Source organism: Amblyomma mixtum, chromosome 1 (genome assembly GCF_055824585.1).
Source record: "Amblyomma mixtum isolate Tamu chromosome 1, ASM5582458v1, whole genome shotgun sequence".
NCBI classification, from domain to species: domain Eukaryota; kingdom Metazoa; phylum Arthropoda; class Arachnida; order Ixodida; family Ixodidae; genus Amblyomma; species Amblyomma mixtum.
The window spans coordinates 79,166,811-79,269,691 of NC_143012.1; the positions used below are offsets into that span (position 1 = coordinate 79,166,811).

Genomic DNA, 102,881 nt, shown 5'->3' on the forward strand with positions numbered 1-102,881 from the left:
CGTATTCAGATACGAGTTAACTGTTTTAACACGACAGCGTTTTAAAGACCCCGTTACCTAGAAAATCCGGCGTCGGCGTTGTCGGTGTTGTAGGGGTTGTGAGCGAAAAATCTCGGGCAAGGCTGTGGCAGGTGGTTCCCAGAGAGCAACCTAGGAGGCAGGTGGGCCACCTATAAGGTCACGTGACCTTGAGGCGCCATCACAACCTTCCCCCCCACCGGATAGTGAGCTAACTGCCCGCTGTGGCAGGTGGCAGTTAAATTAGGGATTGGTCGCTCGGGAAGAGCAACCTGAGTCACACAAGGCTCACCGAAGGCAGCACCTGCCATCGCAGGGCAGTGACGCATCGCTTAACCGATGCACCAACGCGCTAGGACAGACGTGACGATTCCCAGGGATCTATGAATCTTCTGCATATATGGGGATTAACCTATTAGTCTATCGCGTCATACCATTAAGGCGGAGCTTAAGTGCCCCCCTCCAATATTTTTTTCTTTCTTGTGCGACCGTAGTGTTACGTAAACATGACAGCAACAACGGCTGCGCCACTGAGGCAAAAGAGAAAAATGCGAGCACGGTGTGGCAGTGGACGAGAAGCGGAAGGAAAAGCTCGCGAAAGCGAAATGAGATCCGATTACGTCAGTCGCCCCCTTTCCGCATGTCCAGAGTGCCTGAACGCGTAAGCCACGACCTCTGCGCCAGCTCTAGATTGTTGTGTGAGCGAGGGGCTGGGAGGCGCTGCCACCTGTCTTTGGAATGTGCAGTCTTTGTCAAAAGCAACTAGGCAACGGAGTCGTACACGGCTTCGAATCCGAGCACGGTGGCCGCGTTTCGATGGAGGCGAAACGCAAAAGGCGCCCGTGTGCTGTGCGATGCCAGTGCGCGTTAAAGATCCCCAGTTGATCGAAATTATTCAGGAAAACTCCCCTACCGCACCCCTTTCTTTCTTTTTCACTCCCACTTTTCTCCCCTCCCTCACGGCGCGGTTGAGGTGTCCACCGAGAAATGGAACTGTTACTGCGCCACTTCCTTTCGTCAAAAAGTACTAAAAGGCGACGGAGTTTGTTTCTTAGCCATGTTTAAGGCATCAATTACTCTCTAAATATGTGTGAGGTAACGATCAAGAAAGCTTGTCCTCACCTTTCGAGACATTTTGGTTTTTAGGGGTGCCTTAAGAAATCCACTATATGGCCGAGAAGAAAACCCCATTGCCTGGTTACCTTTGGCAAGGGCGGTACACACAGCCCTGGTCAAAATTTTAAAAATGTACAGCCCACACGGAATGCGCTGGATACCCTGTATTGTGGCTCCAAATCTCTAGAAGGTGGCAGGCACTCAGGTCCCCACAGCTCCTCAGAAATTGGGACTTCCACAGCTGCTGCAAGGGTCCTCTATGGCATACGTTTGAGCGGTAAATCCATTAATTGGGCTCTATGTTTGTAAAGCAAGAGCTTTACAGACATGGATATGAGAAGCCCAAAAGCATATGAGGAGACATGCATGCTCGATCGTACGGGAGGACCAGAGGCTTTTAGCACAGCGAGGTGTCGCCACCGCTGCCGTTTACAGCGCACCGCCAGTGCGCACGCGCCGATTGGTCCCGACGCGGCAGGCGTGCGCGCAGCTGGCCGGCACCTAGCGCCATCTAGCGCCCTAGGGACGAACTGCGCATGCGCAGTGGCGGCGCGCGGTTACAGTAGACGGTAGCAGAGGGTGGTACTTGCCAAAAGTATCTAATACTCGCTGCCTAGGCAGCGCGGCTACGCAGAATCAGATTTATTTTTCCGCCAGCCCGCATTCCATTAACCTTTGCCCACGACGCCTTTTTAAAGTGAAATAGTGCAACACAGATGACCATGAGGATGAAAAAAATGACACAGATCAAGCGTTTATCTGCGTCTTTTTCCCTCTCTGTGGTCGTCTGTTTCTGGCTATCTACTTCAAGGTATGTGCAATCAACTAGCCCAACACCGTATTTTACTTTTGTCTATAACTCTATAGACAGAGGCATGACAGGAATGAGAATGGATTATGAGCCTTAAAAAAAAATCTAAGGACAATTAAGATTCTCCCTAATGTTAAATTTGAGAGCAGCTCTGCCGGCGTCTCAGGCTCTGTGGGCTCATCGCTTTGCTTCGCTAGGTCGTCAGCGCGTCTGGCGATGATATCAGTTGAACAGTAGTATTTGCTGAAGACAACAACGATGCGCAATGCACAGCGCGAGAATGTGTTGCAGTTTAACGCGACGCGTAATTGGCTTCGGCGATAGCCTAGTGCTCTAGGTCTCTGTAGGCTCACTGTTCTGCTTTGCTGGTTCGTCTGAACGCCTGTCGACGACACAAATTTGATAGCAGTGTAAGTTGATGAAGACAACGATGTGCGATGCACAGTGCCAGAGTGCGTATATGAACTAGTTCGATAGTAGTATTGGTTTAGTAAAGACGGCGATGTGCAATGCACAGCAGGAGTGTACGTTAGTTTGACAAGTGCCGTGATCGGCTGCGGCGATAGCATAGTGCTCTCGTGGAGCGATCAGCAAAGCTTATCTGTTCGTGCCGCCGCGGGTTCCAATCCCAGTAGCAGTAATAGTTTATAGTTTGGCCCAGGTCATTCCCAAGGTCAAGCTTCACACAAACTCGATGAGCCGGTTAGACCTAGTGAAGTACTGCTTTCGCTCTAAAAAAAACAAAAAAAACTCCCATTTGAAGCAACAGGTGTCTTGTGTAGTTTTCAGCACTGTACTAAAATGCCGCCTTCTTTATTTCTACTGTTAACCTTCCCTGGTCAATGGTCTTTTAACTGTCTCTACCATAAGACACCGAGTTTTCCCTTTCATCGAAACTGTTCTTGACCAAATTACTTTGAATCCAAATAATGACTCCAAAGCAAGCAGCGCTTGAAAGTAGCTTGCAAAGCTTATTTTTTCAAATGTACAAATACGCACACAAGAGTAATTACAATCAGTTCATTATTCTTATCTGAAAGCATTTCTGGCATCCTTTAGCTTGAAATAATCTTCAGACACAGCTACATCAGTCTTGTGAACTTGCACAGTGAAAGCTGAGAACTGTGCAGACATGTTTTTTGTGATTTCCTTACACATGGTTGGATATTCTTAGCTTTCAAAGCAATTTCCTTCATGCTTGAAATGCTAACTTATGTAGTAGAAACCGTCGAGAGGAAATCACTATACACTGACTCTGCTACATCATGCTACTCATCATAACTATCACTGACTTCCGCAAGAAGTCCTTAAGCACCATAAACTGTGTTTATACCAGTCAAGAGCCCAAACTGTAAGCCACACACAAAAATCAATACATTTTGGCCTCTCTCCTGCCAGCATCACATTAAAGGGAAGGTGAAATGGTTTTTTGACAATTCGAGGTTACTCGAGAAGCTCCTCAGTAATTCGTGCAAAGTAGTTTTGCGCTAGCAGTTAAAATGGCGATGCAGTCACCAATTAAAACCACGATTTTCAGGCTTCTCCTCACTGTGCTGGACGACTGCGGGGAAACTCGTGATGACGTCAAAACTGGCGAAATTTCAGATGTCCGCTGCCTTCGTCTACATGCCGCCATGCGTCTTCCGATGCCGCCAAGCAATGCTTCATGAGCTTCACCTTCGACGGCATTCTTTTTAATCCTTGAAACAACCACTTCTTCGCTGGAAACTTAGCGCCTCCGTACGTGACGTCATCACTTCATCACGTCATCAGATTCATTTTTAATAAATATAGCCAAACTGACTCACCAACTGACCTACTCCATAAAGCTGGTATGCTTACCTTGCAGAAGAGAGCCAAACTAGCACGTCTTAGATTCATGCACCAGTTGCTCAATAATCAGCTGCATATTGACACTTCCAAATATTTATCCTTTACAAATACCAGGCCCACACGCCATAAGCACTCTCATACTTTAAACGAGTACACTTTCCGGACCGACTGCTTTAAACACTCATTCTTCCCACCAACCATACGCGAATGGAATACCCTTGACGCAACCATCACAAGCTGCTCATCATTAAATACCTTTGTAGCCCTCGTCGAACACCAACTGGGTACGGAATAAATGCTTGACGTACTTTTTCATATGTACCCGCCTTCCAGTCAGGAACAAATCGTGTTCATTGTGTGCGCTTTTCTATATGTTCTTCCGTTGCATTACCTTCCATTTTTGACTATTATTTTTAAAATATTGATTCATTGGCTTCCAGTGTCTGTTCTGTTCCATGATTACTGTTTTCTGTTCCGTCCATTTGAAAGTTTATACCCCTTTACTTCTATTCTTGAGTTCTTGTTAAACATCTTACCCCCACAACGCTGAGTGTTTACCTTTGTATTATGCTTGCTTGCCTTATTGTGCTTTAGACTGTTCAACTTATGCCCTTCCTGTTATAATCCCATATGGGATTGACAGTATGTACCAATAAATAAATCACTGGGGCCTCTGCCTGTGTCGCTGTGCACTGCAGAGAAGCCTGAACGCCGATGCCCCTTTAGTCGGTGATTACATCACCATTTCAAATCCCTAGCCCAAAAAAATTTCGCAAGCTTAACCTGTAAGTTTCAAGCATTCGGCTCGGCTACAATCATCGAATTCTATAAACTGTAAATTGTAAATTCTTCCACCAGTCAATTTACGCCACGCACTTATGAGGTATGGTGCATTCACAGAGCACGTATGGGGAATGAGAAAAGGATGGCATATAGCTGTAACTCCTAGTTCTTTATCCTGATCGAAGGTGAGAAGGTTCAAAGTTTTTTTCAGTAACTTGGCACTGCTTATGATTTTTCCGTTTGTGCATAACGGTCTTATTTCGAATGCCTTTTCACTTCAGATTCGTATCGTACAAAAACCCGTAAAAAAATGGCACGTACCTGACTGCATCAGCGGAAATAAAACTCCCAGCACACCTGAAATGTAGACCTATGGCTGCATACAGACAGCTGTACTGGCCCCAAAATGGAGCTGTGAGCTCGAGAGAAACTAGACAACAGGTTTACCTCGGAGCAACTACAATGCATGGAACAAAAAGCTTGAAATGAAATTACGACCCCCAACAGCACACCCCCCCCCCCCCGAGAAGTAAACAAAAATGATGGTACTGTACCTAGCTCCCCAAACAGTACCATGCAGTGTGATAGCCACAGCAACATGTTTTGACAAGCTTGAAACTGAACCAGCAAAATACACAATTTTGCTTTTAATACCAGCAGCAGCTGCCTTTCCTAACCACGAATACAGCTCGTGCGAAAAACAGGGTATGGCGAATTTTCACACCACTGTGTTTTATTCCACACCAATCTCAAGTTCGTTTTCGCTTCTGATATGGCGCGACAACACATAGCACACCTCATCACTAGTAGCACATCTTTACGCCAACTCGTCAAGTTTGTACAATTCCATTCTTTAGCGACCAAAAAAAGTATGCCAGTGGAGCACCGACACATGCAGGCCCGAAACAAGCAATGCTCGCCTTTGCCGTTTTGTCCCTCGCCTTTGGCAAACACCATGTACAGCCCTTGTCAAAAATCTTCAGGCAACATGGTTTGCTTTTGAGTTCCGCAGCGGTGCGCTTACAATACCCCACATGCTTTACATCTATACAGAATGGGGAGAACCTTCAAAGCCACCTTTCACGGTCTTCCTGGTCTTTAAAGCTAGACCAACATCAGTGATCCACTGGACAGATCAAAAACAAGCCACAAGGCCAAAGCTGTGCCATTCGCATGCAGTACAGCTTACACCACAGCAGTGCACACCAAGCATTTTGCATTCGCACAGTGGTGTTAAGGTGGGACACTGGTCCTGAAAAAAAAATGTTTATTAATGTAGTCACAGTTACGAAACCTTGAGGGAATATGTATTTTTGTGAGCTGATTCTAAATATGTCATTTAATTTCATGTAAAACAATTCCTTGAGCACTTATGCACTTTTTATGCTAGTATTTTGTGGAGAGCTAATGAAGAAAATTTGCTGTGGGAAACTCGCTGAAATGTATGCCATTATGTTCTCTTGGCACCAAGGAATACAATAAGGGTGAAAATGTCTTCCTGCCTATCATAGAACTTAAGTTATAGAGTATTGAAGTTGTCGCTTCAGAAATGAAAAGGAAAGTGTGTATTCCTGTTTCTGAAGTGGCAGCTTCAGTACCCTATTAGTCGAGTTCTATGATAGCCAGGATTATAATTTTACCCTTATTGTATTCCTTGGTGTCAAGAGAACTCAATGGCGTACATTTCAGCGAGTTTCCTGCAGCATTTTTTCTTCAAAACTCTCCGCAACATAGTTGCATAAAAAGTGCATAAGTGCTCAAGGAATTGTTTTGCATGAAATTAGATGACATAGCTAGAATCAGCGCACAAAAATACATGTGCCCTGAAAATTTCATAACTATGACTAAATTAACAAAATTTTCTTTTCAAGACCGGTGTCCCCCCTTAACACTTCTTTTTGCAGCGGTAGGAAGGCGGTTCTGCCCCTCAAACACTGATCTACAGAGCCTTCACTTTTGCCGGCACCTTTGCAGCCTGTCTCTCTTTTTGTTTATACCAAGATTTGAGCAATTCATGTGCGGCAAACAAGGCGTCCACGAAAGTGCACAGCTTTGCCGCTACTCTCTCAACTGATCCCAACAGCTCATTTGTGGCAGTGACCGTCAATGCCAGCACGAAAGTGGCGATGAGGAATGCCAGAAAAAAAAAAACATTTATCACTGCGCAACGTGGTGGGGATAGCCCGTGATCAATTCGGCTGACAGACTGGACACTGACGGGGAGAGACAAGATCAGGAAATTCGCCTCAAAAGACCAGCTGTACAGCTGGTGCAAAACAGGGGATATCTATCACTAGGGGGAGCGTCCGCCCTGCTGTGATATCAAACGTGCCTGCTTCTACAGACCGTGATGACAGTGAAAAAGAACAGAAGCGCGGCAATGACCAGAACCACCTCTAACTCCAGCTTGTGCTCACATGTAGGTCTGGCAACATCTACATCAGATATACTGTCACGATATACATCATAGCCTGTTACTATGGTCAGCGATCTTAAACTAGAAATACTGGGAAAAATTCAGGTGTCTCCTGGAAGGCCGAGTGTGCACTGTGTACATATACATATGCAATATACATACACAATGTATATGTATATGTACACAATATACAATATATATACATATCACACTCATATCATGTGATATATTGTATATATTGTACTGATATTGTATATATCATAGTGTATACAATATATACACTATATGTATACATATAGAGCACACAATGTATACAATGTATATGTATACACTACAGCAGGTAGGGCATGGTGAACTGTCCTTACATGGCAGCCACGCGACACTTGAGGAACACACGGCGAAACTGCGAGCGACAAAATCAACACCACTTTTCACTTTACAACAGCACATTCCTGGCCTTCAATACGCTCCCAAACATTTCGTAACAACCTGGACAAAAAAAAAAATGTATGGCAAGAGAGTCGGTCGTGGAGAACACTGCGGAAAACGAAAAGCCGACTCTGGACAACAAAAGCGGATGGATGACGACGACCGAGAGAGACGGCCCCTCAGTTTTCGTGGATCTTGCAGAAATGCCGCAGTGGCTGCATGGTGATCTTTCCGCTGCTGAAGATCTTCACCACGCCTTCGCGCATGTCGATGCTGAGCAGCTCTCCCGTCTCTTCACGGTCCTCGCCCATCAACACCTTCACCTAAGGTGGGAGAAAGTTACAACAGGGTTAACGGAGTTATCCGAAATTGTTCACAGCCCTATGCAATTCGCTGGCTTCTGCTAGAGAGAAAACTACGAGGTGTGAGATAATGCTAAATCAACATTTCACATGAGAATTCCCACGTAAAGCACTGTCCAGGCTGTAAATGGTAAACTTTTCATTTCTCAAAATACTGGAAATTTTGAAAGTTTCTGATGTCATACAATAAATTATAATGTAGATACTAAGTATACTGCTCATTAAAAACTGTGGCCTGCAAAGACGCCTAAAAGGGGCCATTTGCCAGCAGTTTGCAAGGACACGAAGGTCAAACTGCAATCTAGCAAGCTTATAGCAAGTTATACAGGACACCCATGACACAATACACTTCTCTGTACTTTCAGGAACTGTGTTGTCGTAGACAGAAGACAAGAACAGAGCTTGCCAGGGCAACAACACTGGCAGTCCAAGAGGGAGGGGACATGCAGGAACTACTGCGGGTGCCTCCGGTGCAATTTTTTTTCACTTTGGGGACACAGTTCTTTATTCTGGTACCTCTCTACCTACACCCCCCCACCCCCATCTGGCTTTTGTTTTTCTCTATTTTTGTTTTAACTTGCGACTCCTAGAGAGTGTTTGAACGGACTGACCTTGTCGCCACGCAGGGAAGGTGGCACAGGCTCGAGGTGCTCGCTCGGAATGCTGACCACCCGGTCCTCTTTGAGCAGGAAGACTGAGCACATGCCACCCTGGAAGAGGAGGAAACGGGGAGGGAAAGAGCACGACTTAGTGTGTATAGCACAGTCAAAGAGGGTTCCCACCATAGAGCATCACAGACAGTCTCTCTGCGATACAGAACTCTGGCCAGCGGCAATAATTTTATTTTCAGAAAATTACAAGAGTGCGAAACAGAAATGAATCGGAATCAAGCCGAAAAACGAAAATGCAACATCATGTACTACAGGCATGGAAATTGGAAATAGCTGTTTTGAGGAAACAAAATGGCGCAGTAACTGTCTTACATATCTAGGTGGACACCTGAACCACACTGTAAGGGAAGGAAGGAAGGAAGGAGTGACTGAGAGAAGAAAGAGAGAAAAAGGTGCCATAATGGAAGGCTCCAGAATAATTTCGACCACCTGGGGATATTTAACGTGCCCCGACATCACACAGCACATGGGCGCCTTTTGCGTTTCGCCTCCATCGAGACCTCTCCAAGAATCACACCAAATGCAGCACACACAATGGGCCTAACGTTTAAAGGCAATAGATTGCTGACTGGGAAAAACTTCTTTTAATTGAACTAGAAAAATTGCTCATAGCTACTCAGAGGCTGCGGAAAACACCCAGTTTTGCAAGTTCCTGGGAGCAAGGAAGTGGCTGCAGTGGCATTGCAGCAAACCCCGCCCCCTCTAAAGAAAAAAAATAAAAAGAAAGATCCCGGGGTACCTCAGATTTGATTCTGAGTGTGCTGTGACAAGACCCCGCATTCCTTCTATCCGGACTCACTGTCCGTGGAGAGCATCAATCAGTGATGTGCTGAAGGACAGCATATTCATAATTTCTTTGGCCCCTTGCAACAGGCCATGACAACAGAATAGGATGTGGCAGTTGGCAAAGAAAATAAAAAAGTGAAGAGAAAAAACCCAGAACAATGCTCAAAAACCAGAAGCCACTCAGTACTACCCTCCTGAATAGAGGTAAATACATCTTTAGTCAAAAGTTTAAGGAAAGTGATAATAGCGAAAAAAAAATCGATCTTATTTCATTATCACCTTTCCATGCAGCCTGGAACAGATACTATATGCAGCCTAAATGTACAATGAGGCTGCAATATGCTCCTTAATCTCAAGCAAAGTACCATTCAAGCTCAAGGAATCACCTTGGAGGCAAAGGAATAAAACATTTTCAATCAAGTCACCTCGCATAAACTTTTGGTAGCAGCCATTGCACACTGCCCTAAACAGTTATGAAAACCCAATTGAAGAGACTACACAGGGTGTTTTAAGGATGTGTTTTTGACAGGAGAGAAACAACTCTGGTCACTTTTTCCCCTCTGAAGAGCAAAGAACTAACACCAATAGTTACACAGTGTCCTCCTCCGGGCACAAGACCAGACCGCAGTGGATGGAAAAAGGAAAAACACATTCTCGAAAAAAAGATTTCTGCCAGTAAATGACATGAACCAGTTTGTTACAACTGCAGCATAACAGGTCACAAGTCAAGAAAGGCTTAGAGGACGAAAGAGCAGCGGAGAGAAGAAAAAGAAGGGCGGTAAAGCCGACGCATACCGAGATTCCGCGGATGACGCCCGTCTGGCCAATGAGGCCCTCTCCCTCGTGCGTGTCCTTGATGCGAACCTCCAGGTCCATGGTCTGCCACTCCATGGAGAGTTGCTCCATTCCTGCGCGGAGGAGACGGCCAGAGAAGTTTGTGCAGCCATCCAAAGGCAACTCCGAGAGCTTTCTAACAGCCCAACTTGTTGATCCCCACCGTTCTTCTCGGAGACAGATTCCTCTCTTTCAGGAAAGCAAGCTGCCGGGCTAGTTGGTGAAGCATTTTCCGAAGAAGTTAGCGCAGAAAATGGACAAGGGACAGAAAGAAAGGACACGTAAGACATTCACTCAGTGCTCGTGAATGTCTTTTCTTTTTGTCCCTTATCCGTTTTTTTTTTGCGCTAACTTCTTCGGAAAATCCCTCTCTTTATAGCAGCTAACTGCTGTCAGAAATATGGATGACCCAAACAACTTCCTAAACAACTTCTAGAAAGCACTCAGCTTCTGCATCTGAGTAATATTCGTGATATAGGAAACAAGCGATGGAAACCGCTCTAAACAAACTCAACGAAAAGGGTGCAAATGAAAATAATTTCTGCCGAAACATATGACCACATAGTAGTGGTAATAGTCATAGTAGTAGTGTTTATTAGGCTACATTACACTATATGCCCCCGAAAAGATGCTAACAAGCACGCCTTCTGACGAGGCCTACACCCCGCACGACAAATCATGACACTGACGGCCGAAAGACAAAACGCAGTCAGAGCAAAACGCCTTTCAAATGGACACGCAGAGTAAAGTGAAAAGTTGAATACAAGCACAAAAGTTACTGCAAAATCTGGCATGAAGGGACTGCCAAATCTGGCACAGAATGTTAGAACATTATTCTTTTTAATACCGTGAATAAACTTCTACGCAGTAAAGCGAGATTCAGTAATGGTGCATTGACTGCAATTACAGAAGGCAAGTGCACTAAGCAGGCCTTTTTAGAAACAAGCCAGAATAGTTTCAACGTTTCCAGAGTACCCGGCCCATCGAAGTGTTCTTAATTTCCAAGAACTCTATTCAAGCTAGTCGCATAGCTCTCCGCAGCTGACACCTGTAGTATATGTTAATACTTCGCGCGCGCGCACGTGTGTGTGTGTGTGCGCACGCGTGCATGCGTGCATATGTGTGTGTGTGTGTTAATACTACTTCATATGTTCATACGTTAATAATACTTCACCTGTAGTATATGTTAATACTTCGCACACACACACACGCACGCACACACACACACGCACACACATCCCCATTTCTGCTCAAATCCAATCCCAAACAGTATTCTTGTTTCCTTTCACCGCAGAAGTGAAGCTCTAAACATACTTAAAGGCCTGGTCGTGCAAAACACGATGCAGCGAGTGCAAAGTTCGCTCTTAAAGCCAAGCACGAGGGTACAGCTCACCGGCACCGGGAGTCTGGGGGTTGAATGGTGATGGAGCTCCCGGGGTGGTGGGACTGTAGCCGCCGTATGTGGACGGGGACGGTGTGCCGGCCTGGAAGGTGACTGGACTAGGCGTGGTGACGTAGCCGGTGGGGCTGGGGGACGCTGGAAACAGCAACGCAGCACAACACATGCTTACCGAGGAAGCTAGTACTGCAGGAACAATTTACACCCCTATCAAGCGGGCAAGTTAAGTGCACTTACGGAGAGTGTCACTCGCTGCAAGCACACTTTGCCACATCTAAACCACGGAAGCGGAGTGTCACTCGCTGGAGAGTGCACTCCGCTAGGAGTGCGTTCACGGGCCACACTTTGAGGGCTGAGTGCGTAGCCTCGCCAGCACCGACTTCAAAGACAAAACATGTATAGTGCATAAAAAGTACTTACAACTTCATTTTACACGCTATAACACTGTTTTCAGAAAAAAATTTGTTCGTTATAGCTACAAGTGAAGCAACAAAACAAAGGGAACGTGATCAGATGAACATCGCTGCCCGCCGTCATCTTGTTTGTTGCCGCAATTCTGGATAGTCTTGGCTGTTCATGGCTTTTCTTCTATTTCAATTTTTTTTTCATTGTTAAAAACTGTTGCTACTCATTTTATTTGCGCTATCGCGTTAAGCAATCAATTATTATCAGTCCTTTTTCTTTTCCATAAACCTCTGGAGAAATTCCCCTCAGTTTCTGACGCCATTTTTTTTACTACGAGTGCACTTTGCTTTCCCGTTTAGCACCGCGTAGCCCAAAGTGTCACTCGGGATGCCGAAGCGCACTCCCCGTAAGTGCACTTAACTTGCCCGCTTGACAGGGGTATTACTGGAGGGAAATCCCTGCTATTAGGCATGGTGTGGCATGGTGGTGTTAGAAGCACTTTAAACCAGCTCATAGTCACATGCCTGCATCATTTGGTCGCTGGACTGAATATCCACTTGTTACCAGCTTTCACTCCACAGCATTGACTTTTTTAAGCAAGTGCAGAGAGATGCTAACATCTTAAGGGGGGACACTGGTCTTGAAAAGAAAATTTTATTAATTTAGTCATAGTTATGAAATTTTCAGGGCACATGTATTTTTGTGCGCTGATTCTAGGTATGTCATTTAATTTCATGTAAAACAATTCCTTGAGCACTTATGCACATTTTATGCAACTATTTTGCGGAGAGTTTTGAAGAAAATTTGCTGCAGGAAACTCGCTGAAATGTACGCCATTGGGTTCTCTTGACACCAAGGAATGCAATAAGGGTAAAATTATCATCCTGGCTGTCGTAGAACTCGACTAATAGGGAACTGAAGCTGCCACTTCAGAAACAGCAATACACACTTGCCTTCTCATTTCTGAGGCGACAACTTCAAAACTCTGTAACTTAAGTTCTATGAGAGCCAGGATGATAATTTTACCCTTACAGTGGAACCTCGATTATACGACGTTCAGGGGACCGCGCGAAACCGTCGTATAATCCGGGTGTCGTATAATCGAAAATCAAAGAATGCGGCCAGTGGCGCTCGGCCTTGCGCCGAAAACTGTTGACCGGCTTCAAGCCTGCGGCAAGTACGCCAATCAGATTAAAAAAGACAAAACCCAGCATTTGTTTGAAACAGATTCGCAAAAAAAATCTTTATTACCGTTTAAAAAAATCGGTAATTTTTTTTTTGCACCTTTGCCCAACCTCGGCGCATCAACTTTCTTTCAAGGGCTGCCACGTCCGGCAGTAGGTCGCCAACATCGTCGCGTGCGCAAGCAAAGCGCCGGATGCCGGATGCCGGATGTTGTCGACACTCTGCAACGCAACACGTCCGCTAACTAGGAACGGGAGCGCAAACCTCTGCATCGTTGTCCACTTCCTCTTCGTCGGAAGTTTTATCCTGGGGGCACATGGCATCCATTACTTCCATTACAAAAAGCGCCGTGGACGCCGCTGTCCTCGCTTCGGCGAGCGCGGCCTCGCCCGCTTATCTGTTTTTTCATCAGCGTCCGCTCCGGCGGACGCATCTGTTGCTGGGACGCCCGTCTTATCTTTTCTCTTTATCTTTCCTCTGATCTTTTAACTCTCTTCTATCTGCACTTGGCAGCGGTGGTGGCTTGGCTCGAGCCAGTAGGCAGGGCCGTGCACTTTCCTTTTCATCCTTCTCTCAGTCGCAACAACAACGCGCAGGCCGCGCCTCCTCAGGACTCCGACTGCACAGGCTCGACGAAAAAGAGAGCAAGTGCACTTGGTGGAACTCGGCAACGCTCTCTTCCGCGCAAAAACGGGGGTGCTTAGATTCGCATGCAGTTTTTTTTTTTTCAGAATTTTTTTTTTTCGAAAATAGGGGGGGTGCTTAGAATCGCGAAAATACAGTACATCCCAGCCTGCGTTTGCTGACGACCTTTTTTTGACGGACGGTACGAGCCAGCCGTCGTACGAAGCGGGGTCCTTCTAAAATTTGCGTCGTATAACCGAGGTTTTTAATTCATTGTCTCTATGGGGGTTTTGCCGGGACCGCACAAATTCGTCGTAAAATGCGGGTCGTCGCATGACCGGGGGACGTATAATCGAGGTTCCACTGTATTGTATTCCTTGGTGTCAAGAGAACATAATGGCATACATTTCAGCGATTTCCCACAGCAAATTTTCTTCAAAACTCTCTGCAAAATACTAGCATAAAAAGTGCATAGGTGCTCAAGCAATTGTTTTACACGAAATTAAATGACATATTTAGAATCAGCACACAAAAATACATATTCCCTGAAGATTTCATAACTGTGACTTTATTAATAAAAATTTTTTTTTCAAGACCAGTGTCCCCCCTTAACATCTCACGGTCAGTTGTCACAAGTTCACAACACATCGACAGTGCACCTAAAAAGCGAAAGTGAAACTTCGTAGGCACCATCATGCATGGACATCACTCTCTCAAAAGCCCATCACCAGCAAAAAAAAGTACAGTCACTGGTGCCTCCACAACCAAAGTGCTATACGAGTAACTTTAATCGTCAGGTGTAATGTTCAATGAAAGAAAAGAAACTCTGCAAGAGCAACATGACGGAAGCTGAGAGTCACCGAAGCCAAGCAGCATAGGGGTTTTTTTTTTCTTTTTAATTTGTGATGTTCATCAATGGGAGATAAATAGGGTGATTATTTTAAAGATAACTGATTAGAAAGCTGCCTGCCAGGGTTGGTACACAGAAGAGACAGCCGTAACCGCGATTGCAATGTGAGGCTCACTTCTGGCAGCCCAGAACCAGAAAAGAATTATTGAAGTATTCAATAACGCTTATCAAATTAAAATCCAAGGGGTGACTTCACTTCTATTATCAGTAAAAAAAAAAAAATGACAGGTGAGCACGCACACAAGCACAGACAAAGTCGCTTTTTTGCAGAAAAGGGACCACACTGGTAACGTCACTCGATTCATGAGGTACAAGGCTCTATTTCTTTCTGTATGCACATCTTGTATTACTGGGGGCAATAGACAATACACAATGCTTATAATGAAGAGCAAGGAAAGACCATGGGCATTACCCCTCTTGCTGTTCTGCTCACTTTTGTGAATATACCACAAGCCCGAAAGTTAATATTACAATGAGAACAGCACCTTTCTGCCAACAACGTCCCCCATAAATGGGTGTCTTCAGTGCGCTGCTCTAAACACACCACCACAGGACAGCGCCAATGCCACTCACGCTGGTAGGCCGTCGGGGAGGGCGAGTAGCTGTGGTCTGAGCCGTACATGCCGGGCGTCTGTGGTGTGAAGGGCCCCTGCGGGGTCTCTGGCGCCTGGTAGCCCGGTGTGGCTGGCTGGTAGGAAGGGGACGGGGAGCCTTCGTCCAGGTTGTAGTCCTCCAGCTCGGGCCTGGCCGGCGTGTTGGAGGCCGTCGGGTCCCAGGCACCGTGCACGGGCGTCCGGCTGCCATCGTGCAGGGGCGTCTGGCCACCACCAAAGTGGGGGGTACGACTGCCCGCTGCAAAGAGAGAGCAGTGAGCCACGAGTTGGGGAGATCTCTAACACAGCTCCATCATCATCATCATCATCGAAAAACATGGGACAGATCGTTTTACAGCGAGAGCTGTTAATGCCACCAAAACTCGAGAACCACGGCGACGTCGGCGTAAAACAGTTCTCAAACTGGGTTGGGCGGAATCAGTGGGGTCCTCAGAGGGCTTTTTGGTTTCCCCCAACCATTTGTATTCATGCACGCCTCAACCCACTTTCTTTACTTACTTTATCTCTAACACAGCACCATCATCATCGGGAACCGTGGGACAGACCGTTTTACAGCGATAGCTGTCAATGGCACCGACCCTCAACAACTACGACGACATCGGCGTAAAACAGAAGTTCTCAAACTGGATTCCGCGGAATCATTGGGGTACTCAAGAGTGCATTTTGGTTTCCCCCAACCATCTGAATTCATGCATGCTTCTACTCGCTTTCTCTACCCACTTTGCCTTGCAACTTGACATATTCACAGGTGCTTTCGGTGGTAAAGGCGCACCATCGTCCCATGAAAAAAAATTTCCTTATCTTCTTCTCTATTGCGTAGATAACAACCGAACTTGGTGAGAAGTTTCTTAATTTAATCAACAAGTAAGTTGTTGGGTGAGTTGGTGACGATGTTGGTGACAGCACCGTGTTTGTCTTTACATGTTTCTTCTCATCTTGTTCCATTTATCGCGCTGTTAATTTAATCAGGATCCATAACAATGCAGAATTAAAAATGTTTTTTTAATGGTGAAAATCGTGATTTTTTAGCCCCGCTCTCCCCTTAAAGAAAGATGAAGCTCATGTATCATACAGTTTAACACAGCTGCTAAGGTGAATTATATGCCAAGCTAGTTTGGGAACTTACTTCATGTCACTAAGTGGTTAACAATTCTGACTTCTGAACTGCACTGAATTATTCCGAAAAGCCTAACTCTAGAATAAAAAATTACTCAAGCACAATGTTTTTCAGTCTCGCTCTCTTGAACACCATTAAACAAGTGGGAAAGAATCAGTGGTGAACGGTTTCAGCATGTAAAACGTCAAGTCACTAAGACTGTCGCTCAAGCAGTAAGGCAGCAAGCATTCCTGGCGACCAGCGGCAATAACCACTCCACACAAAGCACACATAATGTCACCAACTAGGACACGTACCTTCGTAGAGGGGTGTCTGTGACCCGTACATGGGTGTCCGAGAACCACTCTGGTACATGGGTGTCTGACTGCCACTGCCATACATGGGAGTCCTGTTGTACGTCGAAACTCCACCACTCGCGCCTTTGCTGGGACCCCTGGCGAGGTAACACAAAACAAAAAAAAGAGGATCATGTTAGCTGTTACCACAGGTAGCTTTTTAAGGGGGGAGTGTGGTCTTGAAAAAAAAAAAAATTTCATTAATGTAGTCACAGTCAACAAATCTTCAGGGAACATGTACATTTGTGTGCCAATTCTAATTAAGTCATTTAATTTCATACAAAGCAATTCCTTGAGCACTTATGCAATCGTTATGCAAATTTTTCATGAAGAGCTTTCAAGAAAATGATTTAAAGAAAACTTGCTGAAATGTATGCGTTGGGTTCTCTTGACACAAAGGAATGCAACAAGGGTAATGTGCCTTCCTGCCTATCACAGAACTTGAGGAATATGGTTTTGAAGCAGGGATACAAACTTTTCTTTGCATTTCTGAAGCGACACACATATATATATATATATATATATATATATATATATATATATATATATATATCCCACCGGCGGCATGTGGTTGTTTTTTCTTCTGCTCTTCTAATCAATTAGGTTTAAGCGATAATATATTCAGTAATGATCTAAATCGGTGAACAGCACGAAATAAATAAAATTTAAAAATCCCCTGTGCCCCTTGGTTTCTGTGGCTGTTGGCTTCTCTCATATATATATACATACATATATATATATATATATATATATATATATATATATATATATATATATATATAAGTTTAAGTACAAATACCAAGTTTCTTCTTTCACACCAAACACAGCAGTGCTTGAAGTGCCGTGCCCAGCCCTTCAGAAACAAGGCATATAAATGTGCAAGAAAGAAAAGAAAATTGTGCAAAACAGAGCACGAGAAGCATACAAGGTTAAAAAAAAAAGCAGCATTCAAGGGACCAAGTGCTACTGGTAACAAAACCCCCATTGGCAGACGCCAACAGCAGAGTAAAGAGAGAAGAGAAAAAAGTGTCCACTGAACACTCACCCTACCACCGCAATACGAGATCTGTCCACAGAAATGGTCTGGCATTTCGTGTGTAACTCCACTCTGGCTGTTGTCTCCGTGGCATCTTTGACAATGCCAATGTGACCTGCAAGCCAGAGGCAAGGGTGAGCTTTCCCAAGTTTCAACCACGGAACCCCGGCTCATCTCACAAACCTAAAATAGCATGCAGTAAGAAACATACACGGCTCCCATTGCTTACTGTTCTTTCTGAACAAATTGAGTGTCCCGCATATGACCACGGTAACTAGCACAGCGTAGTTGCATGCAAAACCTTCTGTTCTTCTCATCTACATCTCAAACCGAATGTTGTAAAGTTACATATTTCCACGGCTCTCTCTCACTCACTCACTCACCCACTTGTTCATTCACTCACTCACACTCACTCACGCGTTCACTCACTCACTCACTCACCCACTCGTTCACTCACTCACCCACTCGTTCACTCACTCGTTCATTCATTCACTCACTCATTCACTCACTCACTCACTCACCCACTTGTTCATTCACTCACTCATTCACACTCACCCACTCGTTCATTCACTCACACACTCATTCGCTCACTCACTCACCCACTCATTCATTCACTCACTCACCAACTCACTCACTCACCCACTTGTTCATTCACTCACTCACTCACACTCACCCACTCGTTCACTCACTCTCACTCGTTCATTCACTCACTCACTCATTCACTCACTCACTCACCCACTCGTTCATTCACTCACTCACTCATTCGCTCACTCACTCACTCACTCGTTCATTCACTCACTCACCAACTCACTCACCCACTCGTTCATTCACTCACTCACTCACCCACTCGTTCACTCTCTCACTCGTTCATTCACTCACTCACTCATTCGCTCACTCACTCGTTCATTCACTCACTCACTCATTCGCTCACTCACTCACTCGTTCATTCACTCACTCACTCATTCGCTCACTCACTCACCCACTCGTTCATTCACTCACTCACCAACTCACTCGCTCGCTCGTTCACTCACTCACTCACTCACTCACTCACTCACTCACTCAAAGTGCTCCATAAGGCTCCCAGTCTTGAAATCCCCAATTAGGGGATCGACAATCAACACACGCTGGTTCCAGTTGAGGTTTGAAAGCACAATCAGTACACTCAAAGTTCTGGTTCTTTGCTTGTCTCAAAACATTGCTTGTCTAGAAGTTTCCCTTAACTTTTACGACTTCCAAGTTAGCGATGGGAGGGTTTACAGCACGTTTTCTACTGCTGAATCTCTTCTGCCGCTCTGAAAAACGTGTCCTTTATCATAAACCAATTATGCTGGCACGAGAGTCACTTAAGAGAGTCTTAAAAGTCAATTCTACTCACCCTTGTAAGGCCCCTGTGTGATCTTGATGGTCTGGCCAATGAGCTCGCTGTCTCGGCGGCCTCCGCGGCCCCGGCCACCACCTCCGCCAAAGCCCCCTCCGCGGCCTCCACCGCCTCCCCCGCCTCCTCCCGAAGGGTGCATGGGGCTCGAGATGCGGGGGGACAATGGGGTGTAGCCACCCATGGTCGGGCCGGTCGACTGCTGCACACGTTGAGAGAAGGAGAGGGAAGGTTTCAGAGTTTCAACCCTTCTTATACTGTCTTCAACTTTCATTTCCAGCACCCGAGCCAAACGTCAAAAATATCTGGTTTGGTTTGATTTTATGGGGTTTAACGTCCCAAAACGACTCAGGCTATGAGGGACACCATAGTGAAGGGCTCCGGAAATTTCGACCACCTGGGGTTCTTCAACGTGCACTGACATCGCACAGTACACGGGCCTCTAGAATTTCGCCTCCATCGAAATTGGACTGCCGCGGCCGGGATCGAACCCGCGTCTCTCGGGTCAGCCGCCGAGCGCCGTAACCACTGAGCCACCGCGGCGGGGCTCAACAATATCTTGCACTGTCACAAAAGTCTATGACTAAGCCTGACGTGTGTGTTTCTCAAATTCGCCTCTCAGCTCTACCCTATTGCGTTTGTAGGACTTGCTCTTAAAACTCTGATCTTGAGAGGAAATATCCACTGGAAGGTCATTATCATGATGACTTAGCAGGCCTCCTTTCCATCCATTAAAGCCTGTCCCATGTCACATCAACAGCTCGGTATTCCTCATCAACGTCTTTGGCAACAAGAGCAAACAGGGCCAGAAATTCCTTTATGCTAAGGCTTCAAGCTCAAGGATTATTATAAACTCTATGTCTTATACTTTGGCTACCAGCTCTTCTCCTTAGTAAGACAAGAATGCCGTGAAAAAAAAATAAAAAGAACAATGAATTTACACAGGCTCATAACATTTCAGCAATGTAGCCAGTACAAGATAAGAAGAAACAAGCTCCTACATCTCTAACTTGTACGCATGCTCACTGTCAGAGGTTACATTTGCAATGCAGGCAAAAAGGCTTTGTATTAATGCCTCTAAAAAAGAAATGCAATTTGACTGGGGCTTCAAAAGTTGCACTGTGTGTAGGTTAAGAAAGCCAAAAGAACAGAGTGAATTCAGCTGCAAGCACTAGAGATGCACACAGGCCAGAACAGTATAACGATGGAGTATCCAGACTCTATTCAGGAGCCAAAACTGCCCTATTTCCACAATAAACTTAACACTTTACCAAGAGGCTCATTCTACAACAGGAAAGGCTATGCAACAGAGCTCAGCAAGGCTGCATGCTGAGTTGCACTCGTCACACGCATTACACAAGCTAACCTCTGTGCATTGACTCGTATAAGTCAACTTGGCAACTTGCAGCCCTCATTGTCCATAAAAAAATTGATAAAATAGGCTGATGCACCCCCCCCCCCCCCCCCTTTCTTCGTTTTAACGCCCGGTAGCCAAAGCAGGAAGATGCTGTGCACAGCATTTACCACAGAATGGCTTTGTGGCATGTGCGCAGCCTAAAGCAGCAGGAGCGAAACAGTGCAGTCACACAACCATCATTTCAGAGGCAAATGGATATTATGAGTGATAAAGATGATAAAACTGCACATTCACCCTGGCAGGCTGATTAGACTGGTAAGTGGCCAACTAAACTGCAAACGCTTCTGTAGTTTCTAATTACAGTGCAAGAGACGCTACAGAGGTTACTGGAAGTCTAACCTCACGCTATCTACCACTGGGACGGGAAAGTGGCTGTCTTCGCGCGCAAGCTGAGTAAATGGCACATAGTTGAAATTTCATCAGCAGGACATGATACACAATTTTTGTTTTTAAGCACAGAGCTCCCCGCATAATGCCGGAAATGGGCAACACGCATTACCCGCAGCTCAGGCAAAATTGCATTACACCCCACGAAGAGGTCGGTTCCATGTATAGACCTTTCCAAAAAGGGCTCCCTTGGCGCTGCCATATTGTGCCCTTTACTGCAGTGGGCACCTCCCACTAGCACGGTGGAAGCGGCGAAACACCTCCTCTCTGGACTGCTGGAAACCGGTTCCGCCACCGGAAACAATATGGCAGCGCCCAGGTTGGAAAGGTGTATAGGTCAACCCCCCAGTTTGGTTTGATCATTTTGGTAAAGAAAAAAAAAGATCGACTTTACGCGGCAACATACAATGAGCATTCCCAGTAACACTCAGCTGTACGGTATCTGCACAGTCCCTGCAGACCACTGACAGGTGAGTGAGGTAAAAATGCTCACCCGTGTGCTGCCAGCGAGCAGCAGATGCCTCGTCTTGCAGACGAAGATGCCTCCGTTCTCGAGCATCATCCGAGAGTGAAGGAAGGCAAAGTTGCGGAAGATGTGCTTCACTTCTCCCTGCCGACCCTGCAAGGGCGAGAGAACACGGGAACACTGAATCTGGACTTGCCATCGATGACTGGGAACGAAGTAGGGATAGTCCTTTCCAAATTTTGTAGCCGACTAACAAACAAAAATCTCCGAACACAAGAAACCAGTGTCAATTATCACAGCTACAATTTTGTCACAGAAACGGTGACTTGTTTTGGTAATCTGTAGCAACACAATGAATACGAGCTGATCTAGAAGAAAACCTAAAACCTGAGATGACCTACAAATAAACGTGTGATGGATCCTATGTGTTATGTTCCCAGGCATACAGACACTGCCTTAAACTAAGTTCTGTGTGCTGTGTCGAGCTTTATGGTGAATAAGCGAATAAGGCTATCATGTACCACATTTAAGGCTAAATACCTGAAGCTGTGTTAAAGAACAAAAAATAAAGGTACACTAAGCTCACTGGGCCTGCCTCACTGACTGTCCAAGGGCTAAGGTGAGACTAGCCACTAGTGAAAGCTTGACGCGTCTGGTTAACATAACACTAGTAGTGTTACACTGAATTTAACCAGACATGTCGAGCTTACACTGCACACACCTTGCAAGCCTGTGAGGTCTGCCACCTCAAAGGACTTTCCTGTGATTCGAAGGCAATAGATCTACTCCACTCTAAAGGTACTGTGATCATTGGTCCAACATAAAATTCATCATCATCACCAGCCACGTTAAGTGCCCTCTTTTGCTAAAATTATAAACTAAAAACTATAAACCAAGCGCTGCGCTGCATCCACTACTTTCTGCTGTCTCTGTGTTCTTCCATTCCAGCAAAGACCAGGGGCTTCAACAAATGAGTCACAAAGAAAGAACGTGCGAGAAGGCGGCCTCACCGAATGTGGCCCATCGATGACCTTGACGATGTCCCGGACCTGAATCTGATTCTGGTCAGAGTCGAGTGCAACTGCCTTGCGGGCGTCGCACTTTTTGGTCACAGACTGGTGCTTCACCTGAACAACCTGCGCGGCACAAGAAAAAAGGGCAGAGAGAGGGAAGAGAAAATGATCAGTAAGAAAACTCCAAGTGCACCACGAATGCACGCATGACAAAGCTCGGTACTCGGTAAAAAAGAGGGCACACTTAAGCTCCTACTCAAGGGTATGACGCGATAGCGCAATGGGTCGATTCCCATATATGCAGACGGTCAATCTCTACATTCACATAGATCCTTGAGAATCGTCAGATGGTCAATCTCTATTTTACATTTACATAGATCCTTGGGAATTGCCACACCCCTCCAGGTGCAGAGGTGCAGATGTTATGCGATGGGTTGTTTGCTTGCTGTTGCTGTTCCCGTACGACCAGTCATTAACTTAACTGCCACCTGCCGCAGTGGGCAGTTTGCTCATTATCTGGTTGGCAGGCTATGTGCACCGCACACACTGCGATACCCGGCTTTAGAGAGCAAAGTGAAGCTATCGCTCCAAAAAAGCAACGCCAATGGCAGGTGGAATCACTGCCACACAATAGAACCGTCATTTCTGGTGGTAGTACCACCTTCTGTATGCCCAACCTGACTGTGGCAACGGTGCCAGAGAAACCTGCGAATGCAAATTGTTCCTCTACATCTACGTGACAACCCAGCATGCCAACTCCACTGGCATAGCAAACGACTGGCCGTAGTCTCGTGATGCCTCTTCTCGAACGACAGCTACCTTTCCATGGGTCATTCTGTTAGCCCGAACTTACAAAATAGCTGAACAAATTTCAAAGTCCTGCCACGTTTGCACTGAAGAGAGTCTACTGGATATCACCCCTCAAAGAAGCAAGCGCACCTCACCTTGCCGTGCATGTTGAGCACCTGGAAGTTTTCTTTTTCGAGCCGCACGATGACGCCCACGGTCTGAGGACTGCAGAGCAGAGCGTCAAACAATGAGTGAAGACCCCTCCGGCATCCCAAATGCTACTTAGCACTCCACATACACACCGAGTGGGACAAGTGACAGCTCCTGACAGATCGACTCACACCGTTTCAGAATCTACGAGTCGTCGTTAACAATGCAAAAGTATAATCATTGATACGTAACAAGTGAAACATGAGCACTTAGAAATATTGCAAACACGGAAAAATTAAAACCCATGTTGACACTTGTGCCCTTGGAGGAGCATTACCTGCATTCCTAAACATGCTCCACTTAAGCCTCATGACTGAGCTGTTTTACAAAGACAACACACTCCACTATGCTGCTTGTTACCACAGAATCTACCGCCATGATAAGCTCCGTCATTCTTTTCAAAGACATCAACGTTTGCTTTGCCAGCGCTTACGTTTGTTGCACAAGGCTCCCATCACATGCGTTTGAGCTAAATGTGCAGATGGCATGACCGTATAGGGACAGAGTAGATTGAGCCCGTAGGTTGGGTCCCTCCCGCGCCACTAATGTATCGCGGGTGACCGTATAGGGAGCAAGAAGGGCAGAGATCCGGTCACGGCAAGTTTAAGTCACCAGGTAACTCACTCGAGCTGCACCAGGTCACCCCACTGGAACTGGCCAAGGGAGTCCACGCCTGTCGCCATGTCAGCGCACAGCTGCAGGTCTCGAGGGAGCACTTTCAGCTGCAGCACAAGACAGTGCACGGGAGGAAGTCAGAGATGCGACAAAGCAAGGCATTCAGGAGAAAATGGAGAGGAGAAAATACGTCAGACATCCCTGCCCATTTTACTGCCAGCCAGACCCACACCTCTCAAGCATGTGGTCCCGAAAGGAACACTTGAGAGGAGGGGGGCAGGGTCATTGGTACTGCACGGAGGCTTACTTCCACAGCATTCTCATAGTAAAGGATTTCATGACTCTAAAACAAACACACAAAATTCGGACACCTTCTATGTGCCAGTAGCAAAACATACACTTACGACTCCCTTAACAGCACAAAGTTGGCTCGCACAAGTGCCTCACTTGTTAACAACCAAAAGTTTGGTAGCCAAGTCAGTCAAGTCTGCAGTACAGTGAAATGTCGTTTGCTTACAGTTTATTCAAACACAATTTCGGTATATCTGGAGTTAAGATTACCAAGGCTCAGCTGTATCTGCATGTCAACTGGCTGGGGAAGAGAGAGAGATAGATACAGAGAGGGGGGAAAGGCAGGGATGTTAACCAGAAAGGTTTCCGGTTGGCTACCCTGCACTGGGGAAGGGAGTGAGGGGATCAAAGAGGGAGGAGAGAAGGAACGGGAAACACAGTCACAATCTGTCAATCAAGGCAGTCTCTTCCAGAAAACAAAACAATGCCTTGTAAGCCTTGAAGGCAGTCGATGTGGTCACAAATGCCACTGCCTAACGAAGCCTCCTGAGGAGGAAGTAGATCAGCGAAAAGGGGAACAATCCGGAATGAACCGGCACCAGCTGCCAGCTCACTGGTGCGAATGCACACCAGCTACCTGGCAACTATCCACCCACCTCGTGCATGGTGAGGTCGGAGAAGAGAACCACCATGTTCTCCTCGACACGCACGATGAGCCCCGTGTCCCCCTCGAACCGACCCGAGATGACCTTGACGTGGTCGCCCATCTTGAAGTACTTCTTCAGCTCGTGCGCTTGGAAGTCCAGAGGGTCCTGTGTGAAAAAGGAGTGGAGAAGGGTGAACACGTGAACAGAGGCCTGTGCCAGAACCCCCAACCCACCCTGTACGATGTCTCCTCAAAATTAAACAAACAAACAAATAAGCCAGGGTGCATTCAGCCATCTTTATAACCTCTGCACCTGTGCTATGCAGTGAGTGGTGCATGAATTGTGAGGTTTTCAGAAAATCTATCTAAATCCATCACCTGGCACCAAGCAGTATTAAGACAGTATTCTGAAAGTCACACAAGCATGAGCTATGGATGCATGCTTTGTGATGGTATGAAAAAGAACACAAAGCCAAACTGTACGCAAAAAAAAAATGTGCACAAGAAATGCGTCTACCAAAATCACACAATAGATGCTCAAACATTATGACTTTGTGCAAGAACTGCTTCACCAACTTCATGGTGTGCCTGTGAGGAGGTCTGAAAACTGTGCATTATAGTTATTAAACTTCCTCCCAACAAAGTTACAGCAGCACTGAAATTGCTATGTTAAAAACACTGTTGCGTAGTGTTCGTGGCAAATTACATTATGTTTTATTTTGAAAAAGAGGAGTTCTGGTTCAACTTTTATATCCAGCACTCAGTTATGGACTGCCTTGTTAAGCATTGCTAAGGTTTCGCTGTGCTGGACGAAAGCAATGTGACACTTTCAAACCTCCTCCACACTATTGAAATGACATTCCTCTCCATGAACCAAGGACTAAAGCATTTAATTGTTTTTCATCGCATCAAGGTTGCTAGTGCACATCCACAGCATATCATTCATTCTAATTTGCGCCTTGCCACCCTTTCACCAGTGATAACACTACAACCCCTAACAGAGCTACAGATTCATTCTCAATTATTTACTATACATGAGGATATTTCTAGCATTTCACTCATTCCCTTTCACATCCTATCAATTTCCTCAATAGAAACTCAAAACACCACTACTACTAACTAAGAGTCACAGAGATCAACTGGACATAAAGCGTAGGCTGCTAGAGGTTTACCATCCCCATCAATTCCATCTACTTCCCAAATGACATAGATGGAACTCTTGAGGACCTTTTGTTGTTTCCTTAAAATCATAGTTCCTCCTCCATCTATGTCATCCACTACAGGACAAAGGCCTCCTCCACATCCTAATCCTGTCCTGTGCTAGCTGCGGCCAACATATCTCCACAAACTTCCTAATCTCATCCGCCCACCTAACTTTGTGGGCGGCCCCTGCTATGCTTGCCTTCTCTTGGAATCCACTCCGTCACCCTTAAGGGGGGACCCTGGTCTTTGAAAAAAAAAATTTTATTAATGAAGTCACGGTTATGAAATTTCTAGGCCACATGTAGTTTTGTGCGCTGATTCTGGATATGTCGTTTAATTTCGTGTAAAACAATTCCTTGAGCACTTGTGCAATTTTTATGCAAGTATTTTGGGAAAAGTTTTGCAGAAAATTTGCTGCAGGAAACTCGCTGAAATGCATGCCATTGGATTCTCTTGACACTAAGGAATGCAATAAGGGTAAAATTATCATCCTGGCTATGATAGAACTTGAGTTTTGGAGTTTTGAAGTTGTCGCTTCAGAAATGAGAAGAAAAGTGTGTATTCCTGTTTGTGAAGTGGCAGCTTCATTACCCTGTAACCCAGGTTCTATAATAGCCAGGATGATAATTTTACCCTTATTGCATTCCTTGGTGTCAAGAAAATCCAATGGCATGCATTTCAGCGGGTTTCCTGCAGCAAATTTTCTTATATGCTCTCTCCAAAATACTTGCATAAAAATTGCACAAGTGCTCAAGGAATTGTTTTACACAAAATTAAATGACATATCTAAAATCAGCACACAAAAATACATGTGGCCTGAAAATTTCATTACTATATCTAGATTAATAAATTTTTTTTTTTAAGACCAGGGTCCCCCCTTAAGGACCAGCAGTTATCTTGCCTTCGCATTGCATGCCCTGCCCAAGCCCATTTCTTCCTCTTGATTTCGACTAGGATGTCATTAACCCGCGTTTGTTCGCTCACCCACTCCGCCCGCTTCCGGTCTTTCAACGTTACACCTATCATTTCAGGTTACTGTCAAGAAAAAGAAAAGGTCAACACTCACCGTCAGGTCTTCGTGCTTGGGCAGCATGGTGATCTTGTTGCCATCAATGCTGATGATCTTGCCCTGCAGGTGCACCAACTCACCCTCGGCAACCTCCACGTTGTCTCCCGGTGCAAACGAATGGCCCTGCTCTTCCCGCCGGCTCTCCCCCACTGGTCACACCACAGCAACAGTTGTTTTGTTCAGTCAAGCGAATGTACCGCAACACATAGGATCCCCTCAGCCAAAAAACATCAACACGTAGTTAGTATTGACCTGCTCCTTCCTTTCTTTCACTCCCACCTTCCTCCCTTCCCTTACGGCGTGGTTCAAGTGTCCGCCGAGATATGTGAGACAGATACTGCGCCATTTTCTTTCTCCAAAAAAAAAACGAACCAATTTGCATCAGTATTTTCAACCAGGCTTTCTGCCAACCTCAGCAGACAGGTAGCAACTTCTGAATCCTTTCCTTTACAGCGCAGTTCAGGTGTCCACCGAGATATGTGAGACAGATACTGCGCCATTTCCTTTCCCCCCCAAAAAAAACCAACCAATTTGCATTAGTATTTTCAACCAGGCTTTCTGCCAACCTCGGCAGTAGCAACTTCCGAGCTGTACAATACACAGTGCATTCTAGTTCATTCAAACTAGCTTAACTGAAATCTCCCGTTTGTATGAAATGGCTGCGTTATCCCATCAGCACAAAGTGCGTTAAAAATGTTTCCCTGAATTTTAACTCCACCTTATTCAAGTGAATTTTCGTGCCCCTTTGAGTTCAAGTCACCGAGAATAACTATACAACTAGTGCAAGAAAACGGAGGCTTAGAAGGAACAATCACACAGGACATGATGTCCTCTGCACTTTTAGTTTTTATACCTTTCATCTTTTTGCATCTGCTATAATGTGTCAGTACCTGCGAAAGCAGCACCTAGTCCAGAGTTCCCCTGTGTTCGTGAACAAGAACCTACTGCAAGCAAAAATAAAAATAAAAAAAACAAATGACAGCAGTTGAACAAAGACAACGGAGTGAGGAGTAGTACATTTCCGATTAAAGGGCAACGAAGTTGAGGAAAAGGATACACTCCAGCTCGAGCCCCTCCGGCTGCTCTTCGAACTTCTCCAGTTCGGACAAGGTGGGCTTCACACCATCGGCAATCTGGAGGGAGAGAAGGACAGATCGGGAGCACAGTGAGACACCAAGGCAGCAATGGCTTGTTTGCTTGTTTATGCACGTTTGTTTGTTTGTTTGTTTGTTTGTTTGTTTGTTTGTTTGTTTGTGCAGCAATGCACAGATACCCCCACGTGTGCACACATATTAGCTGTAGCTATGCTACTTGGACACATAATGAGCAGCGAACAAATGCCCAGAATGTAGTGCGACCGGAAATTTTAGTTTAAAAAAAAAAAGTCTGAAAAATCGAAGTTACAAAAAGTTAAGTTGCAGTGGTCTGGCAAAAAGAAATGGGTGCTGGCAAGCACATGCATAACAAAACGCATGACCAGCTTCCAAATGGAGCAAAACAATAGATTATAAGTGCACTGTTGCCAATGCTGCAAGCCAAGCAACACTGGCAAGCTTCGGGAGGCACACAGCGTCATTCACGTCACCATTTGTCCATCAAAGAAGAATCACAAATGACAGGAAGCTTGGAGACAGCTAATAAAAGCACGACGGGATGTTGTCACTGACGTTCCAATGAGATAGCTATTCGTGTGAAAAGTTACACATTTATGCTACAGTTAATAGTAACATATGACCTTAGGAGAACACTCCACAAGTGATGAGAAGTTAACAGAGGAATAAAAAAAACTCTGAGGACATCCTGCCAAAGAACAGTTATTGGCTAACACTACAGACTAAGCATGGACTAAGCAGACTGCAATGCAGACTAAGAAGACTGCAATCCACTTTCGTCTCACGAATGCTTGGGTGACTACAGCCTCGAGGGCTGGGTTATGTTGATAAAATCTGTTTGGATTTTCGATCTCTTACTACTATACAGCAAAGGCACCTGACAAGCGACAGCCATATACCAATGAAGCTAGACAAGATGCTTAACAGTTTTGTTGAACTCTGCTCCTGCAGGAGGTCCTGCTTATTACATAGATTACTTTCCAGTCCATTACAATTCCAGCAGTATATAGCAGCAGAGGACTGGTACTACGGATGTGGCCATCATGCTCCCCATGTATTACATGTTTAGCAGGTGCATAAATCAAAAAGACAAGCTATCTAATTAAGGGGGGATGAGGGGATCGAAAGCAGCTTCTCTATTTTTCGACTTAGAGTGATGAAATTTGGCAGACTAACTTAAAACAGCATCAAACAATCAGATATAAAGTTTCACAATGACAGCTTCAGAAGGTCCCCTTTTATCATTGTTTATATGTTGTCCCCATGTTGCTTTCTTGTGGAAAGCCTAGCATGACAAAAAAACAGGCTACAGGTCTGTAAATGCTTTTAATATTTACTAAGCAGTGTGGTGTAAATTAAGACTCTCTTAATGGTTTTTTAAAGTTTCTCCGCTCTTTTTCTTAAAGGGCACAATATGCACCTTCTTTTATGTCTAGAATGTATCATGCTCTCATTACCATGTAATAAAAACATGTGAGCCTAAACAGTAAATCTGAGACTGTCTCGATGCAGGCCACATTTCAGTGATCACAACAAAACAAATGGGCTGAAAATCCATGCACCCATTGCTGTGCTACGCTTTCCACAAGTAAGGTATTAAGCTCAAGACAAACTTTCGAGAAAGCAATCCTGAAAGTTCTAAGCTAGCACACACTGTCTATGTGTAGATGCCAACAAATGTACCTATTTATTTGGAGCGCTTAGAGTTTGTTTGGGGGGTTAAATATTTCCGTACAACATAGAAGCAGTGTTGGAGATGCCAAAAAGTGTACTTTTCAAAAATCGACTTTTTTCGCGATTTTTGTGATCTGATCCCCACATCCCCCCTTAACGTTACTGGGTCTCCTCATAAAGTACAAAAGAGAACTGCCAAGCCTTTATGTTAAGCCTGCCCCCGTCCCCCCTTTCATAAAACTAGGCATGTATCAAGCTGTAGTTTCAACCTTCCCAAATGTAATAACCTGTTCCAACTGCTTAACTGAGTTCGCTGCTGTGAAAATCTGAAATGAGTTCCCAAATGAGGTTAAAATAGCAGGATATTTTTAGCAACCTCACAATTCCATTACACATTTAATCAAGCAGTGCCTCGTGTACAACTTGATTAGAGGTTGTCTAATTTCTTTTGAGAAACTTCTTTCAACACACTCTGTCAACACTTTGTCGTTTGACACTGTTACTTCACGTCTCAAAAGGTGTTAGGCAATGCGGTATTCCTACCTCCTTTATTCCTACACTCTTCTCCATGGCTAAACCTACAGCCCATTATGACATTTGCATAGTACAAACAAAACCCAGAGCCAAGCACAAATCAGAGCTCACTAGTGTAGTCCTACTTCCCTTAGTTGCTATCCCCATCATCAGCCGTGGCAGACCAACAACTATCATCAACACAGACATCAATGACAACCAAGTTGAGACCACTGCACAACAAAAGTCTACCCAAATGACCTCCAATTATTGCTAATTTTGCACCAGTAAGAGCCACATCATTCTAGAAAACTTCATACACTTATCACCTGGCCAGTTTCGTTGCTTTGAAATACCACCCAATGAGAAGTTAACTTCCTCTGAGTAGGGGGCCCACAGTAAGATTCGCCAGTGTGGACAGCCAAGTCAAGTGCGGACAAAACGTCCCGTCACTTCTAGCGGTCGTCACTTACAATGGCCGACGTTGCAAAGGCCTTGTAGAGGAAGCCCTTGCGACTGTAGCGGTTGCCCTCAAATATGAGGAAGTCACCATCGGTGGTCACTTCACCGCCCACGGCCCTGAAGAAGCAGGCAAGCAGGAGTAAACGACAAGATTACTAATCAAGGACACGTGTATTGGCACGAAGTTAAATCGTGTTACGGCGTGCTGACAACCCCTCACCTGATGGCATCAACATCGAAGAGCTTCGCTGCGGGCCGCTTCGATTTCTTGCGCTTTTCAGGCTCCTGAGGTGGGAAAAAAAGAGAAAGACGTGACACAGGTAATGAACATGAATTCCAGCTACTGGCAAGAAACGGAGAACTCACGTCTTGGCATCGCAATGAATTAAAATCACACCAAGTTAAAGGTCTTAAATTTTCAATCTTATCATCTTCAACATAGGACACAAAAACAGAGATTTACGCATAAGAAGCATAAAAAAAAACTTGGCAAAGTGCTTAACCTATTCTTGAGAGTACAATGGGTACAAAAGTAAGAGCAAAAAAGAAAGAGTTCCACAACCGTTATTCATTGGTGTCAAAAAACTCGAAATTTCGAATATCGAACATTCCACCCAACCTGTAATTGAATGTTTTATTGCAATGTTTAAAACTATAGTAGACTCCATTTAGGGCAAACTTGAAGGGACCATAAAAATTTGTTCGTCTTATCAGGGGTGCCCCCGAAAAAGGGTATATGACCCCGCTGGTTGCATAGAATTACTTGTTACATGAGAATAATGGATTTCAGTGGAAAGATAATGAAAAAGAGAGCATTACATATGAAGTGACCTGAAGAGCGAGGGTATGAAAAGGCTCGTTTCATCGTTTGAAAACAACACTGGCCTATTTTATCTTTTGCTGCCTTTTTCTCTCCTCACCGCAGTGACTCCTATCTGTTTTCGCCAGTTTTTTGCTTTCCCAATCGCTTAAATCGCACTGAAAGTGCTCAACTAGCTAGTCATGTGGTACAGGCTCAGAAAGCTTATGACCATCTTTCCCTCTCTCTCTCTCCTAACCAACTCCTTCTGCAGCACGGCTGTTATCAAGTACAGAAGCAGATGCATCCTATGTCTTTCCAACCACCACAGGAGACGCGGACAACAGACATGAGACGATGTTCGATCTCTGCACCACAAAAACACAGGCAGTAGCTGCTTCGTCAGTTTAAAGTTCGGCTACTCTACACCTATGCGCCTCTTCATTCACCAAAAGCAACGCACGGCACATTAAGCACGTGCAACACACAGGTCTGGCCATGTCAGATCGCTGCACCACACGCAGGCTGGCACAAAAGAGCCAGCTGCCTTCCTAAACCGAACCCACAAGGACGCATCCCTGCATATTCCCCCATCGGTGTGGGAAAGCTGCCTTGCGAGGGGTAAACTAAAGATGCAGAGAAGCTCTCTCGCAGGGTACACCTCCTAGTAAGGAAATGTTCTTTCAATTTTTTTTTTCCTCTAGCTTGCCTCGAGTGTGCCTCGAGGATGCCGCGAGAGTAACGTTGCGTGAAGTCACAGTGGGCCACGGTCGCTGCGTAAGTTCATCTCAACCAAAGGTCACGCAAACAGTTCATCTAAAGCAGATATTTTTTAGACCCAGTCTGTAGGAAACCGACCAAATGCTCTCATAATGTAATTGATCTTAATCGAGTTTGTTGTAACGGGAGTCTACTGTGCATCAAACATTTTAGACTGAGTCTATGGGACATTAACCAAATGCTCTCATAATGTTTGTCTCATCGGAGAATTCATCTTAATGAAATTCGTCTTAATAGGAGTCTACTGTACATCAAACATTTTAGACTGACTCTATGGAAAATCAACCAAATCCTCTCATAATATTATGTTTGTCTCATCAGAGAATTTATCTTAATAGAGTTCGTCTTCACGGGAGTCTACTGTGCATCAACCATTTTAGACCGAGTCTATGGGAAGCCAACACAATGACGTCATAAAGTTTGTCTGATTGGAGGATTCATCGTAATCGAATTCGTCTTAACGGGAATCTACTGTGTATCAGACACTTCCGCGATTCTTACCCCACAAAAGCGGCAACAGAGCGTAATGACGACGCACTCACGTTGGCGGCGGAGCGCAGGGCCCCCCGGGGCCGGGTGTAGTCCACCCGGGGCAGCAGCTTGAGGTTGACCTGGCTCTGGGCCGTGTCCACGTAGTCCACCTGGGCCAGGTCGTCCCGGTAGATGCCCCGCTTGAGGCGCACCCACTGCTTGGGCCGCAGCTGGGCCTGCTCCCGGGTCACGCGCAGCACGTCCGTCATCTCCTTGATGGGCACCATGGTCTGCTGGTAGAGCCCGATGCGCAGGTTGCCCACCCCCTGGATCACCTGCTTGACGTGCGTGTGCTTGTAGGCCTCGATGTAGATGTAGCCCTTGACCCCCTCGGGGGCCACCACACTGCGGATCTGCAGGGGCTGCAAGGGGCAAGAGAAAGGGGGGGGTCATCATCATCGAGGCACTTAACGGCTCCGTGCATCCTCTAAGAAAAGAAGTCTCTTCTGAAGCTCTCAACAGAGACAAAATGACGGTTTAAGGCAACTCTCAAAAAAGCAAGGAGGCTGAATTTGGAATGTGCAGAAACCCACTGCAATGGTTAGGAGAGTGAATATAAGAATGAGCATACGTCCTCAGCAAACTTTTAAATGTACCGCGACTTGATGAAACATGACACCAGATTTAATGCGGAAAAAGCAAGTTCAAAACGAGCGTTTCAGCTTTCCCTAGCAAGGCGGTTTCTTGATCACTTTTAAATGCTAGAATGTTAGAGGAGGGGAACTAGAATAAAGGCTGCACCCATTACATGTACACCACAACCCCCCTCCCCTCCCCCATCCCCCCTCATTTAATTCTGCAGGACCTAGACATGAGGTGAACAGGACAGTGAGAACTACCTGTTGAATTGTAAAAATGCATACTAAATATGATTGAATGCAATGTAGCATTACAGATCTTCCAACCTAGGTATGACTCTTTCAAAGAGTGCAATCAGCCAATGCATAGCATAGAACCAGTGTGGTACTAAGCTTTGTACCCAAGAACATGTCTTCGTCTTATTACCACTTTATCAATATCATTTGCAACAAGCCACAAAAAGCGCTATACAGTAAAAGCTCGTTAATTCGAACTTCAGGGGACCGGGAAAATCATTCGAATTATCCGAATTATCCGATGTTCGAATTATCGAATGGCCGCGAAAAAACCGACAAGAACCATTTGCATTATGGTGTATGTAGGGTATTTACTCGCGTAACCAACCCACTCACATAATGAACCCACCCACCCCCAATTTTTGCCTAAGAATCTGAAAAAAAAAAAAAGCGTCAGTCGTTAACGCTTCCCTCCGTTTGGCGCGTTTGGCACCGTCATGGCCCACAAGGCATTTCTTGGCAGCGTGTCCAAGATGCTGCGCAGCGATAACATCACTTTTTACGTTAGCTCCATCAAGGGGGAAGCGAACTTTGGCAGAGTGCCAGCGCTTGTTCGGTTGTGCAAGCCTCGTTTTCAGACCGTCATGCCCCCCCCCCCCCCCCCCCCTCTCCGGCCAAGATGCTGCGCAGCGATAACATCACTTTTGACGTTAGCTCCATCAAGGGGGAAGCGAACTTTGGCAGAGTGCCAGCTTGTGCCGGCGTCTTCTTCGCGGCTGAGCGCGTGCTTCCATTGGCGACCGACCGATGGGTGGAAGCATGGACGACACTCGCAAAGAAAAGAAAAAGTTTTTCGCACGTAATTTGTAGCGCCCATCCGAAGTCATAGCCTTCATGGGCGTTGGCTGGGACCGCGCTGACAGTGCTTATCCGTATCAAAAATTAACAGGGCTCGAATTAACGAGCATTTAGTTGCGAGTTGCGGAGGTTGCGGAAAAGAGGGTAGGCAGCCGCCAGCGCGGTCGCCACCCCTTCCCTCCGGTGGCGCGGTGCCGCAGGCCACCGCGCCAGTGATGGCGCCATTTAAGCTTTACCCACTCTTCCAAGGTTTTATCTAGTTCCATCTTCTGTCCCCGTTTAGGACGTACGCAGCCTCTAACTATGCGGAGGAGGTGCTTTTTTTTTGGCCACATGCTGTGTGCCAAGCCGCCCAGACGCGGTGGCGCGTAGTTCGAATTATCCGTAATGGAACCGACTCGCTTTCGAATTAACGGGCTTTTTTATACACAGATCTCTATGGAGCTTGGCCGGACCAAGTAGTGTTGTTCGAATTATCCGAAAATTCGAATTATCGAGTTCTGAATTAACGAGCTTTCACTGTATTACGTTCTCGGGACGTGCCAGGGTAATCTTTAACATCTATGTTCATGGCATCAGGTTGTCCAGAACATTCTTAATTAAGGAATCCTGCCAATGACAGCACACTGGGTAATGAACTCAAGCCAATAATGTTGCATAAGGTAAATAATGCAACGTCATTTACTGCCAATAACGTGACATCAGGCTATCCAGAACATTCACGAAGACATGTCACCAATGACATCATGTTGAGCTAACGACATCAAGACAATAACCTCAAATCAGGTCAATAATGTGACATCACAACTGGTTAACGATCATGCCATTAACATGACCTCAGGATAGCTATAGTCAGATACAACTCAAGAACGTAGCGGCTTTTTTCCGTCAGAGGATCCCCCTTCCAGCCAATGGCGTCGGCCGATTCTTATGAACCTGCTGGCGTGACAATGTAGGGAGCGGCATGACAACGGAGGGAGGAGACTCTCCCCTTTCATCCGTCACTCCCTGCATTGTCAGGCTAGCAGGCTCGTGAGAATCAGCCGATGCCTTTGGCTTTTGATGGAGAAAAGCCGCTTTGTTCTTGAGTTGTACCTGACTATAGAACATTTGTGAACAAATACACCAATCAACGCCCTTCGCTCTTTCTACCATTTGAGACAGTAGATGACCACTAAGTCGTGACAGAAGAAGGAGGAGCAGCTCCCTACCTCTTCGGTAAACTGGAAAGCGATGAACTTCCGCATCATCTGGAGCAAGGTCGCCTTCTCCTCGCCCAGCTTGCATTTCACCATCCACAGGTTGGGATCCCTGGATGTAACAGGAGCAGAACGCTTTAGAGCTCAACACTCATTCTAGGCCACTGGCTGGGAAGCAAACTTTGGAAAGCCAGCACCAGAGATATTCACTGCAGCAACATCTCAACTCTTCATCACCATCATCGGCCCAAATACATCCACTGCAAAGCAAAAGCCTCCCCCTTATCCCCGATATCCATGTTCTGTGCTAGCTGCGGCTACCTTATCCCCGCAAACATCCTAATCTCATCCACCCACCTGACTGTCTGTCATCTCCTACTACACTTCCCTTCCCTTGGCATCTATTCCATTAAACTAAGGAACCATCGGTTATCTTGCCTTCACATTGCATGCCATGTCCCCGCCTGTTTCCGTTTCTTGATCTTATCTAGTATATCAAGAACTCAGGTTTATTCCTTAACCCCCTCAGCTCTCTTCCTGTGTCTCGACATCACACCTGTAACTTTCCTTCCTGTAGCTGACTACACTGCCCTCAATTTCACTCTTACAATGAAGCAATTAACTCCATTGTTTCATAGCCTGGTTCTGAGATTTTCTACTCACGAACGCAACATACAGCCCTCTTGCTTAAACGGCAATTACTGGTGAGCGGCATTACATTCTACATATTCCTAACTAAAATGCTCCACACATGCTTAACAGTGAATACATGTTATTGAAGTTTTAAAAAGGATTAGCACCGCAAGGGTGGCTAAAAGCTTACAGAGACTAGCTATCATTTTAAAGGTAATTAAGGTTTGGTTTGGTTTATTGGGGTTCAGCGTTCCGAAGCAACTCTGGCTATGAGGGACGCCGTAGTGAAGGGCTCCGGAATAATTTCGACCACCTGGCGTTCTTTAACGTGCACTGACATCGCACAGTGCACAGACCTAATACCGGTCATCAAGCACGAAACGGGTTTTAAACACCTGTGACATCGGTGGCAGCTAAAGAAATTCACACAAAACATTCTACGCCAGCCAGCTGTTGTAGAAATACATAAAGACAATGCAAATTTTGAATTCTCTGACAACGGTAGCCACTCGCAGCTCCTAAACGGCAGTGTATGCGGAACATTGTATCCAAGCTCTGCGTTTTTAGGTCACAGTAGAAACTAACGAAGGGAGAGCGCGAAAGAAAAGGGGGGAAGGAGCCAGTTTCACTCACTTCACTCCAGGCAGCAATGTCTGCTGGGCGATTTCGTCGGAGAGTTCCACGTCGGCCTCTCGGTACCCTCCCTCCGTTGCGGTGGTGTCGGCATACTTCCTCCGGTAGTAGTCCTCTATCTCGTCCTCCTTCTGGGACCTGTTCCGACAAGAAGGGAGAAATTTATATTGGAGCGGAATAGGAAGGACAGGACTCAACAATCAAATGTAGGCTCGGCAAGCGCAAGCGACGAGTGACATCCTCACGCTCGCTAGCCGAAGCCCACTTGTTTCAATGGGAGCATTAAGGGGGGAATGAGGGGATCGAAGGCAACTTTTCTATTTTTCGACTTAAGAGTGATGAAATTTGGCAGACTAGCTTAAAACAGGATCAAACAATCAGATAAAAGTTTCACAATGACACCCCCGTAGGTTCCCTTTCAGCATTGTTTATATGTTGTCCCCATGTTGCTTGCTTGTGGAAAGCCCAGCATGACAAAAAAACAAGCTACAGGTCTGTAAATGCTTTTAATATTTACGAAGAAGTGTGGCGTAAATCAAGACTCTCTTAACTTTTTTTTTAATTCTCCGCTCTCTTTTTAAAGGACACAATATGCACCTTCTCTTCATCTTTAGAATGTGTCATGCTCTAATTACCATGTAATAAAAACATGTGAGCCTAAATGGTAAATCTGAGACTGTCTTGGCGCAGACCCCATTTCAGTGAACACAACAAAACAAACGGGGTAAAAATACATGTACCCATTGCTGTGCTACGCTTTTCCCGAGCAAGGCATTAACCTCAAAACAAGCTTCCGAGAAAACAAGCCTGAAAGTTCTAAGCTAGCACACACTGTCTATGTGTAGATGCCGACAAATATATTTATTTGGAGCGCCTGAAGTTTATTTTTGGGTTAAATATTTCAGTACAACATAGAAACAATGTTGGAGATGCCAAGAAGGGTACTTTTCAAAAATCGTTTTTGCGATTTTTGCGATCTGATCCCCACATCCCCCCTTAACACCAATGATGCTGACACCAGAAAGTTCCACAAATAGACATCACTGTACAAAAAGAACTACAACTTAATGACCACATGGGCAAGGCGAGAAGGCTGTAGGAGAGAGCTGTACAGTTTCCTTGAAACTCCGCATTAAAAATAAACTAAACTAAATAAAATATATTTGGGAATAACCATACTTATTTCCAACGTTCAAAACCTATCACACCAAAGGAGGACACCCCCAAATTATACGCTGTGCAAATTCTGGCACCTCTTATCCCAAAATTGATTTGATTCACATCGTGTCACTAATCTCTGGCGTGCAACAACACAGTGAACTAATCCTGACAGCAGCTACAACAGCAACTGCAGTTAACTAGAAACTGTAACCAAATGCAAAATAAAAGCCGGGATGTCTAGATGACGATACTAAAATAGCGCCCAAAGAACAGCCAGATGTCAAGAGTTGTCAGTCTAAAATGCTTTTCTTTACATCAGGGTAAAGAAGATCCTTCGTGACAAATGCCTCCAAGAAGAAAAAAAATGATATGCAAATTTAACAGAGAATTATTAGAGAAAGAAAACATGTAAACAGATTCAAGAAGCGTAGCTTGTTGGGCCAGTTGGTGCATAGTAAGTAGAAAATCAGCGGAAAGGACGCATTCACAAGGAGGAGAAGTACACAGGACAATGCTTTCCTGGAAACACAACTGAAATATTCTTTACTTGGTGAATCACCAACAACAGAACAGGGCACACATGCGCGAGAGCAACCACAAATGCTATCAAAACAACAAGAACAAAATTGATTAAGCGACAGAAGATTGCATGTGGCAACCTATGTCCCATTCATGAACCTGTATTCCTTTGCCGTGAACCTGACAGAGCGTCTGAGGAACTGAATGCGTCAGCGACAGCTCTGTCAGGTTCACGGCCAAAGAGTATAGTTTCACAAATGGGACATAGGTTGCCACATGCAATCTTCCGTCGCTTAATCAATTTTGTTCTCGTTGTTTTGATAGTGTTTGTGGTTGCTCTCGCGCATGTGTGCCCTGTTCTGTTGTTGGCAATTTACCAAGTAAATTGGCAACTCACCAAGTAAAGAATATTTCAGTTGTGTTTCCAGCGTTGTCCTCTGTACTTCTCCTCCTTGTGAACGTGTCCTTTCCGCTCGTTTTCTACTTAGTATGTAAACAAATAATTAGCGAATCCCGTCAACTCTTTCCTTACGTGAGCATCATCTGCAGACGTCGATGGGAGTTGAGTTCCTTGGACGAGGTCTCCTCGGAGGCCCGATGCGGGTCGATCATGTCCTCGGCCCCTTCCTCCCAGTCTTCCTCATCTTCCACCTCGTCGTCAACCTCGGCCTCATCGAGGATGAAGCCGCCAAAGCGTGCCTTCTTGCGGCGCTTCCGCCGGGCCTCATCCTCTTCATCCTCCTCTTCTTCCTCGTCATACTCCTCCTCTTCGTCGTTCAGGTCCTCGCCTTCGGGCTCTTCCTCGGGCTCAGGCTCCTCCTGAACACAAGGACACACCACAGTGACCGTTTAATAAAGGCGTAGTGCTGACATCACGGACCGAACCACTGATTTGGCTTGTGAACAGTGCACTACCTTAATCCACATGATGTACACCCGGCCAAATCTTTAACTGGCACGGGTGTTGCATCACTAAATGCACCTTGTAAAAAGTTCTTTTCGGCTACACCGTTGGCATATTCATGGTGTAATTTGACGCGCGAGATGGCATTTCGTGGTTCCTTTTTGTTCATATAATGTTTGAGTGGAGTGCTTGCGTGTTTAGATCAAAGTTATCAGAAATTTTTGTCTGCCACTACGAAGAGCCAAAACAAGCGGAATACGCAGCAATGGTCCTGGTCCATATGGCCTCCTCCTCTGGGTAAAACTACCACTCCTTTCATGGCGGACAAGTTGTTTACCCAGAGTAAGCGCAAATGTGCCACCAGAACCATTGCTGCGTACTCCGCTTGTTTCGGGTCTTCGTAGTGGCAGACAATGAACATTTCTGATAACTTTCATCTAAACACGCAAGTACTCCACTCAAACATTATGTGAACAAAAAGTAACCAGAAAATGCCATCTCACATGTCAAATTACAGCGTGAATATGCCAGCGGTGTAGCCGAAAAGAACCTTTGACAAGGTGCATCTAGCAATGCAACACCCGAGCCAGTTAAACGATTTGGCCGGGTGTACTATCGGGGACAAAAGTGGTATACTCCCCGTGGAGGGAGCCGGAGCAACGGAAAACTGCGTTGAACACCATCTACAGGTCTACAGTCGGCATCTGAGATCGAGACAGCCAATGCGTGACCTTCATTACCAGCAAGCATGTCTTGATTCCAGATGCCGCCTATAGATGGCGTTGCAACGCAGTTTTCCGTTGCTCCCACAGCGTGGAGTATACCACTTTTGTCCCCGATAGTATACACGTGGCAAGCAATTTGCATCTAATCTCTGATGCAATGAACTACATACTTTGCAGCGCAAAAAAACGAGGACCAAAGTGAACGAGGAGACACAACACAAGCTTTGCTCCTCATTTTTTTGCGCTGCTAAGAATGAATCAACACCAACTAGCCCAACTTCCTGTGCTTATTGCAATGAACTAATCTCTAATCTGTCCTACTGTTCTATACAACATTAATCACTCCCACAAGGTTGGGATCATTCCTTGCCACACCGATTGCCTGGCCTCATCATCACCATTGCAGGCCATCAATGCTTTCACTGTATGAATAGAAGCCTAACAACTTGTACTTTATTTTCAGTTGCATTCCTTGTTTTTCGTTAACACATTATACATTTTATCACTCTCCTAAGTAATGCCGCTTGACCTTGAGTATAAAAAGTCATGAATTATACAGCGGAGAAAAAAGTTATCGACGAAAAGCATGCCAGAATTGTACAGACAAAATTTGCACCCACCCATATGGTTATTTACGCAATTTCTGCCAGGTAATCATACGTCCATGTTGTGAACAGACAGTGCTTTCAAAGGGTATCAATGATACCTCTTTTGACTCATTTCTGTCCCAAGATGTTGCTATGCAAAGAAATCAGCACATTTCAGGACTTTTAGAAAGTGCCTGCACCTAAAAAACACACAAACGAAAACATGCTCACAGGAGCAACAGCACAGCTAATGACAAACTACGAGGCATCCACCTTAAAAATAATTTTACGCATCTGTTTATCACTCCTGGTTTGAGGGGGTTCTATGCGACTTGTCGCAAAGGCTCCCCATATATAAGCGCCTGTCTTTCACGACACATCACACCCCAGAAGTAACCGACACCACACAATTTACATGCACAATGGAGATATGAAGAGAGAAAGGGCTAAAGTCACCGCAGATGGAAAAAACTAAGGCCACTTTTTCACTCCGGGATGTTGGATGCGGTCAAACAGAGATTGGAAATACAGAAAGCTGAGTGTCAGACCACCAAGTAATTCCATTTTATTCTTATAATACAACCTCATCAGCAAGAACTTCAAAGTTTCGCAATCAAAAATGGCAATTCGCACATGATGTTCGAAGTAGGGTGCATGCTTATCAGAGTTGATGGCACTGTTTCTTGCAGCTTTGGCATTGAAAATTTGTGCATTCAATTACCTGCTTTTCTCATCAGTGATGTGGAGACTTTTAAGTTGGCAAATGGTCACAACATCATAAATTTGATTCCCCCCAAAAAATTAAGAATTTTAGCCTAAATGCTATAAACGTGCGAAAGCAGAATTACATGAACGCTAACAACGACGATGAAGAGAGAGAATTCTCTGTCTCTGTCTTCGTGCCACAGATAAAAGTTGATAAAGATGATGATGTGCAATGCACAGCCTGAGTGTCTGTAGCAGTTTAACCAGAGGCGTGCTTGGCTGTGGCATTAGTCCAGCGCTCTCGAGCATGAGCCAGCAAAGCTATCTGTTCATACCGCCACAGGTTCAAATCCTAGTCACGGCAATATTTATATGATTTATTTTTACTTATTTATTTCACTTGGCACAAACTCACAAACATCGCAAGATCTTTCTAGAGTTTACCCATCGAAAAGTGCTTTCACGTTAAAACCAATCGGTGGTTGAAAGACAGTGACCTGCATGGCATCCACCTATCTTAGTTTTGTCTTCAGTGGCACCACAGTCAAGTCAGTCACGTGCAAAATAAAAGGTTACGGGACTCGCTACCTCACGAGTAAAACCTACCTCTGCACCTTCAGGCACCTCCTCGGCTTCGGCCACGCCAACCCCGCTTCCGGCTTCACTGCGAGCCTCTTCTTCTTCCTCCTCCTCCTCCTCTTCTTCCTCCTCGGCATGCTCGCTGGCCTGGAAGCTGCGCTCGCTCTCGTTGTCCGAGTAGTTGCTCCCCTCGCTGTCCGACATGGTTGCCGGCCTGCCTCAGCTGAGCCTCACTGGATACGGGCCTCTTCGTGGGAGGTGCGCTTTGCAGGACCTGGAGTAGAAGAAAAGCACAAGAGCTTACATAACCGTCTACAGAGAGCCCCTAATCTTATAAAAACGAATGCGTTTTTAGTTGTTAACATGCCAGAATATGAATCCCTACAGCAAAGGAATACTCGTCTACAGAAGTTTCAGTCATCTTGTACTTATTTCCATTACCGCCGGGGCCAGGAAAAGAATACACAAGAAAGCACTTATTCAATTTGCTTTAATTTTGGGGGGCTTAACGTCTCAAAGTGACTCAGGCTATGAGGGACGCCGTAGTGAAGGGCTCCGGAAATTTTGACCACCTGGGGTTCTTTATCGTGCACTGACATCGCACAGCACACGGGCCTCTAGAATTTCGCCTCCATCGAAATACGACCGCCACGGCCGGGATCGAACCCGTGTCTTTCGGGTCAGCAGCCGAGTGCCATAACCACTGAGCCACCGCAGCAGCTGACTTATTTACTAACTTTAACTTATTTAATAAATAAAAGATGGCAGGTTTGGAACATTTCCGATTATACAATATTAGCTGAGGCATTGTGAAAATGTGTCAGTGATCAACGTTGGTAAGACTGGAAGGAACTTTTCATACGAAAGAATGCAATTCCAGCCTTTTGTGTTTGAGCACGATCAATTCAGATGAAATGTAGAAAGCAACGAAAAGGGAGTCATTGTTTAGCCACTCATAGTGGAATACTCAACACTATTTCATGCACATCGCACATTTGCTTTTAGGAAATCAAGCTTAGGGTTTCCACACCCCGTTCACTATGCTTCATGCGCATTTGACAGCAATTATTCATGAGAAGTGCCTCTAATGAGGCCGTTCGTATTTTTCACTAAGCCCGCTATCTTCCTCTTGAAGATCACTGCTAACACCTTTTAATTTTAGGAGGTGTTTATGGTGCAGAAAACAAATGCTCGGTTCAAGATACTCATGCTGGCTTTGCTAACAATGTGGGGTTGATTAGGCAAAAAATATTTATCAATTCAGTGGCCCAAAACGACATACAGTTTGTTATTACATCATATACAGAGCTCAGAGTTCATGCAAGCAGTAATGAAGCCATCTGGGGTTTCCCCAGTTTCTGTGTTTTCCAGAGAGACAAAGGCCCAAGAGCAATGCCACACCATCTAGTCCTCTCCTGTACAGTTTATTCTGTAATGTGCAACCACATCAAAACTTAATCTAATGCCCCTTTAGTAAGCATTTAATGACAGTAACCAAAACATGGCAACTCGAATGCTCCACCTTGCAACACATAATAATACTGTCAGTTATCTGGGCTAGTCTCCAAATGAGCCACAGGCGGCCAAACACTTCAAAACGTGCAAGGACTGGCTTAGTTCCGTGCAGGTGGACGGTAAAATCACGACCCCTGTACAGCAAATAAAGTGTAGCACGTCGTGGGTACGGCACGACCATCAATTTTCACTGTCCATGTTGCTAGAGCTGTATGTGCTAGCAGTATTAACTCCACATAACAGGTCAGACAAGCCAGTTACCACACGATCACCTTTCTGAGAACGCGACCGCGAGCAACGCGGAACATGCGGCTAAAGCCGCTGTGATGCCGTGATCGCTTATCGGAGAGCAGTTGAATACGTGTGTATTCAACTGCTCTATGTAATGCCCCGCGATTCTCGGGGCACTGTTTATAGCCGTTTTTCAACTTTTTGTTCAAAGACCGCGTAAAATCTGTTCGAACATCAACACGCCGGCGAGGCGGAAGACACCTACGCACAACTCGATCGGCGTAGTAGCTGGCACCGCGCGGCAAACCGCAAACGGAGGACTTAATGACCGTTGTCGCAATGTTTACACTTTTACAAGGCTACTAGATCGTGACACGCCGCTGCTTCACTGGCAATAAAAGGCAAGACCACCCGCAGGTAGCTCCTTGGTATGTCCCACCGATGCACAGCAGAATCGCTGATCGCAGATACATTACAAACACAACAGCAGTACTATGGCGAAGCAAACAACTTCTAGAAAAGAACCGGTGTAAGCCACTCTAACAGATGACGGAGAAAATAGACAAGCGTAACACACTAGAAGTCGTGCTCTGGAAATCATAGCAACACAGCAACTGTCCTGCCTAATCAGCACCCACTGTGGGCGCGTTGTAACGGTATCGCTAAACAGAGGGCTATTTAAGGCCTGCTGTGTACTTACCTGCTTTAATAAGCAGTAAGTTGAGGACGCCAGATGCAAGAAAAGCGGTTTTTTTTAACGAAATCGCTAAAACGTCGCCAGCCAGCAACCAACCTGACAAGCCAGGCACAGTGTTGCTTGCTTAAAAGTAGTAGCCCGCGATGTCGAGTGCGATTGTCCGCACGTTCTGGCACTATAAAAAAATGAAAAGCGAAACCATGATAAAAATAAAGCTGTATCATATATAATTTTGGTACTGTGACTTATATTTTATTTTTGTTCAATATTGTGAGGCTTTTTGCACAATTACTTAAAAATATTGGCGCTGCATACAGGTGCTTTTTTAGCCACTTTTTTTTAGCAGACGACTCCGTGGCCCTTGCATAAACTAGCATGAGGATTGAGGACAGTTTGAATACCTTGAATACGAGAAAAATAAGGTGAAAAATTATTACTAAGCATTGAAACGAGATACTTAGAGAATCGGTTTGCTGCAGAACGCAGTTATTTGTGTACTTGTATATTTCATTATTTCAACTATTTAGTTTATAACCTCACTCTACAAAAATTTCTTTTGAATTCTGTGGCCACAAAAACGGCTCGCATTGGAGAAATTAACGAACTACCAATGGTAATTGTTTTATCAACGCTTTAAATGCAATGTACGTAGTAAAGGAAGCAAAGCTTGCAGCTTGCATTGGACTCCGATGCTGGTGGTGCAAAGCGCAAGCCCCGACCTAAGAACAGAAGAGCCTAAACACAATTTCAAGTGCGTCATTTTATTGCTTAAAAATAGTTAATTTATTATATACATATGTACATATTTCACAGTTAACACATTTCATAATTAGTTAAGCCTATACTAAGCACAGACGTTGATTCAGTCAACTTCCTCGATTGTAGGGCCGGACTGCGGCGCCGAATCAGCACTTCTGTTCTTGGGACCCTGCTGGTGCATTTGGGACATGTAGGGAGCGCAAAACTGTTGGAGCTCCTTCAGCTTGTCTTCGTACTCGTCTTTCTCAGCGAGGCTGTTGCTATCGATCCAGGAGATGGTTTGCCTACATTTCTCCAGGACACTGTCTTTGTCCGAGGGCTTGAGCTTGCTTCCGGCTTCTTCGACTGCCTGCTTGACGTTGTACACATAGGCCTCGAGCGTGTTCCTAGAGGCCACGCGTTCTCGCTGTGCTTCGTCCTCCTGCTTGAACCGCTCCGCCTCCGCGAGCATCCTGTCGATGTCTTCTTTTGTGAGGCGGCCTTTGTCGTTGGTGATGCGGATGCTCTCCTGCCTGCCCGTACTCTCCCAGTCAACCACGGATATCCGTAGTACGTACGATTAAGATCCGAATCTCCAGTGCCAGGTGGGGATGTCCTTAAGGCATGCCTACGGACGTCCATATCCGGACATACGCATCGGAGATTCGGAGTATGTCCGAAGGACGTTCGTTATCGGATAGCTGGCGGATATCCGCGGACGGACGTCCGACGGGTATCCGTGAATATGCCTGTAGGGATCTGAACTTACATCACATACATATTTTGTTTTTCCTCACATAAAAAAATTAAAAGAAATTCTATTTGCAAACGACAAATTCAGCCGGTCAAATTTTTATACCGGCAATTAGTTGCATATTCGGATTAATCAATTAACATCACTCGAATATGGTGCTGATATGAAAGAACCTGAATTAAACTAATTGCGGGACTTTCTGCGATCAATGCCCTTTCCTCTTCCAGCATTCCGCCGAGGTAACCGAGGCATGCTGCCTTCCATGAAAACTAAACTCCTACCAGAAGCCGCGGCAGAACGACAGGCCTTAAAGTCGATCCAATCCAATCCGTCAGCCACCAGTTCCGTCGCGGGCGGCGCGGGGCCAAACAGCGCGATCTTTTCGTCTCTTCCGACCTTTATTTTTGCTACAGTATGCGGTTTGTTTGTTCTGCGGTTGCTTGGCTGTGCTGTAAATGTGATCAATCACCTATGCGCTCGTCAAGACCTTCTGGACCCGAAGCTGTCGTGAAATAGCCCCGACGTCGTACTGCACCCGACTCTTTGTTGCCTCGGATGAAAGAAGCGGCGTGTTATAACTTGCAAGTAAGTAACTGTGCTTGAAGATTAGTTTGATGATGTTGCCGTGGGATGAGCAAAGTGCTGTGTAAGTTACAAGTACGATGCGAAAGCTGCCGCAAACGTGTTTGCTCGCGTTCGCGAGCCTGTCGCGAAGCTCCGTAAGCCAGTGCATCGCGCCTCTCTCGTTCTACACTAGGAAAAAAATTGAGACGAGGTGTACACGTGCACAGTGTGAATCTTAAGGCAGTTTTACGTAAGTTCATAATAGCAATAAAACAGAATGCACGAAAAGGATAATGTCGGGGCTGTGTGTGTTTTGCAGTGATTCGCGACTGATTTCTTATTTTCTTACTGTCTTTGTGGTGTGTATATGTGGCCCGCGTGCCGAGTGTATTGGTGCCTAAGTTATGCCATGCCATGGAAAGTGCAGGTAGGTTGAAAATAATGTAAAATTCGTCTACCTTCACAGCTTATCGACTTGTTTCAACATTAGGCTTGTCAAATGGATGTTTCCAGCCATCTACAGCACAGTAATTTGCGCTGTGCAATAGCGTTGTTTTGAAAACTGAAGTGTTCTGTTAAATTTCCGAACTTCAGTCACACGTTATTCACCTATTATCGCTGCGTACTAACTGCAATGAGGCCATGCAGTGCATTGGTGTAGCTTTGTCACATGTTCATGCTCATAAGGCTCAGTGCTGAGCAAGGTAGCAGGTCCATATATGGCACACCTAGAGATACATATCCCTGGATTGTGAGCAGACCTCTCTGCCTTACTCCTGTGGAGCTGTGGATCATCAGATTTGTTGTTAGTGCCGGCTGGGTGCTTCATCAGCGAACCTTGTGAGCGGGCTTGTTTCAACAAAGGCCATGTTTTGCTGCATCATGAGGTCTACGTTATGTTGAAAAAGTGCAGTACAGGTTGCTCTCTCATATTTTGTTTCCTCTGCAAGCCGTGTGTAGATTATTAGCTTGATTTTGTTGTGTGTGCTATATGCATTGTAAACTCTTGTACACCTCTTATCTCATCATAGAGTTCCATTACTATGTGGCAGCAAGGCTGGAGAAATTTTGGTCAAAATTATGCAATTCTCTTGATATTGTCTTTCATTAATGTTTTTACTTACAGTACTTCTCAAACTTAAATATTTGCTTAACCTTTCAGTAAAAGTATTCTATTGGTGTTTTGTTTTTCAGAGCATCCCTTTTTGGAATACCAAGTTCAACCATGAGAGTATTGCCTGCACGCAGTAACCTTTCCTATTTCATGAAACTTCTGCCGGTATGACGTGAATAGCCTGTTGTGCTACTGTTCTGCTATAGCAGGTTGCAATACGGAGCAGCAGTCTACATGTAAGTTCGTAGTGTTAAAATTTCCAACTCCACAAATGCATTTTTCACTTTTTCCTTTGCAGTGTGTCTGTGGATGGCTTGTGAAATTGATTGTTGCAAATGTGCCACATCGTAGTGTGAACAGGTATGTATTAGTTGCAGTGTAAGTGCATGTTACTCACTCTCACAGCCTGTCCACTTGTTCCCTCAGTATTGCTGCACGGATGGGCCAGCCCATTCAGAGCAACTATGTAATAGTTTGCACTAAAAAGCAGCAGTCTACATGTAAGTTCGAAGTATGCTGAAATTAATTTTCATCTTTTTCTTTGCAGCGTGTATGTGGACAGCTCGTGCAATTGATTGTTGCAAATGTGCCACATCGTAGTGTCAACAGGTATGTATTAGTCGCAGTGTAAGTGCATGTTGCCCACTCACAACCTGTCCACTTGTTCCCTCAGGGTTGCTGCACTGACGTCACCAGCCCATTCAGAGCAACCGTGTTGTAGCTTGCGCTACAGAGTATTGGTCTACATGTAAGTTCGAAGTGTGTTGAAATTATCAGCTCTCCTCATGCACTCTTCATCTTTTCCTTTGCAGCACATGTGTGGACGGTTCATGCAATTGATGGTTGCAAATGTGTGACATAGTCAGCAGGTATGTTATAGCTATAGTATTTTTTATTATGATCTTCAGTGGCAGTATCTTGAATTGCAAAAATCATGTACCCTTTTACTGACAGTATTTTTGCATTTTTGTTTGTTTTCTTGGGAAAAACTTTTTTACAGCAGATTCAACATGAGAATACAACCTGCATACAGTAACCCGTCCTATTGCATGATACCTCTTCCAGCGTCAAGCGTGAAGAATGCCTCTTGAAGGTTGAAAGCATGCATTAATGCCTTTAATAAAATTGTTTGATTTTAAGACAACTTGCTTTGTGTTTGGTTGCTTCCTATAAATTATGCATTTGACGTACGATGAGGCCTGTGCCTGATATAGAACACTTTGTGGGCTTGTATATAAACTCATTTAGTGACAGTTATATTAGTGGCTGCAGTCACCAAGGCCTGCAACATGCCAATGTCCTCTTTAGATCCGCGGCGGATATCCGCGGATATCTGTATCGGATGTCCGTGGGAGATCTTTTTAGTTATAAATGTACCTCCGTCGGACGTCCCTCGGAGATCCGTCGGAGGTCGGCGGATCTCCCACGGATATCCGTACATCCGTTAAGGGACGTACATCGTACGTCCGCTGGACGTACAGTGGTTGATTGGGCTGGTCCTTAGCTGACACGTGCAGGATGCCGTTGGCGTCCATATCGAAGGTGACTTCGATCTTCGGAACTCCACGAGGCGCTGGCGGAATGCCGTTAAGGTTGAAGGTGCCCAGAAGGTGGTTATCCTTCGTCATCGCCCGCTCGCCTTCGTACACCTTGACGGTGACGGCTGGCTGGTTGTCGGAGTAGGTGGTGAAGACCTGCGATGTCTTGCACGGGATCCTGGTGTTGCGTTCTACGATGCGCGTCATGACACCACCGGCGGTCTCGATGCCGAGCGACAGGGGTGCGACGTCAACCAGAAGCACGTCCCGGATGCTCTCGCTGTTGTCACCGCTGAGGACGGCGGCCTGCACCGCTGCTCCGTAGGCGACGGCTTCGTCCGGGTTGATGCCCATGGAGAGCTCCTTGCCGTTGAAGAAGTCGCGCAGCAACTTCTGCACCTTCGGAATACGCGTGGAACCTCCGACAAGGACGACATCGTGGATCTGTCCTTTGTCCATCTTGGCATCGTGAAGCGCGCGCTCCACAGGTCCCAGCGTACTACGGAAGAGATCGATGCAGAGCTGTTATAGCGGGACAATCTTTAGGGCCAAGCAACCCTGAGCTACCATGTGTCACGTGTTGGCGGCTTTCCCGCCAGTCTGTACCCTGCCACCAGCAATAAAGGACGTAACATATAATTGGCGACGAGGTAAAAATGGCAACTGCGCTGGGCACGATTGAGGAATTCGTTCCAACAGAGGCGACGTCTTGGCCCTTGTATTTGGAGCGCCTCGAATTTTTCTTTCAAGCAAACGACATCGACGGTAACGAGAAGAAGCGAGCAACGCTCTGCAGCGTTTGCGGCCCAGCAACGTATGCCATCGTTCGCTCCCTTTGTTCTCCGGATGCGCCGTCGGCCGTGGCCTACGATGAGATCGTCAGGCGTCTCTCAAACCACTTCTCGCCGCGACCGTCGGTGACAGTACAGCGTTTCAAGTTTGGCACACGTCAACAGCAGCCCGGTGAGTCAATTGCCGACTACATCGCAGAATTGCGACGTCTCTCGGAACACTGCGATTTCGGTGCGTCGCTCGATGACATGTTGCGCGACCGGCTAGTGTGCGGGGTGCGAAGCGAGACCCTTCAGCGTCGGTTGCTGGCGGAGCCGGAGCTTACGTTTGCTACAGCTCGGGAGAAAGCCATTGCAATGGAATCTGCGCAGCGACAGACCGAGCAAATTCGCGGCAGTGCCGCATCGTGTGAAGTTGGCAGCGTGAGCGGGCAGCGTTTCGACCCGTGTGTTGCGAAGGTCTCTGCGCCAGTGACAGCCAAGGAGGGTACCCATAAGCAGGCTGGTTCGCCTGGGAGCACAAGCGTATGTTTCCGCTGCAAGGGTGCGCATTCGCCAAGCAGTTGCCCATTCATGAATATGCAGTGCCACTTCTGCAAGCAACGAGGGCACATAGTGAGAGCATGCAGGAGGAAGGCGGCAGCTCGCGCTTCGGCTGAACCCAACTCTCAGAACAAAAAACGGGCCAGTGGAGGCCGTCACAAGAATGCTGCGTCGGACGTTTACGACGTGTTCGTGCTGTCTGGTGAAGAGCCAGCCGTGAGAGTGGAAGTGCGCGTCAACGGAAGTCCCCTAGAGATGGAGGTGGACTCTGGTGCAGTGTGTTCAGTCATCAACGACCGGACTATGCAGAAGCTGCGAATATCGAAAAGGGCGTTGCGCCCAAGTAATCTTCATCTCCGAGCTTACAATAACAAGGAACTACGAGTGTTGGGTGAACTGACCGTGAAGGTGGAATTCAAGGGGCAGGAACATCGCCTGCGATTGGTGGTGGTTAAGGGTGCTAGTATCGGACTTCTCGGTCGGGACTGGTTCAAGTCTTTGGGAATAAGTCTGAGTGGTGTTCACAGTGTGTACGAGCCGAGTCGAACTGGCAGTAGGGGAACAACAGCCTTGCTCAAGAAGTATTCTTCAGTCTTTGAGCCTGGACTTGGGACAAGTAAAGGGCCTCCTGTACGCATAGAGGTGAACCCGGCAGCTCCGCCGCGATTTCTGAAGCCACGACAAGTACCGTTTGCATTGAGACCGAAGGTGGACGAAGCACTGGACAAGTTGGTGAGCCAAGGCATTTTCCAGCCTGTGCGGCACTCGAAGTGGGCAACACCTGTCGTTCCAGTTGTCAAAAAAGATGGATCGATAAGGATCTGTGGGGACTACAAGAGCACAGTCAATCGTGTAGTGCAGTGGGAGACGTATCCCCTGCCGACACCGGAGCAGCTGTTTGCCAGGCTGGCAGGTTGCTCGAAGTTTTCAAGGCTAGACCTCGGACAGGCGTATCAACAGAAGACTGTTGATGAAGAAACAGCTGACTTGTTGACGGTTACAACACATCGGGGACTGTTCCGCGTAACCCGTCTTCAATTTGGCGTGGCAGTGGCAGTGGCTATCTTTCAGAGGTACATGGAAGAACTGTTGCATGGAATTGATGGTGTTCTTGTGTTCTTGGATGACATCTTGATCGGTGGAAAGGATGAGGTGCAGCACAATGCTCGTTTACAAGAAGTGCTCAAAAGAATTCATGAAGACGGTCTGCGACTAAAGTTTGACAAATGTCAATTTGGTGTTGAGGGAGTGTGTTACTTGGGATTCCGTGTGAACTCTGCAGGTGTGCAGCCGACAGAAGACAAGGTGCGTGCTATTCACAAGGCCCCAGAGCCGACATGCAAAAAGGAACTTCAAGCCTTTTTAGGAGCTCTGAACTTTTACAACAAGTTTCTTAAAGGAGCAGCTCATGCCTTGGAGCCACTGTACCGGCTGTTGGACAAGGGTCGCGAGTGGCGTTGGATGGAAGCTGAGGCGGAAGCATTTCGCCAGGCGAAAGATCTGCTACAGTCATCACATGTTCTGGTGCACTATGATGTCAACAAACCCCTAGTGCTGGCCTGTGACGCATCCCCGTACGGACTGGGTGCTGTGTTGAGTCATGTGTGCGAAGATGGCAGCGAGAGACCGGTTGCATATGCGTCGAGAACTATGAGTGCGGCAGAACGGAATTATGCCCAGACAGACCGAGAAGCGCTCGCCATCGGCTTTGGCATAAAGAAGTATCATCAGTTTCTATATGGGAGACATTTCAAAATTGTGACAGACCACAAACCCCTCTTAGGACTGTTGCACCATGCCAAGCCCATTCCCCAGGTGCTATCACCACGGATGCTGCGTTGGACCCTCATGTTATCGGCTTATGACTATGAAATTGAGTATCGACCAGCGGAGAAGCTTTCCAATGCTGATGCATTCAGTCGTTTACCACTGAGAGCCAGTAGGGCAGAGGAAGAGGAGCAGCGTCTTTGGGAAGTAGGGATGCTGGAAATGGCGCCGGAAGTAGCATGGAACTCTAGGAAGGTGGCAAGATTCACGTCAAGGGATAAGCTGTTGGCTAGAGTCTGCAATTGGGTGCAGCATGGGTGGCCAGAGGGTAAGCTGCCAGAAGAGTTTGCAGCGTTTGTGAGCCGCAAGCATGAACTGTCGGTGTACCAAGGTTGTTTGCTGTGGGGCAGTCGTGTGGTCATTCCAGAGCCAGCTCGACCGTATGTCATGGACATTCTTCACACAGCTCATCCAGGAATTGTCAAGATGAAGGGGCTTGCCAGAGGAGCCGTGTGGTGGCCAGGAATCGACAGAGATGTTGAGCAGAAGGTGAGAGACTGTGCACGTTGTCAGGAATCCAGGTCTGCGCCAGCAGCTGCAAAGATTCACCCTTGGGAATTCACCAAGCGTCCTTGGACAAGACTACACATCGATTTTGCTGGGCCCTTCCAAGGCAAAGTTTTCCTCATTGTGGTGGACTCTCACTCAAAGTGGTTGGAAGTGTGCCGGATGAATTCCATGTCGACAGCTACAGTTTGTGCGAAGCTTCGTTTCCTTTTTGCTACCCATGGCATTCCAGAAACTGTTGTTTCTGATAATGGCACTGCCTTTTGTTCGGAGGAGTTCAGAGACTTCATGTGCCGGAATCAAATCCGACATGTGACCGTTGCCCCATATCACCCTTCTTCGAATGGTCAAGCAGATTCGGTACTGGGCGCTGCAGCCTCCTCCAGTCTTTCTCCTTGGTCCCGTCTTCCAGGGTCCTCTAGGCTTGAAGGAATGCCTGTACCCTGCCACCAGCAATAAAGGACGTAACAAGAGCTCTTCGAAGCGCGCTCGAGTGATCTTCGTGTAAAAGTCGGCGCCTTCGTACAGGGCATCAATTTCAATACTGGCCTCCGCAGAGCTTGAAAGTGTGCGTTTAGCGCGCTCGCAGGCTGTACGCAGCCTTCGGAGAGCTCGCGGACTCTTGCGCAAGTCTTTGCGATGCTTACGCTTGAACTCTTCGACGAAGTGCTCTACCATCCGGTTATCGAAATCCTCGCCTCCCAAATGCGTGTCACCGGCGGTTGAGCGAACTTCGAACATCGAGCCTTGATCGATAGTCAGCACGGAGACGTCGAATGTGCCGCCTCCCAGATCGAAAATGAGAACATTTTTCTCACCCTGGAGGTTCTTGTCGAGCCCGTAAGCCAGAGCTGCAGCCGTCGGTTCGTTGATTATCCGCAGTACGTTCAGGCCGGCGATGGCTCCAGCGTCCTTCGTCGCCTGCCTTTGAGAGTCGTTGAAATACGCCGGGACGGTGATGACTGCGTCTGTCACTTTCTTGCCCAGGTACGCCTCTGCAGTCTCCTTCATCTTGGTCAGAACCATGGCGCTGATTTCTTCCGGGTTGAACCTCTTCTTCTCACCCTTGAATTCAACGCAGATTTTCGGCTTGCCGCATTCGTTGACCACTTTGAAGGGCCAGTGTTTGAGATCCTCCTGGATCTTCGGGTCATCGTACTTGCGGCCAATGAGTCGCTTGGCGTCGAATACTGTGTTCTCGGGGTTCATCGCCGTCTGCGCCTTGGCGGCGTCTCCGATGAGGCGCTCCGTGTCGGTGAAGGCGACATAGCTTGGCGTTGTGCGGTTCCCCTGGTCGTTGGCGATGATTTCGACCCGACCGTGCTCGAAAACGCCGACGCAAGAGTACGTCGTGCCCAGGTCGATGCCGATCGCCGGCGCTTGTGAACGTGAACGGGATGGCATTTTGTCAAGGAGCTTTGCAGCAAAGTTTTGAGAATGGAATCTCACTCGTGGTACACAAGTTCAGTGAAATCTGCTTGCTAGCAGACGACGCGCTGCTTATAAAGAAAGCTCGTATCGTTCGAGAAAGATCGAGAGGCGCGCAAGAGCTTTTGGACCAATCAGAGAGCAGAACAAGCCCTGACGTCGCAGACAGGCGCTGCCATTGGTCAAAGGGCTGCAGAGGGTTCGGGAACATTCTCGCGTCGTCTGCTCCCGTTTTCGTCTGCTTCTGTTTTCGTCCGCTCCAAAAATACACGCCGGCGCGCCCGTTTTACTACGTTCATTGGACGCCTCATGAGTAAGCGTCGCACACACGTCAGTGAAACAAAGTTCTTTTTTTTTGTTAGCGTTTACAGAGCAGTACTGTCTCGTTAATGTTTTTTTCTTTTAATTGGCTACGCTGGAAGTATCGTTGGCACGTACTTTCGGTGGATAAACATTGCGTCGAGTACTCGACTACACAGCAGATGGCGGTACGCGTGTGAGCAGCTTAGAGTTACTGCATATGCTACCAACTGTAGAGCAGCTCAGAGCCACTCCGTGAGCAGTTGACCCGCTTTGCTGCGTCCAAAAATTTACGGAACGGCTAGCTGGTTGTACGATAACGTTCATACCTAATGCGAATTAGGTATTTTAGTGCTGCTGTTAATGATTTCATCGCGTGACGAGCTTAACATGTGCCGATAATTCACTTAAAGTTGCGCCAACAGTTCGATCGTTTATCGATCGCCGCTTGTACGCGCAGCATAAGGAGCTAAGTTACAGAAATAAACTTCCTCTCATAGCTTTGTAGCAGAACTGAACATGCACTCTCTAATGAAGTAAACATTAGACGGTCAGTGCGTGCACATGAATGCCCGTCTCAGTCTGCCGATTTTAGTGAACGGTGCACTCATGGTGACTTTTTTTTTTTTTTGATGCAGCAGTTTGGGGTTAGACACTCTACAGCTATCTATCTTTTACTTTCCGAGAATCGTAATGAAATTTTCTGCGTACAAAATGTTTTTTTTTTCTGCATCACCTAGATCGGTCACACGTTTATGAACGGCCTTGACGTCGCTCTCAATTCTCTCTTCGCCGTACGCGTTTGCTGAGAACTTTAGAAACGCCTTACTAAAGTAAACAACAAAATTTCCTTCACCCTACCGAATGTTAAGCCGTAGTTAAGTTTGTAAATACAACGAACGTAAGGCACTGGCAGCCAAGCAGTTTATTTCGGCTGCCCAGTTCCACAATTCTACAGCATCCCAGTAAAAAAAGAAAAAAAGGAACCAAGCTGGTTTTGATTGAGCCAATCGTGTTTCCAACTGGTTCTACTTGGAATGCTGTTCTAACACGGATGGTGCAAATGGGCTCCCTATAGAACCAGTCTGGTTTCCAACAGGTTCCCTCGGGATGATGTTCCACTTGGGCGGTTACAATGTAATTTCAGTTGGAGTAATTGAGTCTCCACATACTTCTATTACGAACAGCGTTCCAAGTGGCTAATCCAAATGTACTCCCAATTGAACAAATTGAGTGTCCAACTTGTTTAAACTTGGACAGTCTGGAGTGTCGGTTGGACACAGAATTTGTCTAATTGGTGGCTAGGAATAGACCCCATTGTATACTCAGTGTAGTTCAGTCTTCGCCAACTGGTGAGCCCAGCTGGCGAGCCTAACTGGCCTTACCAGTTGCATCTAATTGCTCTGTCCAACTGCACCGAATGTGCCCATATGCCATTTGCATATTTTGCAAACACGGCAAAATTGATATGTGTTTTAAAATAAGAACTATCCGCACCTTAACCTGCTTAACTGCATACATCATTTATGCTATATATATCTGCAGTAGAAATTCGTTTAAATAACTGCGCTTAACTGGTAAGCGGCACCAACCCCTTAATGAAAGTCCCACATAAGGGTTAATTAAGTGGGAGAAGTAGTACGCTCTGTACACGTGGATATATGTGTCGGGCTTATGTTAGCAGTGTTTAACTATACTGTTCCTTGAGTGTGGAGTATGCTTGTTTGCATGGCTTTATTTCCTTAAAATCGTGCAGTTGCCGTAATTTCCATTCCTTTGTAAAAACTTGTCACAAGCTATAGAACGTCTCCTGGCAGTCCTCACAAATCAGCTTTTCTTTTGCTCCTTAATATTTCTCATTGTGTATTTTCCACTACTTAAGTGGGAGGTACATTTTGTGAATGCTTCCTGTATGCAATAGTTGCCTCCATGGGATCTAATGGTTGCTGAATGGGCGAAAAAAAATAGACGTAAGTAAAAGTTTGTCTGCAACACACACACACACACACACACACACACACACACACACACACACACACACACACACACACACACACACACACACACACGTACACACACACACACGTACACACACACACACACACGTACACACATACACACACACACACACGTACACACACACACGCGCGCGCGCGTACACACACACGTACACACACACACACACACGCGTACACACACACACACACATACACACACACACACACGTACACACACACACGCGCGTACACACACACACACGCGCGCGTACACACACACACACATACACACACACTTTTACTGCTTTTCAGTTTCGTGCACCTTGTTTTTTTCACACCAGCTATCATGGCGCAACTATAAAGGTTATTAAGGCCGAGCAGAATTATCACCTACTGCAAAACAGCTTGTGAGTGACAGGGCATTGCTTCGTCCACCTGTTCAATAGCAAGGCCGGTCAGTGTGTCGCCATTTATTCGCTATACGGGCATGTGTTCTTTACATCCAAGTCTTGGCCTGGGAACTTTTGCAGCAGGTATGCATATAGATTTGATCGATGTAATTACGGTAATTATCTCTTGACAAGTGGTACGGTGAACGTGATTCTTTGAAAAACTGAGAGCTTCGCTACATGCGTTAAAACAGGGCATAAAATTGATATTAAAGAAAAAGGCTCTTGTGTGCTCATGCGAGGAAGACACTATGAACCAGAAGTTATATACTTACATAGTGGACTGACGCACGCTTAAAAAATTATGAGGATTTACTGACGTTTCGACTGGAGACCAATCTTCAGAGTGACTGGTAGTCCCCAGTCGAAACGTCATTAAATCCTTGTGTGTGTGTGTGTGTGTGTGTGTGTGTGTGTGTGTGTGTGTGTGTGTGTGTGTGTGTGTGTGTGTGTGTGTGTGTGTGTGTGTGTGTGTGTGTCCGTGTGTGTCCGTGTCCAATATATACATATATATTGGAAAAAACACGTTAGACAAAACAGCTAGCTTTGCTGGACTCGGGCTCGCCTGCCGCAAGTCCTGGCAGGAGAGACATAAGACAAATACGATACGTTTGAACTGAAACACTTTATTAAAAACTAAACGTTAGTATGTACAATATGTACAAGCACTACAATTTTAAAAACCGTCCATTAAAAGCACCGACTATAAGAGCGCACAGCGCCTTAAGCCGAACACAGAGTCCATTTTTTAAAAACACTGCCTAAACCGCGCACTGGACTCCTTAGTCGACCTCTTCGATGGTGGGCCCAGACTGTGACGTTGAGGAAGTGCCTTGCTTTCCTCCTTGCTGGTGCATCTTCGTCATGTACGGCGCACAGAACTGCTGAAGTTCCTTGAGCTTGTGCTCGTATTCGTCCTTTTCAGCAAGGCTGTTGGCGTCTATCCACGAGATGGTGTCCTTACACTTCTCCAGGACACTGTCGCGATCGGAAGAGGAAAGCTTGCTTCCGGCTTCCTCGGCCGCCTGTTTCACGCTGTACACATAGGCCTCGAGGGCATTCCTGGACGCCACGCGTTCCCGCTGGGCATCATCCTCTTGTTTGAACTTCTCCGCCTCTGCTAGCATTTTGTCTATCTCTTCTTTTGTGAGGCGGCCTTTGTCGTTGGTGATACGGATGCTCTCCTGTCTGCCCGTGCTCTGGTCTTTGGCCGACACGTGCAGGATGCCGTTGGCGTCCATGTCGAAGGTGACTTCGATCTTCGGAACTCCTCGAGGCGCTGGTGGAATGCCGTTCAGGTTGAACGTGCCCAGAAGGTGGTTGTCCTTCGTCATCGCCCGCTCGCCTTCGTACACCTGTATGGTGACGGCAGGCTGGTTGTCGGAGTAGGTGGTGAAGACCTGCGATGTCTTGCACGGGATCCTGGTGTTGCGTTCTACGATGCGCGTCATGACACCACCGGCGGTTTCGATTCCGAGTGACAGGGGCGCGACGTCAACCAGAAGCACGTCCCGGATGCTCTCGCTGTTGTCACCGCTGAGGACAGCGGCCTGCACCGCTGCTCCGTAGGCGACGGCTTCGTCCGGGTTGATGCCCATGGAGAGCTCCTTGCCGTTGAAGAAGTCGCGAAGCAACTTTTGCACCTTCGGGATACGCGTGGAACCTCCGACAAGGACAACGTCGTGGATCTGTCCTTTGTCCATCTTGGCATCTTGGAGAGCGCGCTCCACAGGTCCAAGCGTGCTACGGAAGAGATCGATGCAGAGTTCTTCGAAGCGAGCCCGTGTGATCTTGCTGTAGAAGTCGATGCCCTCGTAAAGAGCGTCAATTTCAATGGTAGCCTCTGCGGAGCTTGAGAGAGTTCGCTTGGAGCGCTCGCAGGCTGTACGCAACCTTCGCAATGCACGTGCGTTCTGGCGCAGGTCTTTTTTATGTTTTCGCTTGAACTCTTCAACGAAGTGCTCTACCATGCGGTTATCGAAATCCTCGCCTCCCAGATGTGTATCGCCCGCAGTTGAGCGCACCTCGAACATCGAGCCTTGATCGATAGTCAATATGGAGACGTCGAATGTGCCGCCTCCCAGATCGAAAATGAGAACGTTTTTCTCACCCTGGAGGTTCTTGTCGAGCCCGTAAGCCAGAGCTGCAGCCGTCGGTTCGTTGATTATCCGTAGTACGTTCAGGCCGGCAATGGCTCCAGCGTCCTTCGTCGCCTGCCTCTGGGAGTCGTTGAAATACGCCGGCACGGTGATGACTGCGTCTGTCACTTTCTTGCCCAGGTACGCCTCCGCAGTTTCCTTCATTTTGGTCAAAACCATGGCGCTGATTTCTTCCGGGTTGAACCTCTTCTTCTCACCCTTGAATTCGACGCTTATCTTCGGCTTGCCGCATTCGTTGACCACTTTGAATGGCCAGTGTTTGAGATCCTCCTGGATCTTCGGGTCATCGTACTTGCGGCCGATGAGTCGCTTGGCGTCGAAGACTGTGTTCTCGGGGTTCATCGCCGTCTGCGCCTTGGCGGCATCTCCGATGAGACGCTCCGTGTCGGTGAAGGCGACATAGCTTGGCGTTGTGCGGTTTCCCTGGTCGTTGGCGATGATCTCGACCCGACCGTGCTGGAAAACACCGACGCAGGAATACGTCGTGCCCAGGTCGATGCCGATCGCCGGCGCTCCTGAAGTGGAACGAGTTGGCATTGTGTCAAGTTTGCTTTGCAGCAAAAGTTCGTTGAGTTACTGTCACTTGCAAACACAAGTTCGCTCAATGAAATCTGCCGGAGAGCAGACGACGCTCGCCTTTTATAGAGACCTCGCACCCTTCGAGAAAATTCGAGAGCCGCCGGGACAAGTTCCAGCCAATCGTACGCAAGAGCAGCGCATGACGCAACAGGAGAGCTCTTTGATTGGTCAGCCGCTTGCAGAAGGCACGAGAAGCCTCTCGCGTCGTCTGCTGCCGTTTTCGTCTGCTCAAAAAATACATAAATAAAGCCGGCTTTCTTTGTGAGTTCATCGATCTGTGGGTGAATAAGCGGGACGCACTGACTGCGGAAACAAAACCACGCACTTTCTCTTACTGTCCTGACCTTTATTGCAACCACTGTGCATGTTTTCGGGGTGTTTTAAGCCAGAAGGTTGACGCGAAATCGAGAAGTGAGCAAGCCGTTAGTTTTGTTGGCGCAACGGAGATGGCGCACCATGTCCGTGGGTTTGGACAAGGAAAAAACGGTCGGCGGTGGGATCCGGTTGTGTTCTAGTTTCGAATGCGCCGCTGTTCGACTTCTCATTTGCGTCGTATCATTATTTTGTGAATTCGAATGGCGGTCGCTTCACTTCCCGTTCGAAATTCTAAACTGCGTTGTAAAATTTATTGACGCAGCCAGCAAATGTCAGCCGATTTCGTAAGCATAGCAGTCCTCAGGACCTGCCAACTTCGTGGGCTATAATTTTTCGGTGACCCGCAATTGAGCGCAACGTGGGCCGCGGGTGAATCATGCGTCCCCCAGTTTGATACCTGTACCGGGCCGTGGGCGGTGAGACGCAAAAGACGACTGAGGTGGCTGGGTTCGTGACTGGGTCACGTGATAGCAGGCAGCCAATGAGAGTATACTCTGGTCTTTTCCACGCGTGTCGGCCTTCTCGAAGCTTCGCGCACTTTCTAGCAGACGACGGGGTTCGGTGCGGTCCAAGCAAAAACTGTAACAACACTGCTCGCCACCGCCCCGACGCCCGAACGACAGGAATATTGTAATTGATATATGACCTCTGCATTACCCGAAACCACATCATGTGTGATTTAAATTTTATTTACCGGAATAGCGAGGGCGTCAATTAAGCGAGGGAAAAACCTGCAGTACTGACTGAATTACATCAAATTTTACCCTTAACTGATGTAAAACACGACAGTTCGGTAGACTGCTTTCATTTTCGCCGAGGTTGAGTGTAGTAGAACTCAGGTGGTTATGCATTTAATTTATTTGTTCATTGCACTGAGTGTTGGTAGGAGCATATAAACAAATATTGGGCTTATATGAAGACAACAAATAAGTGACAACAAATTTAACGATAATTTGTGCCTGCCTGTTTTGAACGCAGACAGTTGTTTCTTCTGCTCTCACCATTTACTTCTTTTCACAATCTGGCTATGAACGTTAGGAAGACGGGAAAGAAGCAATGTTTTTTATTTTTATTTTTAGGTGTAAACTATACTTTTTTTTTCTACCTCAGAGGTGTTGCGCAGCACATGAATCCGAGATTCATAACGCGTTTGGAGGACATTGTTGCGTGACGTCGTTTCGAGTCGTACATGCTAATACAACAACATTCGTGTTCTGCACCAAAACAGTGTAGTCGAGACCGACACTTCTCGTCGGAGCCCAAAGGGCAGATGTCGCGACGTCGCTATCTTCCGCCCGTCAACGTCCAGACACGCACTGTCATATACCTCTGTTGCATTTTATCTTTCTTATTTTTTTCTTTCCCTTCGGCGCACGTATTTGGGTGCCGTCGTCGGGTACGGCGGAGGCAACTATAATGTTTATCGTTCGGTGTCATCGGATTGTTTGCGAAAGATAGCTACAGCATGCAGGCGCAATTATACAGTGCGCGCGAATGTTCTCGATGATACTTGCGGGTTACGTGCTCTAGGATAATATAACGATTCTGTTCTATTCTTATTCTTTTCGCCCTTAAGATTTTTCTTTTTTTTTTTTTTTTGCGCGTGTGTGTGTCCCTGTCTGCATTTCTGTCTCTTGACTTTGCACTGCGCAGCTCACATAGACAAACCTGTTGTTACAGCGATAGCGTGAAGTTTTTTATATTTTTGTCTGGCTTGATTTGTTCACTTTATGGAGGAATTTTCGTTTCGCGTGCACAGGTCTAGACTATACAGAGCTTGTTCTATTTAAATCAGATTAAATCCCTTTCCTTTGTGCAATTCACTTCTTAGTACGTGTTCGAACATTGCATACGCTGATTAAGAGTGCAGATTACTGTAATTTGCCTCCACACTCATGACCTCGAAATAGCCTCCCTCTAGTGTTACAAAAAATAAAGGGGGGAGTGAATGTTGAAAGAAATTAAGGAATGGATGTACTAATAATAAATACTTACGCCCGCAACGTTATGAATTTCACCGATTTTTGGAAGAAATCAACGCGAAATAGAGCTCCAGTTCTGCACTCCAGATTGCGCTCGATTCGGAGTTATATATACCCGCCGCGGTGGCTCAGTGGCTATGGCGCTCGGCTGCTGGCCCGAAAGACGCGGGTTCGATCCCATTCTCGGCGGCTGAATTTCGATGGAGACGAAATTCTAGAGGCCTGTGTACTGTGCGATGCCAGTGCACGTTAAAAAACCCCAGGTGGTCGAAATTTCCGGAGCCCTCCACTACGGCGTCCCTCATACCCCGAGTCGCTTTGGGACGTTAAACCCCAATAAACCAAACTAAACCAAATCAGAGGTATATAATGATGCGGCCTCTAAAGGAAAAAAAAAGTGCACGTTAAAGAAACCCAGGTGGTCGAAATTTCCGGAGCCCTCCACTACGGCATCCCTCATAGCCTGAGTCGCTTTGGAACGTTAAACTCCAATAAACCAAACTAAACAAAATCGGAGGTATATAATGATGCGTTCTCTAAAGGAAAAAAAGTGCACGTCAAAGAACCCCAGGTGGTCGAAATTTCCGGAGCCCTCCACTACGGCGTCCCTCATAGCCTGAGTCGCTTTAGAACGTTAAACCCTAATAAACCAAACTAAACCAAATCGGAGGTGTATAATGATGCGTACTCTAAAGGGAAAATTCTCCTGAAAACGACGGCATATATGAGCTGATATTATTGGACATGATGTGTAGATTCCATACTAACTGAAGTGTTTCCAGTGTCGCCCAAACGCTCTTACACGGAACCACTACGAGAAGAAAAAAAAAAGTGCCAACGAGACAATAGGCGCGGCCTGGCGTGGTCTTCTCGTCGCAAGGCCAACGTGGGAGGGATGGGTCCCCGGCTAGCGTAATATCATGTTCCCAGGAAGACCTAGGCCACGCGTTGGCGGCGCACGGCGCATGCGTAAGGACGGTCGTAGTCGGGTCGACCTTGACCATGGCCGGTCGTTGTGGCTCGAACGCCACGCATTCAGACTGACGAGCGTATCTGGGAAATATTTCTCACGCATCATTTGTTATTGCTGACGCTGGTATGCTGTATTCGAATGCTTTTTTTTTAAATATATTTAAAGACAAATCTTCTGGCGTTACGGCAGAGTAGCACGCGATGAAATTAGTGGGGGTCAAAGAACGAACTCTGACGAGGGCTATGCTGATTCATCGTGTACGCATATATACACACGCAGAGGGCAGCCTGTTTTTTTTTTCTGTCTCTAGAAGCATGACTAATTAGTAGTGGTCGTTGCCCGACTTGAAAGCAAGCGCGACGGCTATATGACCTTGTATTAGAATGACTGCATATATTATTCGGTAGACGGCGCGTTTGATTTAAATTTTATTCATTCTGTTGTTCTGAACGAATTATTCTGTTTTATAGTTGCACTGGTTAGAGCTTTCTGCTTAGTGCAATAACATTAAAAGCGCTCGGGTAAGAAATGGTTCACGCCTGAATTGGAGTCTTTAAATATTTCATATTTAGCGATTTCCCACCATACGAGTTGTCATTCCTCTGAGCGGCTGGTGGCACAGAGCCGGTACTATAACTAGAATTATGGCGAGATTCTAGTCAGCTACATTAGTAGTACTGGTAATACAAATAACTCTCCATCCTCAATAATGATACCGCTCTGGAAAGCAGCACTCTATCTTCCTGCCTAACCCGCCTGCCTAACCTGCCTAAGCAGCCTAACAAACTTTCATATCTTCACATTCTAGCCAATGTATGACCAGATATGATAGGGTGTCCCGATTTCTTAACTTGTTCACTTTTGTTCACTTGTTCGCTTAACTTGTTCACTTTACTTGTTAACTTGTTAACATTTTCACTTTTAACTTGTTCACTAACTTGTTCACTTGTTAAGTGAAAAAGAAAAAGTGCACTGCTTTGTTTCATCGCGCACGAGTGCTGTACAAGCACAATGATAAGACTACACGGGAAGTGGTTGAGGCTTTCCACATTGAAAATGACAAGCGAAATTGCGTCAGCAAACCATCAGTTTCCTTAATTGATGAGGAGACGGATTTTTTTGTTTTGGTTTTTGTGCATTTTTTTGTGTGTTTTGTGGTGTATCTTCCTGCCTGTTTCCTTCATATAAGAAGGTTTTAGCAAATAAAGCCTTTAGTTGCGAGTCAGTGCCTGTCCTGTGCCTTTCTTACTCTGGTTCCTCGTCTTTTGCGCTGTGTGTCACCATGAATCTTTACCAGCTAGCCCAGTTGAATGTCTTGCTAAATCACCGAGTCCGCTTTACTGCATTTCATATTTATGAAATGTCACGCACGGCGGCGCCGTGCGTGACATTTTTGCGCCAATCAAGTTCACTTCTTCTAAAGCATTAAATACTAAAACTGTGTCCGTATTTCATGGATATGAAAAGCGAGCCACAACATTTTATAGATGTGCAATGCGGAAAAGCCAACTTAGCAAGCAGGCCGACGCGGTGGCTCAAACCTGAAACACGCGGGTTCGATCCCGGCCGCGGCGGCCGAATCTCGATGGAGGCGAAATTCTAGAGGCCCGTGTACTGTGCGATGCCAGTGCACGTTAAAGAACCCCAGGTGGTCGAAATTATTCCGGAGCCCTTCACTGAGGCGTCTCTCATAGCCTGAGTCGCTTTGGGACGTTAAACCCCGTAAGCCAAACCAACTCAGCAAGCTTTCAAAAGCGCATTTTTGACGTTCGATATTTCGAGCCAAGTTGCCGATTAAATTAATTTAAAGACAGGCCGCGCCTTTGATGTTTAGGGCCTCCATTTCGCAACATAACCTTGCCATACATAACCCACATAACATAACCCCCTAAAGTAAACAATAAAATATTGTTAGTTAATTTTAGTTACCTAGCCATCTAATTATTGATTCATATCTGGCGCATGATGTCTTCCATGCTGTACAATTCATCCGCACAGACTGTGCCGCCGCGGTGGCTCAGCGGTTATGGTGCTCGGCTGCTGACCCAAAAGACGCGGGTTCGATCCCGGCCGCGGCGGCTAGAATTTCTTTGGAGGAGAAATTCTAGAGGCCCGTGTACTGTGCGATGTCAGTGCACGTTAAAGAACCCCAGGTGGTCGAAATTTCCGGAGCCCTCCACTACGGCGTCTCTCATAGCCTTAGTCGCTTTGGGACGTTAAACCCCATAAACCAAACCAATCATCCGCACAGACTACACCGACGTACTATCGGGGACAAAAGTGCCCAGGACACGCGATCGATATCAAAAGCATATAGCTTTGTTATCAGCCGGTAGTTGCAGACCATACTTGTGGAGATGGAACTAGGCCTTTGACTGTATAATGTGTGCTAGTGAAATCAGCCGAACAATAGCGCACTTCCCACCTATACGCCAACACCATCAGTTTCGCGTCCTGAAGAATTTCCTCAACAGTACCTTTCACAGTTACAAAAATAAAAAAACTGTAAAGCTAAAAACTAGTGTCCCCCTATTTACTTCCTTCTTTGAGTTTTATTTTCTTCTCGCCAGTGTCTTTTCTTCCTTCCCTCTGACGCGGCCAGGCTTTGTTGTCCGGGCACTGTTCCAGCCTTGAAACGATTACGGGGGGTTTGCACTCACATCGGGATTCCTCTCGGCCGTCGTCAACTTGGCAGCGTTTCCTTCAAGGCCGCGCATTTAATTCTGGAGCGGCATTAGTCAGCCGTGTTTTGACTCGCACTGTTGCGCGGATCCTGTAACCGTATGACGAATCCCTCGGACGCGTCATGGATTCTGTTTTGCTTCTTCTCGTTGATTTTTGATGCGAGAGAGGTATATGGCTCATCGGAAACTAAACCCGGCGTCGCTGACCGTAAAAGTGGTCGCGAAAAATCCCAGATGACGTCACCGTGGCATCGAAGAAAAATAAAATTCCTTCCGAAGGTGCGGGGAATTTAACCCAGGACTTTGAGATTGCGAGGAGAGAACGTAACTCGACGGCCACAAAACCACTTTTTTTTTCTTTCATGGTATTTATTGTACATAGTTACGTACAGAAAGGATATATATATATATATATATATATATATATATATATATATATATATATATATATATATATATATATATATATATTAAGCACCTAGGTAGGCGCTACGTGGCACAAACTTGATGGAAACATAACATAACTAAAAGGCCGGCAAGGATACGCAGTGCATCAGAAGAGGATGCGCTGATGCGCAACCTTCACGCTCGTGAGCATGTCCAAATAAATCAAATTAAATCCAGGTCCAACTGGTTTTGTCTGGAGTGCTCCAAGGAAGTGTTTTCGGGTCTCTTTTATTTCTAACCTTTATTAATGATTTGCCTTCGGATATAATAGTTTTCAAAAAATTCTAAGATGGCGCAGTTAATGACAAATGTCACTGAACCCAGTGAAATCAGTTTGTATGACTATGAAGGCGCCCTTCGTTACAAATACAGCATCGGTCCACACGAACTAAAAAGAGTGACAGAATATAAATATTTAGGATACTCCAGACTTTGCCGCCGCGGTGGCTCAGTGGCTATGGTGCTCGGCTGCTGACCCGAAAGACGCTGGTTCGATACCGGCCGCGGCGGCTAGAATTTCTTTGGAGGAGAAATTCTAGAGGCCCGTGTACTGTGCGATGTCAGTGCACGTTAAAGAACCCCAGGTGGTCGAAATTTCCGGAGCCCTCCACTACGGCGTCTCTCATAGCCTTAGTCGCTTTGGGACGTTAAACCCCACAAAAAAAAAAAATATACTCCAGACTTTAGGCGGAACATGCATATCAGTGATACATGTGTAGTATGGGACCCACACACTGCAACTAACATACATGTGACAGGGTTCAATGACTGGTTTCCAGAATCGTATTTAATAAATATCAGCGCGTGCACTCTCCCACTGAACTATGCAGGCGTGCAAACCTTTCCGCTTTCGAGCTAAGGGCTAAAATATAAAAATTTAAATTTTTTTTTATAATTATTCATAACCATGTTAACATTACTTATCCGAATTCTGTGCAATTTCATCACATCAACGCTCCAGACAAAAACGCAGTTTATACATAAAGCCACCAGTTACACTGAAAGATACCCTCAAATATTTGAATAGCTTTTTTCTACCAAATCCAGTTGTCATGTCTTCCTCAATTGCTGGCTTAGAGGCTCTTACCTTCTCTGATATGAATGCGTCTTCCGTTTCGTTTCTGATGCGCATAATAGGAATGTATTTTGTCTTTGTACCCCGTGCGTCACCTTTCATAGATAACGCCGTCGTATTGCTTTGTCGTTTCTCGTTCGACATATAGCAAGCTTTGGTAACTTTTCTTTGTTGTATTTTTTATCCACTCCTGTAAAGGCCCTTCCTTGGGCTGACAGTATGAACAAACAAATAAACAAACAAAATGAGCCCACCCTTCGCTACTTTACTATATTGCTAATCCGTATTGGACGTAGCTACCACGTATACATCGACGCAGACCCACTTACGTTTTTTAAAACTGAAAATTGAGAACCGCTTTTTGAGGAAAGGAAATGGCGCAGTATCTGTCTCACATCTCTATGGAGACCTGAACCGCGCCGTAAGGGAGGTTTATTAATTTATTTGCATTTTCGTTCGTTTCTATCCCTGTTGGTAATAACGGAAGCATATCGCCAATAGAGTATTGTAGGGATCTACTCGCAGATCTTGACAGCTCATTTTTCATATCTGTAGTTAAAACAGTTCTAGTTAAAAGCCTTTATATGTTCATTTAGCACTAACAGCAAACTGATAACGCCAGTAAACGCTTCAGTTGCACTTTTTTTAGTCGTGATGAGAACAAAGATGTAAATATTTAAAAGTGAATTAGGAGCCACAAAAAAACAATATCGGGACTTCGAATAAGCTTGCATTTGGTCTAAATCTTCTCTTCTACATTTCAGAAATTCTTATTCTTTAATACATTTACTAAGTCAACTTCTATGACGATGACAGTTGCAGTTAAACCTTTTTTAATCACAGATATACACATAACCACGCCGAGCTGTTCGAAGTGCGATGAAACATGGCAGTAACCAAGTAACGAAAGATGATGTGGACCACGCCCACAACTCGAAAGCCCGGGCAAAGCGCGGGCCTTGCCGACAGGGTCGACCAGGTAGCCAGTGTTGTTTTGTTTTGTTTTTATTACACCTCCTTACCCTTGCCTTGAGCTCGCTTCTTGTAATACCTACTAGATGGCGCATCGATCCTAGAGCTGAACAATTGAAGTCCTCCTACTCAAATGTGATGGTATCTATCCGGATGTCGATGCAGGCCCAGTCACTCTTCCTGTGGCCCTAGGGTTTAAAGATAACAATGGTCATACAAAATAAATCTGCAGTGGAAGTTAGCAAAAAGCGATTGGAGGATATGTGGCTTAAAAGCAGAGATGTGGCATAAGGTTAGAAGTGTAGGAAACCGTAGGTAAAGAAGATGGCGAATCTCAATGAGAATTGACAACACAGTTTAACAAAAATAAAGAAAAAGGCAGGGCACGGTGGCAATTGCCACTATAGAGCTGTGCACGGGCTCGAGCCGGCCCGAAAGCCCGTACCCGGCCCGGCCCGCGGGCCGGGCTCGGGCCTTTCGGAAGTCTATTCACCCGGGCCCGGGCCGGGCTCGGGCCACGGTATATTTGTCTCGGACGGGCCGGCCGGGCTTCGCGATTGCTCCTGCGTGGCTCCAGCCGCCCTACTGTTGCAAGGTTCGAAACTAACCTGCAGGAGCGCCGCACTTGCCTCAAGCCGTCATCAATGGACGATTTGTTGTTTTTACATAACTTGGAGTGATAACTCTCTACATGCGCCGTGTTTGCATATAGACCATGAGAGCCGAGCATTTTAAAAACGTCGAAATAAACTGATTTTCCTTAAATTACCTCTTTCTGTTTCATCGTAACTTCAATTTCAGTTTTGCAGGTCGGGCCGGGCCCGGGCCGGGCCTTAACTCGGGCCGGGCCCGGGCGGGCTTAGGTTTCTTCAGTGTCGGGCCGGGCCCGGGCGGGCTTAGGTTTCTTCAGTGTCGGGCCGGGCCGGGCCTCCGTCAGTACTGTAGGGCTCGGGCCGGGCGCGGGCTGAAATTTGCGGCCCGTGCACAGCTCTAAGCCACCACCCCGTTTCAAAGGGGGCGCTCCTATCCGTCCGTCCGTCCGTCCGTCCGTCCGTCCGTCCGTCCGTCCGTCCGTCCGTCCGTCCGTCCATCCGTCCATCCGTCCATCCGTCCATCCATCCATCCATCCATCCATCCATCCATCCATCCATCCATCCATCCATCCATCCATCCATCCATCCATCCATCCATCCATCCATCCATCCATCCATAGAGTATGCCTTCAGGGAACTCCGCCCTCGCTCAGCACTCAGCTTCACATTCCCAAGTCCTTCTCTCTCTCTTTCTCTGGGGGAAGTGCTCTCTCAATTTCGCTTCTGATAGTCACGTTCACTCATTCATCCCAGCTGCAGCGGCCGCGCGAAAAGCAAAGAGCCCCCATGGGCTGTGCGATGTCAGTGTACGGTAAAGAATCACGGGCTGTCGAAATTATTCTGGAGCCCTGCACTACGGCACCTCTTTATCTCATTTCTTTTTTCATTTCCTCTTTTATCCCTTCTCTCACGGCGAGGTTAATTCATATTTACGAGCACTGACTCAAGCTGACGCCGAATAATCGAGCGTTTTAGTGTAGCGTACCCTGCTATATTTCAGCGCAAATTGCAAAGCATCGTCAGTGACCTAGACATGCAAAGCAGAACGGTGGGTCTAAAAAAATCATATGTGGAAAACTAAAGTAATGTTCAACAGTCTCGAAAGGGAGCACAAGTTTGCGACAGGTAGCAAGGCACTGGAGGTTGTAAACGAATACTTAGGGCAGGTAGTAACTGCAGATCAGGACCATGAGAGTGAAATAATTAGAATAGTAAGACTGGGAAGGAGCGCATTTCGCAGGTACCCTTTGATTATCCCACAAGAGAAAAGCATATAACAGCTGTATTCACCTATGAGGCAGAAACGTGGAGTCTAACGAAAACGGGTCAACTTGAGGGAAAATTCAACGAGCTAGGGAAAGGAAAATGATAGGTGTAACGTTAAGAGACCGGAGTGGGTGAGGGAACAAACACGGGTTAATGACATCCTGGTCGAAATCAAGACGAAGAAATAGGCTTGGGCAGGGCATGTGATGCGAAGGCGATAACCGCTGGTCCTTAAGGGGGTAACGGAGTGGATTCCAGGAGAAGGCAAACGTAGCACGAGGCGGCAGAAAGTTAGGTGGGCGGATGAGATCAAGAAGTTTTCGGGGATAGGGTATAGCCGCAGCTGGCACAGGACCGCATTAATTGGAGGGTTGTGGGAGAGGCCTTTGTCCTGCAATGGGCATCATCATTTTGATGATGATGATGATACCGCTCTCACAATAGCCACCAATGCGCACATACGATATTCACTGCGAACGCTGTGCTGTGAAGCGTTCTAATTATGCAATATTTAAGCACACGTTACCGCATTCGGCTACCACTAGCGTCAGTGTCGGACGGTGGCTGCGCGCGTGCATCGAGAACATGCGCAGTCAGTTCCCGGAACGATTACGGTATTATTGTTACCATGCCGCTATCATATACCACTACATTAGCGCACAAAGAACCACGACAGATACCGAAAGAAGTTGTGGTGGGTTTGGCTCCCATATAAATCAAAAGCAGCCACACCTACTTTGAAGCACCTGCTTTGTTATTGCAAAAGTGATCCAACATGCGGCGGAAACACCGGGGCCGAGACGCCTGTTTTTCGAGGCGCAGGATCCGTCCCTCATTTGGGTTTACCGCGTCCTAAGTGCGCTGTTCGCCTTTGCCGCGGAAACAGGCATCCTCACGTAATGTGAAATGCAGGGGCGCTGCCCTGTGGCTGGATTCGTACCCACCTACACGGCTACCCTCCAGCCCTTAGGCCAGATTTTGTAGCCAGTCATCATCATCACCATGCCGGCTGCCACGCGCATAAATGGCTGGCTAACAGTACACGGAAGCATTAACTTCAAACTTTCTAGTAAGCTAAAGCATTCCCCTCCGCAAATACGCGCCAAGCTTGTTCCCGACGGAAACAGCCAGGTGGTGAACGGGTGGGGTGGCATGGGTTGGTTCTGAGGATAAGGCGCAGTAACTGTCTTTCTCAGGATGGGACGAGTGAAGAGGGCGGTGGAAACGACGAGCGATTAAGAAGTACAGGCACGCATCTAACCGTGTGCACTAACTTTAGCCATACCGGACAATTCTGGACAGAAGCATATTTGAGCCGGAAACTATTTATGAACGCAATTTTTTTATATAATATATGCTGTCACTCATGTAGTCGTGGGTTCGACGGCATACCGTCTGGTCAGGAATCATGGCTTGATGAGATTCACTGGTCACTGACCATGGTCAAACACAAATGACGTTTCGGGAGCGCTACGGCTTCTTTGTTCACAATGAGCAACCGGCTGGACGTCCCGGGCATTTTGTAGCGGTTAGTATCATTTTTAGACAGTTCGCGTATATAGGGTGCAATGTGCCATCATTCTTACTTATGTGTTAGGCGTAATCTGGATAATTAGTGACTCGAGATTTCGGCAGGCTGATACATTCTTTCATTTTCACTGTTACAATTAATATATCCGCAGATCACCCGGCGGCAGTCTTGCATTCTTTTCCTACTGACGTTCTTGCCATCGTCAACAGTGTTCCCCATTGGCTTTCTATGGCAGCCTTAACTGTTCGATGCGATCGATGGAAACTCTTAAAAAGAAAGACTTTGCTACATATGAGAAGAATGGACCATTACGTCCAATATTTCTGTAAGAGTACCTTACGATTTTCCAATTTTCAAAATTTTTGTCCGGAAATGTTGGACAGACAATGTGAAAAGGGTAACAAACAAGTTAGAGTCTACGTCGCTTTCTCGTTCCTTTGCAGACTCTCTTGTGCTCACCGCGCCACCAGACGCCTAGCTAAATGGCGGCCCTACTTTGAACAGATGTGGACTGTCCCTGCCGACGAAAGTTTATTTTTCTCCTCTATTGGTAAGCAATCAAAATAGGCTCGCCTATATGTTCTTCACAAGGGACCCTTACGGGTATTTTAGGGGCTACCCGAGCCCCAGTTGCTCCCCGTAGGGTCCTCAGAGGCTCGCCATCGGGCCCGAATTTTCACACGTCATCCCGATCTCAACAACCCCCCTGAAATTTTTAGTAAGCACTAGGACAATATGGGCAATCAATGTGGGCTGCCCACACTAAGCCCATATTGGAGACAGCCCACATTGCCCCGACGATGTTGGGCGTAGTTGGTATAGTCCATGTGTGTGTCTCGAACTAGAACGAAGTTCAAAAAATCGCAGATAACCCCGTATGTCCTGGTAGGGTGGCGCAGTTATTCCTCTGTATGGCCTGGTCATATTGCACAATTTACATTGCTGCGAGAACCAGAAACATGTAAGTTTTGTAATCGTGTAAACATACTTAGAACTATAATATAAGTAACCTAAAACAGTAACAATGGGAACGTATAGCACAAACTAGCGAATTGAAAGATGCATACATGACAGTATGCAGGCACGTCCGTGCGTTCAGTCCCGCTATACGGCCGACGTAGAGCCGACTGTGGCACTGCATCGGCAGCCCTATTTGGGCTTGACGAGGTTTTGCACCTGCCCTCGAGTACCGACAAAGGACCAATGTGGGCCCAATGTTGGTGCACCCACTTTTCAGCCCCGCCACAGCCGATATGAGACCCGCAGCGATATTGGCCGAGTGGGCATCCTTGTTTATTCTGCCCCCTCAAGCCGACGGGTGTCCAAGGAAGGTTGGAGGTTGGAATGTGGGCTCATTTAGCCCTTGCAGCGCCGACATGGGACCCATTTAGGATAAACGGAGGCAAGCCCAATATTGGCTTGCCCACTTATTCCCCACAGTGGGGGTGGCGCATTACCTTTACAAAGTTTTAGACAGCCTATAGATTGTCTATAGACCTGTCTGTAAAGACTAGACTGTCTATAGACAAATCCTCGTGAGCAGTCTATAGGCAATATAAATGCTGTAGACCGTGTATAGGCAATCTATAGATCTATGGCCATACACTTTTAGCAGACTTTTGTCTATAGACAGTCTACAGACTATGAATAGACAGCCGCCGCGGTGGCTCAGCGGTTATGGTGCTCGGCTGCTGACCCGAAAGACGCGGGTTCGATCCCGGCCGTGGCGGCTGGAATTTCTTTGGAGGAGAAATTCTAGAGGCCCGTGTACTGTGCGATGTCAGTGCACGTTAAAGAACCCCAGGTGGTCGAAATTTCCGGAGCCCTTCGCTACGGCGTCTCTCATAGCCTCAGTCGCTTTGGGACGTTAAACCCCATAAACCAAACCAAACCATGAATAGACAAAAAACAATATCTCTAGGGAGTCAATACAGTCAATAAGAAGTCTACAGAGTGTCTATAGACCATTTTTATAAAGGTAGAGGAGTTGCCCCCGCTCCACCTGCCAATGTGGTACCCACAGGGGCCCGGAATCGTGTACTGCTTGAGCAGAGTTGACTCCAGAGCAGAATAATAATTTCAACAGCGCATGCTACACAAGGGCACAAGACGAGGAAACACACACACGAGCGCTGAACTGCAACTTTATTTGGGAAAGGCGCCAACCTCTACATATATACCCTCAAGGAACCGCCCACTGGGGTAAAACCTAAAATCACTGCATGTGCCAAGCCACAAGCAAGAAAAAATATTCAAGAGTTAAGCATACAGTAGACAGGTGACCAAGACCGCAAAAAAGAAGAAAGATTACAAGAAGCAGCGAGAATAAATTATTTCACTTGCCCTTTTTTTCCTGCGTAACAAACAGTGGGCAGAAATCGTTCTTTAAAAGTGGTAAAAGCACAAATTATTATGAATAACCAACTAGGCCGTGAGCTCACCCTGTTCAAGAGCGGAATACGCGCCTGTAACAATGGCCTCCTGTTGTTCCTATTTTGTGCCAGCCATGACCAAATTATTCTATACCGAATTTCGTAATTTTTTTCATTTCGCGTGACTGCACTTTCATCCAAATTCGTTTTCGTCCTTTTTGGTATAAGCAATCGTGCTCTGAAAGACACACTCATACCAGGGACAACACTCGGGCATCACGGTATTGCCCACACATTCAAGCGGCGCTTAGTCTCTGTCTCGGATCCCTGCTCGAAGCCACCCCAATTCCTCGGCGAACTAGTTCACTCTGCCACCCCAGCTTCTCATAATACCTGGAAGCTCTGGTTAAAGTTGTCCTGACCCCGTGGAACTTATCTTGGTGCATCAGTAAAGACGCTATCTCCTTCTGCATGGTATCGCTCGTTAGTGGGACCGACGTGCCGGGCAAACATCAAACTTTCGCCTTCGTGTTCATGTCAGAGAGCCTTACAAAGCAGCTCACAACGTTGTGTACTGGAGCTATAGTTGGTACCGATTCAAGGACACAACGTGAAAACAACGCGCTGTGTTGTGTCAGAGCGGCGAGCGCGCTGTCAAGTATGCATCTTCTTGTGTCCGGCGTTGAGCAACGCGTTGTTATCTCATCGTGTTATTGAAAGCAGCTGAATTCACCGCGGCTCATTGGAAATACGACGGACACACAATTGCGGCGCCGCAAGGCGCAGCACAAATCTTCATGGGTCGTTTATAATTGTCCCGCCCCGCACAAGGGGGCGCTGCAATCAGCGAAACGAGGACAACGCTCTCGGGACCACACAGAAAGGACGGCCGGCGGCCTCCTTTGAAGTAACCGCGCGCTATCCGTGTCGGGTTACGAACTCCCGCTGGCGCGCGCTGCAGCTTGCGCCATCTGTGATGAGAAACAACATTTTGGGTGGGGGTTGATATAAGCGCACCCGCGGTAATGAGGAAAGTCGAAAGTGCCGAATTCACCCGACTACGCAAGCATGATTGGCGCCGTGGAAGGAACGAATAGATCTGTATATGCACAGCTCCGAGAGTCTTTCTTCCTGCAGCCTCGTAAAATTAAAAACCTCGCGTCCTTCAACCCCCCCCCCCCCCCCCCTCAATTCCTCCTCGCCTTTTCGATTTATTTATTTATTTATTGCAAGTACCTACAGCGCCCATGAGGCATTATTGTAGGGGGATATTGCTAAAGACAATAAATAACACATGCAAAGAAGATATTGGGAAACATATCAGCAACGATAACACAACATACTAAAAGACGACTAAATGAATTCACAAGTAGTACGAGTGATAACATAACATTAATCGGCGCAGCGCTGGTAAACGCACGGGACCTGGAAGAAATACATCAGATTATCATTTCAACAGCACTTTCGAAATAAGGAGCACAAACCACATCATTCAGACGCTTATTCCAGTCAAGAATTGTGTTAGGAAAAAAAACGAATACTTAAATAGATTAATGCGGCATTGATAACTCTTAATCTTTTTCGTGTTATCTAGTCTCTCCGAAATGTAATATGGCTGCTTTTTATTAATAGGTGTTTTTATTAATAGGTGTTTTTATTAATAACAGTACAATCATTGTAAATGCTGCAAGAACTTCAGCCTGCAGATTTTTCTTCGGGTTGCCAATGTCTTCCATCCAATACGGTCGCGAAGTTCTCTCTTTTCCCTATTCTCCTTCTATGTCTCAAAAAAGTTCCTCGAAGGAAACGAAGTCCCAGATGAACGGTTCAGAAAAGAGCGTTGAACTAAGAACAAATTAAATAGCCGGCGTCCGGGCAACAGCTGTAAAAAAGGGGCGGCAAGCCACTCCCGATGCTAATGGCGTTCTGTACATATAGCGGAGGGCATTGACCTATGCCAGAAAGCGTGTCCGTGACAGTGACTGAAACACTTATTACGCCCTTGACGTCGCCCCTAGCTCAAGTCGGCGCGGTGAGAGACATATTGCGAGAAGGGAGCTCATTCATAATTCTCGTGGCAAGCCACACCCCTACGTGTCATATCCGAAATAGACTTCCCTGTGGCTTTAAAGCTTAATGATGTCGCAGCATCTGGAACGTCTCCAATCTTGGATTCATGAATGAAGAGCGATGCGTTTCATAATGCCGGTCGTTGTTCGTCGTACCCTTCCCGGCAAAGCAAGATTGTGTTGATGATTCAAGTTTTAATGGCGAGACTTTAAGCGAATGGACGATCATTAGAGTTTGCATGGACGCGAAAGAGGTTGGGCGAGCGAAACTATGAAACTTTGGTTATTATTAAACAGTCCCTTCCTTTTACGGATGTAGCGAAAAGGCGCTAAAGAGTTGATGTCTGTGCCTGAGCAGTTCAGGATATTCAAGAAACTGAACCCCTTCGTGGCTCTTCGTCAGCAATGCATTATTTTCTAAAAATTCAAACGAATTGAATCGAATGTGATTTAACTTGGAACGTTTTAAATGGACATAAAACTTGAAGGCCTGTAAGGACTAATTAAAAAGCAGATTCAACACAACACTGTGGCATGGTTTCGAATGGCATTTTGCTGTATGTTGCTGTATGGTATGGTATGGTATTGCACGGTAACAAGGTAAAAGAAAGACAGAAGTAGATTCCTTAATTCACGAATCTCGTATCAATCCTAGTCATCCATATCATGACGTCCTCATTGTTACGGTTTTAAATTACTCATTGAGAGTAAAGTGCAGTCGATATTCTGCTGTTACAAAAGTCGGGCTATTCGAGCACGTAAACTATCCTTAAAAAGTTTAATAATTAATAGACATTAATAAATCATGAAACATTAATTCTTCAGCCATGAGTTTGATCAGTCAATTTCCAAGCCCAAGTGAAAACTTTATTCGACGAGAACAAGGCGCCCTGGAGTAGTTCATACCATACAGCAGATGTTATTTGCAGTTTTTACACGTATAGCGTGAGAAGGGTGCGCACACCAGTGGCGTATCCAGAAATTTTGTTCGGAGGGGTGGGCTCATGTTGCAGCGCGGCCTCCTCATAGAATTTGTGGAGGCATAAAACGCAAGAATAATTGCTGCACTGCAATTGACAATGCCATTGTGTATAAGATAATGCTACACACTGTCTAGAAAAGTGAAATATGTATTTTTTTTAGATAAAAGAATGTATTCGTATGTCTTAAAAATCGGGGCAGACATAACTGATACCAATGCTTCCATGCTTTTGCGTATTTTATAAGTAAACAAAATATCAAACGAAGTCTAGAACTATGTCAGTCCGAAACGAGCAAAGCAGTGCATGCCGCTGATATGAAAAACGTAAAGGTCATGAAATGAGCAAGTAGAGGACAAATATTTTAATGAATCTTTCTGATATGAAAAACGTAAAGGTCATGAAATGAGCAAGTAGAAGACAAATATTTTAATGAATCTTTGTCGTTCAAGAACCTTTACATTTTTGCACATATGCAACGGCCAGGGAAAAATCTCCATGACGCTGTCCTTCGTTCCAGTGTACTGCGCAGCAGCAGCTGTCACCGGTCATGCATTGCGAGCAACTGCACCGAAATTTAAGTCGTAACAGCGAGCACATGTATAAACGAGGAGTTCTGCAAAATATGCAAAATGTAAGAATAATAAATTGAAGTTCCCGATTTGAAAATCTAAAGCACGACTTCTGTAATCTCAGTGCAGCTTTCGTGTCAGAACTTTATGAGAACATTATACCCATCAAGTTCCGGAATTGAAATGCGCGGCTCTGTGGACTCCGCGGCCGCCGCGAGATGCCGCGGCGAGCCCGCTTGCCATCGATAGGCCCTTGAAAGCTTGAGCTGCTGGGATGGGGCTCCCTGCGTTACGTGTCTCCAGGTGCATGGGCGTTGGCACGAAATCCAACCCGAGTTAGCGATGTTCGAGCAAAAATGTCTTTTCTAGTCTGGAAAAGACATTGCAGGTGACAAAATCCAGAATGACTTCCGCCACCTGTGGTTGTTTTGGTGAGCGGTGCGTGACAGTTCGAAAAAATTTCGGGGGGGGGGGGGGGGGGGGGGGGGCTGAAGCACCATAAGCCACCCCCCCTTCCTGGCTACACCCCTGGTGCACACGGATATGTAAAGAAGAAAAATCAGAGAGTAGCATGGAAGTTTGCAATAATGAACACTCCTCGTGGGCGGATACAAGAAAGGGCAAAGCAACGAGTAATGGTTGAATACTACAAATATCGTGCTGATACATGGAATGAATCATCATGTTTGAAAACTGATTATATCACTTTGGATTCGCAGTTTCAGGCAGCGTCTTTTATTCGCTTTATGCGCACAATGTCCTAAACTGCCTCGGCTGGACCACAAGAGTGACTGCACTGATCGCAAGAAGGTAGAAAGATATTGCTCTAGTAGCGTTTCTGCTTCAGTTCTCTTTTGTTTTTACTATCAGAATTCAACGAACGCTAAGATCGAATGCTAAATTGCTAAAAATCACGAAAACCTCTTTCCTCCGTGGATATGTTCCGAGGCCCCTACGTAAGCGCCCTTTGCCCCGGCCATGGATGACGAATCCTCGCACAAAGTTTTAAATAGACACTGAGGATCACTGCATACAAAATTTTCGCTTTTAGTGAAATTGGCTCGTTGTTGCTGTGTCGATGTTAGCTCGCCAACTAACCACGCATTATAACGGAGAAATTTTGGCATGAAATGGAACATTATTTTTCCGTCCAGTCAGTTCAAGCTCGGGACGTTGATGATGGCATCGAGGGCATTATGGGTTCCGTGATCACTTCCTGGAGCCTCAAAGATGGGAGTTGAGAAGAGGAGTATCGACGTCAACGCAGTTTACTTAGTTTCGAAGTCTGCCGGTGATGGCAACGCAAGTATTTCATTTTTTTATTAATACGAAAGCATTATATGGTTAATCAGCAACGAAACCCGGCGTTGTTGACAAAGAAAAGCGGTACCAAAACCTCATGACGTAATGGTCTCGCGTGCCGTCAGCAGTAGACCATGAAATAATAATGGTGGATCATATGCGATGAAACAAAGATATTAGACGAGACAGTAGAAGTTAGTTATAGGGATGGTTAGTCATAGTGGTAGTATTGGAATTATAAAAGATGTTACTAAATAATGATTAGGGCCATTAATGACCCTGGCAATGACAAAAGGCTTTTAGGTTGAAGGCCATCAACGTAAGTATCTTCAGAGTAAGGGCGCTTACGGTTAAGGCCTTTAGTGTAAAAGCCATTAGGTCAAAGGATGCTTACGCATTCACAGCACGTAAGGACCTTAAGTGCCTGGCGTAACTTTTTTCCCGTCTTATAAAAGTTCCGTTTTCAGGGAAAGTAGCGCATATGGGATTTTAACATGATATTGCCACGTATCATTGCAGTGTGTGTTCGTTCACGCTCAAGGCAGCAGGAAAGGGTCGTTATCACTTTTGTTCGTGGCGCGAGAAGCGACCAGACTAATCTCGATTGTTCGCAGCCATGAAAGGCTGCATCTAGGTTTTTCCAGATTACCGTAGATGATCTTGACCTGTTATCTGGAAGTTTCCTTGCCGGCTTTAAATTGAGCGATGCCGCGAGCGGCGGACATTCGTAGTTCGACGATCGACAAGCACGCTTGTTGCTTACGCCGAGTGATTCAGTTCTTTATTTGGGCTGACTTGCGCCCGCAAAAGAACTGAATCACTCGGTGGCGGCGTAAGCAACAAGCGTGCTTGTCGATCGTCGAACTACGAATGTCCGCCGCTCGCGGCATCGCTCAATTTAAAGCCGGCAAGGAAACTTCCAGATAACAGGTCAAGATCATCTACGGTAATCTGGAAAAACCTATATGCAGCCTTTCATGGCTGCGAACAATCGAGATTAGTCTGGTCGCTTCTCGCGCCACGAACAAAAGTGATAACGACCCTTTCCTGCTGCCTTGAGCGTGAACGAACACACACTGCAATGATACGTGGCAATATATCTGTCTACACAAACCTCAGTTTATCCACATTGCCCGTTAACCCGGAAATCACTACTCATATGTGAGGGGACACTTCCAACATCTGCCGTACAAATAACTCGTAAGCCGCAAGCAGCGTTCCACTGCAGCAGCACCCAGCGGATGTCCTGTGCGTGCTACAGAGTGCAGTGACAGCGTATGCATCTCGGAATCAAGCGGACCCATTTTGTGGTCGAGGAATTCGCCCTGATCTGTCCTCCTTGCGCAACTATATAGCACAGCGACAAGTGTTGTTGCCCTTTAATATTGCACTGCCTACCACTCCGGAGAAACACCACTGAGAAACGGATGCTTGGAAGGATGCACTGCTCGGAATGATGCACAGCTTTGCGCTGCAGCGTGAGAACGACTAGGGCGCAGTGCAACACACATGGTCGACAGGCCGCCAGTGCCAACTATGCGAGCGTGCGGAAGTCTCGAGCTTGAGCTTCGCTACCTTCCCACGGGTGGCGTATTTCGCCGCTCCTGCGGTACACTATTCACGACGCAACCAGCGAACGAACCTCCGAGCGAGACAGAGAAAGGAAAGCAGAAGAAAGAATGGCGCGCACAGATCGTCGCCATTCCGCGTGAGAAAGGGAAAAGCCGTTAGTCGCACTGCCGCGCGGGCAGATGTCGCCACCAGGGCTAGGCAGGCGGGTAGGCAGGGGCCGCGCGCTGGTAGGCCTTTGAGGGGTAGGAGTGTTTTTGTACGAGCGGCGACTGCGGAAATAGGAGCCGGGGCCCGCCGCGATGTCGTATTAGCGCGGGGGCGGAGGGTATCTTGTTTCCCTCGACGAGGCCGGGAAAGTGGGTGCCGGTGGGAAGAAACATTGTTCCAGCCTTGTCTCCCGAGTTCCCACGTACGTCTCCGGCCGGTGCTAAGGACGGGCAGGGGAATCCGAGACAGGATAAAACAGCGGCCGCGCTGTGCGATTGACGGCCAGCTGTGCACTGTTCTCACGAGTTTTAGTGGGGTCACGCCGCAGCGACATTCGTTCAATCATTCATTTCGTACAATGACGGGCATTTGTTTGTTCGTTCCCTCGTTCAGTCATTCGTTCATTCAAATCAAGGCAGCATATGCTAAGTGTGATCGCAATAAGTGCATCTACACGCCTACAAGGGCGAACTACTCAGTGCTCGTTGCGCAGCTTTCTACAATAACGTACGTGGCTGTCTTGAGATGGATGCTAATTATTATTTACTCACTTAATTGAAACCCTACTCTGATGTAGGGAATCCCGTGCATTCATTCATTCATTCATTCATTCATTCATTCATTCATTCATTCATTCATGCACTCATTCATTCTATCAATTCCCGCCGCGGTGGCTCAGTGGTTTGGTGCTCGGCTGCTGACCCGAAAGACGTGGGTTCGGTCCCGGTCGCGGCGGTTGAATTTCTTTGGAGGAGAAATTCTAGAGGCCCGTGTACTGTGCGATGTCAGTGCACGTTAAAGAACCCCAGGTGGTCGAAATTTCCGGAGCCCTTCACTACGGCGTCCCTCGTAGCCTGAGTTGCTTTGGGACGTTAAACCCTCACAAACCAAACCAAACCATTCTATCAATTATTCATAACAGAAGGTAATGATGGCGTTATTCCTCCGGCAAACTTTGAGAGAGCACGCGCTTACATGTTTAAACATGTAAGCGTGTGCTCTCTCAAAGATAAGGTAATTACCTTATCTTACATTGGTTTGTCGATTTGGCATGGCGCTACAGGCAACGGTATTGGGACTCGGATTTCCCAAACTTGGGTTTAAACGATCCAAGGTGCTGATGAGACAGGGAGTTAACGCTAACTTACCTGCCAACTTTCTCGCACATAGACACAACGGAGAAGCATGATGCGCTAAATAACTGTAACCTGTATGTTGCAATGCCTACAGGACTACGAGCTTAACCGAGGACACAATTACTGCGTTAATAAAATTTTAAAGGGAACACTCAGGACCAAACTGAAGTTACCTGTGGCTAGAGCGACAGCGCTCTACAGAAAAAGAGACCACTCTCACCAAAAAAGGGTCTTTTATAAACTAAAAAAAGACCGAAGAAAACGAAATACAGATGTCGCCAGCAGAGGCCGATTTTCACCCGAACCACGTGCGCCGACATCGAACTTCAAGGAGAGGGCTGAGTCGGGCTGGTTGGTTCATGCTGAATGGTACGGCAAAACAGCGCTGACGGACGGGACGGAAGAAGATGAGACAAACACATGCGCTGTGTTTGTCTCATCTTCTTTCGTCCCGTCCGTCAGCGCTGTTTTGCCGTACCATTCAACATCGAACTTCTTGGGCTGATCCTAGTGATGATATTACACTGTCATTAACTACAATGCGGCTGCAACCAGTCCATCTCCGTGTCGACGTCATGAATTTGACTCGAGTGACGGGAAGAATTTTCTGCTCAGTTTTCTCAACTATAAATAGTTAGGTTTTTGGCTTTTTTTTATTGCTGCCGGACAAACGTTAGCATACCAAAAAAGAATTTTAAAAAATCAATTTTTGCTAAGGTTTATGGTTTATGAGGGTTTAACGTCCCAAAGCGACTCAGGCTATGAGAGACGCGTAGTGGAGGGCTCCGGAAATTTCGACCACCTGGGGTTCTTTAAACGTGCACTGGCATCGCACAGCACACGGGCCTCTAGAATTTCGCCTTCATCGAAATTCGACCTCCGCGGCCGGGAAAAAAACCCGCGTCAGAACAATAATTGGATGAAGTTCCCTTAAAGCGCTTTCGGCGGCAGATCCTTAAGCGAAGATGGACATTTGTACCCCTGAAAGCTGGACCTGAATTTTAAAGATGTAAATCGGAAGCCAATCAGAAGGATGAATGTCTTGTCGAGACGGCGTCATTTTGGAACGCAGGCAGAGGAAGACTCACTTTCTGTAACTTCTTCCAGCCCCCTGTCACGTGACGCAGCGGACGCGACCGTTGCGCTGTCAACCCCCCTACCGTAGTAGCAGAAGGCAGCGATGCATTCCCTTGGCCTCCAGTAGGCCCGGCGCGCGCAGACGGTGATTAGTTACGCAAGACGTAGCGGTTTCTGCACGCCGTTCAACGAACTCCGCCGCTATGAGCACGTACAGCGTGAGAACCATGTGCTGGAGCAGGTGGTGCCTAAAGCATTCGTAAACGTGCCTTTGAGCAAAATAAGGCTCATAAACTCTGGGTGACCGAACATCAGGCGCCAGGTGCAATCGCTGAAAGAAGCCGCTGCTGGTATCACCAGGAGTATGCAGGACGAGCATCGAGGAAGTGCAGCTAATGCTGCGAATTATACAGGGTGTTTCATCTAAGACTTTACACAATTTTTAAAAACTGGCATTTTGATTTGGAAGAGCCCTTTTTTCGGCATAGCATTGTCAGCGGTGTAGTACGTCAGAATGAGACATGGCAACTATAGCTAGCTGGTTAACTAATATTGAATAGTTAACATTTTAACTGTATTGCTATTAATCTCCGTAGTGATTTAGCGCGTCTAGGCCACGTAATTATATTCATATCAGTTTTATAAATTTCGAAAACGCGGTTACCCTCGGCACCGTGGCCCAAAAAACTTCGGCTATTTCGACGAGTTATGTGCACTGTAGAGGTTGCTCTGCCTGCAAGCTCCTCGAAAGCGCGTTTATTTTGGCGCGATGCAGCCATAATTTGTTGGGCCACAGCGCCAACGATAGCCGCGTTTTCGAAATTTTAAAAACTGATATGGATAATACTTATACGCTGGGCTACACGCGTCTCATCAATTAAAGAGCCTAACTGTAATAGTAAAAAGGTTAACTATTCAATATTAGTTAACCAGACAGCTAGTTAGCACGTCTTAGCTTTCTTCTGTTGTACTACACCGCTGGCAATTGTATGCCGAAAAAAGAGCTCTGTTAACTCAAAAAACCTATTTAAAAAAATATATTAAGTGAAACACCCTGTATAGGTGCGCCTCGCCGCCGAATGCGGCCATTTTGGGAGATGCTGGCTCAGTGGTTAAGGGTGATTCAGTAGTCACCGTCATCGAGCGTTTCCTCGGCAACCACAGCAGTGACCTACTTATAGTCGCTTGAACATCAGCTTCGTATGCAGGAGGTACGGGGTTCGATCCCCAGTGCCGCCAGGCATCCCATCGTCGTCAGCCTGACTACGCCCACTGCAGGGCAAAGGCCTCTCCCAAGTCTCTGAAAATTAACCCTATCCTTTGGGAGCTACGCCCACCCACCCCCGCAAACTTCTTAATCTCATCCGCCCACCTAACTTTCTGCCGTCCCCTGCTACGCTTGCCTTCTCTTGGAATCCACTCCGTCAACCTTGAGGACCACCGGTCATCTTCCCGTCTGGTATCTATCGTTTTCCAATGGCCACAAGCTTTACCTGGTCTGGTGCTCGGCTTCTCCGGGGTGAAATGCTTGGAAAATACGTCTAACCCCACCTTGCATAGACGAAGAATGCCTTGCGCATGACGCTCTTTACCCAAAGCTGGCCTTTTGCCATTAAGATTAAGAATCATTATCATCATCAGCCACGCCGACTAACTTGCACAGCTGAGCACGAGCGGCCACTTGGAAGCACAGTGACTGGTTCTCGCACGCTCCAGAACACAAAGTATATAAACATCAATTTGCGTGGACCTGAAGCAGCTTTGGATTTAAACGTTTTATTCTGAACCCATTTACGAATACATCCTATAGAGACGCTCATACTGCGTCGTAGATGTCGCATATTTCAGCAATCGCCGTGAGCAACTTCTGAAGCCATTTCTTCAGCGGGTGGAATCGCTAATCCTTACAACTATCGCCGACAACATATATCGATTACCGACGCTGGGTTTAAGGTTACACGTATACGGTAAACTTAGCTAGGTATAACGCTAGAGGGTAAAAAAAAAAGGCTAAGCGAATGTACAGACTTTGTCAAAAATATGCAGGCCAAGGTGTTCGCTTCCAAGACGTGTAGCGGGGCCCTCTGGCACCCCTGGAAATCTCGGCAAGGTTAAAGCGAGAGTTCATCGTACCTTTGTGAGATCTGGAACACGCTGGTGATGAATGACGAGCCACACTGCAAGAACCAGAAGAAGACCCGGTGAGCTACTTTTAACAAAACTGTGCGCCTGTCGCAACCACACTCCGTTTATGAAAGGATGCTTCTGAAGAACCTGTTGGTTTGAAAACATTATCGCTCAAAACATCTCAGATACGCAAATCAGTTCTGCTTAAATCCCTACACACACTGCGCTCCCGGGTTCGTGTGCCGAACTGAGAGGAACGTTTTTGCAAAGACTAACTCAGCTTTTTAAGAAACTGAGCTAGCTCTATTGAGGTTAAGTGGAAAGCAAATTTTATTTTTTGTATAATCCTGCTGTGGACTCCAACGTCCTTCTATCATATCAGGATGGGAGACGTGGCGTCAGGGTGAGCCACCACGGATATATGTAGTGGATAGATAGGCAGACATTTGTAGATTTGACGTGAATCTGCGAAAGCCTGCAAAGGTAATCTGGCAGATTGAGCTGGGCTTCGTTCGGAAAGAGAGTGTAGAATGGCCTAGCGAGCGCTGGAAAGAAAAATGGCAGATGAAGCGCTATAGCAGACAGAATAAAGAACTAAAGAACTAGAACGCGAGTTTAGGAAACTCCGCTGCTAAAATGAAGAACTTCAAAAGGACATGAGTGTGGACCCAGCATGTAAGGAGCAGAATCAAAAGTGTTGTTTCACTTTAGTGAGTTAACCACAGTAGGTATAAAGGGAGGGAGAATGCAGCAGCAAGCTCTGAAGATCTGCTAGAAACGTGACCCCAGAATAAGAAGTAGGGGAAAGGTATTTGCCTTTCCGTAGAATAAACCGTCGGTTGAATAGTATGGTGACGACTGCGATGTGAGGAGAAAGCTTCGTCCCATCAAAACAGCTAGCCCTATACCAGTCGCAGAGTTCTGCGGTGACTGCGTTGCTTTAGGGGTTGGATTGAGACGTGGCTGTTGCAAGCCACAGGTGGGACTGCATAGCCTTGCGTAATACTTCCAGAGAAGGCTCCACCGCAGCGAAACTTAGATCATTATTAACGTCGACCATCTGTGGCACAGTTCTGTTATCTAGCTGTCCTGATACTTGGTGACTGGGGCTATGTAAACACAAGGGTCAAGGAAAAGATACCGACGGGACACACGCTATGTCATGTCGAGACATAGTTGATGTCTAGCGTGTGTCCCGTCGATATCTTTTCCTTGACCCCTCTATTTTTTAGCGCTAGTTACCATGTTTCAGTCCGTTAATGAAAAGCACCAACTAGCCCAAATTTCTTCTTTAACCTAGCTGTTCTCTGTCAACGCTCGCTCAAACGCTTGCCCAGAAGAGTCTCCAGCTGCAAACATCACCAAATGTACAGACCTCCAGTGTTTAGAAAGTATTTTGGAAGGATCCTCGAAGCCTCCCTCCGATTTGCCCGGTTCCCCTGACGGTAAACGTCGCTGTGAGGTCAAGAGTCTCCAGCTGCAAACATCACCATATGTACAGACCTCCAGTGTTTTGAAGGTATTTTGGAAGGAGCCAGAAGACCTCCCTTCGATTTGTCCGGTTCCCCCGCAGGTAAACGTTGCTGTGAAGTCAAGGTAGCGAACTTGGGCTCAACATCAGAATGCTCCTAAACATCGTCTTAAAATGTCACGGCAACGGTCTCGTTCGCCTTTGGTAGAGTCTACCCCTGCGTGCGTGGAAAGTGCACGGTGCCGTGACACCTGCCGCTACCAGCCGGCACTGCTGGCCGTTGCGTGCCGCCGACCCGTGGCACGAGGCGAGCAAGGCAAGGGACAGGTGGCGGCGGGAGATGCCAGAGGGCGCTGGGGTGCGGGCGGAAGCGCACCGACTCGTGACGTCACGCAGCACGCTTCCGGGACGCCGGGTCACGCCATGAATCTCCCACGAGACCGCCGCCTCGGGGGCTGAACCATGTGGGGAAGGACCGTTTGCTAGCACACTCAGGAACGGTTTGGCCCATTGGGGAGAGCGGAGGGAGAGAAGGAAAACTGGGAAGTTCAAACCGCGATGAGCTCGACCGCGTTACGCATTCTGCGCGATTGTATAGATTTGTTTAACTGAGGCTCGGACGTTGCCAGGAAGTAGTCGAGGCGTTTAAAAGTTGGCATCTTGGCTCTGGCGGGAGTCGAGAGGGGAAAAAACCGAAAAAGCGTAAAAAAAAGCCAGGCGGAAAGTACAAACAACACACGCCGCGGTGGTTCAGTGGTGGTGGCGTTCGGCTGCTCATCACGAGGGTCGAGGGATCGAATCCTTACTGCGCCGGCTGTATTTCAGTGGAGCCACAATGCAGAATATGCGTGTGTGCTATGCGATGTCAGTTCGTAAGAAACCCCAGGAGGTCGACGCTAACCGGAGCCCTCCACTAGGGCGCGTCACTCTGCCTCTTTCTCTTTTCGCTCCCTTATTCGTTCCTTCCCCCAAGGGTGCACTCGGGTGTCCGCCGAGAGTGCAGCCTTATCGGCACCTTTCTTTACTTGTAACCAATAATTACGTAGTAGTATTAAGTTGTGCGTAAATTGCGAAAGCATAAAGAAAACTCCCAGACTCGTGGGCCTTCCTGGCGGCGAATAAACTGCCATGACAATTTTTTCAACCCCACCCTCGAAACCCCTCAATTAGTTTGTGAACTGAAAATGCACATGACCACGTAATACGATATCACCGTTCTAGAAAAAAAGGACTACATTAGTGTTTGTCTAGACTCTCTGCTTGTGTAGAGTCCGGACTAACATTAGCCTAAACAGGACCACCTAGTGATAGAGTAAACAACTCTACCCCTAGTCAAGACAATGTCACTTCACAGAAGAGTGCCTCGCTTGATCACGCAGGTCAGGAACTTATAGCGCTATCCAGCCCAAGTGAACAGCATTCGTCTTAGACTGCAGGTGAGCGAGGCAGGTTTCTGTGACGCATGCTACGCCAAATAGCACCACCGCTTAATTAACCAGGAGAAAGCCTCCACCACAGATGTCGCTGTGAAAGAAAAAAAGCAGAATTCGCCTGTAGCGCGCTGCCGTACATTTCCTGCGACATTCGTCCGGGGTGCGACACCAGGCCGTTATAATAACTGTTCCAGTGCTTGATGATTGCTGTAGCGCTTGGAAACAACGGCGGAGATGAAAGGCAGACAACAAATGCGATAACTGCCAGCTTACTTCCCGTAAGCCGTCGTGTTGGCTCAGTGGTTACGGCGCTCGGCTGCTCACCCGAAAGACGCGGGTTCGATCCCGGCCGCAGCGGCCGAATTTTGATGGAGGCGAAATGCTGGAGTTCCGTGTGCTACGCGACGTCAGTACACGTCAAAGAATCCCAGGTGGTCGAAATTATCCGGAGCCCTCCACTACGGCGTCCCTCATTCCTTGGGTCGCTTTGGGACGTTAAACTCCAATAAACCAAACCAAACTTCCCGTAACACGAGCAGCTTTTTGTGATGGGGTCGGAGCCTGGAAAGCACGAAAAACAGACGTCTGGAGAGCAAATCGCAATTTTTTTTTTATCTGATATACGCATCGCACCAGGAAAAGCCCATTCCTTTCTTTTTATAACTACAGAGAAGACACTTTAGTTTTTCTATGCTCTCGGCTTCACCCTTGCATATAACGCTGAAGTTTTCACCATAAGACACCAACTTGGCTAAGCAGCTACACAGATTAATGTTTCAGAGCAACTGGTCGATCGTTCTATATATACGAGGTCTGTTAGAAAAGTATCCGACCTTTGCCCGAAGAAAAAAAACTGGCATAACTGGAGCGTTAGAAACCTAATAACCTTCAAAGTAGTCTCCTTGGGGCTCCATATACATCTCCCAGCGGTGCTGCCATTGTTGGAAGTATTCCGAAAAGGCCCTTTTCGGAATGGAATTTAGCTCTGCTGTCGTTGCAGCCATAATGTCCATTCTTTTCTGAAATCGCGCTCCTTTCAATAGCATATTGATTTTAGGAAACAGCCAGAAGTCGTAGGGGGACATATCAGGAGAGTAAGGAGCCTGTTGATCTACAGGAGTCAGGTTTTTCGTCATAAAAGTCTGAATCAAATGCGAGGAATGTGCAGGAGCAATGCCGCGAGGGATGCGCCAATTTTTTGTTGACCTCAATTCCGGTCTCTTGCGCCGCACGGCACCACGTAGGCGATGGAGGACATTCCTGTAGTATTCTTTAGTCATTCTTTGACCCTGTGGGGTGCGTACTCGTAGTGTGCCACACAGAGGGAGTCAAAAAAGCAGTCAGCATCACTTTGACATTGCTGCGCACTTGGCGGGCCTTCTTTGGTCTTGGTGACGTGGAATGCGTCCTCTGTGACGACTGGGATTTGGTTTCCGGGTCGTACCCGTACACCCAAGACTCGTCACTAGTGATTACGGCGTCGGTAAAGTCAAGGTAACTGTTTGTGGAATCCAGCATCTCCTGTGAGACTTCAACACGAAGCTGCTTTTTCTCCACCGTCAGCAGCTTCGGCACGAACTTCGCCGCAACTCTCTCCATGGCCAAATCTTCGGTGATAATGGAATGTGCAGAAAAATTGCTGATGTCCACCTCTTCCGCAATTTCTCGGATAGTCACACAACAGTCCCGCATCACCGCAGCGTTCACTTCGGCAATTACCTGGTCATTTCGGCATGTTGATGGCCGACCGGAGCGTGGCTCTCTCTCCACGGATGTGCGGCCGTCTTTAAACCAGTTGCACCACTGTTTGATCTGTGTGCTGCTCATAGCATCATCACCGAAAGCCGCCTGAACATTTCGAATGGTTTCCACTTGGCTATCGCCAAGTTTCTGGCCAAATTTGAGGTAGTAGCGCTGCTCCTCTCGCGCCGCCATTTTCCTTGCAACAAAAAACCGACGAGAGCACTGCGCACTGCCTCACTCAAACGCTGCTTCCCAGCGACTGACGCTATCGGCAGGCGGGAAAAAATTCGTGCATGCGCACGAGGGTTCAAGGTCGGCTGCTGTAAGCGCGCTTGTTTCATATCCATCAGGTGTTCGCAAAAAAAAAAAAATAAAGTCGGATACTTTTCTAACAGACCTCGCACATTTAACATCGAGGGCACAAATGCATTCTGCACATGACAGCACGCGGCAAGAGGGCACAATATTCAGTCACATATCGGACGACGCTTAGCGACTAAGATGCTCCGCGCGCACAGCATATACCAGCAGGCGTGTGCTCGCGTTTGTCGGGCGACAAAGACGCGAGATGGATGAGTGCGGAATGCGCGTGGCCGCGTCACGCTTCCATAACAGCGCCACGCGCCCGCCCGCGGCAGATGTTACCTACCACCCTGCCTAATATCTCGCCTAATCTCGGGAGCAGGGGATCATTTACCTTCTTAAGCGCCTGACGCCGCGCATCTTAATGTTGTTTCATTTAGGCTTCTTCTTTAACTTTTTTTTTTCTTTTTCAGCTCAGCGTGTCATCTTCTGCCCAGGAAAAACGAAAAACTACAAACAAACGAGCAAGCAGCCGTCGTCTGCTCGCGCGGCGCGTGTCGTCTGCGTGCCGCCGCCGGGAGCAGACGACGACACGAGCACCTGCGCCGGAAGCCGCGCGGTCGGGCAACTTCCGGTTTGCTGCTGGGCGAGCCCGTAGTAGGAGACGACGGTCCCAGATGTTTGGCGAGGCTTCCTTCCTGCCGGCGGGGTCTTCGCGCCTTGACCCTGGCTACCATTTCTACGACTACGTCGGTCGTGCGTCTCCGAGTGTGTACTATCAGCAGGCAGCTGGCTTGCTCACGATGCGCGCGTCCCTGTCTCTAGGACGCGAGAGGCACGCGCCGACCGCCCGAGGTTATGTAGCGGGTTTCACCTGCCTCTTATTGTAGGAGCACTTCGAACACCTGCTTCCCCCCCCCCCCCCCCCCCCCCTCTGTGTCGTTGGAACAACGGCCAGGTATAAGCTCGAAAGTACGAGCGTTGGTGCCTGACGAGGTCACCCAGGTCATGACGTCCTTGCCAGGGTTGTCGACCACCTTATCCCGACATGTTACCGAAAACGCCCGGGATTGGCAACACGTTTTTTGGGAGCTGTATACGCAAAGCCTGTTGCTGCTTCACTGAATCCAAAGTGAGTGTAGTATATGCTGTTTCGTTCCATTATAGTCACTTCTGGTAATCACTTAAGAATTGTGAAGATCGGAATGACCAGGCCAGTAATAAAGCTTGCCTGAGATTGGCGCAGACGGTATGTTTTGACAGAAAATCTTAAGGATAAAGAATGGTCACTAGGTGTTACACGTCAAAAGGACTTATCGGGATATTACTGTTCGATACGCCATATAGTGAAGGGATCCGGTTTTACATTACTTAAATCTTGTGCGTGTGTGTGTTGAGACGCAATTACATGACAGGACTAGCCGGCTCTGAGAAAGGACGACAGCACCGGCTTAATACACATCCAGTTAAGCATTTGTAACATGAAAGGTACACGTTACATGCGAAAAGAAGGTCTGTTTCAGGTGGCAGATTTTGTTAGCGATCACATAATTGTGCTGAGCCATGATTACGTGAGGGATGGACTAACCGGCACCAAAAAAAGATGCCAGCATTTCTTCAGCACACATCTAGTTAATAAAAGGGTACAAAAAAATGTTTGCAACGTAAAAAATTCTTGCAAAGGGGGAAAAAAAATCCTTCAAAAAACACAGAAATTATTGGTATGGAGGAAACGTACCTTCGGTGTTTCAGCATATATTCCTCTGCTGCTGCGACAGAGGTACCCATTCACGAACAAAACTTTGTCGTCGCTACTACGATAATAGGCATTATATATCTTGTCGCATCTTGAAACCATATATGCTTCACAATTACAAAATTAGCTGCACTCGCGTCCAACCTCTGTCGATCGAGCTTCGCCTCCATAGGTAGCACCGAAATATTACGATAATGTTACATTTTTGTTTTGGTCAAATGTTATTTCAGTGTTTTTAATGTCCTTTCTTTCTAACGTTTTGTAATTGTCGTGTCCGGTCGCTGTGTTGAATGCAGCGAAAGACGCACACGGTACTTTAAGACTTCGTTTATTTAAAGCCGATGAGGGTGCGACCAGCGTCGACCGAGGCAGGAGCCGAACTGGCCGCCCGAAGAAAGGAGGGCGCGGAGAAGCGTCCACGGGAGGGAGTGGCTTCCCAGAACAGGAGGAGGGTGCGGGGGCGCACCGTGGGGGGGCATCTGGCGACAGCGTGCGACGAAGGGCAAGCGGTCGTTAGGAGGAGGATGCGAGTGGTCGTTAGGAGGAGGATTGAGTGGTCGTTAGGAGGAGGATGCGAACTGTCGTTAGGAGGAGGACGCGGGGGCGCACACACACAAAAGCAATAAGGGGACACAACACTTCCTTCCCCCTTAGAAAGTTGCCTGGTATCGTGCAGGGGGTCGGCGCTCACGCGTGGAGGCGCGCTGGCTTTGTGCGCTCGGGGGAGAAACACTTGTAGGCTGGCTGTTGTTCGCTGTGTCTCCTGGGTCTGTCCTGGGCGAAGTCTCTTCTTCCGGGAAGAGGTGCCAGGCTATGTGGGAAAATGGTGCACGTGTTCTCTCCGCTGGCGGACAGCTCTCAGACGGCGTCGTAAATCTACGCAGCTGGTTGAGATGTCGGCGTGCTACTGTGCCATGTATGTTGACGAGCCAAGAGCGCAGGCCTATGCGTCTGACAATTGTAGCTTCCTCCCAGCGTGGCTTTTTCAGAAACTGTCGGGCGAGGACGCGCTGCCCCTCATTAAGCGTGCCGCAGCGCGGAATTGCTTTTTCTTCCCGGAACGTCTCTGCCTTTGGCTTGGGGAGGATGGCTGTGAGCTGGGTTCGCATTTCACGCTCGAACATCATTTTCGAGGGGGTCTCGCCTGTTGTGCTCTGAACCGTCGTGTGCTGCTTGAAGAGAAAGCGCGCAAGGCGGCGCTGCAGCGAGCCTGTCTGATCTCTTTCAAGGGCGCGTTTTAGCTCGGCTTGTCCGTTGTTGGAAACGGGCCACACACCCACCGCTGGAACCAGTGTTGGGAACGGGGCTTCTATCCCACCGCTGGAACCAGAGTTGAAGACGGAGGGGTCCTGGAGATGACTAACTCGTTTAGCCTCGCAGGTACCGGCTCCGAATGACGATGTCGGACTGCGTTATCGAGGAAACTGTACAGAAGGGTTTATTCTACATATTTACAGATGAGAATCGAATGCCAACGAATCCTCCGATCACAAACAACGTCCCGTTAAATACGGTTTGCGTTCCCCAGATCCCTGACGGGGGAACTTAGTTCGAATCACGTTGTCCAATCGGATGGGCCATTGATGACGCTGGCGGTACCACCCACGGCACGGGGCGGTGCTGAAGCTCTCTCGCTCTCTCACAGCTCGGGGGATGAGAAGGGGAAGACAGTCATCAAACACAGATGCGTCACCTTGACCACTGCCGCAAGTGTTCTGTGCGTTGCCTCCGTGGGAAAGCAGAATCCCGCAGTCTCCTCGCAGGTGGTTGAACCTTCTCGAACTCCCCCGCCGGGTGGCCGAAGCACGAGACCCATTCGACACAGCGTCTTTCAATTAGCAGCCTCGCTCAGCGTGACCTTGCGTAGCATCATCCAGTCCGGTGACCCGAAGGTCGACTCGGCCAACGTATACCGCTGTATACAGCTGCTTCTTGTGCATCTCTGCTTCCAGCGTTGTTGCTGCTGTCACAAGTTCTCGCCGCATCTCTGCCTAACGACGACACTCGTCTGACAGTAATTTCTCCCAGGCTCGTGGGAGACAGCGTCCTTCGATCGGTTCGGAGGTTCGGTGATTTGGAGAGCAACAACCCCCGTCCGTCGTCGTCTATGCTTCTGCCGCCGGCGCCAGGCCTCGTTGTCCACTCTTAACAGCTCGTCCGCGGCCCGAAAAATCTCGAATGGCCAGCGTTCACGACCGCTGGGCAGGAAGAGATGAGGCCGGAGTCGGGTGGAAGGGCTGGTTTCCAGAAATGGCATCCAAGCACGAGCATTCAACAAAGAATGGCATCAGTGGACTGTTCCACGAGACAGGGCACTGACCCACAAGCCAGCGCTCGGAATTTGCCAAAGACCCACCAGGCTTCCCACAATGACAACAAATGTTTGCTTAAACATGAGTGAATTTTGGCGTAATTTTGGTGCCGAGAAAGCGCCATATATCCCCTTTGAAATCGCCAAAGACGGACTGCTTGGACCAAGGTTAAAAATAAAAACCCACACACAGTAGGTGGTCCTACCAAGTACTCCTGTCTACAACAATCGGCTGAATCCATCAGTATTTCCGTGCGATTTTTCCTTCCTGAAACGCACCGAGAAATTCTGTTTTTGGAGAGCAGGACTCCGTCTAAGCAAGCGACCATTTTTGGGGGGACAAAACTGTCACAAGCACGTTTGAGACGATGGTCAGTCTCAAATATGAACTTTGCGCCGTTCAAGTAACTCTGGTAACCCGACAACATCTGTGCCGCCTAAACCAAACGCGCGCTGTTTGTCTGAAACGCTGAACGCTTCTCCTCTACAAGTCAGCCTGCGGCTGACGTACAGAACCGGGTGCTCTTCGTGGTCGTCGCCAATGTGACTTAAAATAGCACCTAGTCCTCTCTCTATCACTGGCGTCACACTGGACTCCTTACCATAGGCAGCGGTCCGAAGCAAAGGTCGGGACACGCGCGCAACCTTTCGGCTCTTTCAAGAGTTTTCTCTTAGGTCATCTCAGTGTACGTCAGTGAGGCTCCCTTTTCGTAAGGTGTCAGTCAATCAAGAGATCAACGCTCCGCCTACGCGACGCTAAGCGTAGTTCTACTCGAGCTGCACTCCTGTGAGTGCCCTTATCTCTTGGTAGCATGGGAAATCAACACCTGTGATTTCTAACTCAGTGACACCATATCCTTTCTAAGGTAAGGAAAAAAAACTAACCTCCGATCAACTCGTTTTAACTCAAAAAGCAGCCTTTCCCTGCCTGATTTCATAAACACACACACAAAAAAAAGGAATAAAAAAAGAAACAGCTACTTCGAATCGCCACGCGGGGGGGGGGAAAGCTGACTCCCCGCCGCCGAGTTGAAAGGATTAGTCTTTCAGACGCGCCCGCCGGGGTCGCGCTTTGACTGATTGTACTGCGGTCAACTCGTGACAAAAGGCTGCAGAAAAAAACGATCCCTGACTCTCCCTGTCGTTTCCGCGCCCCCTCGAGGCTCTCCGAAAACCTTGGTGGTGCCTACAATGTCGATAACCGACTCTGGCTCTGGACAACGAGCAGTGACCAGCGCGAGAAGGTACCTCTTTCTCTCGCCCCACGCAGGAAGCTCGGCTACCCATTCGCCATGCGCGCTTCCTAGAATGCGGTGCCAAATGTGAAGGACGATTCCTTTTCAAGTGCGCCCGCCGAACACGCCTGCATGTGTCGTCTCGGTTGTTCGACGCCTGCGTTCGCATGCGCTGAGTGCCGCGCAACCTTGCGGTTTCTGATCTCTTGGGCCGCTTTTCCTTTTTCCTAACTGGCTTTTTGTCCGGACGGCGCGGTCTAGTCTTTCTTACAGGCCGATGCCCCTTGAAGCACTTCGCGCCTGTTCTGGTCGGAAAACGCATACTTCCTTTTCCGTTGCTGCAGTCAGCCTTCGAACGAGCTGCACGTTTCGCGAGATCATTAACTGCAGCTGCAAGTTTACGAGGCGCAACGCGGGAAGGCTTCGCCTTTCCTTCCACCGCAGTTCTTTCTTTCGCACCTGTCCGCGCAACCGAATTTAGGGCTTTGAATTTGATCCGCTTTCTCTTGGTTCTTGCCCTTGTTCTTTTTCTGCGCCTGGACTGTGTCGCGTGCGTCTCCTGATGACAACTAGCTATCTCTAGTTTTTCCGTCGCACCTCGGAAATTTTCCTCAAATTCCGAACTGGCCTCTGTGCCTTCGCAGCAGAGTGCCAGCTCCACGCAGCTGACAGAGGGACATGAAACTGCCCCTGAGATCCCTAGCTCATTCCCTCGGGAGTTGTCCTCTCCAGCTTGCCTGTCGCTCTGCGCGCCATTCTCTGCATTGCAGTGCTCAGCTACAACTGAGCCCGCCTGGCTGTCGCTCTGCGCGCCATTGTCTACATTGCAGTGCTCAGCTACAACTGAGCCCGCCTGGCTGTCGCTCTGCGCGCCATTCTCTCTACTGCAGTGCTCAGCGACAACTGAGCCCGCCTGGCTCTTATGGCTATCCTTTTCCTCGGCAGCCTCGCACTCTTCTTGTGCCAGTATTACCAAGGTAGCCTCTCCGGAGCCTTTGTCACTGAAGCCACTGTGACCTCCCAACTCGCTCTTACCGCGGTTGTTACTCTCAAAGGGGGTTTCCGCTGTTTCTACCTCGAAACCTTTTCCGATATTAAAATCTCCCTTTTCGCGGTCCTGCCGGTTTGACGCCTGTATCAACTCTACTGAAAGTGTCGCGCTCGCAACTGTCCCGACAAAGTTGTCCGTTGCCACTGCTACCTCACTTGGAGGAGAATCCTCGCACTCGTGTCGTTGAGACGCTATCTCGGAATGCTCTCTCTTAGCATTACGTCCAACTACACTGGACACGGTCTCGGATTCTGCGGCTTCCCTTGGACCACCGTACCAGTTGCACACGTTCTCTGCCACTTCCCTCGTGGTGTCGCGATTTACCAACTCGGCTACGGTCACAGACTTTGCGGGTCTTGCCTGCGGACCTATTTCATAAGCATCGCTTGCTCTTTCAGGAGTTCCGGCTCTCACACTACCGCCCTTTCTTCGTATTTCGTTTTGAACTTCTAATATCTTTAGTTTCGTTGTTTCAATTTCAACCTTCCACTGTTGCCGTTGCCGTTCCTTCTCTTTTTCCCACTCTCGATCAGCTTCCTCTTTAGCCTCCTGGTCGGCTTTCACTTTGCGGGCTTTTTCTTTTTCCCCTTGTACCAAATTCCACGTATCTACCAGCAACTGATCGTTATGCTTGACTTGTTTAAGAATGATTTCGCCCAGTTCAATTTTGGTTAATTTGCTAGGCACTTCAACCGACAGTTCCTCGCATATCAACAGCAAGTCCGACTTGTACAACCTCATTAGGTCCATGACAACGCTTTCTCCGCTCTGGCTCTGCTAACACCACAATGCCTTGAGAATAACCCCTCTCAAATGACAAAGCCCTGATTCCCAGTCAAGATTATTCTCTGAATCTTAAAGCCTGGCGAATCCCTTAGCAAAAGCCAAAACGCTCACCCGTGGAGAAAGCACGATGTCGCACGGTCCATCCCAGCTGCTGCCAACCAGTGTTGGAAACGGGCCACACACCCACCGCTGGAACCAGTGTTGGGAACGGGGCTTCTATCCCACCGCTGGAACCAGAGTTGAAGACGGAGGGGTCCTGGAGATGACTAACTCGTTTAGCCTCGCAGGTACCGGCTCCGAATGACGATGTCGGACTGCGTTATCGAGGAAACTGTACAGAAGGGTTTATTCTACATATTTACAGATGAGAATCGAATGCCAACGAATCCTCCGATCACAAACAACGTCCCGTTAAATACGGTTTGCGTTCCCCAGATCCCTGACGGGGGAACTTAGTTCGAATCACGTTGTCCAATCGGATGGGCCATTGATGACGCTGGCGGTACCACCCACGGCACGGGGCGGTGCTGAAGCTCTCTCGCTCTCTCACAGCTCGGGGGATGAGAAGGGGAAGACAGTCATCAAACACAGATGCGTCACCTTGACCACTGCCGCAAGTGTTCTGTGCGTTGCCTCCGTGGGAAAGCAGAATCCCGCAGTCTCCTCGCAGGTGGTTGAACCTTCTCGAACTCCCCCGCCGGGTGGCCGAAGCACGAGACCCATTCGACACAGCGTCTTTCAATTAGCAGCCTCGCTCAGCGTGACCTTGCGTAGCATCATCCAGTCCGGTGACCCGAAGGTCGACTCGGCCAACGTATACCGCTGTATACAGCTGCTTCTTGTGCATCTCTGCTTCCAGCGTTGTTGCTGCTGTCACAAGTTCTCGCCGCATCTCTGCCTAACGACGACACTCGTCTGACAGTAATTTCTCCCAGGCTCGTGGGAGACAGCGTCCTTCGATCGGTTCGGAGGTTCGGTGATTTGGAGAGCAACAACCCCCGTCCGTCGTCGTCTATGCTTCTGCCGCCGGCGCCAGGCCTCGTTGTCCACTCTTAACACCGTTTGTCGCTGGGTGGTAGAGGGCCGATGTAACTGATGAGATCCCGTTGTCGCGATAAAACTTGAGGATCTCCGCAGACACAAACGGTGTTCCGTTGTCCGACACTACCTTGCGCGGCAGGCCGAACGTTGCAAATAGTGATCGGAGGTTGTCAATGACTGCTGCCGAAGTCGTCTGTCCCATTTGCCTTATCTCAAGCCACTTTGTGTAGGCATCTACGACCACAAGGAAAGTGCAGCCCTCAATTGGTCCTGCAAAATCAATGTGCAGTGTGTGCCATGGTGTGTCTGGCTTTTCCCATTCTGGGACAGGAGCTTTCGGCGGGGCGCTCCGGCTGCTCTGGCAAGGCTTGCATTCTCGCACCACTGTTTCGATGTCGTTGTCAATGCCAGGCCACCACATGTAGCTTCTGGCACACTTTTTCATTGCAACGATGCCCCGATGTCCGGCGTGGATGAGAGACATAGCTTGTGCGCGTAGTTCTCTCGGCATCACAACTCGGGACCCAAATATGATGCAGCCGCGATGGGTGCTCAACTCTGTAGCTCGCCTGCGGTAAGCGTCGAAGTTGTCCCCTTTGAGTTTATGCACGTTGCCTTGTTGAACAGCTGTGTAAACTAGCCGGAGAGCTGCGCACTTCTGCGTAGATGCTGCAACTGTGCCTGCTGTAAGCGGAGGTTCTGGCAGTGCTTCGAACATCAGAACGTCTCCTGGTGGAAATGGTTCGTCAACAGTTGCGTCTAGTGGCAGACGGCTTAGCGCATCGGCGTTTTGATGTTTACCGCATATCATCACGCCTAGTGGAGAAAACCAGTTTCTCCCTAGAAGGCTTGATCCTGTGCCCTTCACAACAAGCAGAGGTAGCGTATGGGTCTGGCCGTTGTAGTTAACCTGCACGTTGGCAGAGCCCAATAGTGGCAGATTCTGTCCTGACCACGTTCGCAGGTGCGTGTCGTCTTGTTGCAGGGCGGGTGCGTCAGATGGCCATGGAGTTCGGAACGTGTCCTCACTGATCAGAGTACAGGCTGCGCCGGAGTCCACCTCGAACTTAATCAGCTGGTGATGTACGCTTACTTCTGTAAAAATCTTCGGTCGCGTGCCGAGATTCATGGTGTTCAGGTCGTACAACACAGATGGTGTTGCTGATGTTGTTCCATGGAGATCAGATAGCGGCGTATTCTCTGAGGCGTTGACGCTGTGATTAGGCTGGGAAGGTGACTTTATCTTGGCAAGTCTCCGTTTCGTAATGCATGCTCTTTCGATATGCCCTCGCTTGTGGCAAAAATTACACGTGGCTGACTGGAATCGACATCCCTGGGGGTTGTGTTGGTCGTCACACCGCCAGCAGCGTTGTGCCTTTTTGACCGATTTTACAACAACAGAAGGCTTGCGCACCTGGTTGCTTGTCTGGTGTACCGGCTCGGTGTTCCGGCGAATCCCTCTCTGCTGGTGACCGGCGCTCTCCGCTCGAACGGCGATGTCGTAAGCTTTGCTGAATGTGAGGTCCTTCTCAGCGAACAGGCGCTGCTGCAGTGACTCGTCACTCAGTCCGCACACAAATCTGTCGCGTAACATCACGTCCAAGGGAAGCATGGTGGTGTTAGCAGAAGAAGCTGCGTCTCCCTCCTGCCCGGTAGCTGTTGTCGACAGCGTTCCAAAATTGCAGTCGGCAGCGAGCTTCTTGAGCGCGGCTACGTAGGCGCTCACAGTTTCTCCTCCCAGTTGATCTCGTCGTTGGAAGCGAGCCCGGCTGTAGACCTCGGATGGCCTTGGGTCGTAGTGCTTTTGCAGCGCTTTTACGATGTCGTCGTAAGACACTGCCGCTGGTGTGCTTGGCTGAATAAGGGCGCAGACAGTATCGTAGGTCTGCTCCCCGCACAGCGTCAGCAGGTTGGCCCTCTTCAAGGCTGGGTCTGTGATGTTGTTAGCTTCAAAGTAGAACTGAAGGCGTCCAACCCACGATGACCACGATGAGCCGTTGAACTCTGGTATCTGATTGGGAAACCCTCGCGTAGCCATGGCTTGTCAATAGCGTTGCGTAGCGCGGGTCGAATCCACTTTCTCGTCGCCACTGTCGTGTCCGGTCGCTGTGTTGAATGCAGCGAAAGACGCACACGGTACTTTAAGACTTCGTTTATTTAAAGCCGATGAGGGTGCGACCAGCGTCGACCGAGGCAGGAGCCGAACTGGCCGCCCGAAGAAAGGAGGGCGCGGAGAAGCGTCCACGGGAGGGAGTGGCTTCCCAGAACAGGAGGAGGGTGCGGGGGCGCACCGTGGGGGGGCATCTGGCGACAGCGTGCGACGAAGGGCAAGCGGTCGTTAGGAGGAGGATGCGAGTGGTCGTTAGGAGGAGGATTGAGTGGTCGTTAGGAGGAGGATGCGAACTGTCGTTAGGAGGAGGACGCGGGGGCGCACACACACAAAAGCAATAAGGGGACACAACAGTAATCTTATAGATAAACGTTAGAATAACATCCTCCTAGCTATAACCATGTTATGTTCTCGAAAATGATGAAGCATCCCTCACAAGCTCGCAGTGCCGCAAGTTGCAACAGCACGCAACGTACAACGCTTTGCAAGAATCAACAATGACGGCGACAGCTCAGCGCCACCATAAAGCACCGCATGCAACTCGTATTCACTCACTTCTGAACGAATGTCGTGGAGTCAAGCTTATATACCCACTGCTGAGAGATGTCCCATGAGTTACAGTGCCGGATGGGTACCTTTTCGAACAGAGTGCCGGATGGACCCTTTTCGAACAAAGTAATGGTGCAGCGTACAGAGAGTACTAAGAGATGCGGTTGCAAAAAGTACTGCTAGTTGAAAAACCTCGTTACTGTAAGCACAATAGGAAAGTTTTGACAAAAGAGCTACTACTGGGGCTAGTTGGAAATACACACTTGAAGGAATTCGTGAGCGCTGTAAAAACACGGAAAAGGGACGAACACACAGGACGAAGCGCTTTCTAGCAACTGTTTAATCTCAATAGAAACATGACTATATACACACATTTGACGTCATATCAAAAACAGAAGAGGGAGGAACGCACGCGCTGACAAGAATGAAGGAAAAAACAAGAATGAAGGAAAATGTTTTTTTCCTTCATTCTTGTCAGCGCGTGCGTTCCTCCCTCTTCTGTGCATGATATGACGTCAAATGTGTGTATATAGTCATGTTTCTATTGAGATTAAACAGTTGTTAGAAAGCGCTTCGTCCTGTGTGTTCGTCCCTTTTCCGTGTGTTTATAGCGCTCACCAATTCCTTCAAGTAGGAAAGTTTTGGGAACCAGTGCTTTATTTATATTTGTAATGTTGTTTCTTGCAATTAATGACAGAGGCCAAATCGATGCAGTGTTCCTGGACTTTGCCAAGGCGTTTGATAAGGTGCCACACAATAAACTGATACAAAAGCTTTATAACTTTGGAATAAACAGAATACTTATTGACTTTATAAAAGCCTATCTTGACAACCGTGCACAGTATGTTAACGTAAATAATAGTTCTTCAGATAGCCTTCCAGTGACATCAGGTGTACCCCAGGGGTCTGTCCTGAGCCCGGTTTTGTTCCTTATTTATATCAATGATATTGTTACCGAGATAGACCCTGGAATAGTAGTTAAACTTTTTGCGGACGATTGTGTTGTGTACACAACGGTCAGGTCACCGCATGATCAAGAACTCCTGAACGCGAATCTTGGCAACATTTACACCTGGTGCGAAAAGTGGGAAATGGCTCTGAACATAAAAAAAATGCTCTGTTCTTCGTGTCTCAAACAAGAAGCAAACATTAGCTCACACATACAATATTGGCGGGGATGTAATTAACGAAGTATCAGCTGTAAAATATCTAGGAGTCACAATAACATCAACTTTAACCTGGAACAAACATATTGACAACATATGTTGTACCGCACGTAAGGCCTTATGGGGGATTCGAAGAAAATTGGCGACAGCCCCAACACAGGTGAAGCTCACTGCATACAAATCCCCGGTTAGACCGATTTTGGAGTATGCGTCATGCATATGGGACCCCTACACCAAAACAAATAGAGATAAGTTGGAAAAGGTACAGAGAATGGCCGTCCGTTTTATTTGCAACCGCTACAGACGAACAGATAGCGTAACACAGATGATTAATCTCTTGGATCTTCAGACCCTCAAATCCAGACGCACAGAATACAGGCTTAAGTTCTTGTACCTCCTGTACAATAATAAAACAAAAATAAACAAGACTCTCTACCTTACCCCTGCATCTCGAGCTAACACACGGTTTAACCACGGGAAAATCTTAAAAGAATACCAGGCTTGCATCGATTCATTTAAATATTCCTAT

The 102,881-nt window shown here is 47.3% G+C and overlaps 3 protein-coding genes and 1 long non-coding RNA gene across 9 annotated transcripts; 1 reads left to right on the forward strand and 3 right to left on the reverse strand.

The window, feature by feature from the left end:
* Positions 1 to 6,024: 6,024 nt before the first annotated feature.
* On the reverse strand, positions 6,025 to 44,936 carry Spt5 (Transcription elongation factor subunit Spt5). The gene is made up of 23 exons (XM_089552849.1): positions 44,801 to 44,936; positions 42,382 to 42,628; positions 39,387 to 39,673; positions 37,175 to 37,312; positions 35,921 to 36,020; positions 33,048 to 33,398; positions 31,147 to 31,211; positions 30,938 to 31,043; positions 28,223 to 28,298; positions 27,163 to 27,314; positions 24,904 to 25,059; positions 23,966 to 24,063; positions 23,287 to 23,356; positions 22,340 to 22,465; positions 21,357 to 21,482; positions 19,060 to 19,261; positions 17,694 to 17,799; positions 16,610 to 16,746; positions 15,156 to 15,434; positions 11,453 to 11,596; positions 10,021 to 10,133; positions 8,380 to 8,478; positions 6,025 to 7,729 (listed from the first exon to the last, which is right to left on the reverse strand). Exons 2-23 carry the CDS (start codon positions 42,556 to 42,558, stop codon positions 7,586 to 7,588), a joined length of 3,252 nt encoding a protein of 1,083 aa, XP_089408975.1. The 5' UTR covers positions 42,559 to 42,628; positions 44,801 to 44,936; the 3' UTR covers positions 6,025 to 7,585.
* A 606-nt stretch (positions 44,937 to 45,542) lies between these two features.
* On the reverse strand, positions 45,543 to 54,660 carry LOC149366883 (heat shock protein 68-like). Its single transcript, XM_089552854.1, has 3 exons — positions 53,624 to 54,660; positions 49,443 to 50,027; positions 45,543 to 46,079 (listed from the first exon to the last, which is right to left on the reverse strand). Exons 1-3 carry the CDS (start codon positions 54,575 to 54,577, stop codon positions 45,660 to 45,662), a joined length of 1,959 nt encoding a protein of 652 aa, XP_089408980.1. The 5' UTR covers positions 54,578 to 54,660; the 3' UTR covers positions 45,543 to 45,659.
* LOC149366884 (uncharacterized) lies at positions 46,136 to 49,111 on the forward strand. Of its 6 annotated transcripts, none has more exons than XR_016284275.1 (6): positions 46,136 to 46,874; positions 48,048 to 48,203; positions 48,266 to 48,327; positions 48,515 to 48,715; positions 48,780 to 48,836; positions 48,968 to 49,111. It is a non-coding gene; the product is annotated as an uncharacterized LOC149366884 (long non-coding RNA). The 6 variants fall into 6 exon arrangements; XR_016284270.1 differs by having other exon boundaries at positions 46,138 to 46,874; positions 48,971 to 49,111; XR_016284273.1 differs by having other exon boundaries at positions 46,138 to 46,874; positions 48,515 to 48,576; positions 48,641 to 48,715; positions 48,780 to 49,111.
* Positions 54,661 to 57,953: 3,293 nt separating the features above from the next.
* LOC149366885 (major heat shock 70 kDa protein Ba-like) lies at positions 57,954 to 60,127 on the reverse strand. The gene has a single exon (XM_089552889.1). It carries the CDS (start codon positions 60,041 to 60,043, stop codon positions 58,130 to 58,132), a length of 1,914 nt encoding a protein of 637 aa, XP_089409015.1. The 5' UTR covers positions 60,044 to 60,127; the 3' UTR covers positions 57,954 to 58,129.
* Between the last annotated feature and the right edge of the window lie 42,754 nt (positions 60,128 to 102,881).

Bases quoted from the DNA above. Each gene is read 5' to 3' on its own strand.
- LOC149366885 (XM_089552889.1), bottom strand. From the start codon at position 60,043: ATGCCAACTCGTTCCACTTCAGGAGCGCCGGCGATCGGCATCGACCTG.
- Spt5 (XM_089552849.1), bottom strand. From the start codon at position 42,558: ATGTCGGACAGCGAGGGGAGCAACTACTCGGACAACGAGAGCGAGCGC. The intron at 21,483-22,339 runs GTGAGGCCGCCT...TCGCCCTTGCAG, and splicing joins TCATCGATGGGCCACATTCG to GGTCGGCAGGGAGAAGTGAA. The intron at 8,479-10,020 runs GTATGCGTCGGC...CTCCTCTTCCAG, and splicing joins GCGTCATCCGCGGAATCTCG to GGTGGCATGTGCTCAGTCTT.
- LOC149366883 (XM_089552854.1), bottom strand. From the start codon at position 54,577: ATGCCATCCCGTTCACGTTCACAAGCGCCGGCGATCGGCATCGACCTG. The intron at 50,028-53,623 runs GTGGCAGGGTAC...CCGCTATAACAG, and splicing joins TGTTACGTCCTTTATTGCTG to CTCTGCATCGATCTCTTCCG. The intron at 46,080-49,442 runs GTCCAGCGGACG...GTTGACTGGGAG, and splicing joins AGCCCAATCAACCACTGTAC to AGTACGGGCAGGCAGGAGAG.